Source organism: Phocoena sinus, chromosome 2, assembly GCF_008692025.1.
Source record: "Phocoena sinus isolate mPhoSin1 chromosome 2, mPhoSin1.pri, whole genome shotgun sequence".
Taxonomy (NCBI): Eukaryota; Metazoa; Chordata; class Mammalia; order Artiodactyla; family Phocoenidae; genus Phocoena; species Phocoena sinus.
Genome location: NC_045764.1, coordinates 52,290,271 through 52,405,230, shown reverse-complemented (window position 1 = coordinate 52,405,230; position 114,960 = coordinate 52,290,271). Strand labels below are relative to the sequence as shown.

Below are 114,960 nucleotides of genomic sequence, written 5' to 3'. Positions count from 1 at the left end.
TGCATTTTATGTCATGTTTATAAAGGCTTTGTCTACTCCAAGATTACCCCATTCTACCAGTACCTAGTTGTTGAAACTTTTGATCCCTCTAGAAGTTACTTTGATATAAAGACGAAAAAGAGATCTAACTTGTTTTTTTCCCAATTGCCACACAGTTGTTCATCTTTCCTTCACTTTTTTTTTTTTTTTTTTTTTTTTTTGCGGTACGTGGGCCTCTCACTGCTGCGGCCTCTCCCGTTGCTGAGCACAGGCTCCGGACGCGCAGGCTCAGCGGCCATGGCTCACGGGCCCAGCCGCTCCGTGCCATGTGGGATCCTCCCGGACCGGGCACGAACCTGCGTCCCCTGCATTGGCAAGTGGACTCTCAACAACTGTGCCACCAGGGAAGCCCTTTCCTTCACTTTTATACCAAATCTCCAGATGTATTTAGATTTACTTTGGTCTCTATTCTGTTGTATTGATCTCTATATATACATGCATTGTGTCCCCACCCAAAGGTATGTTAGAGTTGTAACCCCCATGACCTCAGAATGTGAGCTTATTTAGAAATAGGGTGTTTGTTAGTTACGATGCGGTCATACTGGAGTAGGGTGGGCCCTAATCCAAATGACAGGTGGCCTCATAAGAGAGAAATTTGGATACAGACACGAGACACACAGGGAGAGCCCCATGTGAAAATAGGTGGAGTTGGAGTGATGTAGCTGCAAGCCAAGGATTGATGGTCACCACCGAGAAGCTAGGAGGAGGCAGGGAAGGATTCCACACAGTGTCTCAGAGGGATTTTAGACTTCTAGCCTGCACAACTGGGAGAGGAGAAATTTCTCTGGTTTTAAGCCACCCAGTTTGTTATGGAAGCCTTAGAAATCTAATAATATGCATCAACACCACACTTTAATTTTAAGTAATTAATGAGGTTTTAATATTCTTTAGTGTGTAATGGGGACTGTCATCCTTCATTGCTCTTTTATGGAATTTTTCTAATTATTTGTTTATTGTTTATTTTTCTATATGATCTTTAGGAACAGCTTGTCTAGTTTTCCCAAAAAAATACCATTAATATTTTTATTGGGTTTATATTGACCTTTTTAAAATAATTCTGTGAGAATCAGCATTGTTATACTATAGATTCTTTATGTCTAAGGGCATAATGGATAAATATGATAGCATAAGAATAAAACATTTCTGCCTGACCACAACAACCACAAAGTTGAACAACAAATTGGCAAATCATGAACCAATAAAAAAGAAGACTAACAAGTCAATAGAAAAATATATTAAGAACACAAATAGTGTGCTTCATGGAAAAGAAAATTCAAATGGTTTCTAAAGATATGAAAAGATGTTCAACCTTATCCATATATAAATGGAAAACAATGAAATATCTTTGAAATTCCTTTTTCCCCCTGGAAAAACTGGAAAATGTAAAAAAAGTTTAATAATATATATTGGCAAGGGTGTGGGGAACCAGACACTCTTAAGTCTCATACATTGTTGATGAGAGTGTATGTTAGTACAACCTGTACAGAAAGCAAATGGAATATATCAGAATTTCAAACTCTTCAACTCATTATTTCTTCTTCTAGAAATGTATCCTAAGATGAATGCATTCACACAGAAGGTGTGTAAAAGAATATTCTTGGGTACATCGTACAAAAGATTGGTATACCTAATATTATACAATCATGGAATATCTGTACAGCAGAGTACTAAGTAGCTGTGACTGTGAATGAGCTAAGTATGGCCATAGAACGAGTTATATTAAGTGAAGAAAGTGGGTTGAAGAACAGTTTGTATAGGATGCTGACATTGAGTTTAAAAGGGGGGATACACACACACACACACATACACACATGTGTTTGGATATGCATAGACTAATCTCTAGATCAATACAAAGGAAATCGACTGAGGTGTGTGCTGCTGGGGAAGGAAGCTGAAAGGTTGAAGAGCAGAATGAGAAGAAAGACATTTCCACCCCTTTCTACCTTTTTAATTTTATCCCCATGTGCATACATTACCCATTTAAATAAAAATGTAAATTTTTGGTTTTTAAACACCTTATTGAAATATAAAAATACATACAGAAAAGTGCACACATAATAAGTGTGCAGCTCAATGAATTTTCACAAGATGATTACATCCAAGTAACCAAGGGCCCCAAACAATATTTTGGGTTGTTTTAAATCTTTTAAATTAGATTTTCAACATTATTCAGTTTATTTTTTATTTTATTTTAGTTTTTAATATTTATTTATTTGGTTGCACTGGGTCTTATTTGTGGCATGCCGATCTTTGTTGTCACATGCAGGATCTTCTGTTGTGGCATGTGAACTCTTAGTTGTGGCATGCATGTGGGATCTAGTTCCCTGACCAGGGATTGAACCCAGGCCCCCTGCATTGGGAGCACAGAGTCTTAACCACTGGACCACCAGGGAAGTCCCCTAAACAATATTTTAAATATAGATTTAATCCATTCACAAATTTCAAGAGCTTGAGTATTATTAGTAGACATATTTATTTGAAAAATATGTTTCAACCACTTACAAACTTCTAGAGCTTGGCTATTACTAGCGAAAGACAAAACTACTTTTGGAAAATGCCAAAATAATAATAATGATCATAAGAACAGGAAGCCTTTGCATTTGTCAGGTGCTTCATAGATTTCAGAGCACTTCACAGCCTTTCATCTACTGGCTCAGAGAGAGAGACAGGGTCAGAATTATTACACCCATTTGACAAATGAGGAAACTGGTTCTAGGAGGAAAGGGGATTTGCCCTGAGGGAGAAGAATGCTGGCATGCCAACAGGCTTCCCTGAACCCTGCTGCCCCAGGTGGGCTGGGGTAAAACCACAGAGAGGAGACAAAGGGAGGAGACCTAGGAATGACCTTGTTACTCTTGTTCTATCTGCACCAGTAAGTAAAAACTAACATCTAGTACCTCACAACTCACAAAGTGATTTTACATCCCTCATGTGGTTTAGCCCTGTGAAATAGATTACTCCCTATTTCTCATGATCCATGAGAAAACTGAGATTCAAAAAAGCAAAGTTGCTTGTTCATAAGTGGCAGAACAAAATTCAAAGAAAGAAAAAAAATTTACATTGTACAAGCCTCACAACTGACATCTGCTGCTGTGACCCTCAAGTGGAGGGGTGGGGGATCCTGAGACAAGAGTCTGGCAATTTGGTCATCCTCTCTCTTTTCCTACATGTTCCTGTAATAGAAGACTGGGTAATCCAGGCTAGCTTTCCTTCTGAAAAGAACTTCTCAAAGCTGTACAAGATAGTTTGAACATTGTTTTTACATCATGCATTTATTAGGCCAAGATGTGGGAAGAAAGTATGGGAACATAGAAAGATGTACAAAACTCTAGTAGGTTTTTTTGTCCTGGGACATTTGTCAGTCTATAAGAGATGTCTGAGAGGCTGGCCCCTCAAGCCTAGAGAATATTGTCTGAATCTGGGGCCTGCCAAGGGTGGGAACTTCCGTGATATCTTAGTGTTTTCTCTTTAGTTAACTAGTTAACAATTCTTTTTAACTTTAATTTTTTAAAAAATTATTTTTAATTTTTGGCTGTGCTAGGTCTTTGTTGCTTCATGCAGGCTTTCTCTAGTTGTGGTGAGTGGGGGCTACTCTTCAATGCAGTTCGCGGGCTTCTCATTGCAGTGGCTTCTGTTGTTGTGGAGCAGGGGCTCTAGGTGCTTGGGCTTCAGTAGTTGCGGCACATGGGCTCTAGAGCACTGACTCAGTAGTTGTGACTCATGGGCTTTGTTGCCCCATGGTATGTGGGATCTTCCTGGGCTAGGGATTGAACCCGTGTCCCCTGCATTGGCAAGTGGATTTTTAACCACTGTGCCACCAGGGAAGTCACCTAATTTTAAAAACTTATTTATTTTTTATTTTTGGCTGCACCACGTGGCTTGTGGGATCTCAGTTCCCCGACCAGGGATTGAACCTGGGCCACCACAGTGAAAGCACCAAATTCTAACCACTAGACCACTAGGGGACTCCCAACAATTCTTTATATTAAGTTCTCTCTTTTTGGATTTCCACTTCCAGCCAAGATAGGATAGCAGTCACTGGTTTTATCCACCCACTTGAAACAACCAAATAAAATAGATAATAGTTTCAACATACTAGTCATCAGATAATGAAAGACAGCGATCCTAGAAAGAGGGGGATAAGCACAGTGGCTACGTGGTTGCTCCAGTTTACTGCCTTCAAAGAGTTTCCAGGACATGGTATAGGAAGAGTAAACCCCAGTGAAACCTCACTCCCAGCACTGAAAAGACAGAGCTGAAAGTTGGGAGAGACCCAGGTGGCTAGAGTTTGCAAGACAGAGTACCAGAAAGAAAAGGACTGTAGACAGAACTCTGGAGAACTGCAGAGGGTCCCCCTCAAACATTAGCAAAGTACTCTCCACAGATGCATGTGAGAAAGTTATGTGAGGCTTGGAAAAGAACCCCCAAAAGAACTTGAAGGAACAGTATCTGGCACTCACATAGGTCTAGGAATAGTTCCTGTTCCCACCAGCCAGACTGGAAAGCCTAGTAATTAACAGGATGTTGGGTACAGTACTCAGGAAAGTCTTACCTCAGTAACAGGATAATTGGTCCTACACTGAGCACCACCCTAGCCCTGCCTAACAAGCTGTAAAAGCAAGACCCAAAAGGATTAAACTGCTTCCTGGGAAATTAACTGCATCCCAGACCAAAACTCAAGATTCAAAGGAATACAGAATATCCAGCACCAAAAGAGGCAAAATTAATAATCTCTGTCATCCAAAGATTACCAGACATGCAAAAAGACACAAAAATATGACCCATAATGAGGTGGAAACAGTTGAAACTGATTCACGATTGACAGAGATGTTAGAATTAGCAGAGAAGAACATTGAAACAGTTATTATAACTGTATTTCATATGTTCAAAAAGTTAAGTAGAGACATGGAAGATATATTTTTAAAAGGCTCAAATAGAACTTCTAGAGATGAAAACCACAATGTCTGAGTAGAAACATAAACTGGGTGGCATTAACACTGCATGGGATTAGACATTGCAGAAGAAAAGCTAGTGAACTTGAAGGCAGGGCTGTAGAAACAATCTAAAATGAAACCCAGAGAGAAGAAAAGAATTTTAAAGAAAAGAAGAGAAAAGAAAATGGCATCAGAGCTGTAGGGCAACTTAGAGTAGCAATATTAATATGGACAATTGGAGTCCAGGGGTGGTGGAATGGAGGGGGAGGTGGAGAAAAAGGATTTGAAGGAATAATTGCCAAAATTTTCTAAAATTTTATGAAGACTGTAAAAGTCACATATCTATCAAGAAACATAAAGAAAACTATATAGACACACATCATAAACAAATTGCTGAAAGCCAGTGATAAAGATAAAATAAAAAGGGAAAATCTTTAAAGCAGCCAGAGAAAAAAAAGACAGTACATACAGAAGAACAGGGTCGACAGTAGGTTTATTGTCATAAACAAAGCAAAAGTGTAAAGGGGTCAGTTCATCAAGAGGACACAACAATCATTTATGATTGTTTATGCACCTAATAACAAAGTTTTACTGGAACCTGATAGAATTGCAAAGAGAAAAGGAAAATTCATAACTGTAATCATAGCTGTCAATACTCCTCTCTCAATACTGATAAAGTAAAATCAGAAAGGATATTTTAGACAGCACTATCAATCAGCTTGATCTGACATTTACAGAACACTCCACCCTAAATCAGCAGAATATACATTCTTTTCTCAAGTGCACATAGAACATTTCCCAAGGTAGACAATATTCTGGCCATAAGTCTCAGAAAACGTTTAAAGATTCAAGTCATAGAACATATTTTCTGACTGCCATGGAATTAAATTAGAAATCAATAAGAGAAAGGGATTGGGAAAATCCATTTCTCAAATATTTGTAAACATCTAAATAACCCATGAGTCAAAAAATAAACCAAAGGGGAAATTAGACAGCATTTTCAACTAAATGAATATAAAAATACAACATTCAAATTGTGGGGTACTGCTAACATAGTACTTGTTGGAAAATTTATAGCATTAAACACCTATATCAGAAAAGAAAAAGGTCTCAAATCAGTTACCTCTTCTCCTATCTCAAAAAACTAGAAAAATAAGAGCAGATTAAACCAAAGTAACCAGAACAAAGGAATTAGTTTTTCCATTAACCTGAACGAACTTTTTGGCCAACCCATTAATAATAATCAGAGTAGAAATCACTGAAAAAGAAAACGACAGAGAAAATCAATAAAACCAAAAGCTGGTTCTTTGAAAAATATCAATAAAATTGAAAAATCTCTAACCAGACTAATATGGGAGAAAAAGAAATTAATTACCAATATCAGGAATGAGGAAGATAATATCACTATAGATTCTGTAGATATTAAAAGGATAAAGGGGAAATATTATAAACAGCTTTATGCCAATAAAGTTGATAATTTAGAGGAAATGAATAAATTTCCTGAAAGACACAAACTACCAAAGATTATTCAAGAAGAAATAGATAACCTGAATAGCCCTACATCTATTAAGTAAATTGAATCCATAGTTTAAAACTTTCCCACAAGGAAAATTCCAGTCTCAGATGGCTTCCCTGGTACATTCTACCAAATATGTAAGAAAGAAATAATACAAATTCTACACAAACTCTTGCAGAAAATCGAAGAGGAGGGAACTTTCCAACTCATTCTGTAAGGATAGCATTACCCTGATAAGAAAATCACACAAACATATTACAAAAAAAGAAACTATAAATCAACATTCCCTAAGATATCCCCCATGAACATAGATGCAGAAATTCTAAATGAAATTTTATGAAGTTGAGATTTACAAAGTCCTATAATTTATAAAAAGAATAGAGAGTCCATGACATAATGACCAAGTGTGCGTTGTTTCATATTGAAAACCATTCAGTATAATTCACCGCATTAAAAAACTAAAAAAGAAAAACCATATGATCTTCTCAATAGGCACAGAAAGAGCACTTAACAAAACTTAACATCAGTTCCTAATAAAACTTGGTAAACTAGGAATAGAAAGGAACTTCCTCAGCTTGATAAAAGGCATCTACCAAAACCCGACAGCTAACACCATACTTAATGGAAAAAGACTGAAAGCTTTCCCTCCAAGATCAGACATTCCCACTCAACGCTGTACTGGAGGTTCTAACCAGCGCAATGAAACAAGTATAGGAATCAATTGTATCCATATAGGGAAGGAAGAAGTAAAACTGTCATTATGTGCAGATGATCTGATCATCTATGTAGAAAATCTGATGGAATTTACAAAATGTTATTAGAATTTTTGAATTTAGCATGGTTGCATGATTGATCAGTATGCAGATTTCAATTGTATTTCTATATACTAGCTATAAACACAGGAAACTGAAATTTTAAAACGATATTATCACCAAAACCAAGAAATATTTAAATCTGAAAAAATATGTGAAAGATCTGTATGTTGGGGCTTCCCTGGTGGCACAGTGGTTGAGAATCCGCCTGCCGATGCAGGGTACACGGGTTTGTGCCCCGGTCCGGGAGGATCCCACGTGCCGCGGAGTGGCTGGGCCCGTGAGCCATGGCCGCTGGGCCTGCACGTCCAGAGCCTGTGCTCCGCAACGGGAGAGGCCACAACGGTGAGAGGCCCGGGTACCGCAAAAAAAAAAAAATCTGTATGTTGAAAACTATAAAACTTTGCTGAGGGAAATTAAACAAGACATAAATAGATAGATAGATTATGTTCATGGGTCAGAAGATTTCATATTAAGACAACGTTTTCCCCCAAATTGATCTAAAGATTCCATGCAGTATCAATCAGAATTTCAGCAGGCATTTTCGTAGAATTTGACAAGGTGATTCTAAAATTCACATAGGATGTGTAAAGTATTCAGAATAGTCAACTTCAGAAAAGAACTAAGTTGGAGGTCTAATATTACCTGATTTCAAGACTTATAAAGCTACATTAACCAAGACAGTGTAATTGGTCTCAAGGTGAATAAACAGATCAATGGAAGAGAATAAAAAATCTAGAAAAAATCTGCAATTCAGTGGAGAAAAGATGGTCCTTTTTCAATAAATGGTACTGGGAAAACTTGATATCTATATGGGGGAAAAATAAACTTTGGTCCAGATCTCATATAAAAATTAACTCAAAATAGTTCATAGACTTAAAAACAAACCTTAAAACTATAAAACTTCTGGATCTAGGGGAAGATGGTGGAAGAGTAAGACGCGGAGATCACCTTCCTTCCTACAGATACATCAGAAATACATCTACATGTGGAACAACTCTACAGAACAACTACTGAACGCTGGCAGAAGACCTCGGACCTCCCAAAAGGCAAGAAACTCCCCACGTACCTGGATAGGGCAAAAGAAAAAAGAATAAACAGAGACAAAAGAATAGAGACGGGACCTGCACCAGTGGGAGGGAGCCGTGAAGTAGGAATGGTTTCCACACACTCGAAGCCCCTTCATGGGCAGAGACTGCAGGTGGCGGAGGGGGAAGCTTTGGACCCGAGGAGGAGAGCACAGCCCCAGGGTGCAGAGGGCAAAGCAGAGAGATTCCTGCACAGAGGATCGGTGCCGACCGGCACTCACCAGCCCGAGAGGCTTGTCTGCTCACTGCCAGGGTGGAAGAGGCTGGGAGCTGAGGCTCGGGCTTCAGTCAGAGCGCAGGGAGAGGACTGGCGGCGTGAACACAGCCTGCAGGGGGTTAGTGCACCACGGCTAGCCAGGAGGGAGACCGGGGAAAGGTCTGGAGCTGCCGAAGAGGCAAGAGACTTTTTCTTCCCTCTTTGTTTCCTGGTGCGCGAGGAGAGGGGATTAAGAGCAACCCTTAAAGGAGCTCCAGAAACCGGTGCGAGCCGCGGCTAACAGCGCAGACCCCAGAGATGGGCATGAGACGCTACGGCTCCTGCTGCTGCGCCAAGAAGACTGTGTGCGAGCACAGGTCACTCTCCCCACCTTCATTCCGGGGAGTCTGTGCAGGCAGCCACTGCCAGGGTCCTGGGATCCAGGGACAACTTCCCCGGGAGAATGCACAGCTCACCTCAGGCTGGTGCGTCACCCTGGCCTCTGCCGCTGCAGGCTCGCCCCGCACTCCATACCCCTCCCTCCCCCTGGCCTGAGTGAGCCGGAGCCCCCAAATCAGCAGCTCCTTTAAACCTGTCCTATCTGAGCGAAGAACAGATGCCCTCCAGTGACCTAGACGCCGAGGCGGGGCCAAATCCAAAACTGAACCCCGGGATCTGTGCGAACAAAGAAGAGAAAGGGAAATCTCTCCCAGCAGCCTCAGGAGAAGTGGATTAAATCTCCACAATCAATTTGATGTACCCTGCGTCTGTGGATTACCTGAATAGACAACAAATCATCCCAAATTGAGGAGGTGGACTTTGAGAGCAAGATTTATTATTTTTTCCCATTTTCCTCTTCTTGTGAGTGTGTATGTGTATGCTTCTGTGTGAGATTTTGCCTGTATAGCTTTGCTTTCACTATTTGTCTTAGGGTTCTATCTGTCTGTTTTTGTTTTGTTTTGTTTTTAAATTTTTTTCATAATAATTATTTTTTATTTTAATAACTTTATATTATTTTACCTTACTTTTTTATTTACTTTTATCCTCTTTCTTTCTTTGTACTTTTTCTCCCTTTTATTCTGAGCCTTGTGGATGAACGGCTCTTGGTGCTGCAGCCAGGAGTCAGTGCTGTGCTTCTGAGGTGGGAGAGCCAACTTCAGGACACTGGTCCACAAGAGACCTCCCAGCTCCACGTAATAACAAACGGCAAAAATCTCCCAGAGATCTCCATCTCAACACCAACACCCAGCTTCACTCAACGACCAGCAAGCTACAGTGCTGGGCACCTTATGCCAAACAACTAGTAAGACAGGAACACAACTCCACCCATTAGCAGAGAGGCTGCCTAAAATCATAAGTCCACAGTAACCCCAAAACACACCACCAGACGTGGACCTGCCCACCAGAAAGACAAGATCCAGCCTCATCCACCAGAACACAGGCACTAGTCCCTTCCACCAGGAAGCCTACACAACCCACTGAACCAACTTTAGCCACTGGGGACAGACACCAAAAACAACGGGAACTACAAACCTGCAACCTGCAAAAAGGAGACACCAAACACAGTAAGATAAGCAAAATGAGAAGACAGAAAAACACTCAGCAGATGAAGAAGCAAGATAAAAACCCACCAGACCTAACAAATGAAGAAATAGGCAGTGTACCTGAAAAAGAATTCAGAATAATGATAGTAAAGATGATCCAAAATCTTGGAAATAGAATAGAGAAAATGCAAGAAACATTTAACAAGGACCTAGAAGAACTCAAGATGAAACAAGCAATGATGAACAACACAATAAATAAAATTAAAAATACTCTAGAAGGGATCAATAGCAGAATAACTGAGGCAGAAGAACGGATAACTGACCTGGAAGATAAAATAGTGGAAATAACTACTTTAGAGCAGAATAAAGAAAAAAGAATGAAAAGAACTGAGGACAGTCTCAGAGACCTCTGGGACAACATTTAATGCACCAACATTCGAATTATAGGGGTTCCAGAAGAAGAAGAGAAAAAGAAAGGGACTGAGAAAATATTTGAAGAGATTATAGTTGAAAAATTCCCTAATATGGGAAAGGAAATAATTAATCAAGTCCAGGGAGCACAGAGATCCCATACAGGATAAATCCAAGGAGAAACATGCCAAGACACATATTAATCAAACTATCAAAAATTAAATAGAAAGAAAGCATATTAAAAGCAGCAAGGGAAAAACAAGTAACACACAAGGGAATCCCCATAAGGTTAAGAGCTGATCTTTCAGCAGAAACTCTGCAAGCCAGAAGGGACTGGCAGGACATATTGAAAGTGATGAAGGAGAAAAACCTACAACCAAGATTACCCAGCAAGGATCCCATTCAGATTTGATGGAGAAATTAAAACCTTTACAGACAAGCAAAAGCTGAGAGAGTTCAGCACCACCAAACCAGCTTTACAACAAATGCTAAAGGATCTTCTCTAAGCAAGAAACACAAGAGAAGGAAAAGGCCTACAATAACAAACCCAAAACAATTAAGAAAATGGGAAGAGGAACATACATATCGATAATTACCTTAAATGTAAATGGATTAAATGCTCCCGCCAAAAGACATAGACTGGCTGAATGGATACAAAAACAAGACCCTTATATATGCTGTCTACAAGAGACCCACTTCAGACCTAGAGACACATACAGACTGAAAGTGAGGGGATGGAAAAAGATATTCCATGCAAATGGAAACCAAAAGAAAGCCGGAGTAGCAATTCTCATATCAGACAAAATAGACTTTAAAATAAAGACTATTAGAAGAGACAAAGAAGGACACTACAAAATGATTAAGGGATCGATCCAAGAAGAAGATATAACAATTGTAAATATTTATGCACCCAACATAGGAGCACCTCAACACATAAGGCAAATACTAACAGCCATAAAATGGGAAATCGACAGTAACACATTCAAAGTAGGGAACTTTAACACCCCACTTTCACCAATGAACAGATCATCCAAAATGAAAATAAATAAGGAAACACAAGCTTTAAATGATACATTAAATAAGATGGACTTAATTGATATTTATAGGACATTCCATCCAAAAACAACAGAATACACATTTTTCTCAAGTGCTCGTGGAACATTCTCCAGGATAGATCATATCTTGGGTCACAAATCAAGGCTTGGTAAATTTAAGAAAATTGAAATTGTATCAAGTATCTTTTCTGACCACAATGCCATGAGACTAGATATCAATTACAGGAAAAGATCTGTAAAAAATACAAACACATGGAGGCTAAACAATACACTAATTAATAACGAATGGTTACTGAAGAAATCAAAGAGGAGATCAAAAAATACCTAGAAACAAATGACAATGGAGACACGACGACCCAAAACCTATGGGATGCAGCAATATCAGTTCTAAGAAGGAAGTTTATAGCAATACAATCCTACCTTAAGAAACAGGAAACATCTCGAATAAACAACCTAACTTTGCACCTAAAGCAATTAGAGAAAGAAGAACAATAAAACCCCAAAGTTAGCAGAAGGAAAGAAATCATAAAGATCAGATCAGAAATAAATGAAAAAGAAATGAAGGAAATGATAACAAAGATCAATAAAACTAAAAGCTGGTTCTTTGAGAAGATAAACAAAATTGATAAACCATTAGGCAGACTCATCAAAAAAAAAAAAGGAGAAGACTCAAATCAATAGAATTAGAAATGAAAAAGGGCAAATAACAACTGCCACTGCAGAAATACAAAAGATCATGAGAGATTACTACAAGCAACTCTATGCCAATAAAATGGACTACCTGGAAGAAATGGACAAATTCTTAGAAATGCACAGCCTCTGAGACTGAATCAGGAAGAAATAGAGAATATGAACAGACAAATCAAAAGCGCTGAAATTGAAACTGTGATTAAAAATCTTCCAACAAACAAAAGCCCAGGACCAGATGGCTTCACAGGCGAATTCTATCAAACATTTAGAGAAGAGCTAATACCTATCCTTCTCAAACTCTTCCAGAATGTAGCAGAGGGAGGAACACTCCCAAACTCATTCTACGAGGCCACATCACCTTGATACCAAAACCAGACAAGGATGTCACAAAGAAAGATAACTACAGGCCAATATCACTGATGAACATAGATGCAAAAATCCTCAACAAACTACTAGCAAACAGTATCCAACAGCACAATAAAAGGGTCATACACCATGATCAAGTCGGGTTTATTCCAGGAATGCAAGGAATCTTCAATATACACAAATCAATCAATGTAATACACCATATTAACCAATTGAAGGAGAAAAACCATATGGTCATCTCAATAGATGCAGAGAAAGCTTTTGACAAAATTCAACACCCACTTATGATAAAAACCCTCCAGAAAGTAGGCATAGAGGGAACTTTCCTCAACAGAATAAAGGCCATACATGACAAACCCACAGCCAACATTGTCCTCAATGGTGAAAAACTGAAACCATTTCCACTAAGGTCAGGAACAAGACAAGGTTGCCCACTCTCACCACTCTTATTCAACATAGTTTTGGAAGTTTTAGCCACAGAAATCAGAGAAGAAAAGGAAATAAAAGGAATCCATATTGGAAAAGAAGAAGTAAAGCTGTCACTGTTTGCAGATGACATGATACTATACATAGAGAATCCTAAAGATGCTACCAGAAAACTACTAGAGCTAATCAATGAATTTGGTAAAGTAGCAGGATGCAAAATTAATGCACAGAAATCTCTGGCATTCTTTATGCTAATGATGAAAAATCTGAAAGTCCAATCAAGAAAACACTCCCATTTATCATTGCAACAAAAAGAATAAAGTATCTAGGAATAAACCTACCTAAGGAGACAAAAGGCCTGTATGCAGAAAATTATAAGACACTGATGAAAGAAATTAAAGATGATACAAATAGATGGAGAGATATACCATGTTCTTGGATGGGAAGAATCAACATTGTGAAAATGACTCTACTACCCAAAGCAATCTACAGATTCAATGCAATCCCTATCAAGCTACCACTGGCATTTTTCACAGAACTAGAACAAAAAATTTCGCAATTTGTATGGAAACACAAAAGACCCCGAATAGCCAAAGCAATCTTGAGAACGAAAAACGGAGCTGGAGGATTCAGTCTCCCTGACTTCCGGCTATACTACAAAGCTACAGTAATCAAGACAGTATGGTACTGTCACAAAAACAGAAAGATAGATCAATGGAACAGGTTAGAAAGCCCAGAGATAAACCCATGCACATATGGTCACCTTATCTTTGATAAAGGTGGCAGGAATGTACAGTGGAGAAAGGACAGCCTCTTCAATAAGTGGTGCTGGGAAAACTGGACAGGTACATGTAAAAGTATGTGATTAGATCACTCCCTAACGCCATACACAAAAATAAGCTCAAAATGGATTAAAGACCCAAATGTAAGGCCAGAAACTATCAAACTCTTAGAGGAAAACGTTGGCAGAACACTCTATAACATAAATCACAGAAAGATCCTTTTTGACCCACCTCTTAGAGAAATGGAAATAAAAACAAAAATAAACAGATGGGACCTAATGAAACTTCAAAGCTTTTGCACAGCAAAGGAAACTAAACAAGACCAAAAGACAACCCTCAGAATGGGAGAAAATATTTGCCAATGAAGCCACTGCCAAAGGATTAATCTCCAAAATTTACAAGCAGCTCATGCAGCTCAATAACAAAAAAACAAACAACCCAATCCAAAAATGGGCAGAAGACCTAAATAGACATTTCTCCTAAGAAGATATACAGACTGCCAACAAACACATGAAAGAATGCTCAACATCAATCATTAGAGAAATGCAAATCAAAACTACAATGGGATATCATCTCACACCAGTCAGAATAGCCATCATCATAAAATCTAGAAACAATAAATGCTGGAGAGGGTGTGGAGAAAAGGGAACACTCTTGTACTGCTGGTGGGAATGTGAATTGGTACAGCCACTATGGAGAACAGTATGGAGGTTCCTTAAAAACTACAACTAGAACTACCATATGACCCAGCAATCCCACTACTGGACATATACCCTGAGAAAACCATAATTCAAAAAGAGCCATGTACCAAAATGTTTATTGCAGCTCTATTTACAATAGCCAGGAGATGGAAACAACCTAAGTGTCCATCATCGGATGAATGGATAAAGAAGATGTGGCACATATATACAATGGAATATTACTTAGCCATAAAAAGAAATGAAATTGGGCTATTTGTAATGAGGTGGATGGACCTAGAGTCTGTCATACAGAGTGAAGTAAGTCAGAAAGAGAAAGACAAATACTGTATGCTAACACATATATATGGAATTTAAGCAAAAGAAATGTCATGAAGAACCTAGGGGTAAGACGGGAATAAAGACACAGACCTACTAGAGAATGGACTTGAGGATATGGGGATGGGAAAGTGTAAGCTGTGACAAAGTGAGAGAGTGGCATGGACATATATACACTACCAAAAGTAAAATAGATAGCTAGTGGTAAGCAGCTGCATAGCACAGGGAGATAAGCTCGGTGATTTGTGACCACCTAGAGGGCTGGGATAGGGAGGGTGGGAGGGAGGGAGACACAAGAGGAAAGAGATATGGTAACATATTTATACATATAACTGATTCACTTTGTTATAAAGCAGAAACTAACACACCATTGTAAAGCAATTATACGCCAATAAAGCTGTAAAACAAAAACAAAAACAAAAACAAAAAAACTATAAAACTTCTGGAAGAAAATGGGAAAGAAAAATCTTTGTAAATCTTGAGTTAGGCAAAGTTTTCTTAGCTGCAACACGAATAGCACAATCTAAATTTCTGCACTTTGAAAGATACTGTTTAAGGGGTTAAAAGGAAAATCCACAGTTTGAGAGACTATATTTGCAAATCATATATATGGTAAAGGACTTTTATTCGGATTATATAAGAAGTCTCAAAATTCAAGAATAAGAATATAAACAACAGGGCTTCCCTGGTGGCGCAGTGGTTGAGAGTCCGCCTGCCGATGCAGGGGACATGGGTTCGTGTCCCGGTCCGGGAAGATCCCACATGCCACGGAGTGGCTGGGCCCGTGAGCCATGGCCGCTGAGCCTGCCCGTCTGGAGCCTGTGCTCCGCGACGGGAGAGGCCCCAACAGTGAGAGGCCCACGTACCGCAAAAAAACAAAAACAACAACCCATTTTTTAATTTTTAAAAATATTTAATTATTTACACCTTAACACTTCACGATTTATATTTTTCTTTTTTTTAACCACCTTATTTTTGAGTGTACAATTCAGCAGTGTTAAGTATATTCACATTGTTGTACAACAGATCTCTAGAACTATTTTGTCTTTCAAAACAGAAACTCTATCCATTCAACAACTATTTCCCATTCCTCTCCCCCACCTGCTGGCACCCACCCTTCTACTTTCTGCCTCTGTGAATGTGACTACTCTAGGAACCTCATATAAGTGGAATCACACAATTTTTGTCCTTTTGTGACTGGCTCATTTCACTTAGTCCTCAAGGTTCATCTGTATTGTAGCCTGTGACAGGATTTCCTACCTTTCTTTACAAATTGAAGTACAGTTGATTTATAATGCTGTGTTAATTCCTGCTGTACAGCAAAGTGACTCAGTTATACATATATACATTCTTTTTCTATATATATTCTTTTCCATTATGGTTCTATTTTTTTTAAGTGGGCAAAGGCATTGAACAGATAGTTCACCAGGAAGACATGTGGATGGGTATACAATGAAAAGATCCTCAGCATCATTAGTCATTAGGAAAAAGCAAATTAAAACCACCATGAGGTTCTGCTACATACTTATTAAAAAGGCTAAAATGACTCACTATTCCAGTTGTTGGTGAGGATGTGAAAGAGCTGGAATTCTCACACACTGCTAGTAGGAAAAAAATCGGAAAAGGTTTGGCAGTTTCTTAAAAAGTTAAATCACACTAGTGTATGATCCAGTTATTCCTCTCATAGGTATTTGCCTAAGGGTAATGAAAGCACATGTCTATATAAAGACTTCCACATGAATGTTCATAGCAGCTTTGCATGTAACAGCCTAAGTCAAAATCAGTGCGAATGTCCATCAGCAGGTGAATGGATAAATGCTGGTATGTTCATAGAGTGCAGTGCTACTCAGCAGTAAAGTAGAATGAACTATTGATCCATGAAACAACGTGGGTGGACTTCAAAATAATTTAATGTGCATGAAAGAAACCAGATTTTAAGAAGTACATACTGCATGATTCCGTTTATACAAAACTATAGAAAATGCACACTAATCTATAGTGATCAGTGGCTGCCTGAGATGGAGGTTGGGGGCAGGGAAGGAGTAGCTTTTGGGAATGACAGATAAGTTCACTATCTTGATCATGGTTTTCTCTGTTCAGATTGCCATAACAAAATACCACCACAGACAGGTGGCTTATAAACAACAGAAATGTATTTCTCACAGTTCTACAGACTGGAAATCTGAGATCAGGGTGTCAGCATGGTTGGGTGAGGGCCATCTTCTGAGTCTCAGACTTCTCATTGTGTCCTCACCTGGTGGAAGGGGCTAGGGAGTTCTATGGGGTCCCTTTTATAAAGGCACTAACCCCATTCACGAGGGCTCCACCATCATGACTGAATCACCTCCCGAAAGTCCTACCTCCTAATACCTTCACCTTGGAGGTTAGGATTTCACCATAAGGTTTTGGCGGAGGACACAAACATTCAGATCACAGCAGTGGTGGTGTTTTCACAGGTGTATAAAAACTTAACAAACTGTACATTTGAAACACATGCAGTGTATTGTATATCAGTTAGATCTCAATAAAACTTAAAAAAAAATTCTGTTCAAATGACTGGCAAGGTTTCTGTCCCCTGACTAGACCCTGATGGCACAGGTAGTTCTGGTTAGGGATCAGAGCTCTCTGTGGGATCTTTGAGTCTCTTTCAGTTTTGCTTTCTTGACATCACAAAATTTGACAAAGGAATAAAGCAGAGGTGGTTTGGGCCTGACGTATATTCCAGGCAAGTGTCATGCACAGCTCCCATGTCTGAGCCTAAGTAACACATCTTCTCATCCTTGCTTCTGATGTTTACCCTCTTGAAACTTGGCTTCATTACTATGAAATATATAGACATAAAGTGTATTTGCAATGGCATAAATGTTCGTTTCTCATTAAACCAAATGAAACACTGACTGGAAAATGTCACAAAACCCAGAAAATATACAACAGAAAACTATACTAGTTCAGTTAATTTCCTTCTGTTAATTTCAACATCATTGAAATGTCCTGCAGCAGGGCCAGTTGTAGCTGAAGGTCACTTTCAGTTTTGATAATGAAAGAACGTTATCTATGAAATTTCTGTTGCATTTGCTAGACAGGAGGCCACACCTTCAGAGCACCCTCTGAATTCAGGGGTGGGTGGGAACCTTTCTTGGGGAGACACAACCAAGGCAAACGTATGCAGATGACCACACTACCAACAGTTCATATGCGTGCAAAAGCATTAAAGGTGGCTGTTTGAGGAGAATTGCAAAGAAACATTTGGATCTCCAGGGCCTGCAGACAGCCTCTCCAGTGTGAACCCCTCTGCAGCTGTGAACCTGGGCAGATGAAGGAGGACATCTACTCTCATATACAATTTATACTGGCTGATACTTTTCATCTGTTGGGGAAATTGACCAATTTCCCACAAGAAAGCAGATATCCATGGATCTCAAAACTATTTGGGTATCAGAATCATGAGGGGGAAAGTGGGGCTAAACCTACATTCCCCCTGAGTATCTCACTCAGTTTCAAAATACAAGGGGCAGATTCTAGCTGACCATTTAGTTCAATTCCTATCATATTACAGTGTCACCAGCTAGTTAGCCACAAATCAAAGGGCAGGATATCACTTTGGAAAATGCTGGTAAAAGTGTTACCATGAAATAAAATATCTGACCATTATTCTCTTTTGAGTCTAAGATTATAGACTTTCAGGTAACAGAAATAACTCCATACCACAAGAGGGCGCCATTGTCACAAAGTTCTGGAGCTGCTCTTGGCTTTCTTGTTCGGTGCTATAATAGCCTAAGAAATTTTTGAGACTGATTTTTTAAAAAACATGTTTGGGGTGGGGGGAAAGACATGGCACAAGGCCCTAAGATTATGGAAGATCCAAAAATTAAGTTCAAGGAGGAGCCAGTACAAAACAAGTGGAGAAAGAGATTCTGAAAGGAGTATAGACATGTCTATTTTGATGCTTTGAGAAGGCTCTTAATATTTCCATGTTGGAAGAACACTTATAATGATATGCTAAGGAAACTGGAAAGTAAAAGTTCAATTAGACCTTGGAAATTTTCATTTTAACCAGTTGAAAGAAAATACTTGGTGGATTCTTGCTTACAGTCCGAGACATTATGGGCCAGGATGTTGGCTAATTGGCTTGGTGGCAGCACTCATGATGTGGTTAATGGGCTCCAGTTTCCACTTCCATTAAACAAGAGCAGTTGCACCAAATAAGCTGTCAGGGAGAATCTATGGTCTTAGTGGTCAATGCTCTGCTAATAGCATTTTAGGGCTTCAACTTGTGGGAAATTGGTAGCTTTTTTGGAGGGTTAGATAGATAATACAGTCACATAATAAAAAATCAGATAGATATTCAAAAGTGTCCATTGGGAACGCTGGCTCATGTCTCTCCTTTCAACCAGCCCCCACCCCCACCCTGCAGGTTTCACTTTTATATCTTGTGCATTCTTCTAGTGTTTTGTTATATAAAAAAAAAACCTAACAAAATCCTTATTCTCTCTGCTTTCTGTCCTACACCTAGTGGCACTCTCTCCATCTCAGAAGGGAGAGGGTTTCCTCGCCCTGTTTTACATCTGCAGAGTATCTCATTTTCTGATGGATACAGCGTTGTTTACTTCTCCACTTCCCTCTAAATGGACACAGGTCTTTTACTATCTTTTACTATCACAAACAATGTGGCAGAGAAAGAGAATAACCCAGTACAAGTGTCATTCTGTACTGGTATGACTGGAGGAAAAATTCTCAGAAGTGGGGTTGCTGGGTCAAAAGTAAATGCATTTGTAAGTTGCAATTGTGATGAAATTGCCCTCCAAACATGTTGCAGGACTTGGCTCTCCTCCCAGCCTGTTTCAGAGCCTCCTTCTCCAGACTCCCCAGGAGAATGTCTCATCCCACTGTGTTTATTTTAAACTACTGTTGAGGCCTTACTACCGTGTCTGATAACAATCCTTATCACCCATCACTGGGTGATAGAAGTGTTTATGACCCTAGCCCAGGCATGATAGTGTAATAACAAGGTGTGTGAATGATTAATGTAGTGGGGTCATTTATCAGGTTTTATGGTGTTAATGTTTTCTGATCCTTGCATTGCACTTTACGTGTTTATGGATCTGAATTTCTGCTGCCTTAGTTTATAGCTTAAACCTTCTTCTGCAGCTTGAATTTCCCCCCCCCCATGCAATTTTATGCTTCACTAGACTGCGAGTAAAACAAAGAGAGTTTGAGTTGCACATCTGGAGCATTTCCATTAGGCCTCCAGGCCTGACCACCACTGTGTGCAGCCCTCAGGTGGCAATGCTGCGGGCCAGCTGACCAGCGCCTGGTGGTGGTCGTGGGGCACTCCTTCCCTCCTGAGAAATGGAAGCTTTGTCTTTGTGCAAATGCTCCAGCTGTGGAAACTCTGGCACCGTTTTAGGGATTAATGGCGTTTCTTGGCAATGGATGGGAAAGGCAAACTTCTCTGCTACACAAGGATTAAGTGTTAGACTAGAAGCAAACTGTCCCCAGACTCTGCAGTGAGGTTATCTCCCAGAGAACATTCAGACAGTTTCCCAATAGTGCCCGTGCTGGCAGCAGCCAACGTTTTCTAGTTAGTAAGATTACATCCCATCCGGCCAGCACACAGAGTGGTGCTAAATTTCTTCTCTCTGTCTCTCTCCCATACACAGAAACACACACATACTGACTCAATATCTGACAGAAAGAATGGACAGAGCTGATAAGCAGACCAAGGAAGCATGAAGAACATTCTAGCACAACCAGCGTCACATCTACTAGTATCTGGAAGCCAGAACATAAGCCATATCACTTGCCCTTTCCTGCATCTGGCTGGAAATGCTGCAAATAGAAGGAAACATTGAGCAAAATTCATTAGCTAATGAGGACCTTAAATGTCAGTTTAATAGCAGCATTAATAATAAAGCAAAATTTTATTGGGTTAATAGAGGTTAAGTGGTAATATTAGTAAAATGGTCATTATAGATTTTCTTCTTTGCAGGCGATGAACAGAGCCTTCTGAAAGCATGGATTATGACTCCCTCCTCCGCATTCACTATTTCTTAAAAGAGCCATTTCCAAAGGTTTTTAAAAATTATGAACATTTTTTGCAGGGCCCCCTGTTTAAGGCAGGAGTCCAGGAGCTGTGTCTTTAAAGAAGCCCTTACAGGGAACTCTGTCAGTTGTTCAAGGCTTGCTGCCAACAAACAATTGAGGTATTTACCAAGGGTTTCCAAGAAATTGCTGCAAATTATATGAAATGTTATACCTGTAACAGGCGTTCAATATATTAAGAACAGGAAAAAAAAATGTAACGCGTGTGGGAACAGAATTACAATTTGCGAGAAAGTGTTCAGTAACGTAGGTTCATGCATGAAAACAGAAAGGAAGTTAGATGATGTGGCATGTCTGGACAAATTTCTCATCATCTGTCTAGAATCACTGAGGAGAAACTTCTAGCATGATCTAGTGCAGGGGTCCCCAACCCCCGGGCCACGGACCGGTACCTGTCTGCAGCCTGTTAGGAACCAGGCCACACAGCAGGAGGTGAGCGGAGGTCAAGCGAAGCTTCATCTGCCGCTCCCCATTGCTCACATTACTTTCTGAACCCCCCCACCCCCCGCCATCTGTGGAAAAATGGTCTTCCACGAAACCGGTCCCTGGTGCCAAAAATGTTGTGGATCGCTGATCTAGTGGAAAGACCCATTTAGAGACAAGGAAACTAAGACACTGAGGGGTCTGCAAGCTTGTCCAGGAGGGACTCCCTCAGTGCAAAAGGAAGCCCAGACCCCACACTTGGTGGGAGTCCCTGATCCAGCCCAGGCCCCCGGGGTGGGGGGGAAGGGTGTGCCTTTAGGAGTCTTCCTCATTGAATAACTCTGTTTATCTGATTATGGTTAACACCACTCCTTTTTTAAATGAGAAAGATGGTTAATGACTCCCTCAACTTAACAGAGAGGGCTCCATGGAGGAAAGTTCTTTCCTCAGTTTCCTCAGGTGAAATGCCTATAGAATCTGATCAACCGGACTTCTCACCTTTACAAATAAATAAAGGAGAGGAAGACATGGGGAGTGAGGACCTGCCTCGGCCTTGAGGGGGTTCTGGGGAGGGTGCATGTGTGTGCACTGGGGGCAGGAGTCTCAGATGCATGCTGTCTTCCCAGATCCTTGCTGGTGTTAGCTGTATCTGGGCAGGTGGGGCCGGCCTCTGGATGGACCTCCACGCTGGGCTTTCTTGTCTGTCACTTTCTCTGGCTATCACCGAAGTCCTTGGTTCTGGGCATTTGCCTCCAACTGTGAAATCCCCCCATGTAGGAGAATTCTGCTTCCTGGTCCAGGCCTCTGAGGGGGCCCTTGCTGGGATGCTTGTGGATCCCTCTCCAGGAGAACTGCCTCAGCCAGATCATCCAGCTGTGCAGGAAATTTCCCCTCCTTTCTAACTTCTAACTTCCTTTCTGGGGCACATTGGAAGCTGCCCCAGCCCCAATGTGAAGGCTCCTGGAGCCCCTGGCCAACTTCTACAGGACCCTGCCCTCCCTCTTCTCCTCCTGCCCTCCCCTAGCCTGGCATCCCCTACTTTTCGTGGGATGACTTCACCTGTGTCATAGTCTCCTTGACCCAGGTGCTCTAAACCTTCAGGTCCAGTCATTATGGAAAATAGGGTATGCTCTCTACATTATGAAAGACACACTCCCACTGAGTCTGCAGGTATGCAGGTGAGGCTGCTGACCTAGGAACTGAGGGACACCAAGGAGCCAGGAAATGGAGGAGGACAAAACATTTAATTGCCATCACACATTTATGTACTTTTTATTAGATTTTAGTCTAGATGAGGAAATAGAGAAGTTTAAAGCAGGTTAGCAAATATTGAAATCATTATGTCATGAGATTGAACATCTGTATCTTGCTAGATTTGTGCTGTATAGAAATCACTTTGAATTATGGGGCTGTTGCTGAATTTGGGGGATCTGGTGACTATTCGGCATTTGTGGCTTATGGTCTTACTGGAAACCCCTTCGGGTGATTTTCAAGTCTTTAATTCATGTTTACATGTACTGTATTTTTCTCAAGACCACTGTTGGAATCCTGTGTTCACTGAATAATGTGTATTTTATTTTTAGATGTGGATCACCTCCTAGGGAGGGAGCCTGTGGGAACGTGGGTAATGAACTATTTCTGACATAAATCACAAGAGCCAAAGAAAGTGCTGATATCCAAAGAATAAACAAGAGTGACCACCATTCAATTGCAGAGATGATATCTCTCCCACAAGGTGGCACTTTAAATTGTGTAATATTTCAATCTTTTGGTCATCTTAGCAATGAAGAAAGATCCAAAGTTTACCCTAAGCATGCTTATTTTCTGTCCCTAATTCACGGGTTCATTTGATTAAATGAAGGGAAGCTGTCAGGCCCAGGAAAATACTTTGCTCTCTGGGAGTTTCTTTAAAAAACCCCAATACACTGATGACAAAGTAATAACACTAATATTTACATAAACATTTGTTGTATGGGCACTTCATCAGCTTTTGTTACCTTAGCTGTGTTTTGTTTGCTTTTGTTTTTTAAACAAAATGCGGAGCTTCCCTGGTGGCGCAGTGGTTAAGAATCCGCCTGCCAGTGCAGGGGACACAGATTCAAGCCCTGGGAAGATCCCACATGCCAGGGAGCAACTAAGCCCATGCACCACAACTCCTGAACCTGTGCTGTACAGCCCGCGAGCCACAACTACTGAGCCGGCGGGCCACACTACTGAAGCCCAAGAGCCTAGAGCCCGTGCTCCACAACAAGAGAAGCCATCGCACTGAGAAGCCCGCACACCACAAAGAAGAGTAGCGCCCACACACCACAATCGAAGAGTAGCCCCCACTCGCTGCAACTAGAGAAAGCCCGCCCAGCAGCAAAGAAGACCCAACGCAGCCAAAAATAAATAAATTTATTTTAAAAAATAAGAGGCTATGTGTAAAATTTAAAATCCATCATAGAGAATCCGGTTCTCAAAACCTGTCTTTAGAAATCCATGGCACTTTTATGGACGGACTATGTTAAAATATTGACAAAGATTCAGATTAGAGATACTGACTGTCCACATAGACTGTAAATACATTACCTACCATTTCTTCAACATCTATTAAATGCGGGTAGTGTTAGGAGCTTGGACATTAAGTATAGCTTTTTTTTAGCTTAGAAACTAGTGGCAGGGAACAAGGTAACTGAATTCACGGTTCATTCTCCAAGCGTGCACGTCTCAAACGGCTCCTGAACTGTTTATTCTATACGTGCTCGCTCCTACCCACACAGCGGCGCGAACAAAGATACAGTGTGAAATGGGCTGACGCAGGCAAGGTAGCCGGTGAGGTCCGCCTGGCTGAGGGGCTGGGCATGGGGAGTGGGGGTTTATTTGAAAACAGTCTATGCAGGAGGAACGAGTGGTTCGTGGAGAGTTGGCGGACCAAGAAGTCCCTTCTTAAAAATCCCTCCTCAGATTCACGCTACCAATGCATCTTGTAGAACTGGACGGCCGGCAGGCACGGCCCCTCCGAGGGGATACCCTCGGGCCGGTGCTGGGCGCCGCTGCTGGGAGTCCGAGCGCTGGCCGGCGGCTGTGTGGTCGCCGAAAGGCTAACAGGCTGCCGGGCGCCGCGGTCCAAGCCCCCGCCGGCGCCGAACCCGGCCCCACGCCCCCTCAGCCCAGGCGGCCTGGCCGCAGACCGCGCGGGCGCGGCCGGGAGGGGCGGGGCGGGCTCCGCGCCCGCCCGAAGGGTTGATTTTTTTTTTTTTTTTTTGGTCAAACTTTGGCCACGTGAACCGCCCCCCATTCACTTTTGCGCCAATCGGGCGACGCGGACGGATCCCGAGAGGGGCCAGGCTCCGCCGCCGCCGGGGCCGCTTCATAACGCGCCGTGCGTGACGTGAGGCACTCCTGTTGCAATGGCGAGCTAAGCCGGAGGATGTGCTGCGGCGGCGCCGGCCACGAAGAGGACCGGAGCGGGCGCAGCGCCAGCGGAGCCGAGCCAGCTGAGGGACGCGGGCTGGGCGGGACGGGGGCCCGGACTCGGCTGCCACTGCCGTCGCCGTCGCGCTGGCCACTTGCCCCCGAGCGCGAGCGGGAGGAGCCGCCGCCGCCTTGCGCCCGAGCCGCCGCCGGCGCGCGCCGGGCATGGTCCCTTCTTAAAGGCACAGGCCGCGGCTGTGGGGGTGGGCGTGCGGAACAAAGCGCCGGCGCGGGGCCTGCGGGCGGCTCGAGGGCTGCGATGGGCACGGCGGGCCCGCGGCGGCCTCGGCGCTGCCCGGGCCGGGCTTCGAGGTGCTAGGGCGGGCTGGCCTCCGCGGGCGGGGGCGGCGGGCTGAGGGCGCGCGGAGCCTGCGGCGGCGGCGGCGGCCCGGCGGGCGGAGCGGCGCTGGCATGGCAGTGCGCGGCCGGCGCGCCTGGCTCAGCGTGCTGCTCGGGCTCGTGCTGGGTTTCGTGCTGGCCTCGCGGCTTGTCCTGCCCCGCGCCTCCGAGTTGAAGCGAGCGGGCCCACGGCTCCGCGCCAGTCCCGAGGGCTGCCGGCCTGGGCAGGCGGCCGCGGCTTCCCATGCCGGCGGGGCGCGCGGGGATGCGCGCGGGGAGCAGCTCTGGCCGCACGGCAGGGCCCAGGATGGCGGCCCGCACGACAGCAACTTTCTCTTCGTGGGAGTCATGACCGCCCAGAAATACCTGCAGACCCGCGCGGTGGCTGCCTACAGGTGAGACCCTGGTCTCCGGGCACCGCCTCCTGCATCCAGCATCCCAGCGGACTGCCCAGCGGGTCTACCCGTGGCCCGTGGGATCGGGATGCCCCGCGGGCGATGTCGGACATTGGCAGCAGAGGTCAGAGGCGGGATGGTGAGCGCAACGTTCAGAAGGAAGGACTTTGGGGTCAGACGGACCAGGGTGGCCCCTCTGGGTGTGGTCCTCACCCTGACTTTCTGTAAGGGACTTCATCTTTTCTCGTCCGAGTCGTCGCCTTTGTTAACTGAGCCCGAATGAACATTTCCCTCGTAAGGTTGTTGGGAAAACTTAGAACAGTACTTGTGATAGTGATGGCAGTGGGGATTACTATTTGAGTCTCTGAAATCTTCACCTTTAGCTTTGTAGAACTAGAGCCGATGTAAGTTAATCTAGTTAGAGTCCTTCCACTTGTAGGTTTCACTGTTGGAATCATTTCGGTAAATGGAAGCGGGTACCCACTGCATACTCAGCCCCACCAGTCTGTTGAATAATTGGAAAGAGAACCTTTGGGAAAAGCAGTTCCTGGCCCATGGTAGATTTGGTGTTAACTAGCCCAGTTGAGTGATGTGTGTGTTATTTGGTGTCTGGGCCCTGGTTGGCCATATGAGTTAGAAAAGTGGCTGGAATCATGTTCAGGATTAACAAAGGGATTTAGCCAAAGTAATCTTTAGAAGCGAGAAAGAGAGATGATTTTGGAATGGCAGATTTGTATTGGAATGAATTTGAGGTAGAAGAGGGATGTAGATTCAATAAAGGGATATAATGGAAACCTTTTATGTGTGAAGTACAGAAATGCTTACTCTACAGATAAGATTTGGGATTCATCCAGCCACAGAGCAAACCAATGCGCGAGAGGTCATCTGGGAATGGACTCTTAGAGCAGTCATTGCTGAGCAAGACCAAGCTGGTTGCTGTTGGTTCTTAATTTATAACCAGTATCTTTATAACTTCAGCTTTTAACTCTAGTTCTGGTCTGAATTTTCAGGCATTAAATGTTGTGAGGGGAAGAACATATATGGATCTCTCTTCCTTTATGGGGGGAAGTAAAGGACTGAAAAGGAAGATGAAAGAGCAGTAGAGAATGTCTGCCCTTTCAGTGCATTGATTCCTCATTCCTGTGTGTTTCCATTGGGATCTTGTTTAAGTCCAGAGCCCAGGTTCTGCCAGCAAGGGTCCTGAGTGCCTGAAAAGGTTAGAAAAGGTAGCATAAATTTGACCAAGGTCGTGATTTGGGAACCCGCAGATCAAGGTTTTCTCCCAGATCTATCATGAATTATCTGGAATTTTATACGAATTGTGCTTTTTGTTGGTTTTTTTTGCATTGAATTATAGTCGTTTTACAGTGTTTCAGGTGTACATGTGCTTTTTGAAAAAAGAAATGTCTGCATCAGAAAATGAGGATGAGCTGTTCACAGCATGATTTTGAAAGTAAATCTACATGACTCCAGTTTGGTGACAAGTCCTTTGAAATCACAACTTTGGGACAGTTACCAAAGTAGTTTGTTCAAATAGTAAATGGTGTGATTCCCTGCCCCCCAAACAAGTACATTTTCATAGATACCAAATCAATATATACAGACTAGTAGGGGTCCTGGTACACCAGCAATACTCAGAAAATGTATGGCAAACTGGACCTACCATTTAACACTTGGAGATGATCTTTTCCCAAAGCCCATGCTTGAGGCTCTACTCTTGGCCTCCTTTCCAAATCTCCTACCTCATGTTTTTTGGATGTAGGATTTTATCTCATTGTTTATTTTCTTTAAGGCAGTTAGGGAAAAGTAGAAACACAATTTGCCCTCTGACTCTTCTTTGTGGCAACTCTGCCTTTTTGATAAAACCCTTACCAGGAAATGGTGTATACTATTTAGTAATTCTGTCAGCTTTCCTGCATACCTTTTCTTGTATCTCTCTGATCTTAAGGAGTCATATTAGTTGGAGCCTGGAGGTGGACCTGCTTTGCTGGTTAAGGTCCTCTGCTTCTCAGCCTGTCAACCCTGTGTTTAGACTGGCTGCAGGAGATGGCACAAGACGATTTTAGACTTAAGGAACTTTGGGGGAAGGCCAGAATTGGGATGGAGGTTATGATTACGGCTTTGCTGTGCTTTGCAGCCTGGGCCAAAAAGTCCACATTCAGCTCTTAAATTGGAAATTTCATGCAGTATACAAGTTGGATTGAATCTTCTAGCACAAGGTAGAACTCTAGTTTGGCACTGAGTTTTACATCTCCCTTGAAAGGCAGATTCACTCTTTAGCTTAGGAAAAAACCTCAGTGTTTTTTGTTTTTGTTTATTAAAATAAAATTATTGTTTGGCTTGTGGGTTGAAGGGGATGGCAGTGTTTTTAGTAAGATGGTACTATAATGTACTTTTATGCTAGGATATTGAAAATGTCAGAATTCAGATCTAGGGACTAGAAACTGTCTGAGACCCAGAAAGGAGCTAAAGCCTTTGAAAAATTCAAGGAGATACACCTGTCTGCACTAAAGTTGGTGCACTTTAATGATGGAAGTGCCCATCATTACTGACTTTTACTTTTCAGAACTGCCATATGCTTACAGTGGGGGAGAGGGATCACCAAGAGATGTTAGCAGTGCAGTGACAGCTGAAAGCAGGCAAGAAACAGATTTTAACAAGCAGGCAAAACAAAACTCAAAGTGTAGCCCATCAGAGACAGGGCAAGGATAACTCCCTCATAGGCACTGAGCAGATACCATAGCTGTTAAGTTGACAGGAGTGATCCTGGTTCATCAGAATGTTCCCATACACTTAGGGTTTGTCCCTTTGTTCAGCAAATACATGCATAGCCCCTTGGGTCTGGATTCTGAGTGTTGGGGAACACAAGAGTGAAGATGCTTGTTCTCATGGAGCTTCTGTTCTAGTGGGAGAAGCAGACACCAAAAAGAGGGTTTCAGCTAGTGATGGGTGCTGTGAAGAATGTAGAGCAGGATAGGGACAGGGTGGGGTGGTGTCTCTCTCTGTTAGGTTGTTGGGGAAGGCCTCCGAGAGTGTGGTGTTTGGGCCAAGATCTGATAATGAGGAGCCTTTGTGGGAATGTCATTGATGAGTGTGCTAGGCAGAGGGAAGAGTTGGTAAATTACAAGGCAGGAACCAGTTTGCAAAGGAACTTGAAGAAGGTCAATAAAAGAAAGAGGATGAGGCTGATAGTGACTGGTCTTATGGAATTTTACTCTAAGTGAATTAGAAACGCTTTGGAGGGTTTAGATGGGAAAGGGAGGGCTTGCATTATATTCTGAAAAGTTAATTCTTGCTATTATGTGGAGAACAGATTGTAGGGGAGTAAGGAGATGTTAGGAGATGGTCCAGGTGGAGATGAGCATGGTTGGGACTGGAGTGTTATTAATGGGGATGGAGAGAAGAGGATGGTTCCAGGATATATGCTGGAGCCAGAGTTGAAGATGTGTTGACAGAATGCTTGTGAGGGGTGAGGCAGAGAGGAATCAAGGATGACTTTTAGGATTTTGCCTTGAAAGAAAGGGTGGGTGGTGGTGTCGTTTATTGAGATGGGAAAAACTAGAGGAGGAATAGATTTAGGGGGAAGGAGGTAAGTCATCAGAGATCTGGTTTTGCACAGGAACAGGTGGATGTATCCTTAACTTTATAAATGTAATGAATTTTAAAAAGAATTGAGAAAAGATTTATATCTGAGGTGATTGCAGTGTGGGAGCTCTGAGATTGTCTTAAACTAAAATTTCCTTAGGGTTCTGGGTAGGGTGGTGTTCTACAAATCAACGTATAAGATTTTTTTTTTTTTTAACTCATCCACAAAGTATTTGTGTTCTAGGTAATTTCACTTTAAAATGGTACAGTGATTCTTCCAAAGTTATTATGCTGGTTAATGACAGTTCATCAGAATCCCTGGCTGGGTTCCTTTGTTATTAGCTGCAATTTGTATTTTTTCCATATTTTTTCTTTTTTCTTAGTTACATCATTTGATATACAGAAGTTAGATGTCCATGTAGTCCAGTCTTTTCCTTTCTGGTTTTAGGGTTGTTCTCCCCATAAGCTGAGGAAGTTTATTGCTCTGGAGAGGTTTTTTTTTAAAGTAACATGTTTCTGATTCTAGAAGGGGTACGAATCACCTCAACGTCATTTTTACCCCAAATGATACATTGTCTCAGCACCATGTGTTGAATAAGCTCCCATTTCCCTACCAATTTGAAATGCCATCTTCATCATACTCAAAATTCCTGGGTATGTTTTTGGACCTGCTCTTTTGTTTCATTGATCTTTCTGTCTTTTCTTGTGCCAGTACTACCTGTTGAAGTTATTGGAGGTTGAATAATATTTTAATATCCAGTACACAAGTTCTACTTTGTTACTTTTCTGTTTCAAACATTTCTTGGCTATACTTACCTATTCTTGCTGGGAGAGTTTTGGTGCTCGATTTTTTTTGTTTTTTAATTAATGGTTTGATAAAAAAGAGAAAGCATTCATATTTAGCTCTTTAGTCCATTTTTGTGCCCAGAACACTAAGCTAATTCAACACCTTTTATTTATCTTGATTCTTGCTTCCCTTGCGCTGAAGACAGGGAACTGTTTTGTTCTTTCTCAGAAGAAAGAGGTGGTGGTTCCCCTTCTTTGCCCCAGGAGTGATAAAGGGCACTATTAAAGACTAGCATCAGTCTATAGGGAATTGTGGTAAGAAAGTTTGAGAAACACTAGCTTTAGATATAGGAATCTTATTGCAAAATGTTGTTTTAGTTAATGGCCTCTTCCTAATGCTTTAAATGAAGGTAGACTGTTCATTTTACCAACCTTAATGAGCAGATCTCAGAGTTCCTTCTTTCTTGAACTCAGTAAACCATGTTTATCTTGAAACAGTTTAGAGCAAGGCTTGCTTTCTCAGGTAGAATTCAGTTTGGCAAAAAAATTACTGAAAGGCTTCTATAATCCAAATAATCAACCTGTAAGTGAACTTTTGGGGCACAACCCATTTCACGTTATAAATTACCTGTATAAGAAAACTGGTGAAAATTGTGGTCCTGAAAATGACTTTAGTATTGTGTCATGGTTCCAGATCTTGATGCTCTCAAACAGAATATTCCAAGGATAGTTGTAGTTGTCAGTAGAAGAGTATACATGATTGTGTTTTTATTGCATGGGAAATTTCACTTTTCCCCATCCATTAATTAAGCTGCAGTTTTTGAAAATGGATTAATAATTCCATTCCTGCAGAGTTCATCATCTAGGGAAGGAAACAAACAATACTATTGAGTGATAGGGCTCACAGGGTGCCTGGACTAATTACTGTGTGGGTACAGAAGAAAGAGGCCTGCATTGACTTAAGAAGGGGATCGAGGTGGGTCTCACTCACATTCTTACCCCTCTTCCCTTGCATAGTCTTGAAAGATGAGCAGGAGTTTTTGAGGCAGAGATGACAACAGGTTCCTGGAAATGTGGAATAGCAGGAAGTAGTGAAGGGATGATGAGAAAGGGCTGGGATCTGAGAGCTAGTAATTCCATTAGAAATTTTTCCAAAGGAATTTAAAGATGTGTTCAAGGATGTATGTTATGAAGTGGAAATTGCAAGTATCTTTGGTGTCCTGTATTAGGAGCTATGGATCATAATTGATTTCACTAATTTGTCCATGCTGTGATCTACTTCTCTAACCTTAAAAAATGATATGACCACAAAACTGTAAAGCAGCTATACTCCAATATAAGAAAAAAGAGAAAAAAAAAGATGTGGCTGAAATGTGTTTATTGGAATGAACAGAGGTTCATAATATATCTCAGTGAGAGTAGGTTTTAAAATTGTATGCCTGTATGAGACCATTTTAAAAATCAAATGAAATAAATGTTTGTGTTTGTGTGACATAGAAAAGAAAATGTGAAAGAATATACATACCATGATGCTGAATGATTTTTCATGTTGGCACTTTCTTGTATTTTTGAGTTTTTCTACAGTGAACACTTTGTAATAAAGCTACATAACTGCAGTTAAAAAAGAAAAAGGAGGTGACAGCTCTTGGAAGGAAATGTGAGTGAAGTTTTGAGTGTGTTAAATTGTAAGTACCTGCAAGACTGCTGAGCACAGATGGCATGTTGGCCCTGGGTTCCCTAGGGTTTCAAGTCAGGGTCATTCTTGTTTCAGTAAATGACAGTTAATCCTGCCCCAAAATGTAGGGTTAACACATGTATTTGGTTATTGTAACTGTATTTCCTCAGTTACTGTAACTTCACCCTTCCAGGCGATACTTGGGAGAATCAGGTGACAGCGCTTTTAATGTGAGGATTTTTGTATATTCATATAAGTATTCAGTGCCTTCATCTTTTTTTTTTTTTTTTGTGGTACGCGGGCCTCTCACTGTTGTGGCCTCTCCCGTTGCGGCGCGCAGGCTCAGCGGCCATGGCTCACGGGCCCAGCCGCGGCATGTGGGATCTTCCCAGACTGGGGCAGGAAGCCATGTTCCCTGCCTCGGCAGGCGGACTCTCAACCACTGCGCCACCAGGGAAGCCCCCTTCATCTTTTATTGTCAGTGTCTTTTTGGCTTCTGGTTCTGGATAGAATTGGAGGAACAAGAAACTAAGTTACAGTGTAAAAGTAGTGAAACTGTTCGTCTCACCTTAATTCAGTGTCATTTCCTGAAGCGTTCAGGGCTGCTATATTTTTTCTGTAGTTGAGTACATTTTAATGTGAATGATTAAAAATAAGGTGTAGACTGCTCTGATTTGATGTGAACTCTGGGCTTGCAAAACCCAAGAATTATTGAAAATGTAGATACTAATGCCATTAAAATGATTGTCTTGTAAATTGAACCTAGGTGCTGATTTTCTGTTAAACTTTGTTCTGTGTGTTTCCAACCTAATACCAGAAAATAATTGGGCAGGATTTAGAGTGGCAGAGGGACCCAAACACGGAATGAGGGTTTCAGAAAGTAACGTTTGAATGAAGTCTTCTGGCCTTCGAAACCAGCCCAAACTCTGAAGGTGTCCTTGACAGGCAGGCCTCAGCCAGGCAGACAGTGGGAGGAGGTGGCTGAAGTGGGTGTAAGCCTTCTCTCATTATCTCTGATGACTGTTTTCTCAGCCTTAGCACTAGAGGTGGGACTGCAGAACAAATGTGGGCAGACAGGTGTGGGGATGAACAAGCCAGTAGGCTGGCCAGTGGAGGTGTTGGAATCAGACCCCAATTGTGTCCTGGTTTCCACATCTTTTAGCTTTGTGATCTCGGGCAAATTACTTACCTGCCTCTGAGCCTCAGTCTTTTCATCTGTAAAACGTGGGTATTGGTGCCTCTCACACCTTGTGGAGTTGTCATAGGTTGAGAGTCTGATGCCCTCAACCCACTGCCCTGCACGCCATGACTCCTTTTGGGTGTTGGTGATTGGGAAGCTGTCTTGATGCCAGGGAACACCTCAACAGAGGAAGCAGACTGGCTTGCACAGGAGTTGGCTGTGGTTCAGGGTGGTTTTATTGTTTACATTAAACAACACTCATTTTTTTTTTCTTAGAATTATATTTGAAAACGAATTTTGTTTATGCATGATTAAGAATTAGTTGTGTATTTACGCTTTTAAGTGTACAGCAGCAAAATATAAACTATCAATGTATGCAAAGTGGCTCTCTAAGACTTGAAGCTTTGGAAATGGACCACAAGATCAGAATTTGCCTTTTGCCATTAACACTCCAACTTTTAATTCTTGTGTTTCAAAGAGAGCGTATTTGTGGTCTCTTTGTTGATGAGTATTTCTATTGTTTGCTGTGAACCTAGGCTCAAAGGGCAGGTTGCACTGAGCTGTTAATACCTTGGAACTGCCTCCTGGGCTAGTGCCCAGGCCGTTGTTGAGGTGGGAAGCTGTAATCCACCCTCCAACATCTTTACTGGGGGAAGGGGCCAGGAAGGCTCTTTAATGCTTGCTTTTACCTTAAGTCTAGTTTTCAGGATTAATGGTAAGGAGTCTAATTTGATTTTTCCTTTAAAAATTTTTCCCAACATTTATGATCCCCGTTATATATTTCCCCACCTACTTCTAAAAAGAATTTGAGATTGCTCATATCATAAGGTCATATCCAGTGAGACAGTTAAAATTTTTAAAAGAGGAAGCTACATATCCGGAAACCACATACACGGAAGGGGGAACCTGCTGCTAAGTGCAGTGCTCCTGGGCTGAATAAGGCTTGTATATCCTGCCGGGGGCATTCCTTCAGTTCCAGGAAAGGCCTTGAGTCCTCATTGGGTAGACTGTCTGGGAAGACCTCAGTTCTCCCAGGCCCGTGGCTGCTCTGACTGGCAGTATAGAACTGTCCTCCATGTACTTTTTTGGGAGGATGAGCTAAGATTGCTGCTCCATCACACGGTGCCTCCTGTAAGGGTACTCAGTACATTTGCTCCGTTTCTCTACCATAGATGCAGGGGAGAAACTTCCCTGAGGTCTTAGTATCTGGAATCATTATGTCACTTAACCCTGAACAGTAAGACACAGTCTTGTGACTTCTCTTGGTTGTCTGCCGGAAGGCTTACTACCCTGATTTTGCCCTCCCTGCTACAGGCACCACCTTCATGCCTTGCTCCAACTTTCCTACTTTTGTTTTTCTTTTGCTTAATTTTCTTGCTTATTCTTTTCATCCTGTGTGCATTTTGTCTTAAATCCTTTCTGTAATAGGGAAGAATATAAATGTATACATTTAATTTCTGTTAATTTCTGTTATCTATCAGTTCTGCAGGGGAAAACTATATTCTCCCTTCCTTCCTTGACTCCAAATTCTGAGGTGATTTGATCATATGAGTCTTTTCAAACTTACCACTGTAACCATCAGACCACATATGTAATAGTGATTTGGGGGTCTCAGAAAATCTCCCCTTCTTATTTATAAAACTTACTGTAACTATTAAAGTTTAGAAAATGTGAAAGAAAGTACTCAATCTTACTCCAGTTTTCTTTTAGTTTTTTCCATTGATCAGAGTAAAAAAATATTTTTATTACACAAGTAAAATTATCTGTTAAATATTTTTATTTCTTTGGATGCTTTTTAGTTTAAAGCTTTCTCCTGGATTAAAATTTTTTTTTTTCCCTAACTCTATTTGTTGTAGAAAACATGAAGAAAAGTAAATCCCTTCTGATCCTCTATCCAAAAATAACCATAGTAAACACTTTGGTGTAGAGTTGTACTTTATTTTATTTTGTATGTGTACTTTTGTTCCCTTATTAATCCATATCACAAGTATTCTATTGTCTGCTTTTAAAATTTACCTGTATATTATGAATGTGTACCCAGGACAACAGTCATGCTGTAGATGTGGTTTCGTACAGAAATGTATTTTATGTAGTTTTTCTTAAAATGACATGAATAGAAATGGAGACTGTTATTAAATCCTAACTCTGCAAAAGCATTCCTCAGTGAAGCTAATGTCCAGCTGCATGACTTAACTGTGATTTAACTTGATATAGGGTCAGTGTTTAGAAGCCTGGAGGAAAGGAAGGTTATTAGCTTGGCACTCTCAGATTTCAGTTGTTTTATCTGTGCTTTAGCAAGAGTTGGTTATCAGTCCATTGAAAAGTGAGCTTTCCGGCAGGGGCCCTTGCAAATGTTCTGTGGTTTCAATTAAGTGAGAGCTCTTTGCTCCTGGTTACAAACGTGTTGATGGCAAAGTTGACATTTGCTTACGAAAATTAAGGAAGCTGACCTGTTTCTGTCTCAGAAGGGGGGCCAGTTTGCTTCTTCAGTACCAGTTCCTTCATTTCTTTGAAATTATTGATGCCCTCCCCCTGGCTTCCCCAGGGTGGTGAATCATGATTTATGTTCCAGAACTCTTTATGGAGCTATTTAAGCTAAAGGTACCCTAAGTAAAAAGATCATAATTTGCCAAGATTGAAGGATTTACAAAAGCTCAATATTAAGAGATTTCCCTCAAATTACCAGTCATTTAAGAACAGAAAAGGGCAACGTGAGGTTTTTCCTTGGGTTACCTGAAAAAGAAAAGATAATAATCAGTGGAGTTACCTTAAAACTGCAGAGAGGCTTTTAAAGATGGTTTGAGGTTAGATTGTCTGTTTTTAAAATTAACTGGTTGCTCTTCCTGGACAAATTACACCATTTCAGGTTATAGTTCAAGTATTAATCACATCACTGATGGTTGTACTGCTAGTGCTTCCATCGCTATATTCTATCTGGGGTGGCACATAGGAAGCAGAGCCAGACAAAATGAATTTTGATCCTCAGTCTGATATGAAAGATTCTGGTGTTTTAAGTGAGAACACTTTTAAAGTTTAAAGTCTTTTTAGACTTCTACCCTGACATTGTCTTGAGATTGATAGTATGATAGAACTCTGTTATATAGCTTGAGTGTCAGGTTTTTAGCCAGAAATAAGAGAAGCAGCATTTTTCACAATGCCTTCACTCTGGTGTGTAATCTTGAGACTGACTATTCCAAGTTCAGCCCACATTTTCCTGTCTCCCTCATTTTTCTTTCAGTACCTTATTTTATTTGCAAACTCTTGTATTCCCTAATAAGTCACAATTAGTAATGCTTACCTCATGCCAGGCTGACTTCTAAGCTCTTTTAGATGTAATAATCCATTTAACCCTCACCACTACCCTATAAGGCAGGTACTATTATTATCCCCAGTTTACAGATAAGGAAAGTGAGTCAGAGTAACTTGCCCAAAGTGAAGCCAGGATTTTCACCCCAATAGCCTGATTCCAGAGTCCATGCTCTTAACCATCACACACTGTATTGTGTCTCAAGAGCAGGTTTTTCCTCTGAATGTAAGCGCTGTCTTACCGACCCTGTATTCCAAATAACCCCATGATGCTTTAGGATTTTAATGGCTTCTGGAGTTGACTTACTTTAGTACTACTTTGAATGTCGTCTGTATTATTAATCATAGAAGCAGTTGGGTAGAAGCTAAAGCTAAGTTGATTTTATTCAATACCCTTTTAAAATCAGTTGTGAGATAGTACAGACTATTTTGTTTAAAATTATTTCAGAAGTACCATGAACTGTAGTATAATTCAGCTCCAGCATGTCTGTGGATTTTACCTCTTAATAATTATATTCTGGTTGTATTTTGATTAAGTTGCTTTCTTTCTGCATGTAGGAATGTTAGTGTGCCTCACCTGGAAATTTCTCAAAGATAAGAGACAGCTCGTTTCTTGCCCTTTTGCGTGCGCACGCTCATACATATGCACGGCATATTTAAGTCCCTTATTTCACACGAGTGAGCAGTATTTATTGAACTCTATTACTTGCCAAGGACCGAAATTATTTATGTTTTTGAAGAATTGTTCTGCCAAACAAAAATCATTTCTACATGAATGGAGAAATAAGGGGCTTCTTGACAAATAAGGGGCTTCTTGACTTGGATGGGGGATCTTCTTCGTATAACTTCGTTATCACTGACTTCCCCAGACTGGGAAATTGTCTCCCTCCTGATGATGGTGCTATGTCAGAAGAGTGCATTTAAGTTATATTTTATGTAGGTTGATGTTCATTCCCATTTTAAAATGGACTTTCTCTTTGCAGGAGGGGTTGATTTCTCTTTAAATTAATTGCCTCGTTCCTACTATGTTTACATGCTTTTTTTCAGGAGCAAATCCTTTGTGAAAATGAAGTACAGTACCTAGTATAGCATCTGTAGTCCCATCAGGTTTCATTTATGACGAATTCTTTGTTAAGGGTTCTGTAAATGGTATAAGACCTGTAGGTCCATTTTAAATCCATAGGCATTAAGGGAAAAACATTACAACTACTGTATTACATCCATTCTAAGATGCACTTTTTTTTTTCACATTTTAACATCTCTGAAGTGAGGATGCGTTTTACAGTTGCTCTCATCATGTGATTATGATTGGCTATACAGGCATACTTCGGAGATAACTGTGGAAGTTCCAGACTGCTGCAATAAAGCAAATATCCCAATAAAGCGAGTCATAATTTTTTTTGGCTTCCCAGTGTATATTAAAATTATGTTTATGCTTATCAGACTGGTCTGTTAAGGTGCAGTAGCATTATGTTTAAAAAGCAATGTACATATGTTAATTTTAAAATACTTTATTTCTAGGCCTTTCTCACCTTCTGAGATGGCCCACACTCTGTCTGTGGAGTGTGTTTTCTCTAAATAAATCCACTTCTTACCTATCACTTTGTCTTTCACTGAATTCTTTCTGCGATGAGATGTCAAGAACCTGAGCTTCATTAAGTCCTGAAACCAGGAAAAAGCTGAGAAGCAGCCCTGGGACCTGGGATTGCTCAGACCACCTTAAATCAGCCTCACCGCCCCAGCTATTCTGGAAATTCCTTTCTCCGTGGTAGTTGGCTGGGTGCACCAGCCAATCTGGCTGTGGCGCTCCCACATGGGTCCGTGAGGTCACAATGAGCACTGGCCAATGGGGATCAAGGAACCGGCAACCAATGGCAGAAGGCACTAGGATCGGCTGGGCCAATGGGAAGGCAGCGAGGTGCTCCCAGCTGGGTATGGAGAACGTGGCTCCCCCTCCCGAAGAGAAGCTGGGACTCTCGTGGTCGCCTGATCCTGGCGGGTTGTGGGGTTGGGGGGACTCTGGCTCGGTTAGTATCCAGAGAACAGGGAGAAGCGAGCCACCAAAGAAAACAAAAAAAACCTTTATTTCTAAAAATGCTAACCATTATCTGAGCCTACAGAGCCAACCATCAGCCTCTTTTTGCAGTAGTAACATCAAAGATCACCATAACAAACATAGTAGTAATGAAAAGTTTGAAATATTGTGACAGTTAAAATTGCGACAGAGACATGAAGTGAGCAAATGCTGTTGGAAAAATGGTGCCGATAGACTTGCTCCTGCAGTGGCTTCCTGCTGCTTTAAAGCATAAAGGCCCCCACCTCTGGAGGGCTGCTAGGCCTTGCAGTTTTCCCCCATCAAGACAGCCCCCCCGCCCACACACACACACTCTGGGTCTGCTTCTCATCCTTGATGTTCACCCGCCTCAGGGAAGCATTCCTCGCTCCCTGTCTGGTTGGTGTCCTTTGTTTGCTCACCTTTCTTGGATAAATGTATGACTGGCCTCGTGTGGACTCCACATCAGCTGCAGGGTCTGTGTTTTGCTCACCGCTGCATCCCCGTGGCCTAATGCATACTTGGCACTTGATGAGCATTCCAAGAAAATGTGTTGAATGAACAATTTTTAAAAAAAATTTTTTTGTTTTAGAGAGCGGAGGAGTTTGTAGGTAGGGAGTTGGTAGTATCAGAGAATTAACCTGAATATCTAGACTTGGTGCCTTGGCAATTTGGTTTTCAGCCATAGCTAAAACATAGTTATCTGGGAAATATTTTAATACTTCATCATTCTTTTTCATTGGGATTCTTTTGAAAATGAGTTAGGACTTTGCAATACCGGTAGTGTGGGCTTCCATTAAGGGGAAGCTTTTTATCATCCTTTTGAATGTACATTCAGAGTGATTCAACATGAATCAAGATATGGGAATTTATGGAAATGGGAAGCCTGGAATAAACTGTTCCTCACCGATGTTTATTTTAATTCCAGAACATGGTCCAAGACAATTCCTGGGAAAGTCGAATTCTTCTCTAGTGAAGGTTCAGACACATCGATCCCAATTCCAATAGTGCCACTGCGGGGAGTGGACGACTCCTACCCACCCCAGAAGAAGTCTTTTATGATGCTCAAGTACATGCATGACCACTACTTGGACAAGTATGAATGGTTTATGAGAGCAGACGATGATGTTTACATCAAAGGAGACCGTCTGGAGAATTTTCTGAGGAGTTTGAATAGTAGTGAACCCCTCTTTCTTGGGCAGACAGGACTGGGCACCACGGAAGAAATGGGGAAACTTGCTCTGGAACCTGGTGAGAACTTCTGCATGGGGGGCCCTGGTGTGATCATGAGCCGGGAAGTTCTCCGGAGAATGGTACCACACATCGGCAAGTGCCTCCGGGAAATGTACACAACCCACGAGGATGTTGAGGTGGGAAGGTGTGTCCGGAGGTTTGCAGGGGTGCAGTGCGTCTGGTCTTATGAGGTAAGAACAGAAGAAAATCTGTTGATTTTGTTACTAGGTCTGGACCAGTCATAGGAAGCTATTAGTGATAATGTCCTCTTTAAGGCTTAAAAATTCATATTAAGTTATACATTTTTATCTTAGTTCTTTTAATTTGAATTCTCTCTTATTACTTTTTCTCTCGGTTTTTAGAACATACCTTATGTACTTTTGTCCTAAAATCTTAGTTAATAATGGCATTTGGGACCCAAAGAAAAGGATTAATACAGGTCACAGTGATACTTTCATGATTTTCCAGATTTATCTAATCTGACTTCTGATTTTGCAGATGTGATTATAAGAGTGTCCCTTTTCTCCCAAAGGTCTGACTTCTCTCATCTGGTCACGTTGACCAACACAGTTTAGAAACTTAAATGTTTGAATTCATAAAATGAGTAATGATGTAAAACAGCCAATAATATTTGGCTTTGCATATATATTAAACCTTGACTTTTTAACAGTTGTTATGATCTGTAAGTTTGCAATATAGTTGTTCCTTTCAGAATAGGCAGTTTCCAACATATTGATACATCGGTGCAATTTTTTGAAGGAAACCTACTTGGGAATGTTTTCTCTTTAATAGTTGTGGAGAATATGAGTTAGCTTTTGATTTCTCTTTGTTTTTATTGGCAGATGTGCACCTCTTGCCTACAGTTGCAGGATGTGACATTAGTCAGAATGGAAAAAATGATTTAGATTGTGTTGTTTAGATTGATACACTACTGATAGTTGTGAGGAGCAAAGGGAATTGCTAGACCTTTGCCCAAGAAAAAGAAATGCATTTTCAGATGTAAAGTGTTAGCTTGTCTTCTGAGTTAATTTTCTAAAGTGCTTGTGTGAAGAAATGGTATTCTGGCCTGTACTTGCCTTTCTCCTAGACTTCTTTTTAAATGTCTCCTAATCTCACTATTTCTTTAGTTTGAACTTTTAGGGAAGTGGACATTTTCGAGTATACAGGAAGTAGTCTTCGTATAGTTTCCAGTTATAAAAGAAACATTGTAAATCCCAAATGTGATCTGAGTGAACACTCTAATCTCTTTGTGTACCTCCCCCGCCTCCCCATGCATGGGCCATTGCTCACTGGATCTAGGGGGGATTCTGTTTTTATGGATTTTGGCTGCTAGGAAATCCGTTTGGAGATTTCGTGCAGTTTTAAGCACGATACAGCTGGCAGTATTCCTGCATTTTCCCCATCCTTAATTAAGTAGTTATAACCTTAACAAGTTTCATTATTCTTAAAATGTGTAATGCCTTGTGTATTTTGGAGTGCTTTATGCTGCCCCTGATCTCTGAGAAGCTAGCCTTCCTGCTAGAACTGCAGAGTATAGGCCTACCTTTGAGAGAGAATTTAAAAAAATCTCTTAGTGTTGTCATACTGTTAGATCTTACACGCTGATAGGTAGACACCAACAGAGTCAGTACCTTGAGTTTATCAGGAGCTCTGACCTAACATTAGTGCCAAGATAGAGTGAGAAAATATTGTCTTGGGGGTGTAGGGGTTGGGAGACAGTTTTGGGGCTATTTCCCTTTATTATGATGTAATCGCCAAAGTTTTCTAAGGCCTGAAGTGAGGGTGCCGGGAATCATCCTGTCTGTACGCTTGGAACTGCCGGTTAGACTTGACGCATCTGGTAAATGACCTTATTAGCTAAAAGGATCTGGTGGGGGAGGAAGCTCCTTCCCTGGGTCACTCCCTGTCCTTGCCCAGGATCTCCTGAGTCAGCTTCAGATGCTGTCTACTGCTTTGCATTTCCCTAAATGCCTGATGACACAGTTTCTAGATACTGCTGGCTTGGTCTCCACAGGGCTTGTACCAGATGACTCTCCTTTTGTGGGAGAATATCTTTTCCCAGAGTGTGGCTTGCAAATGTGGTATTTTTATTATATGCAAATTGTGAGTTTAAGTGTAGTCTAGTTTATCATTCTTTTCCTGTATGGTTTGTGTTTTTCATGTCTTAAGAAATTCTTCCCTTCCTTGGGTCACAGGAACTTTCTATACATTTTTCTATAAATATAGTTTTGCCTTTCACATGGAGTTCATCCATATCATTTTTAAGAATTCTATTGGGACATTTACCATTTTATTAGACCTTTGATTTCTTTTCTGTTTCCTTTTTTGTTCTAACAGAAAATGCTTAAGAGGTTCTAACCTAAGTCGTCATTAGGATTTATCATTGTGTTCACCACTCAGGCAAGATTAATACCCTCATGTGGATGAGGAACTTTTATTAAACTTTCTGTAAATCTAGTTTCTCCATTAAGGCTCACATTATGAGAAATTATTGAGGTGGAATCTTATTTTAAAGACAATTATGTTAAGCTTTGGGTCTTGGAAGGTACTTTTTTAGCTCTATTATAAACCTAGCCAGAAGGTGTAATTTTTTTTTTTTGCAAGTCCCAGATAATGTCTTGGGATTACACTTACATAATTAAAGTGGCTCCTCAGGAGCAACTGTCATAATCAAAATCCAGATTCATTTCTAAGCTTGTTTTGACTATTTACTTTTTTTTTTTTTTGGCCGCACCACACATCATGTGGGATCCTAGTTCCTCGACCAAGGATTAAACCTATGCCCCCTGCAGTTTTGAAGCACAGTCTTAACCACTGGACCACCAGGGAAGTCCCTGTTTTGACTATTATTGGTGGCTAATTATTAATACATGACTTTAAAAACTTTATTTGGAAATCATTTTAATTTCACAGGAACATTACAGAAAAAAAAAGTACAAGGAACATCCATATACCTATACCCAGAGTAACCTGTTATCGTTTTACTCCATTTGTGCTATCATTTGCTTGACTGCCCCTCCACCCTCTTCCAGTACAGAGACATAGACTTACCCAACCACCATTTATGGGTAGCTTTCTTTGTGGCCCTTTACTTTAAATAATGTCAATGTATTTTGAGTACAAATAGAGAACTTCTCTTATACCACTACAGTACAGCTTAAGTAAATTTAACATAATGTTGTCTGTAGACTCAGTAAAGTCCTGGTAACAGCTCTTCCTTCTCCATTACAGGCTCCAGCCTGGGGTCTTGCATTTGATTGTCATGTCTCTTTAATCTAGGATGTTTGCACAGCCTCTTTCTTTGTCTTTTATGACCTTGGCATTTTTGTTAAGTGACTTTAAAAATTTCATTTTCATAATGAAAAAATGTGACTGCAATATGGTAACCCATTAGGCGGTTTTTAGTAATGCTTTTCAAGGCTTATTAAATCTCCCACTGTAAGGATCCAGCAGCAGAGAGAGTGCGGACCTTGAGACTGTTAATACTGGTGGAAAAGAGGTAGAAGGAGCTGGCAGGCCTGACTCCCCCTCGTCACATGGGGTCAGCATCACTAACTCAAGTTATACCAGTTTTTTTCTTTTTTTGATAAACATTATTGAATGATTTGACACAGTAATTTATTTTATTTAGGTAAATCTATGAAATATTATACTACTCTTTTAATAGGAGGGGACAAAAAGAAAGTTGACCTAAATAATCTATTCATTTTATTTTTCATTTCTTACTGAAGTATATATATATCATACCTTTGGAAAAGTGCACAGATCATAAATAAGTATAGAGCTCAGTGGATTTTCACAAACTGGACATAGCTATGTAACCAGCATCCAGATCTTGCTTTTATTATTTTAACTCAACGTTTGACTAGGTAGAAAATGATCATTACTAATGAAAGTTAGCAACAAGCATAGATAGATTTGGCAACTTAAAAAAAAGTTTATCTTTTTAATAGCTAATGCTGTCATATGGTTCAGAATTCAAAAGTGCAAAGGGTTTACTAGGATAAGTCCTGCCACCTCTATCTCCAACCACTGGGTTCCCCTCATGAGTCAGCCACCATAGTGCACCTTTACAGATACAACCTATGTATATATAAGCAATTAAGTTTGTATATCTTCCCCCTTTTATATGAATGTTAGCATGTTTTACATACTATGCACATCTTGCTGGTTTTCACTTACATGTCTTGGAAGATTTTCCTTTCGGTACATAAAGAGCTTCATCTTTTTTTAATGGATATTCAGGCTATTTCCAGTTCTATTCAGCAGTGTTTCTAACCAGTCATTTATCCTAATGTTTCCCAGTCTTTTTTACATCATGGCACACATGTTAAGGCAACTGCCTCAAGAGGGCTTCTGCTACCGCATCCCTTAACCACTCTACCCGCCCTCTGCAGACCCAAAGGGATTGTTATTTGGCACATCTAGAACTGTTTGGGATACACCAGTACACCAAGCCACACCAGTTGTGATGTCTGAGTTAAGCAGTTAATATTTATTAAGGGATCATTAATGGCCCAAGTACTGCCCTCCGAACTGGTAGGAAATTGCAAAAGAAGAATGAAAGATGAATGGCCTTTTTCTCCCTCAAAGACTTTAGTCTAGTTGAGGAGACAAAAACATATATGTCCATGAAATAGTTGAAAAAAACCTTAAAAGTGTAAAACCTTGTGATGCTGATTTTAAATATAAAATGGAAGGGTAAGATCTATGATGTTCTTATTTTTAAAAATTATTTTTTAGCTGCATTGGGTCTTTGTTGTGCACACGGGCTTTCTCTAGTTTTGGGGGCTACTCTTTGTTGGTGTGCGTGGGCTTCTCATTGCAGTGGTTTCTCTTGTTGCAGAGCATGGGCTCTAAGGTGCGCGGGCTTCAGTAGTTGTGGTGCGTGGGCTCAGTAGTTGTGGCTCACAGGCTCTAGAGAACAGGCTCAGTAGTTGTGGTGCACAGGCTTAGTTGCTCCGTGGCATGTGGGATCTTCCCAGACCAGGGCTGGAACCAATGTCCCCTGCACTGGCAGGCGGATTCTTAACCACTGCGCCACCAGGGATGTCCCTATGATGTTCTTTTTATAGGAAGGCATATCACCAAGGGGAATTGGAGTTTAGAGCAAAATATGTGAAAAGAGAAGTTCTTCCTTATTAGTCTGACTGGCTTTTAAAGGAGTATTGAACATCCTTACATCAGAAACCTGAGATATTTTTCTTTAATCATAGAAGAAATAATGTTTCTTAACTGCTAGTTGTCTTAGAGCTGCTTTGTGTTATAGGGTGCCTTCCTCATTCCTATAGGCTGCCCATTAACTTACGTGGCCAAGAACCAGGCAGGCCTCTAAATGGCTAGAATAGATGCTCAAATACTGAGCACTAATGCAGCCTGTTTCTTCGAGGCAGAGCCCTTCATGGTCTTATACTGAGCCTTATTCTTTTGTTCTGGCAGTTTGGTCGTTCAATTTCCAAGCCCCTGATAGATTAGAAGGGCAAATTAGCACCCCCAAAAGGGGGATACTATGTAAGGACTGTGTCAGCAGTGAGTGGGAAAGGCATGAAGGGAAGTGAAAAATAAGAGAAAGTAAGGCGGCTGTGAAAAGCACAGCAGTCTAAGACCAATCACTGTGTTATTGATTTCTATCTAATTTTGTTCCATATGGTTGGAGAACATACTTTGTATTATTTCCAATTAAAAAAAATTTATTGAGTCTTTTTTATGGAATCACATATGGTGTACCCTGGAGAATGTTCCATATGTACTAGAGAAGAGTGTGTATTGTGCTCTTGTTGTGTGGACTGTTGTCTAAGTCTAGTTGATATTTATGTTGATCAAGTCTTCTCTTTCCTTGTTTGTCTGGCTAGTTCTATCCATTATTAAAAATTGGATATTGAAATCTCCAATATTATTGTTGAATTGTCTATTTTTCCCTTTTATTATGTCTGGTTTTGCTTCATATATTTTGGGGCTCTGTTGTTAGGTGTATATATGCTTATAACTGTTAGATCTTCCTGATGGATGACTCCTTTTATCATTATAAAATTTCTTCTTTCTTCTTTAGTAACAATTTTTGTCTTAAAGTCAATTTTGTCTGATATTAGTACAACCACTCCAGTTCTCTTTTGGTTACTGTTTGCATGGCATATCTTTTTCCATCCTTTCAATTTCAGCCTATTTGTGTCTTTGAATCTAAAGTGTGTCTCTTGTAGAAAGCATATAATTGGATCACTTTTTAATCCATTCTGCCAGTTCTGCCTTTTAATTGGAATGTTTAATCTATTTACATTTAATATTACTGATAGGGTAGGATTTATGTCTCTCATTTTGCTATGTGTTTTCTATGTCATGTCTTTTTTGTTCCTCCATGCTGCTTTCTTTTGTGTTAAGTACATATTTTCTATACATTTTCACTCTCTTGTCATTTCTTTTACTTTATTTTTTGTTATTTTCTTAGAGGTTACCCTGAGTATTACAATTAACATTAACTGATAACAACCTAGTTCAAATTAATACCAACTTAATAACAATAGTATACAAAATCTTTGCTCCTGTATAGCTAATTCTCCCCTCAGTCCTTAATGCTGTTATTGTCATACAGATTATATCTTTCTACATTGTATGCCCATCAACGTAGATTTAAAATTATAATTTTATAATTTATAAAAATTATAAATTTATAATTATATTTATATAATTTTTAAAAACATCTTTATTGGGATATAATTGCTTTACAATGGTGTGTTAGTTTCTGCTTTATAACAAAGTGAATCAGTTATACATATACATATGTTCCCATATGTCTTCCCTCTTGCGTATCCCTCCCTCCCACCCTCCCTATCCCACCCCTCCAGGCTGTCACAAAGCACCCAGCCAATATCCCTGTGCCATGCGGCTGCTTCCCACTAGCTATCTACCTTACTACGTTTGTTAGTGTGTACATGTCCATGACTCTCTCTCGCCCTGTCACAGCTCACCCTTCCCCCTCCCCATAACCTCAAGTCTGTTCTCCAGTAGGTCTGTGTCTTTATTCCTGTCTTACCCCTAGGTTCTTCATGACATTTTTTTCCCTTAAATTCCATATATATGTGTTAGCATACGGTATTTGTCTTTTTCTTTCTGACTGACTTCACTCTGTAGGACAGACTCTAGGTCTATCCACCTTATTACAAATAGCTCAGTTTCGTTTCTTTTTATGGCTGAGTAATATTCCATTGTATATATGTGCCACATCTTCTTTATCCATTCATCCGATGATGGGCACTTAGGTTGTTTCCATCTCCGGGCTATTGTAAATAGAGCTGCAATGAACAATTTGGTACATGACTGTTTTTGAATTTTGGTTTTCTCAGGGTATATGCCCAGTAATGGGATTGCTGGGTCATATGGTAGTTCTATTTGTAGTTTATTAAGGAACCTCCATACTGTTCTCCATAGTGGCTGAACCAATTCACATTCCCACCAGCAGTGCAAGAGTGTTCCCTTTTCTCCACACCTTCTCCAGCATTTATTGTTTCTAGATTTTTTGATGATGGCCATTGTGACTGGTGTGAGATGATATCTCATTGTAGTTTTGATTTGCATTTCTCTAATGATTAATGATGTTGAGCATTCTTTCATGTGTTTGTTGGCATTCTGTATATCTTCTTTGGAGAAATGTCTATTTAGGTCTTCTGCCCATTTTTGGATGGGGTTGTTTGTTTTTTTGTTATTGAGCTGCATGAGCTGCTTGTAAATTTTGGAGATTAATCCTTTGTCAGTTGCTTCATTTGCAAATATTTTCTCCCATTCTGAGGGTTGTCTTTTGGTCTTGTTTATGGTTTCCTTTGCTGTGCAAAAGCTTTTAAGTTTCATTAGGTCCCATTTGTTTATTTTTGTTTTTATTTCCATTTATCTAGGAGGTGGGTCAGAAAGGATCTTGCTGTGATTTATGTCTTAGAGTGTTCTGCCTATGTTTTCCTCTAAGAGTTTTATAGTTTCTGGCCTTACATTTAGGTCTTTAATCCATTTTGAGCTTATTTTTGTGTATGGTGTTAGGGAGTGATCTAATCTCATACTTTTACATGTACCTGCCCAGTTTTCCCAGCACCACTTATTGAAGAGACTGTCCTTTCTCCACTGTACATTCCTGCCACCTTTATCAAAGATAAGGTGTCCATATGTGCATGGGTTTATCTCTGGGCTTTCTATCCTGTTCCATTGATCTATCTTTCTGTTTTTGTGCCAGTACCATACTATCTTGATTACTGTAGCTTTGCAGTATAGTCTGAAGTCAGGGAGCCTGATTCCTCCAGCTCCTCTTTTCGTTCTCAAGATTGCTTTGGCTATTCGGGGTCTTTTGTGTTTCCATAGAAATTGCAAAATTTTTTGTTCTAGTTCTGTGAGAAATGCCAGTGGTAGTTTGATAGGGATTGCATTGAATCTATAGATTGCTTTGGGTAGTAGAGTCATTTTCACAATGTTGATTCTTCCACTCCAAGAACATGGTATATCTCTCCATCTATTTGTATCATCTTTAATTTCTTTCATCAGTGTCTTACCTGCATACAGGTATTTTGTCTCCTTAGGTAGGTTTATTCCTAGATATTTTATTCTTTTTGTTGCAGTGGTAAATGGGAGTGTTTTCTTGATTTCACTTTCAGATTTTTCATCATTAGTATATAGGAATGCCAGAGATTTCTGTGCATTAATTTTGTATCCTGCTACTTTACCAAATTCATTGATTAGCTCTAGTAGTTTTCTGGTAGCATCTTTAGGATTCTCTATGTATAGTATCATGTCATCTGCAAACAGTGACAGCTTTACTTCTTCTTTTCCGATTTGGATTCCTTTTATTTCCTTTTCTTCTCTGATTGCTGTGGCTAAAACTTCCAAAACTATGTTGAATAAGAGTGGTGAGAGTGGGCAACCTTGTCTTGTTCCTGATCTTAGTGGAAATGCTTTCAGTTTTTCACCATTGAGGACAATGTTGGCTGTGGGCTTGTCATATATGGCCTTTATTATGTTGAGGAGAGTTCCCTCTATGCCTACTTTCTGCAGGGTTTTTATCATAAATGGGTGTTGAATTTTGTCAAAAGCTTTCTCTGCATCTATTGAGATGATCATATGGTTTTCTTCCTTCAATTTGTTAATATGGTTTATCACATTGATAGATTTGCGTATATTGAAGAATCCTTGCAATCCTGGAATAAACCCCACTTGATCATGGTGTATGATCCTTTTAATGTGCTGTTGGATTCTGTTTGCTAGTATTTTGTTGAGGATTTTTGCATCTATGTTCATCAGTGATATTGGCCTGTAATTTTCTTTCTTTGTGACATCCTTGTCTGGTTTTGGTATCAAGGTGATGGTGGCCTCGTAGAAGGAATTTGGGAGATTTCGTCCCTCTGCTATATTTTGGAAGAGTTTGAGAAGGACAGGTGTTAGCTCTTCTCTAAATGTTTGATAGAATTCGCCTGTAAAGCCATCTGGTCCTGGGCTTTTGTTTGTTGGAAGATTTTTAATCACAGTTTCAATTTCAGTGCTTGTGATTGCTCTGTTCATATTTTCTATTTCTTCCTGATTCAGTCTTGGCAGGTTGTGCATTTCTAAGAATTTGTCCATTTCTTCCAGATTGTCCATTTTATTGGCATAGAGTTGCTTGTAGTAATCTCTCATGATCTTTTGTATTTCTGCAGTGTCAGTTGTTACTTCTCCTTTTTCATTTCTAATTCTATTGATTTGAGTCTTCTGCCTTTTTTTCTTGATGAGTCTGGCTAGTGGTTTATCTATTTTGTTTATCTTCTCAAAGAACCAGCTTTTAGTTTTATTGATCGTGCTATTGTTTCCTTCATTTCTTTTTCATTTATTTCTGATCTGACTTTTATGATTTCTTTCCTTCTGCTAGCTTTGGGGTTTTTTTGTTCTTTCTCTAATTGCTTTAGGTACAATGTTAGGTTGTTTATTCGAGATGTTTCCTGTTTCTTAAGGTAGGATTGTATTGCTATAAACTTCCCCCTTAGAACTGCTTTTGCTGCATCCCATAGGTTTTGGGTCGTTGTGTTTCCATTGTCATTTGTTTCTAGGTATTTTTTTATTTCTTCTTTGATTTCTTCAGTGATAACTTCACTATTAAGTAGTGTATTGTTTAGCCTCCATGTGTTTGTATTTTTTACAGATCTTTTCCTGTAATTGATATCTAGTCTTATGGCATTGTGGTCAGAAAAGATACTTGATACAATTTCAATTTTCTTAAATTTACCAAGGCTTGATTTGTGGCCCAAGATATGATCTATCCAGGAGAATGTTCCATGAGCACTTGAGAAAAATGTATATTCTGTTGTTTTTGGATGGAGTGTCCTATAAATATCAATTAAGTCCATCTTGTTTAATGTATCATTTAAGGCTTGTGTTTCCTTATTTATTTTCATTTTGGATGATCTGTCCATGGGTGAAAGTGGGGTGTTAAAGTCCCCTACTATGAATGTGTTACTGTCGGTTTCCCCTTTTATGGCTGTTAGTATTTGCTTTATGTATTGAGGTGCTCCTATGTTGGGTGCATAAATATTTACAGTTGTTATATCTTCTTCTTGGATTGATCCCTTGATCATTATGTAGTGTCCTTGTCTCTTTTAATAGTCCTTATTTTAAAGTCTATTTTGTCTGGTATGAGAATTGCTACTCCAACTTTCTTTTGGTTTCCATTTGCATGGAATATCTTTTTCCATCCCCTCACTTTCAGTCTGTATGTGTCTCTAGGTCTGAAGTGGGTGTCTTGTAGACAGCATATATAAGGGTCTTGTTTTTGTATCCATTCAGCCAATCTGTGTCTTTTGGTGGGAGCATTTAGTCCATTTACATTTAAGGTAATTATCGATATGTATGTTCCTATTCCCATTTTCTAAATTATTTTAGGTTCGTTATTATAGGTCTTTTCCTTCTCTTGTGTTTCTTGTCTAGAGAAGTTCCTTTAGCATTTGTTGTAAAGCTGGTTTGGTGGTGCTGAACTCTGTCAGCTTTTGCTTGTTTGTAAAGGTTTTAATTTCTCCATCAAATCTGAATGAGATCCTTGCTGGGTAGGGTAGTCTTGGCTGCAGGTTTTTCTCCTTCATCACTTTCAGTATGTCCTCCCACTCCCTTCTGGCTTGTAGGGTTTCTGCTGAGAGATCAGCTGTTAACCTTATGGGGATTCCCTTGTGTGTTATTTGTTGTTTTTCCCTTGCTGCTTTTAATATGCTTTCTTTGTATTTAATTTTTGACAGTTTGATTAATATGTGTCTTGCGTATTTCTCCTTGGATTTATCCTGTATGGGACTCTCTGTGCTTCCTGGACTTGATTAACTATTTCCTTTCCCATATTAGGGAAGTTTTCAACTATAATCTCTTCAAATATTTTCTCAGTCCCTTTCTTTTTCTGTTCTTCTTCTGGAACCCCTGTAATTCGAATGTTGGTGCGTTTAATGTTGTCCCAGAGGTCTCTGAGACTGTCCTCAGTTCTTTTCATTCTTTTTTCTTTATTCTGCTCTGCAGTAGTTATTTCCACTATTTTATCTTCCAGGTCACTTATCCGTTCTTCTGCCTCAGTTATTCTGCTATTGATCCCATCTAGAGTACTTTTAATTTCATTTATTGCGTTGTTCCTTGTTGCTTGTTTCATCTTTATTTCTTCTAGGTCCTTGTTAACTGTTTCTTGCATTTTGTCCATTCTACTTCCAAGATTTCGGATCATCCTTACTATCATTATTCTGAATTCTTTTTCAGGTAGACTGCCTATTTCCTCTTCATTTGTTAGGTCTGGTGCATTTTTATCTTGCTCCTTTATCTGCTGTGTGTTTTTCTGTCTTCTCATTTTGCTTATCTTACTGTGTTTGGGGTCTCCTTTTTGCAGGCTGCACGCTCGTAGTTCCCGTTGTTTTTGATGTCTGTCTCCAGTGGCTAAGGTTGTTTCAGTGGGTTGTGTAGGCTTCCTGGTGGAGGGGACTAGTGCCTGTGTTGTGCTGGATGAGGCTGGATCTTGTCTCTCTAGTGGGCAGGTTCACGTCTGGTGGTGTGTTTTGGGGTGTCTGTGGCCTTATTATGATTTTAGGCAGCCTCTCTGCTAATGGGTGGGGTTGTGTTCCTGTTTTGCTAGTTGTTTGGCATAGGTTGTCCAGCACTGTGGCTTGCTGGTTGTTGAGTGAAGTTGGGTGCTGGTGTTGAGATGGAGATCTCTGGGAGATTTTTGCCGTTTGATGTTATGTGGAGCTGGGAGGTCTCTTGTTGACCAGTGTCCTGAAGTTGGCTCTCCTACCTCAGAGGTAGAGCCCTGACTCCTGGCTGGAGCACCAAGAGCCTTTCATCCACACGGCTCAGAATAAAAGGGAGGAAAAAGTAGAGAGAATTAGTAGAAGTATGAGGAAAAAAAGAAGGAAAGGAGGGAAGGAAGGAAGGAAGAAAGAAAGAAAGAAAGAAGCAAAGAAGGAAAGAAAGGAGGGAGGGAGGGAGGAAGGAAGGAAGGAGGGAAAGAAGGAAAAAAGAGAAAAAAAGAAGATACAGTAAAAATAAAATAAAGTATAATAAAGTTATTGAATTAAAAAATACTTTTTTAGAAAAAAAAAGGGACGGATAGAACCTTAGGACAAATGTTGGAAGCAAAGCTATACAGACAAAATCTTACACAGAAGCATACACATACACCCTCACAAAAAGAGGTAAAGAGGGAAAAATCATAAATCTTGCTCTCAGAGACCACCTCCTCAATTTAGGATGATTCGTTGTCTAAAGGAGGGAAGGAAGGAAGGAAGGAAGGAAAGAAAGAAAGAAGGTAAAGTATAATAAAGTTATTAAAATTAAAATTAATTATTAAGAAAAAAATTTTTTAAAAAAACCATGGACGGATAGAACCCTAGGACAAATGGTGGAAGCAAGACTATACAGACAAGATCTCACATAGAAGCATACACGTACACATTCACAAAAAGAGGAAAAGGGAAAAAAATCATAGATCTCGCTCCTAAAGTCCACCTCCTCAATTTGGGATGATTGGTTGTCTATTCAGGTATTCCACAGATGCAGGGTATATCAAGTTGATTGTGGAGCTTTACTCCGCTGCTTCTGAGGCTGCTGGGAGGGATTTCCCTTTCTCTTCTTTGTTCTCACAGCTCACAGGGGCTCAGCTTTGGATTTGGCCCTGCCTCTGCGTGTAGGTCGCTGGAGGGCGTCTGTTTTTTGCTCAGACAGGACGGGGTTAAAGGAGCCGCTGATTTGGGGCCTCTGGCGCAGTCCGGCCGGGGGGGAGGGAGGGGCACCGTGTGCGGGGCGGGCCTGCGGCGGCAGAGGCCGGTGTGACTTTGCACCAGCCTGAGGCCCGCTGTGCTTTCTCCCAGGGATGTTGTCCCTGGATCCCGGGAACTTGGTAGTGGCGGGCTGCACAGGCTCCGCGGAAGAGGAGTGTGGAGAGTGACCTGTGCTCGCACACAGGCCCCTTGGTGGCGGCAGCAGCAGCTTTAGCGTCTCCCGCCTGTCTCTGGGGTCCGCAGTGATAGCCGCGGCTCGCGCGCGTCTCTGGGGTTCGCGCTTTTAGCCACGGCTCGCCCCCGTCTCTGGAGTTCCTTTAAGCAGCGCTCTTAAACACCCTCTCTTCGCGCACCAGGAAACAAAGAGGGAAGATTAAGTCTCTTGCCGCTTCGGCAGGTGCAAACTTTTCCCCGGACTCCCTCCCGGCTAGCCGTGGTGCACTAACTCCTTCAGGCTATGTTCAAGCCACCAACCCCAGTCCTCTCCCTGAGCTCCGTGCGAAACCAAAACCCGAGCCTCAGCTCGCAGCCACGCCCGCCCCGGCGGGTGAGCAGACAAGCCTCTCGGGCTGGTGAGTGCTGGTCGGCACTGATCATCTGTGCGGGAATCTCCCCGCTTTGCCCTACGCACCCGTTGCTGTGCTCTCCTCCGTGGCTCCGAAGCTCCCGCCTCCGCCTCCCGCAGTCTCCGCCCACGAAGGGGCTTCCTAGTGTGTGGAAACTTTTCCTCCTTTACAGCTCCCTCCCACTGGTGCAGGTGCCATCCCTATTCTTTTGTCTCTGTTTTTTCTTTTGCCCTACCCAGGTACATGGGGAGTTTCTTGCCTTTTGGGAGCTCTGAGGTCTTCTGCCAGCCTTCAGTAGGTGTTCTGTAGGAGTTGTTCCACGTGTAGATGTATTTCTGGTGTATCTGTGGGGAGGAAGGTGATCTCCGCGTCTTACTCCTCCGCCTTCTTCAAGGTCCCCCTCTATATAGTTTTTAAAAGACAACTTTATGAAGTTGTCTTTTAAACCAGATTAGAGAAAAAAAGACTTATCAATACAAATTTTAAAATACATTTATATTGTCTTTTGTATTTACCTGTGTATTTGAGTTACTGCCTAGTGTCTTTTCATTTTAGTTTGAAAGACTTCAATATTTCTCATGTGGCAGGTTTGCTAGTGACAAATTCTCTCAGCTTTTGTTTGTCTGGGAATGTCCTGATTTCTCCTTCACTTTTGAAGGATGCTTCTGTTGATACAGAATTCTTGGTTGACAGTCTTTCTCAACATTTTGAATGGAGGCTTTCTGGTATCCATGGTTTCTGATGAGAAATCAGTTGTTAATCTTACTGAGGATCCTTCCTATGTCATAAGTCGCTTTGAGATTCCCTCTGGCTTTCAGGAGTTTGATTATTTGTCTGGGTGTGGCTCTTTATGAGTTTATCATACTTGGAGTGTATTGAGTTTCTTGGGTGTGTGGATTGTTTTTCATCAAATTTGGGAAGTTTTCAGCCAGTATTTCTTCCAGTAATCTTTCTGCCCCTTTCTCTTTCCTACTCTTCTCTGGGACTGCCATTATGCATATGCTCAGGCTCTGTTTATTTTTCTTTATTCTTTTTTCTTTCTACTCCTCAGATTGGATAATCTCAGTTGATTTACCTTCAAGTTTGCTGATTCCTTCTTTTACCTGTTCAAATCTGTTGTGAATTTTTCATTCCAGTTGTTATACTTTCCAACTACAGAATTTCTGTTTGACTCTTTTTTGTAATTCCTCTCTCTTTATTGGCTGCCTTTTCCCCTTTTTTTTGAGCAATACTTCCTTGGTTCTTTGCATGTCTCATAATTTCTAGTTGGAAATTGGACCTTTTAAATAATATAAACCACTTGGAAATCAGATTCTGCCTTCTCTCCATGGTTTGATGATGTTGCTGTTGTCTGTTTAGTGACTTTTTAGAACTTATTCTGTAAGGTCTGTATTCTTTTTGTGTTTTTCGCCACTAAAATCTCTGCTTGGTTTGCTTAGTGGTCAGCTACTGATTGCATGGAGATTTCCTTAGGCACTGGAGCGAATAAGTTTTCCAGTCTTTGCTCAGGGGTTCTGTGTATCTGTTCATGTTTGCCTTCAACACTCACCTGACAGTTTTCAACTCTTCCTTAGCTGCTTCCTGCTTGTGCAGAACCTCAAGGTCAACCAGAGATGAGTGCTTAGGGCCTTCTCAGGTCTTCCCTGGGCATGCACACAGACTCATGCATGTGCATGGCCTGCTGGATTCCCAGGAATACGTTAAAGCTTTTCAAAACCCCTTATGGACATCTCATACCCCAGCTTTTCTCTTTAAGCTTTTTGGTTAGCCTGTTTTGTCCTGTTAGCCACTTGCTCAGGCAGCATGATGTTCAACAATTACCTGTGATTGTTTTTAACAAATATCTCCCCCCTTCCCTACCAAGAGGCTGTTTGCAATGGGAGGACTGTGGGTCAGGTCAAATAAAGACAGCCTTGCAAGTGAGGTCTTTTAGGGAACCACTAGACAGGTCAGATAATGACAGTTCTCTGGTATTGGGGTTTTGAAGGATCACCAGCCCCATTCTGCTCCCTTCCATGGCTGCCAGATTGCTGGTTTCCACCGTGACTGTGGACTGTTGATTTTCAAACTTACCACATTGCTAGGGATCTGGGAATGGAAATAGGGCAAGTTAAAATGTCACAAAACTCACTGTTCTTACCAAAATTTCGCTGTTATTCTTGCATAAATGCTTCCTGGATTACCTTTGACTAATATCCAGAGTCCTGAAAAGGTTGCCTGAAACAATTTTTGCCCATGATGTCTTTGCTTTTGTAAAGGAGAGAAGTTTTGGAGTTCTTTACCACTTTCATTGATGTCACCTAAGACCATTCATTATGGGGCCTTAGCTTCACAGCTTAAATTTTGCTTGTTCACAATCAGATAAATCACTGAGTAGCCTCTTACCCTCACTGAAGAAGTCAGGAAATTGTATCCTAAAAATTAGAAAGACTTGCAACCCATCAGTTACAGTATTCACACACATTCATTTTTCAGATTAAGTTTGAACGTCTTCTATGACCAAGAGACTGTTCTTGATGGAGGCAGCAATGCAGAAGGCGAAGGCCCTGCTCTCTTCCGTTCTAGTGGGCTGTGCCAGGTGTAGAGAGAGAGACGGTGAGGGCCAGCTTGTGTATGGCGTGTTTAAGATGCAGCAAGGGGACCACTGTTGCCCGAATGGCGTAAGCAAGAGGAAAGAGGTGAACGGATGAGGTGAGGTTTCCCCCTCAAGTGCTGGGGGAAACAAGGTAGTGAGTGTTGAGGACATTCTTTAGGGCACAAGAGGCCTAGGTTTGAATCACAATTGATTTGGCTTCATTCTTCGCCAGGTGCATGATCTCAGACAGCAGGTTACCTGCCTTCAGTGGACCTTAATTTCCTTTAAAAATGGTATAAGAAATTGCCTACCATGTAAGATAGTTTCAAGGATTAATTGAGATGATGCATATTATCAGAGGTAGTGCTTTGGCACAGAGGGAAGGCTCGGGAAATGCTATTGGGGGATATCCTCAAGTGTCTGAAAAATTTAGCCTTTCGGAACTCATTCCCTGAGCACTTTGCATAGATTTTGACCTATATCAACAAATACTTGAATATGATTTGTATTAACAGTGTGGTCTTGGAATCTCTGTTTGCTTTTACAGTTCTGAGAAGACTATTCTGACAGAACAAATCAAAGTTTACCTGAAATGGAGAAATCAGTTGCTTTGGACCTGTAATTATTTTAGTGGCAAGACAAAACCTTCCATAGGTACATAAACACCTCTGAAACTGTTTCACTGTTTAATATATCAGAGTCTTGTGGTTGTGAGGTGTGGATCTAAAGGCAAATAGATATGTCTTCATTATGTTCAAGTTTGGTAGGAATATCTTAAAGATATTCTAGGCTTTATATATTAACCACCTTTCTTACTGGAAGCTCATAATGAGGCATATTTAACTTATGTTTAGTTGACAGAAAAGGGCTCTTAGCCACATTATCAGAAGATGGGATCCATATATCTTTATTTTAAAATATAGCAGAAGAACATTTCCTGTATAGTTGAGAAGATTGAGATCACAGATGTTATCACCCCAATTCTGTAATAAACCGACAATCTACCTTCTAAGTCGTATCTAAGTATTCAAAGTGCTGTACAAGCCATTTTGAGATCACAGATATTATCACCCCAATTCTGTAATAAACCGACAATCTACCTTCTAAGTCGTATCTAAGTATTCAAAGTGCTGTACAAGCCATTTTGAGATAACAGGAATAAAATGAGCTCTAAAACTTACTATCACTATGTGAAAATGGACTAATCTATATGAAAAATACCTCACTACCTAATAATAGTAAACCAACAATAAACCAGGGCAAAATAATATAAGCTATACAGGAAAGTGTGGAGGACCTGTGGAACAGTTAGAGCGGGGCAGGATGAATTGGGGGTCAGTGTGGAGGAGGCTTGTGTTGTCTGGGTCACCCACTTCTCTAAAGGTTGCTGGGTTTCTAGACTTATGAACAATCAGGATGGTGTCCTGTCACATTTGTATGAGGTCTTAGGATGGCAACAGCAAAGCTTTTTAAAGTTTTTAATTCCAGTATTATCTTTTCAAACTGATGAGACTTTCTGGTCTCCAAAAAGTGACAAGTGAGGAACAAAGGCAAGAATGAGCCTGATGTCAGAGGTGAAGCTGCTAAGGTTTAGGACTATGTTGTAAATCAGTCTTTCTAAAACTTGAGTGACGTGTGACCTTTTTTCAGTGGGAAAATTCTGGATCTGTGCATGTTTATGTTCATATGTGTGTCTGTGTGTCTGCATGCACACACGTGAGTCTGTGCATGTGTGTGTGTGCATGTGTGTGTGTGATGTGTGTGTCTGTGTGTGTGCTTGAAGCAGTAGCATTGCGTGTAGTTCTTATATCAGGTTGCTCTTTCTTAAAGAGAAGCCATCTACAAGAGAGTCACTTGAGGTGTTACAAAGCACATTTCCAGGCCCAAACCCAGAAGCAGCCTTTTGCTGGTGTGGCCTAATGATCTGCACTGTTTACAGGCTTCTCTGGTGATTCTTCTCCTTGCTCATGTTTAAGAACCCTCAGTGCCATTTATTTACCCTTAAAACATTTCTCATGATCCATGTTTTGGTAATAAGTAGAGACCACAGTTGTTTTAGTTAATTGGCATCATCACATTTAACCCCTGTCCTGTGCAGAGCTTCATCCTGGGTAGTGGAGAACACAGAAAAGGAGTTTAGACCTTTGTCTTACTGGTAAGGAACTTAGAGTCCAGTTGGTAGGGAAGCCAAACTTGGCACACAGTATCCCCTCTTCATTTATGTTTGGCAGGCTAATGCTTTATGTATATTTTTCCCTTCTTCCCCTCTCTAAGCCATGTTAGTTGCAATTTGTGTAGCCAGATAAAAGTCAATGATGATGAATGCTGGTCAGCAGTAAATCCTGAGTAAGGAAAGGGAAGGAAGCTCTATTAGATACAATGATGAAAACAGAACTTTTGGCCAGAGATTAAACTGACAAACACTTTAAAGCTAAAAGTAAATGATATTTTAAAATATCATTTTTTTGTCTATGCAGTTGATGATTTCACAAATGTCTGTTTATGTGTTCTGGTTATAAATCTTTCTCAAGCCTCAGCTTTCTTTTTTCTTCTTTTTTTTTTTTTTTCTATTTTAAGCCACAGCTTTTGTTAGTTTCCATGAACCATAACTTGAGATTTGTTTATCAGACAAATTTCAGTTTGAAAAAAGTAGTTGCAAAGTATTTATTAATCACTGTGGTGGTTTTAACAGTCACAAATTATATGATAATCTTCCCTCCTGGTGGTGAAGCTTAATTTCCCTCCCCTTGAATGTGGCCTGGACTTGGTGACTCATTTTTAAATGAATGGAGTAGGGGAATGGGAAAAAGAGTAACTTTATAGTAGAAAAACCTGGCAGACACCAGGGATGGGATGGGATGAGAAGGCCTTAGTCCTCCCCAAAAGCCATACCTCCAGTCTAGTCAGGAGAAAACATCAGACAGACCAAGTTGAGGGACATACTGTAAAATACCTGTAAAAATATCTTCAAAAGTGCCATGGTCGTGAAAAGCAAGGGAAGACTGAAGAACTGTCCCAAAATGGCAGGGACCAAGGAGACATGATAACTGAATGCAGTATGGGGTCCTGGGTTGGAAGAGAAAGGAAGGAAGGTCTTGGAAGACCTTTTCTCTTCCACATTGGTGGAAAAATGAATGAAATCTGAATAAGGCCTGTAGTTTAGTTAATAGGATTGTATTAATGTTACTTTCTTCGTTTTGATATGTGTTGCATAGTTACATAGGATGCTAACATTAGAGGAAGCAGGGTGAAGAGATGGGAACTCTCTCTACCGCTTTTACAACTCTGCTGTAATTCTGAAATTATTTCAAAATTAAAAGCAGTTTGAACCCAGAGATGATCTAATTGGACACAGAAGTGAGGTTGCCGTCTCTGCCACTGTATCACGTTGACTGCTCAGTGCCCTGGGGAACAGGGTGAAGCTATAGAAGACTAGATCTTCTGTGAGTCTAAGTGGATATCGTGCAGGATGTGATTTTTAGCTTATTGACTTCTAGGAAATCCAAGACAGAAAGGCCTTTGTTTGAGAGGGCTGCAGACTTTTAACCCTCATAAAGAGCTTATCATTTGAGCAAGCTTATAATGTACCATGTTATTACTGTAAGAAATTTGTAATGATACCATTACAGCAAAAATTTTCCCTGGCTAAAAAGAATCTTTCAGCATTCACTCAGCAATTTAATGCTAGCACCCTTGCTAACATCATCATGGTTAACCCTGTAGTGTTCTGTTTCTATGTTTTCGCTTTGTGAACCCTTGCAGGGATAAATCAGTACAGAGTTATTTTCTTTGATGTCTGGCATTTATTTTCAAAGAATTTTTCTTCTGAAAAATACTGTAGGTACTTTTCCTTTCTTATATGTTAGCATCTGTGCATTTCTCTTCAACAGGAACACTCATTTAAAGACATGAGGCTATTTTTATTTACAACGATGTGGTTTATTTAAGGCAGAAAGATGAGTCCATTCTTAATTCTTCTTTACCACGGAAGGAACACTTGTTTGCTTTTTAGGTTTTTATAAATTGATTCTGTAATAATTTAGAATTCTGGTTGTTTTATTAGGGTCAGGTGGGTATGAGATCACAGATGATGCAAGCATACTTAAATTTTTCTTAATGGTTAATTCATTGAAAAACGTATCTACATGCCTTCTGTGTGGCAGGCCCTGTTCTAGACGCTGGGGATGCAGCAATGAGTACAGCAAAGCGTGCTGTCGTGACACATTTACTTCTCTATGGGGACATCAGAGAATAAGGAGACAGATGTATACTGTCAGGTCTTGCTAAGCCCTCTGAGGAAATACAAACATGATAAGGGGACAGAGTGATGAAGGGGCAGGAGAATGCTAGTCCATCTGAGAACGTAAGAAGTGAACCTTGTTATATCCAGGAAGGGTCATCTTCAGTAGAAGGAATGGGGAGTGCAAAGGAATGAGTCATGCAAAGCCCTGAGGCAGAGAATGTGTGCGTGATTAGGACAAGGGGGCCAGGTGGCTGGAGCGCATGAGTGAGAGGGGCCAGATCCTCTAAGGCCTGTCCATGTTTAGGGCTCTGGGTTCCATACTGAGTGATCTGGGAAGGCACTGAGGGGTGGGGGGAGAGGAGTGCAGGGAGTTAATGTTTTGAAAGAACTCCTGGTTTGTGGGCAGCAAGAGTGGGAGCAGGGAGATTGGTGAGCAGGCATGTCTGGCAACCCAGAGAAGAGGGAAGGTTAGCTTGGCCCAGGGTGGTAGCAGTAGGAGTGGAGAGAAGTGGTTAGATTGTGGATGAATTTTTGAAGGTAGTGCTGATAGGACTTGCTGAGGGATGAGATGTGGGGAGAGAGAAAAGTTGCCTGAGCAGGTGGAGGGATAGAGTTAAGGTGATGGCAAAGACTGGAGAAGTTCAAGCTAGAAATACAAATGGGAGTCATTTGCATCTAGACATTATTTAAAGCCAGAGGACAAATGACATCTCCTAGGGAGTTAGTGGAGATAGAAGAAGAGCCCTAGGGCTGAGCCCTGAGGTTGCCAGGGGTTAGCAGTCAGAGATGGAGAGGATCCAGCAAAGGAGACTGAGCAGGGGAGGCCAGTGAAATAAGAGGAAAATCTTACCTTTGATTGATGTTTGCTTAGTTTGAACCTGCAATGTTGGAACACCCACCATTTAGGTACTTGTTATAGCTGGCTTGAAAGGTAGTGATATGGGAGGTTTTTATCAAAAGTGAACATTGTCTTCTTTAAAAAGAGCACTTCCTGATATGGGAGGTATGCTGGCATAACGATGAGGAACTTTTTTATCAGCTGGTGACTGATGTGCAGGAATACTACTTGAAACTAGTAAACCTCAGGGGCAGCCTGAGAACCAGTGGATCACAGATGGCTGGCTGGTGGTCAACACCCGGACAGAAGCCAGAGCATTGTTTGCTTTGAGTAGTAAGCTCTGGGGCTTGTGTCCCTATATTACAGAGGTTTTATTTATCATGAAATTTGACATTCACTTACATTGATTTTAAAACTGCATGGTTTTGCTTATTTTTAAAAAGATAACCCACTCCATAGTATTGCATGCATCATCAGGGAATCGCTGCACAGCCTTTGCTAATTGATAGAGAAATCAATTAGGGGCTCAGCCTTTCTGTTATAATTTTTGGCTAATAAAACTTCCTAATCAGTGGAAAGCTGGCTGATCACCAAGTGATCTAAGTGGTAATAGTTATGGTAGATCAGTAATGTTTCCTAGTGGGCACTTAACTTAGAAGGCAGAAATCACTATTAATTTCAGGAGAGAGTTTTAATTGAACATTGATTCAGTTAAGCCACTGTAATAAATAATTTGTTTTTGGAGGGGAGTGAGGTTTAAAGGATATTTTATGCTTTAAACTCTGGTCTCCAAGACTGTTTCCTCGTCTGTGAAACAGGGTTAGTTAACTCATTCAGGGTCATACAGATGGTAAAGTGCTCAATTCAGAATTTGAATCCAGGCAGTCTAACTGCAGATCCTGCATTTCTAACTGATGGAATTACATTTTCTTTTTCTGTATAATGCACTTCACTCTTACCTTTTTATTGTAAGTATTGCCATATTCGTTTGAAAAGAACCAATAAAGTTCAGTTGTCAGGTGTCTTAGACAAGGGGAAAATTTTTGTGGTTCTTACATTTCTTTATTTGGTAGGATATTTTTAGTATACTCATGTAATACTAAAACAGTGTTTAATGGATAGCAGTTAGACCTCAGAGTACTCTGTTACTTTTCTTTGAGACTCTTGCCAAGCCATTGTAAATGGTTTAAAGCAGTGGTGTAATGGGTTTAAAGTGGCGGACCTCAACCTAAGAACAAACTAAAGAGGAGTTTGATTTCCGATCCCTAGATTTATTCTTAGGAAATTTTCAATGTAAAAGCAGCAGAGCAAACATTCCTGGATCAGTTCCTTGAGAAATCTTTAAGCTAGTCCTAAGATTTCTCAAAAATCTCTTTAAAGATGCTGGTCAGGATCTTCCAAAACAAGTCCTCTGAGTTCTGTGGCCTTGATGAAGGTGTTTATTAACTGTAAGTTGAATTTTAGAAAGTTTAAAAGATGGCAGTATTTCACATTTGCAGTTGAATTTGTATGGTATTCTGTGGTCATCCCTATAGAAAGAAAAAAGATGACAGATCCTTGGTAAGAAATCTTCATTCTCTGCTATAGTTTTGTAGGAGAATCCATTAGATTAGCATCCTGATTTACAATATGTATAATAGGCCACCCAAAGGCATCAAGTCCCAATCCCTCAAATTGGTAAATATTACCTTATTTGGAAAAAGGGTCTTTGCAGATGTATTTAAGCTAAGGGTTTTGAGATAAGGAGATTACCCTGGATTATCCAGGTGGGTCCTAAATGCCATCACAAGTGTTTTTATAGGAAAGAAGCAAAAGGAAATAACACAGACACATAGAGAAGCAAAGGGAAATAACACAGACACATAGAGAAGACAGGCAGAGATTGGAACCGTGTGGCCAGGAGCCCAGAATTCCAGCAGCCACCAGAAGCCACAAGAGGTGAGGGCAGAGTCTTCCCCATAGGGTGCACAGCCCTGCTAAATTTGGACTTCGAGCCTCCAGAACTGTTCTTGTTGTGTTAAGCTACCCAGTCTGTGGTCATTTGTTACAGCAGCCTAGGAGACCAATACAGTGTGTTGCCCAGAAATGCTGCCCCTGGAGAGGGCAGGACAAAGGCTCCACAGTCCCATCATGTGACTGTGTGGCCAAGGAGAAGCACTCTCTTTCTCTAATGTGGGTGTGATGAAACCTTTCTCACAGGTGTGTCGTGGTAAGTACTTGCACACAGTAATGGCCACTCGTATTGCTTGGTTTTTGTAAAGCAGAGATTTTCAAAAATGTGGTCCCCAGACCAGCAGCCTGAGCATCACCTGGTTCTCAAGTCCCACCCACTTCCTGTATCAGAAATCAGAGCCACTGTGCAAACTTTAGTGTGTATCAGAGTCACCTGAGGGGTTATTTTAAACTGCTGAACCCTATCCCCTGACCTGAATCAGCAGGCCTAGCTAGCTAGGGTGCGGCAGGAGAATTCACATTTCTAACAAGTTTCCAGGTGATTCTGATGCTGCTGGTCCAGGGCCACACTTTGACAACCACTGGTGTAAGGTTTGGTGGTGAGTAGAAAGATTTTTGTTGGTTTGTTTCATTTTGTTTTAAAATAAGTTTTTGACTTTAGGACAGTTTCGGATTTACAGGAAAATTACAAAGAAAATGCCATACTTTATTCAGGTGTCCTAGTTTTTTACTTATTGTCTTTTTTCTATCGTCATCTCTCCTTATGCTCCTCTGCTCTGTGGCAGTTTCTCAAGCCTTCCTTTTTGATCTTGACAGTTTTGAGTCAGGTATTTTGAAAATGCCCCTCTATTAGAATATATCTGATGTTTTTCTCATGATTAGCCTGAAGTTAGAGTTTTACTTTTTTGGTCTTATTTTTAAATTAATTTATTTTATATTTTATTTTTTGGCTGCATTGGGTCTTCGTTGCTGTGTGCGGGGTTTCTCTAGTTGTGGCGAGCAGGGGCTACTCTTTGTTGTGTTGTGCGGACTTCTCATTGCAGTGGCTTCTCTTGTTGCGGAGCACGGGCTCTAGGCACGCGGACTTCAGTAGTTGTGGCACATGGGCTCAGTAGTTGTGGTTTGTGGGCTCTAGAGTGGAGGCTCAGTAGTTGTCGCACACGGGCTTAGTTGTTTTGCGGCATGTGGGATCTTCAAAGACCAGGGCTCGAACATGTATCCCCTGCATTGGCAGTCGGATTCTTAACCACTGAGTCACCAGGGAAGTCCTGGAGTTAAGAGTTTTTTAAAAGAAGACCATGGAGGTAAAGTGCCATTCTCATCACATATCATCACATGATTTATCACGGTTAATGTTGACCTTGATCACCTGGCTGACAAGAGTGTTAAGTTTTTCCACTGTAAAAGTTCTTTTCTCCCATTTCCACACTGTGCTCTTTGGAAGGAAGTCAGTAAGCACAGCCCCATTCTGAAGGAGTGAGGGGTTATGCTCCCCCCGCCTTGAGCTTGGAGTATCTACATATATTATTTAGAATTCTGCACAGATTTGTCTCTTCTCTCCCATTTATTTATTCAATTATTTTTTTTATCCCCTAAGGACTCATGGATATTTATATTTTGGGTTATATACTACTTGATTTGGTTGCTAAAATTGTTTCAGGTTTGGCCATTGGGAGTTCTTTCAGTTGGATTCCCTGCCTATCTCCCAAGTACTTTCTTACTTTCTGGCACTAGAAGATGCTGCAGGCTCGTCTTGTAAATTTTCTGTCCCAGCCTTAGAATCAGCCATTTCTTCAGGGAGCCTAGGCTCCTTCTATTGGGGAATGGTGTTAGAAACCAAGATCTGGATGCTGGGTGTGCTTGTTGCTCTTGGGGTATCATTTGCTCCTAGGCCCTCCCTTCATACTGACAGAGCAAGGACATCTATGTGTATATACTGACCCATAAGTCTATAAATATTTCTGTAAGTAACCACCTGTATTTATATTAAACTAAACATGAGTTGATACTGATGTCTCCAGCTGGAATCAGTACCACATGAATCACTCTAGCCTCCTCCCTCTGCTTAACTGTAACCTTCCCACTACAGCAGTGAAAAACCTGGCTCTCACCATCCACCATCCCTTTGCTTAATTGCTCAGTTCCCTCCCCTGACCTCTTAAATGACTTTAAATGCTGTAAAGTGCCATGGGTTTTGACAGATACGTAGTGTCATGTATCCATCATTACAGTATCATATTATCATATAGAGTAGTTTCTCTGCCCTCAAAAATCCCTGTGCTTCACCTGTCCAATGCTCCTCCCTCCCTCCCTGCACCCTCTAAGCCCTTGGCAACCACTGATCTTTTTACCAACTGTATAGTTTTACTTTTTCCAGAATGTCATGTAATTGGAATCATACACTTTTGTGTAGCTTTTTCACACTGGCTTCTTCACTTAGGAGTATGTATTTAAGGTTCATCCATGTCTTTTTGTGGCTTGATAGCTCATTTCTTTATATTTTTTTATTTTTTCATTTCTTTTTATGGCTGAGTAATATCTCATTGTCTGGATGTACCATAGTTAATCTAGCCATCTATTGAAGGACGTTTTGATTGCTTTTAGTTTGGGCGATTATGAACAAAGTGGCTGTAAAACTTTTGTGTGCATGACTTTGTGTAGACATAAGTTCTTAAATCAGTTGGGTAAATATCTAGAAGTGTGACTGCTGGATTCTATGGTAAGAATATGTTTAGCTTTCTAAGAAACTGCCAAACTGTCTTCCAAAGTGGCTGGCCCATTTTTCATTCTCACCAACAATGAAGGAGAGTTCCTGTTGCTCTCTTCCTCTCCAGCAGTTGGTATTGTCAGTGATTTGGATTTTAGTTGTGTCACAATGTCTCACCGTTGTTTCAGAAGAAATTTTCAGTACCCTATTTATGGATTAGGCCAGGCTGATGTGCTTTTGTTTGGTACTGTATTTCTGTTTCTAATTTGGGCAAGTAGCTCGTTCCATTTTTGTACTTTTATAATATTAAGGTTGGACAGGTTTATGCATGACTATAATGAGGATATGGAAAATTGTTGAATTGATCTCTGAGGTTGGGTTTGATTTCCCCTGCCTTTTTTCACTGTTTATGTGCCTTAGGCATTTAGAATATTAATACAGAGCACTTAACCTTAATGGTAATGGGCAAAAGTTTTTAGAACAAGTCTGAGCAACTTACAGGAGGTAATCACATTCCATGTTTCATACCTGGGTAACTGTTAATAAGGTGAGAGCGATTTTGAAGAGACCTACAGGAGTTGTTCATTATTTGTTCATTCAGCAGTAATCATTAAATGCCAACCAAGAGATAGTGGTGCTGTATGACTGGCAGGGGTTCTGAGGGGAGTAAATATGTACCCATCCTTGTTGTTGTGGAATTTTTCTAATGGTAGAGACAGATGATACATAAACTTCTGTGATTCATTCAATACTCAGCAAAATTGATACTTTAAAATATTTGTGTGTTTGCTATGTTCCTGGCACTCAGTGAGGCACAGTTACCCCTGTGATATCCGGAGGCCCTGTCCTCTGGAGTATGCATCTTTGCGAGGGCACTATTTGATTAACTGCAATGATGGTGTCACTATGCAGACAGTACAGAGAGAGAGCTGTGTGCATGTGGGGCAGGCATACCTGATGGGGCTCTGGGAGAGGTGTCTAAAGGGTGAGTACAAGTTCCCCAGATTTAGGTGGGGAGGGGGTGAGGTGAGCCGTGTAACCAATTGGAAGGTGGCCAGGTTGAGGGTAGTCATGTGATAGAGCCAGGGAATGTACATGAATCAACTCTCTTTTTGATGTTTTCCCTCAACGGAGATGGTTTTTATGCTTCACATCCCATTCCCTTCCCCTCAAAGGCAAATAAAGCACGAGTGATATAACTGAATGCACGTCTTGTAGAGACTGGATTTTTTTAGATGATATTTTTGCTGTCTGATAGAAACAGTACAGACTGATATAAGGATCATCCTTCATTTTAGCTAGGCGGAGGTTTAAAGCTGAGTAAGACAGAACCCTGCTTTCAAGGAGCCTGTGGTCCCACAGGGGAGAGATCATATAATCACACATCTCAGTGGGGAGTGCTGACAGAGCTAGGAATGGGGTGTTCTAGGAAACCAGAGACTGACTGTTCGGGGTGGAGGTGTTGGGTGGCAGGGAGAAGTTCACATGGACAGAACTGTTACCCAGTCACAAGGGTGGGGCACCCTGTCAAAGGGAGCAGTAAGTATGAAGTCACAGGGATATGGGATAGTCTGACCTGCTGTGAAAACTACATGTGGCTTAGTATGATTGGAGTGGTAGGAAATTAGACTGGAAAGATGGATGAGCTAAAGTGGTTAGATTTTATTTTAGGGGATAAGGGTATCCAACATGCAGCCTGTTCTTTGCGGACTGCCTTGATATTTCAACAAAAAAATCTTTTACCTGATTAGCTAACAAGTAAACTAACAGACCTTTGTATGGAAAAGGTGAGCTTTGTGTAACAAATAAAGTAATTACAATGAAGAGATTAAAGATTTCTACAGTTTATTTATTCAAAGGGAGCTGTACATGCCGAGTTTACATTGCCTGATTCATCCAAGGGAACTTGTGCAAATCATATCATCCCACAGTGTGACAGAAGGAAGGACTCCAAATTTTCCTCATGATCCTGACAGTTACAAAACTTTGTGGGTGAAGTCAGTGCAGAATAAAGTGTGTTTTAGTGTAGTTGAAAAGCTATGTTGTCTTATTGAAGATGTTTACTGAGCTGCTTCTGCTCCAAGACAGGAGGACCATAAACTCTACCTCTTAACCTTAACTTCCTGTGGCCAAGTGTGTAAAAAACCTGACCAATTTTAAGGTACTGTCTAATCTCAAACTGTGTAATGAGTAAATTACAATCAAATCTTGTACCAAGGTTAAAAAGAGATCTTTTGAGCTTTATTTTTTTCCTTTCCATGCTTTTTACTTGAAGCATTCGGAAAGTTTTACCAGGGTTAGTGAGTAGGTGGTAAGAGAGATACTGGACTGAAAGTCAAAGACAAGGACTTTGAGAAATTTGATCAGTATTTTAACAGTACTCTGTAGTGATCTTAAAGGGTCTAAATTACAAAGTTGGAGGCAGTTTTTATACTTTCTATATTGAACTTACTATTTAAATTATCTTTAATATAGGTCAATCACATGCCAGTAGACTTGTCTTTAACATACTGTTATAGCCACTCCCTTCCAATAAACTGAAGCATGCCTAAGCGGATACCTCTATGGGAACAGTTTCTGACTTGACTGTGTATCCTATCCTGGAAATTTAACATAGAAAATACAGAAAGATTCATTTTTACTGCCTTTTCTCCTCCTTTGTTGACTTCATGCAAACATACCTCATTATTGCTGCATAGCAACTGACTTTGTGGTTTTTGTTTAGCAGGGTTTTTTTTCCTATGTAACTTTGAATTTGTATAACAGTTTCCACTCTTAAGTATCAGTGATAAAGGTTTTCACTTAACTCTTTTTCCTTAAAACAGAAAAAGTTCATGGCATACAGGTATACATCTCTTTGTCATTTTTCTGTAAATCTGTATAAATTGAAATTTTATTAAAATGGGTAGCATTTTTTTAACATTTTTATTGGAGTGTAATTGCTTTACAATGGTGTGTTAGTGTCTGCTTTATAACAGAGTGATCAGCTATACATATACATATATCCCCATATCACCTCCCCCTTGTGTCTCCCTCCCAGCCTCCCTGTCCCACCCCTCTAGGTGGTCACAAAGCACCTAGCTGATCTCCCTGTGCTATGTGGCTGCTTCCCACCAGCTATCTGTTTTACGTTTAGTAGTGTATACATGTCCATGCCATTCTCTCACTTCGTCCCAGCTTACCCTTCCCCCTCCCTGTGTCCTCAAGTCCTAAAGTGGGTAGCATTTTAAATGCTCTGAGTGTTGTGTCCCTTCAGTCTGAAATAGGTCCTCAGTCTTTCCTTAATTTTTAGACCTTGAGGCTTTTGGAGATTATAGGCTGGTGAAATGTCCATCAGTTTGGACTTGCTAACTGTTTCCTCCTGATTAGATTAAAGTTTTGCATTTGGGGCAGGAATATGACAGAATCCATGCTGTGTTCTTGTATTCTAATAGTGCATGGTTTTGATTTGTTCTGTTATTGGAGGTATTAACATTGATCACTTGATCAAGTTGTTGTTCTCCACTGTAAAGTTACTCTCTTTTTTTAATTAAAAAAATTTTTTTTTATTGAAGCATAGTTGCTTTACAATATTGTGTTAGCTTCAGGTGCATAGCAAAGTGATTCAGTTATATATAGACATTCTTTTTCAGATTCTTTTCCATTATAGGTTATTACAAGATATTGAATATAATTTCCTGTGCTAAACAGTAAATCCTTGTTGTTTATTTTATATATAGTAGTGTGTATCTGTTAATCCCATACTCCTAATTTATCCCCCCACTGACGCCTTTCCCCTTTGGTAACCATAAGTTTGTTTTCTCTGCCTGTAAGTCTGTTTCTGTTTTGTAAATAAGTTCGTTTGTATTATTTTTTAGATTACACATATAAGTGATATCATATATTTGTCTTTCTCTGTCTGACTTCACTCAGTATCATAATCTCTAGGTCTATCCTTGTTGTGGCAGATGGCATTATTTCATTTTTTTATGGCTGAGTAATATTCCATTGTGTTTATATATAAATATTTATATATACACCACATCTTTATCCATTCATCTATCGATGGATACATAGGTTGCATCCATGTCTTGGTTACTGTAAATAGTGCCACTATGAACATTGGGGTGCATGACTCTTTATAATTAATAAGTATCATTGTGGAGAGGTAGTTTCGGGCTCTGTAAATATCCTGTTCCTTATGAAACTCATATCCACTAGTTTTAGCAGCCATCGATGTTTTTTGGCTGAATAAATTATTAGAGATTATTGCCAAATGGTGTTTTTCTAATTCCAATCATTCGTTCTACCTTGATTAGTTAAAAGTAGGGTAAAGCTTGTTTTTCCCATCTATTTATTCATGTATGTGATTGTATGAGGATGGACTCTTCTATTCGTGTTTTATTCAGTGGGTGAGAATCTTTTTTAAATTTAATTCTATTTATTTTTGGCTGCATTGGGTGTTCGTTGCTGCACGTAGACTTTCTCCAGTTGTGGCGAGCGGGGACTGCTCTTCATTGTGGTGTGTGGGCTTCTCATTGTGGTGGCTTCTCTTGTTGCGGAGCACAGGCTCTAGGTGTGCAGGCTTCAGTAGTTGTGGCACGCAGGCTCAGTAGTTGTGGCTTATGGCTCTAGAGCAGAGACTCAGTAGTTGTGGCACACGGGTTTAGTTATTTTGCGGCATGTGGGATCTTCCCGGACCAGGGCTTGAACCTGTGTCGCCTGCATTGGCAGGCAGATTCTTATCCACTGCGCCACCAGGGAAGTCCCTGATCTTTTACTATTATATTTTTCTGTGTTTAAATCATCCCAGATTTGTCCAGTGGCAGCCCTTTCTTGCTGGCTTCTGTGTCTTTTTGACTTGTGTCTGTCATTCTTTGAGTAGTTTCTTGTTTTCTGGCACAAGATGTTCCAGGCTCTTATTTTTTTTCCCTGCTGCAGCTCTGCAATCTGCCATATCTCAAAGAGACACTGGTTTGTTTTAATGAGAAATATTTAGAAGCCAAGATCAAGGCTCTAGATGTGCTCATTGTTATTGGGGTATTGCTACTCTCAGGCCCATTCAGTGAACTGAACCACTGTGTGTGTGTGTGTGTGTGTGTGTGTGTGTGTGTGTATGTGGGTTTGTATCTATGAGTTTACATTGGTACCCAGAATCCCATTTCAACACTAAAGGATTCATTCTCATTTTTTCCCTTTCCATATTTGTATCTCCTTTCTCTGACAGTTGAGGAATCTAGCGCCCATTATCCTCACATACACTTACTTACTGGGTAAATTTCCATTGCATGTAATTAATCTCCTATTGCTGCAACACCATTGTATAGATACCTTTCTTACTCTGTTCAGGCTCTGACACCCCACCCTGGGTGCTGTCTGTCTCCTGTTAGGGACCATACCTTGCTTGACCTCATTGGTGGCTTTACTTCAGGAAAAAGATGTAGTGTGAACAGGAAGCCTAAATCCATCTTGAAATCAGCTTTTGTAATTTTAGTTACTTGATTCTAGGTAATACCTGACCACGTCACATAGCAACATAGCCCTCCTCTTAAGATCCTATTGGTAAATTCAGCAAAACAGTATTTGTTTTGATAGCATGTTCTTTTTTTTTTTTTTTTTTTTTTTTTTTTTTTTTTTTTTTTGATAGCATGTTCTTTTTATCTACTTTCTCAGGGTGTGACTGCATCAAGTTTCTGACTTTGTTTTTTTTCCTGGTAAATTGGGCATTGTCTTAACCATTTATGTATTCCTCTTAGAGGCTAACATATGAGGCACTTTATGTGTTTGATAAATTAGCATATATAGGGAATATGATAAAGGTACCTTGAAATTTAAGAAAAATGGTCTGTTAACATTGAAATAAAATATTATATAAAGTACTACAGTATACAGCTGTTGACAGCCAGCCAGCATCATGAGTTGTACTCTGAAAATTGGAATGAATAATTTTTAAAATACGTTTGTTAGTTGGCAAAGTTGAGAAGCACTTGGTGATACTAATTCTTCCCATTGCTGAAGTTTTATATGGGTGTAACTCTTTCCTCTTAGCCAAAAATTTTTTGTTTCCAAAAATGAGGTATAGAAGAAAAGCCTTTTTATTCCCATTTTAGGTACTGAGTGGTTTCTTTTTCTTTTCTTTCTTTTTTCTTTTTTTGACTGTAAATGCTATGTTAATATAAAAAACATTTGTCATGAGCAGACTATTTCTGACTAAACAAGATATGTTTCAGATATCCCACTAGGATTTTCCCCCTTTAAGTTTTACTTCTTTGCTGTTGGTTTTGTTTTCTTTTGTCTGGTCTTGTTTCTCTTAAATAAAATTTTAGTTTTAGAGCCGGCTTTCTCCAAAAGGGTTTCCAGGTGTGTGCTGATATGTTGGGGGGGTACTGAGTAGCCAGAGGATAACCATGGCTTAAGTTCCCAGAACGTTAATTTTATATCAGGTTTGGGAGAGGGAGAGACATTTTTACCATGATACAAACATGGATATCATAGAGTACAAAGCAAATTTGTGTGAATGTTTAAGATTGAAAGTGAGAAAAGAAATTTAATATTTATTGGAGGACTGCTTTAGGCTATGCCCCCCAAATGCAAGAATACTCATCCATTCTCCTCTGCCATTAAGATACTTCTGTGTGCAAAAAAACAAAAAAAAAACTGTTTTCTCATAGGTTATATAGTCTCTTTACCCCTTTTTTCTTTTCTGTAACCAATTTATTGTTGTCTAACAGAGCTCTCTTTTCTAGCTTCCCCAGTTTACTAACTTTCTATAGATCACCGTATTCTTTCAATGAATAATTTGATGTCTGTTCATTTATTTTCTCAAGTGTTAACTTGTATGAAGTTAGCCCACATAAATGCTTCTGTTCCAAACCACTTTCACAAGAAACAAATCCCGATTGTGACCCGTAGCATAGTGCCATCTTCAGAGCCCCTTGAATTCATAAACCAGCTGATGAGCTGCTTCTCCCTGTCCCCAACCCTGTCTCAGAGGCTTAGTTGCTTTCTTTAATGGATCATATATGACTCTTTAAAAACAAACACTTGGGAATTGGTTCTCCTGCTGCTTTGTGTAACCTCACACTTAGCTTGAGAGCCTGATTGTGCCCATGTGGCCTCAGTCAGTTTCCTAGATCCTGTCTCTTTGCTCAGACTGCTCTGGCAGGAAGAGAAAGGAGTGCAGGCTTGGGTTTGGGTGTGAAATTAAACTTCTCATTTAGTCATACAAACACTATGTAACATTCATCAAAACTCAAATCCCCTTAAATCCTATTATTTTAAGGATGGAATGTTTCACTAACTATAGACACTTGAAATAGAAAACCATACCATACCAGGAGCATGGGAAGTAGAGCAAATTATTAAACCATTTTCAAAATTAATGTTTTCCACTTTGAGCAGTATAAGTGTGTGTGGGTTTGTGTGTCTAAACGTCAGAATGGCTAGTACTAATAGTCATCAGTTGAAATGTTGGATTCATAATAGTTTTGTTATAATACCATTTCAGTTTGAGTATGTATCTTTCAGCAAGTCGCTGTAAAAATCTGGTAGAGCTGCATATCTTCTCTAGTTATCAGCAAGTTCTATAGAATCTATACAGATTGATGGCTACTTTGTTTATGTTAAGGGAATATAAAGACGAAGCTTTTTCTTAACTGATGAGTATGCTGGTTCTCTGACTCATCAGTGTGTATGGTGGTAATTTAGTGACTAGGAGGCACTGTAAATTATTGGTTATAATAAATTGATGTCATGCCCACAGCACAGCAGGCAAAAAGGATGAATTAGAGACAGAAATAGTAACAGGTTTTTGTCCAGGAAACCACAAAGAATATAAGGAGGTATTGCGATGTTGATTATTTAAAAAAAAAAAGAAAAAAGAAAAGAAAAAGGGAAAAAAAGATCCAAAAGATAAAATATTGAAACCTTAGGTTTAATAAAACCATTTACAGATCAAAAGCGTCTTGCTTTATACTTCTGAAAAGCTCTTTGAACAGCTGAAGAACCTTTTAGAAAGGTATTACCTATCATTTATTATTTCTTTGTTGGTGAATGGAGTATTACAAAAAAAAATCACTGTCGTTTTTAACCTTTCTGTTTGGTAAATTTTTAAATTTTTGAAGTAATTTTAGACTTAGAACAATTTCAAGAATAGTGCAAAGGAACTCCCATATCGCCTTCATCCAGATTCCCTGGTGGTTAATGTTTACCACATCACCTTTATCATTCTCTATATGTATATATTTTTTCCTGAACCATTTGAGAGTAAGTTGCAGATGTAATATTCTTTTTCGCCCCTAAATGTATTTTCTAAGAACAAGGACATAACGGGGGCACATGATGTCGGTGTGACCCCCAACGGGCAGGATTAATTCTGATTGGTTGCCAAGTCTCCACTGTAAAATTACTGTTTTTCCCTTTGTAATACAAACTTATTTTATACAGAGATGTTTTGAGACCATGAGCTATCCTGTTCCTCCTCTACTGTCATTTACTAATTTTAGCATCCGTTCATGATTCTTATCTGAATTAATTAATTACTCTGATGTTTGTCAAATGATGATATTCTTAACTCTACCAGATGCTGATTTTTATGCCTGGCAACTTTATAACAGGGCTTTTTGGTAGTTGTTTACTTTCTTAGAAGTAGTTTGAGTGACTAAATATGTGAAGTCTTTGTGTTGAAGTTAAATAGTGTCCTCTGTCATCTTGTACTCTTGGATGTTAGCCTTGACTTGTGCAGTGGGTGGCCCAAAGGGAGAAAGTGTGTGGCCTGTGAGGATTGTGGACAGGACCTACTGAGTGCTTCCTGGGGGCCTGCTCTGTCTTATGTATTCTACATCTCCTCACTTCACCTTTCAGAGGATTGTGGCTTCTGGAACCCAGCATATTCCACTTTAAAGCTTGGTTTTAGGTGTAAACAATTCTTAATAAAAATGATCTGTGGTGGTCTTGTTTCATTTAATTGGAGATAGCTGTTACTGAATCCTGTTATTGCATTTAAAAAAATTATATGTTAACTGATGCTATTAATGTTTTCTTCTAGAAACAAGTGACCTTTCTATAGCAGGGCAAAATCGATTTGGAAAAAAAAAAAAAGGAATCTGGGTCTACATACGATATAAGCCCAAAGATCATGGCATTTCCTTCCAGATTATAGCTGGTTCAGGCTGGTAGGGAAAAAGCCATGTAAAACACAAAAACAATTTATCTCACCAATATTTGGGGCTTTTTTTCCTTGTGTATTTTCCATTAAATAGATCTCTTTTAATTATTGGTTCTCATTTTATGATCTTTATCCTTCAGTCTTAACCACCTTTCCAAAATTTCTAAACATGCAAACTACTATTTATAAGTCAGCCTTTTTAAAGTGAAGAAAAAGATAAAAACCAACACCCTAAATTGGGGTCACCTTGTCCTACCAGTGAGTGCTGCCAGCTGTCACAAATGCCCTGGTCCTCCACTGTACTTTGTTCCTAAGCCCCAGATCCCCTTCCAGGCCTGCCCCCATCTCCCTCCCTGGCAGTCTGGGTAGGATGAGAGCTTGTCACAGCAGCCTCTGAAGTTGCTAAAGCTCATGGAATGCAGTGACCCATCACATTAGCTCAGATTGAAAGCTATGGTGCAGAGTGCTGAGGGTTGTCTCCAGCTATGGTGATGCCCCTGGTTCATGTGCTGCTGACTGGAGATCACTTCTAACCCATCCTGTCACTGCTGGGAGGGCATGAAGGCAGCCTCCAGTGCTCTCTTGGGCTTAATTCAGGAAAGGTGGAAGGTGACAATCTTTCCTTCCTTCTGGTTAGCCTGGTCTCCCTGAGAACACATCCCTGGAATAAAAATAGGAGGGCAGCCCCTACCAGCCCAGGGCCACCAGAGCTGCCAGGGAACGCCTGTCTGCATTTCTTCCCTGCCACTTCTAACTTCTTGTCACCTCTCCATTCAGTGACTCACAGCTGCAGTCCTCATTTAAGATTTAGCTCCTTTGACTTGGTGCCTTCTGCCTGCCTGCCCAGCATCCTGGAAGAAGAGCCCACAACTTCACCCATTAAGTGCAACAGATTAGCCCCATAAAGGCACAGAGGAGTGCCTAACCAACATCCTACCCGTTTTTTGGCATCTTTCTTATGAAATCTTTTCTAGCTTACTCATTTGTCCCTCAGCTTGTTCCATAGGATTTGAGAGATGATCCTTCCTACCAGAGTGCCTTCATGTTGATATTCATGAAAGGAGCACATGTGGGGTAATAGCCAACCCTTTCTGGGGTTCCTTTCTCTGAACACCAGCCTCGTTATATTCTTTACAGAGTGAGTTTTGCCAAAGACATGTATCAGAATCTCAGATGATTCTGCCATGTGCTTCTTATGGAGAATCACTGCTCTGTAAGAAGAATTAAAGGAGATTTACCTTCTGTCTCTCCTCAAACCACCCCTCCGACCCCACATACACACACTCACACACCTGTGGGCACACCCTGGGAGATCCTGTAAGGGAGAGCTGAGAAACAGGCAGTGAGATGTCCTGTGACAGAAAGTGCTCAGGTCCACTGTACCCACAGATTGTGGCTCAGGAAAGGACTGAGTCCCAAGTGGACAGGGTTTACCCAGGAGTCCCACCAAGCCAGGAGATTGGCACATATGGAGAGGTGGAGGCTGCCAGCCCAGCCACAGAGCTGCCTCAGAATTGGGCTTGGTGGAGGTGGCTGGAATGTGAGGGGACCTCGGGATTATGTGGAGTAGTTCTTTTGGGCAGATTTGAGTATTCCCAGCAAGCCAGCAGCATGACCAGTTACATATTTGAAAGATCACCCTGACAGGTTTAGAGGAAGGTAAGGCTGAGGGCAGGGAAGACAGAAGAGGTTTCTGCTGCAGCCAGCTGAGAAATGCCGAGGGTCAGAGCTAACTGGGACCCTTGCTGGTGGGCTGCATGCAGAAGAGGGGACATATTGGAAAGACTTGGACTGTATTGCCCAGTTTGGTGACTGACCAATTTAGGGGGTGCATGTGGGAGGCAGGGGGCAGCCAGGCATCCTTGTCAGTGCCTGTTTTTATTGTCCTGGAGAGCAGTCTTCGAATGATCCCCCTAATCTTGTTCATACTATATTAATTTGCCCTGAATTGTAACCCTGGAAGGGACTTTCATGTTTAGCCCCCTTATTTCACAATTAAACTGAGACTTGTTTGAGGACACATAGCCTATGAGAAGCAAAACAGGCTCTGGCATCTCAGCCTCCTCTGCAGCATATGCACCAGTCATATTAGATGTTACAGCCCAGCAAACCCTAATAATTTTGTTCATAGCTGGTAATTTGGGGTGGGGTAGGGGGGTAAAAACTCTTATTTTTTACCTTGAAACTCATAAAAATGAAAATAAAATTTTAAAAGTAAACTGGCTCATGAAATGACTACAGATCGTGATTGGATGTTGTCTTATTCAATCTAGATTGTCACCTAGATGATGAGTACTTGGAATTAAAAAATATTTACTTCATGCTGTAGAGTATTGGGTGCCTGTACAGCTGTGCCTGGCATATATTGGGTATTCAGAAAATATTTGTTGTGGAAAACAAATATTTTCATTTGTTGTGAAATGAATTCTGTAAGGGAAGGCCTTTTTTCTTGTACCTTGTTCAGAATGATTCTTCTGAGAGCTTTTGTGACTCATTCATATCCAGTTGCTCATGCAGCTCTAATGCTGGTTAGAAACAGGGATAAAATGAACATAACTCGGCTGTTCGTGGTCTTTGAGGGTTCTATTTCGGGGAGTGTTATGTTAGTTTTTTGTGTCTTGAAACTGCCTTTTATGCACAAAACCAAAGTAGAATAAATGTATACCACAAAGTATAAGTTATGCAGAATTTGATGCATTGTGTTTTCTGCTTCTGGTGTTATTGCTTTCAGGTTTTTAATTTAGCCTGAATCCTTTTTGAAGGAGCTATGTAGCATTGAGAAGGTAGGAAGCCAGAGGTGTGACTTCCGTGGATGTAACAGGGTGTCTTGTGCGAGGGAGATGCAACTTGGCACTGGTCAATAGAGGTGGGTTCAGGGCCAGGAACAGAGAGCAAGAAGACGTGGGCTGTAGATGGGAAGGTGAGCCATGTGGGGAGAACACCACATTGGGCACAGTCTGTACGTGCCTCACTTGCGTCCGGTGAACAGAGGCACTGTGATGGTGTGTGGCTCTAGATGAGGGGTCAGTGGGCTTTTTCTGTCAAGGGCCAGACAGTAAATATTTTAGGCTTTGTGAGCCATAACGTCTGTGTCCCAACAAAAGCAGCCATAGACAACAGCTAAACAAACGAGCATGGCTGTGTTCCAGCAGAACTTTTCACAGACAGCAGGCCGATTTCGGATTTCAGCCCATGGGCCACAGTTTGCTGGCGTCTGCTCTAGTTAAAGACATAAGTGGTTTAGATCTTGACTCTGCCATTACTCACTGTTTCCTTGTCAACTTAGCCAGTTTCTCGAAGCTCTTTTTGTCCTCTTCTATTAAATAGGAATAGTCCCTAGGGCTGTTATGAGATTATATGAAATATGTAAAATGCTGCTCAGAAAATAGTTGCTACTGTAATTTTTGTGAGGTGTCATCTTCAAAGTTGCATTTAAATTGTAATTTATTCATTGCCTCACATGTTTAGTATAGTAGGCAAATATATAACATATGTGACTTAGAAGAGGGCTAAACGCCATACCAGCCACCTGAGGAATGCAGTGGAGATGGATGTTAATTTCTAAATGTAGTTAGACTAAATGTAGTTTTGTTTCTCTGCATTGCCTATGGCCTCGTCCTCAGCCACGTGGTTATGGTGCTCTGGCTACAGCCATAGGAGGTGATCAGAGCCTGGGGAGACAGAGCCAGGCCTTGAGGAGACACCGGCTGGCAGGGGAGCAATCACTTCCACTCCCAGCTCACTGGGGAGAACTTGGCGTGTGTGGTCACAGCTAACTGAATGGGGGGCAGGCAGCCAGAGCCAGGCCCAGTCTCACCACGGAGGAAGGGAGGACAGATTCTTGGACCTCAGGTCTGTGTCACATGACCCAAAGAAATCGTTACATCCTGTAGTGAATCTAGAGCAGCATTTCCTCTCCTTGGGGGATTGGATTTTTGTTTCTCAGTTTCAAGTGTAAGGCATCTGGGTATCACTTTTTGAAATCATGGCAGTGTACCAAGGTCAGATGTTTAAGAAATACAATAGCACAATGCCATTTAATTTACTTTAAAAGATTAAAAAGCTCCTAATATGAAATCCAAATAGGAAGTAGGTTTCTATTAAGCATTTCCCATTGGCAAGAATCATTGCCTGTTAGGAACTCATCATCAGTATATTGTAGTTCTGTTACTGAACCAAACTTGGGTCCATGAGTGGCAAACCCAATCTACTGACACCAGGTTGTGATGAAGAAAAGTGCAGCATTTATTTGCAGGGTGCCAAGCAAGGAGAACAGGCAGCTCATACTCAAAAGACCTGAACTCCCCGATGGCTTTCAGGGAAGGGCTTTTTTCCTTTTTTTTTGCGGTACGCAGGCCTCTCATTGTTGTGGCTTCTCCTGTTGCGGAGCACAGGCTCCAGACGCGCAGGCTCAGCGGCCATGGCTCACGGGCCCAGCTGCTCCATGGCATGTGGGATCTTCCCGGACCGGGGCACGAACCCGTGTCCCCTACATCAGCAGGTGGACTCTCAACCACTGCGCCACCAGGGAAGCCCAGGGAAGGGCTTTTAAAGGCAGCATTTGGAGTGGGAGGTGCAGGGGACATGAATTTCTTCTGATGGGTTGGTGGTGAGGTAACAGGGTGGTGTTTCGGGAATCTTAATCATGAAGCTTCTGGTTCCAACCAGTCTGGGGTCTATGTGCTTTTGTGGTAAGGTGTAGTCACCATCGTCCACCTGGGTGGGTGGGGGGTCTTAGTTTCTGCAGAACAACTCAAAGATTTGCATCATATTGTTCTGTATATCCCTTGAGGACTCTGTGTTATCACTAACTATTGTTTAAGCTATCATTACTTTTCTTGCTTGACTGCTTTTCCTTTGTTTTCTGCAGTCTCTCACTTTCCTAAGTAGTTACTGTTGAGTCTGCTCTCTGTAACTCAGGGAAGGCCTTAGGAGACTAAAGACTTTTTTCTACAAACAAGAAACAGGGGACATGGAGGGGCTTTTGTACCAGGGAGGGCTTGGCAGGGTCCTGCTTGGTTTCAGTACTCCCTTTTCTTTGATACTCCTCAGTCCTGAGGGGAACAGGTGAGGGACAGGAAAGGGAATACAGTTTCGGATAGAAACGTTAATCATAAACTTGGTAGGGGAACTAGGTTCTAGGGGGACTCGGTTTCATTTGTAGTTTTGGTTTTATGTTTGCTGTATTGTATGATCTACTTAAAATTTAACTTTATATAAATGCCATAATTTAGGGTGTCCTTAGATACTTCACCCAAAGTTTTCTGTCATGGAAAAACATTCTGGCTGTAATAGTAGGGTATAATATAAAGACTTAGGAATATTCTCAAAACATAGTATGAAACTAGCAAATCAGTTCAGATGAGAAAGTTTCCCTTAGGGTGTCTCCTTTTAAATTTATATTATGTGGCTTTTAACTTTACCCCTACCATAGCAGTGAGACTGGGAATGAATGCATTTGTGATTAAACTTGCATTTGGGGAGCATGGAAATGCTTTATTATTATTATCAAAGCTTAATCTGATGTTTAAAGAAAATATAATTAATGGGCTTGCAGTCAAATTTATCAATAATTTGAGGGAAAATAAATTGAATTAACACCACCTTTGGGGAGAAATAAAGCAAAGTCTGTGATTCTTAAGTATTTGCGTAGATATATTGTACTTGTGAGTAAGGTAAAATAAAGACTAAAGTAATTAAAACTAAATATGCATTGCTCCTTTGTATTCTAGGAATATGCCTGTAGTTCATTGTGAATTGCTACGCTCACATACACTCAGTGTAACATTTTAGCACTTTACACTAATGCATTTGAAAAGAAACCAGGGTATTCACATTTAAATTATGGCTTTTACTGCTGACATTGGCTAATTGTTCTATAGTTTACAGTCATAGTCATGGATCTCAGCATGTAATTCTACTTGGTAACATTTTGGTATTGTGGCTTTTCTCAGTTATTTTGATATTAGTTGGACTGTAAGATAGTAACATTGGTTATTGCTGGGTAGTAAGAATAGAGCTCATGTTTCTTTTTACTTCTCTGAGTTTTCTTGGTTTCTCCCTGGAAACATGGGTTTTGTATAATAAACTCTCCTCTCTCCTTTTTTTTCTTTTTTTTGCAATGACACAGTACCATCTGACACTTGGACTTAACATCAGAATGGGACTCAAGAAAATGCCTGGCCAAGAGACTAGGAAAGAGGTTTTCATTTCTTCTAGTAAAACTCATATTTATGAGTTTTATGGGTATTACATTGTTTAATTAGAGTATGCTTATTTTACATATACATCTACCTTGTATATTTATATATAATTTGTGTTGACTAACTTGGGTCAAGATAATATGTAACTTGAATTTGATTCTAAATCTATATGAAATTCTCTTCTCTTGGTACTCCCCCCTCCCCCCCCCCCGCCCCTGCCTCAAAGTTTTTTTTATGAAAGAAATTTGTACTTCTAGCCTTTGGTTGACATATGACTTATTCCTTTACTTTTAGCCTTTAAGCTTTCTCACTTCTATGAAATTTTTGCTCTTCTTGTAGCTTATAATTTTAGTATCTCTTTCTTTAGTTAAAGTCCTGGTAGCTTGATTTTATTTAGCAGTCAGTGTTGTTAACTATTTCAGGAAAATAAGATGGTCAAAAGTAGAATTTTTACACAGGTATGGTGTACTTATATACGCACTGTATAGTTTACCAAGTATAATTTGGTTTCGTTACTGAAGCCGAATTCGGCCTCTGTACCTGACACTAAATTAAATCTCGGAGACAGAGTTTTGGGTGAAGTAGGAAAGAATAGCTCTATTGCTTTGCCAGGCAAAGGGGGCCATAGCAGGCTTATTTATGCCCTCAAAACTGTGTGTCTCCCCGCCTCCCACCCCCACCTTGGAGGGGGTAGTGAGTTTTATAGTAATGGTTCAAAGAGGGCGTGATCAGTTCAGGGACATTCTTCTGATTGGCTGGTGGTGAGGTAAGTGGGAGTCAGCATCATCGACCTTCTGATTCCCACCGTCTGAGGTCTGCATGCTTGTGGCAGCATACCATGGTTAACTGTTAACTTCTCCCATCTGGTGGGGGTTTCAGTATCTGCAGAACAGCTCAAAGATATTGTTGTGTGTATCCCTTGATGGGGAACCAGGACCTTGCCCCAAGGTTGCACTATTGCTTTTCTTGACTGTTTCTCACTTGTCTTACATCCCCTCCCTTCCCTAATTAACAACTGCTTGAATCTGCCTGTTGGAACTCAGGGCAGGTCACGGAGGCTCGGAGGCTGAGTGAAGCCTGTTTCCTGTAATTAAAGAAATGGGGGACACAGAAAGGCTTTGGTGCCCAGGAGCTCCCGCTGCTCGGTATCATTACCTTATACGTGAATAAAGATATTCATATGTGTGTATTAGAACGAATATATTTCAAATGTCAGTGGAGTAGGATAAGTGGTTTTCTGTATTTTGTAATGGATGTATATTACTTTATAATAATTAAAAAAGTTTTAGAAATAGTCAGTAATCATAAGTGAGTTAAGTATTTCTACAAGATGGCATTTTAAGAATCACCTGACTTACAGTGCAGGTTTTTGAAATGCTGGTTAAGACTACACTTCAGGGCTTCCCTGGTGGCGCAGTGGTTGAGAGTCTGCCTGCCGATGCGGGGGACACGGGTTCGTGCCCCGGTCTGGGAGGATCCCACATGCCGCGGAGCGGCTGGGACCGTGAGCCATGGCCGCTGGGCCTGCGCGTCCGGAGCCTGTCCTCCGCAACGGGAGGGGCCACAGCAGTGAGAGGCCCGCGTAACGCATAAAAAAAAAAAAAAAAAAAAAGACTACACTTCATTCATGAAATCCCCCTTTATTTCATTGTAGTCAGTCTTTAATAAGACACACATTGTGGGATCTGTTCAAAACTTTGGGCAAAGAAGTAGATGATGTATTTTTTTGGCCTCTTTTCAGAAGTATACTCTTAAATTGAATTTTGACCTTTTAAAGACCCCAGTGGTTATCCTCCCAGCCCTCGCTTCATGGCTCTCACTGTCTCCCCTTTCCCTCAACCAAACACATGCACACATGCTGTCGGAGGTTGTGATGTAATTTAGAAATAGAGGCAAGATTAGAAAGTGGGGTGTGCAGGGACTTGGAGACCATGTATGTGCAGTGGTTCTATTGTAGGAGCAGAAAGTTCTGGGTGTGATTAAATACTACTGCATTTGGTGTTTAGAAGCAGTTCTCCCATTCTTTTTCTAGTGCTTGATTATTAGTTGTATTTAAAGGTGCAGAATATTAATTAGGAAACAGGGACATGAGGGCAAAATTGATGGCTAGAGAGTTGCATTGGCTGCAGAATTCAGAGGAAAATTAATGTAGAAGTTATCATTTAAAATACAGTCATTAAAACATATCATTTTGAAATACTTTAAAGTGTTACCTAGCCTGCTTAACTGTTTCTCAGCTGAAGTCCCCATGTAAAATGTGTTGGTGCGTGAACAGGCTAAGAAGCAGGAGGGTAGGCCCTTTTATATAGTGGAGATAATTTTACCAGGAATGAACTTTTTCATTCTGTTTCCTTTCAGTTTAGAGTACTCGAGGCCCATGTGTAAATAAATGTTAGTGATAAAATAGAAGTTACCCATTCTTATTTTTAGGATCAGTTTTCTTTTCACATTTCTAATTTAAAGATTACTTAACTACTATTGCTAGTAATGGCTTTCTGCCGAAGACTCAGTCACTCCATCCAGAGGGCACTGAGGGAAAGTTGCTCAATACTTTTGAGGCACTTCTACTTTAAGACAACTGGGCTGGCCCTTGGATCCCACTTGGTTCTGGTGTTGGGCCAGGGCTGGCGGTTGTGGCTGCCTGTAAGCAATTGTGAGGAAGAAAGAAGTGGGTGGAGAGGGAGGTGTGAGGATCTGTGCTGGGTGCAAGTGGCACTGTCCCTAGAGTGGCCCTTCCTCTCCCAACACGCCCATCCCATTGTTGAGACTCAGTGCCCCCACCTGCTCACCAGTGAGAATGATCCCACTGTGCTCCCGATCGCCGAGAGGGTGATGGTTCCGATTCCCGCAGTGTGGGAGATTGGTGCTGGCCCCACATCTTCTTCCTCGGTGCCAGGAATGTTTGTGTTGTGCACACATTAAAAAGGGGCTTCTCCACTTCTTACGCTGTGTCTGACCAAAATTTGGTCCCACGGTTTATACATATATACACTTATTCAGAAAGTTTGAGGAAGTCATTTCCAGTTTTTAAACCCTTCATATTGATTATGCTGTTAAAATTCTCTCTCTCCCTACACAGAAACACACACACACACACTCCATTATCTAACCCCAGCTCATCATTGGCCCCACTGCACACGTGAACGAGCCTCGCCATGAGCTGGCCTGGAGGGACTGTAGTAGGACGTGTGGGCTGGAAGGAGGATGGCCGCTTTGGCGATGGTGCTCAGGGGGCCCAGCCTCAGGCCTGCTCCTGGCACAGAGTAGGTGAGCGGATTCGTAGAAGAGATGACAGACAGTTCTTGGGAGTATAGCATCTTCTCTAGTCTGACCTGTGGTGCCCTCTGGAGCACTTCCCTCCCCAATTGCTTCTGTCAGGTCTTGGCTCAGATTTCCCCCTTCCCTTCCTGAGTCTGCAAAGCTCCCCTCTCTCCGGTCTCCCTGCTTTCTGTTTCTCTGTCTCCTGTTTCACCTGGTCTTTGTAAACTGCCTGTCCTGACCCTGGAGGGTGAGCTCCCTGAGAGTAGGGGCCGCCCCGCCCTGGGAGCCCGCGGCAGCTGCTGATCGCCAGCTCCAGCCCCTGGTGTGTGAGATGTGCAGAGCAGCAGGACCTGTCATAGCCTTCCATGAGTGAGCCCATGCTGAGTGCTTCGCAGAGCCTCCCAGAGATGCCGCTTATTAATGCTTACCTTCTATTACGGACTGCGGGTAAATAAGCCTTTGTTATAAAGTCCAGTGTCTCTGAAGAACTTTTCAAAGGAAAAGCCCTGTGTTCTCACATGTAACTAAGAGAGGGTTCTGTTGGATGGTTGTATGAGGGAGGTAGGTTGTTCTGGAAGTGTAGGATGATGCTGGGGTTTTTTTTGTTGTTTTTTAAAAATTTATTTCAGGGCTTCCCTGGTGGCGCAGTGGTTGAGCGTCCGCCTGCCGATGCGGGGGACGCGGGTTCGTGCCCCGGTTCGGGAGGATCCCACGTGCCGCGGAGCGGCTGGGCCCGTGGGCCATGGCCGCTGAGCCTGCGCGTCCGGAGCCTGTGCTCCGCAACGGGAGAGGCCACAGCAGTGAGAGGCCTGCGTACCGCAAAAAAAAAAAAAAAAATTTATTTCATTGAAGTATAGTTGATTTACAATGTTGTGTTAGTTTTTGGTGTACAGCAAAGAGATTCAGTTATTTATATATGTGTATATATATTCTTTCTCATCTTAATTTTCCATTATAGGTTATTACAAGATATTAAATGTAGTTTCCTGCGCTTACACAGCAGGTCCTTGTTGTTTATTTTATATATAATAGTTTGTATCTGTTAATCCCAAACTCCTAATTTATCCATCCCCCGCCACCACTTTCCCCTTCGGTAACCATAAGTTTGTTTTCTGTCTGTGAGTCTGTTTCTGTTTTGTAAATAAGTTCATTTGTATCATATTTTAGATTGCACATATAAGTGATATTATATGATATTTGTCTTTCTTGGACTTCACTTAGTATGATAATCTCTAGGTCCATCCATGTTGCTCCAGATGGCATTATTTTATTCTTTTTGGTGGCTGAGTAATACCCCACTGTGTGTGTGTGTGTGTGTGTGTGTGTGTGTGTGTGTGTATACACACACACCACATCTTTATCTGCTCCTCTGTTGATGGACATTTAGGTTGCTTCCATGTCCTGGCTATTGTAAATAGTGCTGCTGTGAACATTAGGGTGCATGTATCTTTTCAAATTAGAGTATTCCCCAGATATATGCTCAGGAGTGGGATTGCTGGGTCATATGGTAACTCTATTTTTAGTTTTTTAAGGAACCTCCATACTATTCTACATAGTGGCTGCACCATTTTACATTCCCACCAACAGTGTAGGAGGATTCCCTTTTCTGCGCACCCTCTCCAGCATTTATCTGACTGGTGTGAGGTGATACCTCATTGTAGTTTTGATTTGCATTTCTCTGATAATTAGGGACATTGAGCAGATTATGCTCTGCTTAGTGCACTGAAACTCTCAGTTATTAGCATTTTATCCTTTGGGTAAATGTTTCTTAAGGGAATCTGTTATGTGCCACGCTCAGCGACATGCTGGGGCACAGAAATAACAGGTGAGGCCTGCCTTCAAGGGACTTCAGTGGAACAAATAGGGATAGTTAGTGTAATTTGTGAGAATTCTAACTGATCCTCTTTTAAGGATGCTTTTCAGTTCCTCTGGCATTTTGCTAATGACACAGATTATCCATATTTTAAAAGTCCTGTCCTCTCAGCTCTTGTTGCCATATCTGTTGGGAGTTGGGGAGGGAATGGAGGTCAACAGGGTGCCAGTGTCTTGCCTTTGACTGGGGTCTGCCTGCCTTCCACAGGCTGTATGGGGTCTGTGGGGGGAGGGGAGGCAGGCAGGTGTGGTTTTCTTTTCTAAGAGTTAGCCCCTCTGTTGAAGAGCCTGGTCCTGCTCTTTCCTTGTTATGCTTAAATATTGTCTGGAGCCACTTATTGTTCAGTGATCAATCTTTCTGTCCTCATTTGTAAAATGGGAGAAATAATCCTGTTCATTTATTCATCAAGTATTGATTGGGCAATGACTTATGAATAAAAATAGGTTTTTCCCTCAAGGGATTGTGCGTTGTGAAGAATGTGTGCGTTTGTGGAGAGAGTCAGAGGGAGAAAAGCTTGGCTTCTCACTCAAAAAATAGTTCTTCTGTAAAGTCTTTTTAGTTTAAATTACTGTCTTCAAGAACAAAAGATTGTACTCAGTGTGTATAGTTAATCACTTGCATTTTATTTTCACCTACCTCTTTCCACAAAGGATCTGAAGTTTAGAGTATTTTATATATTTATCTAAAGGTTTTGTTTTGCCTAGAGCAGTGAATGGATGGATGAATGAAGGAAAGAATGAAAGACTTGATTATAAATAACAAGCCAGAGAAAAAGATTTACTGTTTTCCTAGAATCTAATTAACATAAATATTTCGAGGATTTTTTTCCTAATGGGTGGCCTGTGTGTTTTTTTTTTAATTAATAAACTCTGTTTTTTTGTAGTTTCAGCTTCAGAGCAAAATGTGCAGAGTTCCCATATACCCCAGCCCTCCCCACCCAACCCGCCATACAAAACCACCCCCACTATCAACATCCCTCACAAAGCGGTACATTTATTACAATCTATGAACCTACATTGACACATTGTAATTACCCAAAGTCCATAGTTCACATTAGGGTTCCCTCTTAGGAACATGCCCTGGGTTTTGACAAGTGCGTAATGTCATGTATCTACCATTGTAGTATCATTCAGAGTAGTTTCACTGCCCTAAAATCCTCAGTGCTTCACCTGTTCATCCTTCTCTCCTACCCCTAGCAACCACTGATCTTTTTATTGTCTCCATAGTTTTGCCTTTCCCAGAATGTGATATAGTTGGGATTATATATATAGTATGTAGCTTTTTCAGGTTGGCTTCTTTCACTTAATAATACACATTTAAAGATCCTCCATGTTTTTTCATGGCTTGATAGCTCATTTCTTTTTTTCTCAAAAAATATTTATGTATGTATGGCTGTTTCAGGTCTTAGTGCATCATGAGGGCTTCACTCTAGTTGCAGTGTGCAGGCTCCAGCACATCGGGTCTCTAGTTGTGGCGCACAGGCTCAGTAGTTGTGGCGCATGGGCTTAGTTGCCCTGTGGCATGTGGGATCTTAGTTCCCCCACCAGGGATCAAACCCACGTCCCCTGCATTGGGATGTGGGTTCTTAACCACTGGACCACCAGGGAAGTCCCACTCATTTCTTTTTAGTTGTGAATAATATTCCATTTTCTGGATGTACCACAGTCTATCCATTCACCTACTGATTCCAAGTTTTGGCAATTATGAATAAAACTGTTATAATCATTTATGTGCAGGTTTTTGTGTAGACACAAGTTTTCAGTTCAGTTTGGTAAATACCAAGAAATGCAATTGTTAGATCTTACAGTAAGAATGTATTTAATTTTGTAAGAAATTGCCAGAATGTCTTCCAAAGTGTCTGTACCATTTTGCATTCCTACCAGCAACAAACGAGAATTCCTATTACTCTACATCCTCACCAGTGATTGGTGTTTTCAGTATTTTGTATTTTGGACATTTTAATATGTGAGTAGTGGTATCTCATTGTTTTAATTTGCATTTCTCTAATGTCATATGATGTTGGATGCCTTTTCATGTGCTTATTTGCCACCTGTATTTCTTCTTTGGTGAGGTATATAAGGTCTTTGACCTTTTTTAAATCAGGTTGTTCATTTTCTTATAGTTGAGTTTTAATAGACCTTTATTAAATGTGTCTTTTAGAGATATTTTCTCCCTCTCTGTGGTTTATCTTCTCATTTTCTTGACATTGTCTTTCATAGAGTAGAAGTTTTTAATTTTAATGTAGTTCAGCTTACCAGTTATCTCTTTCATGGATTGTGCCTTTGGTGTTATACCGAAAAAGATGTCTCCATACCCAAGGTCATCTGGGTTTTCTCTTATTATTTTCCAGAAGTTTTATAGTTTTGTATTTTACATTTAGGTCTGTGATCTACTTGGAGTTAATTTTTATGAAGAGTTTAAAGTCTGTGTCCAGGTTGATATTTTTTTTTTGCATGTGGATGTCTAGCTGTTCCAGGACCGTTTTGTGAAAAGACTTACGTTTGCTCCATTGTATTGCCTTTTTGGTCCTTTGTTGGTTGCCTGTGTTTTGAAAATGTTTATTTGTATCACTTCTCTAGAAATTTGACACTGTGGGATTTAAAGCTTTAATAGCCTTTCTCTCTCCCACAGAAACACTCCATTTCCTTCTCATTCTTCTCTCCAGAAAAGTTTTCTTATGATCTTTTGTGAAAGAAAACTTCAAGAACTCAAAGCTTTGTGTGATTGTTGTGTAGTGAGAATCCCTTCTCAGATTTACACAGGTTGCCTTAACCCCACAGAGTTCATTAAGCCTGAACATCCCAAACCCGCTGTTTATCCCCCAGCCCCACTGTAGATTCCTCAGCGCTGTGTACCTGGCTGAAATACTGACTTTAATGTGTGAAACAAAGCTGTGATACACACCACTGGGTTCTAAAGTGGTAGCTGTGCTTTATGAGACTTGAGTGCAGGGTAGTTGAGCTGTGCTCTTCTCCCCACCCCCAGTTTGCTTGCTGCCTTCTCCTGGTGGCCTTGTCTTGTGACAGCAACTCCCGTCACTGATTAGGCTTTCATCATTTAAAGGCTGCTTGAATCTTTAGGGGGGTTTCGGGAAGATATTACTTGATAAATATGGTAAGTTAAAATGATACAAAATGTCTTTAGATAGAGTGAGATTCCATAACAAATCAGGAAGAGATTTTTTAAAAATCCTAGAAGGAAATGAACTTGTAGGCCATATTTGACCCACAGACTTATTTTGTGTTTCTCTCTCTGTCTTTTTCTAGTTTAAACTGGTTGCTGACTTTTTTTTCTTTTTAATATACTGCAGGTTCTTATTAGTCATCAGTTTTATACAGATCATTGTATACATGTCAATCCCAATAGCCCAATTCAGCACACCACCATCCCCACCCCACCGCGGCTTTCCCCCCTTGGTGTCCATACGTTTGTTCTCTACATCTGTGTCTCAGCTTCTGCCCTGCTGTACCATTTTTCTAGGTTCCACATACATGCGTTAATATACGATATTTGTTTTACTCTTTCTGACTTACTTCACTCTGTATGACAGTCTCTAGATCCATCCGCGTCTCAACAAATGACTCAATTTCGTTCCTTTTTATGGCTGAGTAATATTCCATTGTATATATGTACCACAACTTCTTTATCCATTTGTCTGTCGATGGGCATTTAGGTTACTTCCATGACCTGGCTATTGTAAATAGTGCTGCAATGAACATTAGGGTGCATGTGTCTTTTTGAATTATGGTGTTCTCTGGGTATATGCCCAGTAGTGGGATTGCTGGATCATATGGTAATTCTATTTTTAGTTTTTTAAGGAACCTCCATACTGTTCTCCATAGTGGCTGTATCAATTTACATTCCCACCAACAGTGCAAGAGGGTTCCCTTTTCTCCACACCCTCTCCAGCATTTGTTGTTTGTAGATTTTCTGATGATGCCCATTCTAACTGGTGTGATGTGATACCTCATTGTAGTTTTGATTTGCATTTCTCTAATAATTAGTGATGTTCAGCAGCTTTTCATGTGCTTCTTGGCCATCTGTATATCTTCTTTGGATAAATGTCTATTTAGGTCTTCTGCCCATTTTTGGATTGGGTTTTTGTTTCTTTAATATTGAGCTGCATGAGCTGTTTATATATTTTGGAGATTAATCCTTTGTCCGTTGATTCATTTGCAAATATTTTCTCCTATTCTGAGGTTGTCTTTTCGTCTTGTTTATGATTTCCTTTGCTGTGTAAAAGCTTTGAAGTTTCATTAGGTCCCATTTGTTTATTTTTGTTTTTATTTCCATTACTCTAGGAGGTGGATCAAAAAAGATCTTGCTGTGATTTATGTCAAAGAGTGTTCTTCCTATGTTTTCCTCTAAGAGTTTTATAGTGTCCGGTCTTACATTTAGGTCTCAAATCCATTTTGAGTTTATTTTTGTGTATGGTGTTAAGGAGTGTTCTAATTTCATTCTTTTACATGTAGCTGTCCAGTTTTTCCAGCACCACTTATTGAAGAGACTGTCTTTTCTCCATTGTATGTCTTTGCCTCCTTTGTCATAGATTAGTTGACCATAGGTGCATGGGTTTATCTCTGGGCTTTCAGTCTTGTTCCACTGATCTATGTTTCTGTTTTTGTGCTAGTACCATATTGTCTTGATTACTGTAGCTTTGTAGTATAGCCTGAAGTCGGGGAGTCTGATTCCTCCAGCTCTGTTTTTTTCCTTCAAGACTGCTTTGGCTATTTGGGGTCTTTTGTGTCTCCATACAAATTTTAAGATGATTTGATCTAGTTCCGTAAAAAATGCCATTGGTAATTTGATAGGGATTGCATTGAATCTGTAGATTGCTTTGGGTAGTCTAGTCATTTTTACAATATTGATTCTTCCAATACAAGAACACTGTATATCTCTCCATCTGTTGGTATCATCTTTAATTTCTTTCATCAGTGTCTTACAGTTTTCTGCGTACAGGTCTTTTGTCTCCCTAGGTAGGTTTATTCCTAGGTATTTTATTCTTTTTGTTGCAGTGGTAAATGGGAGTGTTTCCATAGTTTCTCTTTAAGATTTTTCATCATTAGTGTATAGAAATGCAAGAGATTTCTGTGCATTAGTTTTGTGTCCTGCAACTTTACCAAATTCATTGATTAGCTCTAGTAGTTTTCTGATGGCATTTTTAGGATTCTCTATGTATAGTATCATGTCATCTGCAAACAGTGACAGTTTTACTTCTTCTTTTCCAGTTTGTATTCCTTTTATTTCTTCTCTGATTGCCATGGCTAGGACTTCCAAAACTATGTTGAATAATAGGGGTGAGAGTGGACATCCTTGTTTCGTTCCTGATGTTAGAGGAAATGCTTTCAGTTTCTCACCATTGAGAATGATGTTTGCTGTGGGTTTGTTGTATATGGCCTTTATTATGTTGAGGTAGGTTCTGTCTATGCCCACTTTCTGGAGAGTTTTTATCATAAATGGGTGTTGAATTTTGTCAAAAGCTTTTTCTGCATCCATTGAGATGATCATATGGTTTTCTTCAATTTGTTAAAATGGTGTATCACATTGATTGATTTGCATATATTGAAGAATCTTTGCATCCCTGGGATAAATCCCACTTGGTCGTGGTGTATGATCCTTTTAATGTTTTGTTGGATTCTGTTTGCTAGTATTTTGTTGAGGGTTTTTGCATCTATATTCATCAGTGATATTGGTCTGTAATTTTCTTTTTTTGTAGTATCTTTGTCTGGTTTTGGTATCAGGGTGATGGTGGCCTCATATAATGAGTTTGGGAGTGTTCCTTCCTCTGCAATTTTTTGGAAGAGTTTGAGAAGGATGGGTGTTAGCTCTTCTCTAAATGTTTGGTAGAATTCACCTGTGAAGCCATCTGGTCCTGGACTTTTGTGTGTTGGAAGATTTTTAATCACAGTTTCAATTTCGTTACTTGTGATTGGTCTGTTCATATTTTCTATTTCTTCCTGGTTCAGTCTTGGAAGGTTATACCTTTCTAAGAATTTGTCCATTTCTTCCAGGTAGTCCATTTTATTAGCATAGAGTTGCCTGTAGTAGTCTCTTAGGATGCTTTGTATTTCTGTGGTGTCTGTTGTAACTTCTTTTTCATTTCTAATTTTATTGATTTGAGTCCTCTCCCTCTTTTTCTTGATGAGTCTGGCTAATGGTTTATCAATCTTGTTTATCTTCTCAAAGAACCAACTTTTAGTTTTATTGATCTTTGCTATTGTTTTCTTTGTTTCTATTTCATTTATTTCTCCTCTGATCTTTATGATTTCTTTCCTTGTGCTAACTTTGGGTTTTGTTTGTTCTTTTTTCTCTAGTTACTTCAGGTGTAAGGTTAGATTATTTGAGATTTTTCTTGTTTCTTGAGGTAGGCTTGTATAGCTATAAACTTCCCTCTTAGAACTGCTTTTGCTGCATCCCATAGGTTTTGGATCGTCGTGTTTTCATTGTCATTTGTCTCTAGGTATGTTTTGATTTCCTCTTTGATTTCTTCAGTGATCTCTTGGTTATTTAGTGACGTATTGTTTAGCCTCTATGTGTTTGTGTTTTTTATGGTTTTTTCCCTGTAATTCATTTCTAATCTCATAGCGTTGTGGTCAGAAAAGATGCTTGATATGATTTCAGTTTTCTTAAATTTACTGAGGTAATTTGTGACCCAAGATGTGATCTATCCTGGAGAATGTTCCTTGCGCACTTGAGAAGAAAGTGTAATCTGCTGTTTTTGGATGGAATGTCCTACAAATATCAATGAAATCTATCTGGTCTATTGTGTCATTTAAAGCTTCTGTTTCCTTATTTATTTTCATTTTGGATGATCTGTCCATTGGTGTAAGTGAGGTGTTAAAAGTCCCCCACTATTATTGTGTTACTGTCAGTTTCCGCTTTTATAGGTGTTAGCAGTTGCCTTATGTATTGAGGTGCTCCTATGTTGGGTGCATAAATATTTACAATTGTTATATCTTCTTCTTGGATTGATCCCTTGATCATTATGTAGTGTCCTTCCTTGTCTCTTGTAACATTCTTCATTTTAAAGTCTATTTTATCTGATATGAGTATTGCTACTTCAGGTGTCTTTTGATTTCCGTTTGCATGGAATATCTTCTTCCATCCCCTCACTTTCAGTCTGTGTGTGTCCCCAGGTCTGGTGTGGGTCTCTTGTAGACAGCATATATATGGGTCTTGTTTTTGTATCCATTTAGCAAGACTGTGTCTATTGTTTGGAACATTTAATCCATTCATGTTTAAGGTAATTATCAATATCTGTGTTCCTATTAATATTTTCTGAATTGTTTTGGGTTTGTTTTTGTAGGTCCTTTTGTGTTTCCCACTTAGATAAGTTCCTTTAGCATTTGTAGTAGAGCTGGTTTGGTGGTGCTGAATTTTCTTAGCTTTTGCTTGTCTGTAAAACTTTTGATTTCTCCATCAAATCTGAATGAGATCCTTGCTGGGTAGAGTAATCTTGGTTGTAGGTTCTTCCCTTTCATCACTTTAAGTATATCGTGCCACTCCCTTCTGGCTTGTAGAGTTTCTGCTGAGAAATCAGCTGTTAACGTTATGGGAGTTCCCTTGTATGTTATTTGTCGTTTTTCCCTTGCTGCTTTCAATAATTTTTCTTTGTCTTTAATTTTTGCCAATTTGATTACCATGTGTCTTGGCGTGTTTCTCCTTGGGTTTATCCTGTATGGGACTCGCTGCGCTTCCTGGACTTGGGTGGCTATTTCCTTTGCCATGTTAGGGAAATTTTCGACTATAAACTCTTCAAGTATTTTCTGTGGTCCTTTCTCTCTTCTCCTTCTGGCACCCCTATAACGCGAATGTTGTTGCATTTAATGTTGTCCCAGAGATCTCTTAGGCTGTCTTCATTTCTTTTCATTCTTTTTTCTTTAGTCTGTTCTGCAGCACAGCAGTGAATTCCACCATTCTGTCTTCCAGGTCACTTATCCGTTCTTCTGCCTCAGTTATTCTGCTATTGATTCCTTCTGGTGTAGTTTCATTTCAGTTATTATATTGTTCATCTCTGTTCGTTTGTTCTTTAATTCTTCTAGGTCTTTGTTAAACACTTCTTGCATCTTATGGATCTTTGCCTCCATTCTTTTTCCGAGATCCTGGATCATCTTCACTATCATTATTCTGAATTCTTTTTCTGGAAGGTTGCCTATCTCCACTTCATTTAGTTGTTTTTCTGGGGTTTTATCTTGTTCCTTCATCTGGTACATAGTCCTCTGCCTTTTCATTTAATCTATCTGTGAATGTGGTTATCATTCCACAGGCTGCAGGATTGTAGTTCTTCTTCTGCTGTCTGCCCTCTGGTGGATTTGGCTATCTAAGAAGCTTGATGGGAAACTGGTGGTGTGTAGAGCTCTGGTTACTGACTTTTAAAAGTTAGGAGGCTCTACACAAAATAGCCAGATTTCTAGCTTCTCTTTAAAAATCGGACCTCACTGGGCTGTATTCTGTTTGTCCTGCTCTCCTGACTCCCCAACCTGGTGCACTTCTCTCACGTTGCCCCTGTGTGTCTTTAGTTTTACTTTTGTTTTGGTTTGTTTTTTGGTGATCCCCTAGATCACAGCTTAGTTAACTCAGTTTATCATACAGACTTTTGGTCGAGAGAGCTGGTGTGTCACATGTTGACTGGAGTTAGTGAACAGCCTTGTGAGTGATGTGTCAGCGGAGGCCAGTGGGGACTAGACCCAAGTGCCAGCTGTGAGTCGAGTTTTAGAGAGAGCCCTTCGTTTATGTCCCGTGTCAGTCTGCCCAGTGCCATGCTCTGTCTCGTATACATGTGTGCGCATGTGTGTGTATGTGTATGTGTACGCGCACACTTATCCTTTCTTTGTATGTGGCCTTATGAAGTTTTCCTTGCCTGGTACAGTGCCTTAATGTGAATGTTTAGTTTACGTATTTGGTGCTGCATTTGCGTAAGACTTTGGTCATTTAAAGATAGTTCTGCATACATTCATTCTGCATAATCCTGCCAAGTTTGCTGCTTTATGGGGAAAAAAAGGTGATGCTTGAAAAGCTTTAAGTGACTCCCACTAGGTCAGACCTGAGTAAAGACCTGAGCTGGAAGTTTAGATACAGTGTTCTGACTGCAGATAAGGGCCCTCTCTCCTGTCCACTGTCCCTGCTGACTATTCAGACCATGGAATGTTCACTTGCAAACTCTATTGATTTCAGGTCTTGATCACTTATATTGTCTTATGTATCAGCAGAAGTCTTAAATTACTACCAACAGTTTTTGTTTACTTTGCCAAGGTTAATTCTCAACTACTTTGAAATGTGTCAGGCTTCTTTAAAAGGTATTTGGATTTCAGAATTTGACAGTAACCATTCAAGACACACCCACACACATACACACATAGTTCTCGTTTTTTACCATTAGAGACCCAGCTTAATTCCCATGAAAAACTTACTTTCTTGAATAGAGTCTTTAAAATACTAAGCACCTGGGCTTCCCTGGTGGCGCAGTGGTTGAGAGTCCGCCTGCCGATGCAGGGGACACGGGTTCGTGCCCTGGTCCGGGAAGATCCCACATGCCGCGGAGCGGCTGGGCCCATGAGCCATGGCCGCTGAGCCTGCGCGTCCGGAGCCTGTGCTCCACAACGGGAGAGGCCCCAACAGTGAGAGGCCCGCGTACCGCCAAAAAAAAAAAAAAAAAAATACTGAGCACCTAATACTTGAACTTAATTGGATGAAAATTGGCAAAGCCTACACAAAACTAATTAGAGGAGACCTAATAGGGACATGTAGGGTAACCATATGTCTTGAGAGCTGGGGACAGGCCCAGTTTATACCAGTGATCTTGGCCTAATTATTAACGGATTTCCTCTTTCATCTCAGAAGATCCTGCTTCAGACAATAAATTTTCTGGAAACCCTACCTGCAGGTGTATGACATTGTTAATTTAAATATTTAAAACTTGTGAATATGGTTATTTTGAAACTACCACCAGTTATGGTCTCCTGACATTTAGACAACCCATATTTTCTTTGAATCAATTCTCAGAACAAAAGGGTAAGAAAACAAATTCTCTGCAGTGAATTAAAACACTGTATAAATCAGGATTAGAAATAGCTGTCCATCTGGAGCAGTGATAGTCTGTTGATATGGCTGAAGTATGTACTTTATGATGACATTAATGTAAACAGTTAATGGGAAGAGCCTTAACTTTATGAGAATGTTGGCCTTCATTGCAGAGGAGAAGAAGGACATTTGCTAATGAAGACCCTAGAGGTATTTGTTAACTGAAGATTAGGCATGGGTAGTTAATGGTTATTCCCAGCTGGCTAGAAGTTCCTGGGAATCGCGTGACCTTGATATTTATTAGCCCCTTTCAGATTTACTGTAGACTGACTCAGAGTCCTGAAACACCTCACAGTAAGGGAGATGGCTTTGCTGGAATCCCAGATTATGGGGGTACTTTTTTTTTTTTTTTTTTTTTGCGGTACGCGGGCCTCTCACTGTTGTGGCCTCTCCCGTCGCGGAGCACAGGCTCCGGACGCGCAGGTTCAGCGGCCATGGCTCATGGGCCCAGCCGCTCCGCGGCACGTGGGATCTTCCCGGACCGGGGCACGAACCCGTGTCCCCTGCATCAGCAGGCGGACTCTCAACCACTGCGCCACCAGGGAAGCCCTATGGGGGTACTTTTTAGAACAAAGATTAAGCGCTGTTTTATGGACACTGGAAATTAACTTTAAACCATCAGTGGTATTCCATGCATCTTAAAAAGGCTTCTTTAGTGTGTTTTAAATAAGGTATTCCTTGTGATTATTAAATAACCTATGTGCATTGATTTGTCTTCTGCAGTACTTTTTAACTTTCCATTTTATAATATTCTTCCAAAGACTGTGCCAAGTAATAGATTATTGAAGTACTTTTTAATAACAAAGTCCTTGTTCTAAATTTGGTACTATTCAAAATACATGTTCTTTATTACCAAAAAATTACTTATTTGCTACCCCTAGAGTTACTAAAATGAACTGTTATGAATCTCATATTCTTAACTATTTTCATTTGTAGCAGAATTGGAGGTTTGTTTTTATGGGATGGAAACAGTTCATTGGGATGTGTTTTTAACCGTTTAATACAGTTTGATTCGGTGAACGTAGAATCCTGTAACATTCTGATGTTACACCTTCAACCATATCAGGATGGATGGGTTGAAGAACATCAGGACATGACTTTAGAATTATATGAGACTGGTTCTAAAATTAGCACATAAGATCTTAGAATTCTTCACCTTGAAGGAACCTCTATACCGTCATTTTATAAATGAGAAAACTTGAAACCCAACAAATTCAAATGACTTGTCCAAGTCTTATAACTTATTGGTAGTATAAAAGCAGTAAATGTCTCTATGTAGCCTTATTTCTTAACCTTTATTCTTTAAATTGTTATATTCTAAACTTTCTTCCAGATAAATAATAGTTTCATTTCTGTTACTAGAAAATTGCTAAACACTTCCTTTAGTCATATGATTATTCCTCTTAGAGACTGCTTAATGGGGAATATTGTAGTAAGCAGTGGAATTAGCTATAACATGAGGGAAAGAGGGACAGTGGATAGAAGGTATAGATGTTCAGCTTAACGATCCAACTATTTCTCATTCAAGTGCCTAAGAGCGAAATGGTTCAATTTCATCCCACCCACAGCATGCCTTCTTAAATGCAACCAGGCACCTTCAAAGAAAAACAAAAGGTAGGAAAGACCCAAATAACAGCAGAGAAACTAGTCAAGGTGAAAACAAAGATAACTTGAGAACTTTGCCAGGGATTCCAAAATCAAATGCAAATGCCAGAAATACTACAAAGGCAAAAATGAGACCCGAGAGTACTAAGATGGCTTCATGTGAACTGTGGATAGTGTGACCTGGGATAAAAGTGCTAAGGGGGTAGATGACAGTAGGTGGGGCGCTGTGCACTCAGCCGGGGGCTGGCCCTGGAGGTCTGGGCAGGTGGGGTTGGGAGAGGGCAGAGTCTAAGCACTGGGTTGCTTCTCCAGTACTTCCCTCCAGCCGCCCGGCTCCTTTTCAGGATCACAGATGATTTCTGGATCGTTCTTCCCTAACCTAGCCTTAATATCTCATTGAAATTTTTACTTTGAATTATACTTTATATTCCTGTTCTTAATTTTGAAGTTGATTTGTAACATGTATTTCTCTTCTCCAAAAAAGTTTCCCTGAAATCTGAATTTTTCCTCTTCCTCTCCTGTTGCACCACATTGAGGGTGAAAAGAAAATGGTTCCTTACCTCTACACCAAAGTCATTTGTAATAAGACTTTGTATAGAAGTTCAGGGAGATTGCTAAATGTGCTAAAGGACCAAAAGGTGCCACTGGAAGCCGATTCGGGCAGGGTCTGAGTATTACCATTAATATCCTTATGTGGAAGTGCATGTCCTCACCTGTTACATTCTATCTAATCATCTGTGAAGTACTTATACCCTTATTTGCCCTTTTAGAAAGGGAGCTATTTCACTGGCATTTATTTAGATTTTTCTAAAGATCATTGCAGGTATGTACTCCATCTAGTCTGCCAAGTGAGTGGCTTGCTTGTCTAAAACATTTATTTTATAGCAATATTAGTAGACTAAATCTTTTGGGGTGACATGGGGGGGCACCAGCTAATCTGGGCATAGAGTTGGCCTTATTTTTAATAAAATAAGTGCTGCCTCCCCCAAACACACACACATGCTGCACACACACGCACACACACTTTTGTCTTGCAACAGATTTCTTCTTCATAAAAAGAGAAAAAGAATGTAACACAACATTCCTTTCAGCCAGACTTCAGCCAGAAGGTGCCTACAACAACTTTACTGTAGCTTAAAATTTTCAGTCTACAGTGGTTCCAGGGGTTTTTAAGCCTTTCAGAAGCCTGCCAGTCAATATTTTTCTCTGTATTTATGCCTTTAGCACACACACTCTGTATTTCAGATAAAGCTTACCTAGACTTCAGTCACTATGAAAGTAATGACCACAGACAGCTTCTAAAATGTTTTGAGAAATGTATTCCTGAAAATGTTTGGGGACATGTTGTCCTATCGAGTCTGTAAGAAATAATCAGTCATGCACGGAAGACCTGCTTTCATAGAGGACTCCCGATGGACCTCGCTCCCCTCGTGCAGGGTTTTGATAGCTAAGAATAAAATGTACACTTATATACTGGTGTTCTGGGGAGTAAAAAACAAATGACAGCTATATCCTTTGGTGGAAGGGTGTGTATTCTTTTTCAAAATGTGCTGCTGATTTTTACATTTTAACATGTATCCTGGTCACAGGAACACAAGTATATTGTATTGTATCTATCCACATCAGCTGTGTTCTTCTGCACTGAGATCTTCCAGTTTCTTGATACTTCATATGCATTAAGACTGCTGTTAATCATTAATTCATCAGCTCTTTGTTGAGTATCTTGCAGCGTGTGTCAGGCACTGATCTGGATTCTGGAGATGCAAGCAGTGAACATCTGTGCCTTTTACCGTGTGCACTGGTTCCCTGCTGCGAAGCTCTTTGTCGTAGTCTGTTCCAGCTGCTAGAACAAAAATACTGTAGACTGAGTGGCTTAAACACTCAGGAGGCTGGAAGTCCAAGATCAAAGTGTCAGCATGGTTGGGTTCGGGTAGGACTCTGCCTGGTTTACAGATGGTTGCTTTCCTGCTGTGTCCTCATAGTGGGGAGACAGTGCTCTGGTGCTTCATCCCCTTATAAGGGCCCGGATCTCATCATGGGGGCCCCACACTCACGGCCTTATCTAAACTCAGTCACCTCCCAAAGGCCCCACCTCCTAATAGTGCCACATTGGGGATTAGAGTTTCAACACATGAATTTGGGGAGACACAAACATGCAGTCCATAGTACTCTTCTTGTAGGATTTCCTTGCACTGTCATTCTGGGTCTCTCTTTTCTTCCTTCTGTGTTGTACTCCTTGTTTCTGGGATCCTATGTCATCTTTCCAGATTTAACCCCTCATTCCAGATGGGCACATCCTCTAATAGCTTCCTGGGAAAGAATGAATGCAAGGTAGAATTTGAGTCCTTCAATATCTGAAGCTATTTGTTCTCCCCTTTTACTTGATGGATAGTTTGGTTGGGAAGAGAATTCTATGTGGAGAATAATTTTCACTCCTCCCACTTTTGAAGGTATTGTTCTTTAGTTTTGTCTGTGTTTAGTGCCGCTCCAGTTTCTGAATTATTTGTATATGGCCTTTTTTCTCCTCTATGCAAGTTTTTAATAGTTTTATCTGTAGTGTTCCCAATTTGTACTCTTTGTTCTGGGCACTTAGGGTTCAATCCAGGCACCTGAGTAATTTTGGACCCATGTTTTGTGTTTTCTTCCCCATGTGCTTTCTCTTTCTAGAATGAATACTCTTCTCTCCTGTTGTTTTTTTTGTTTTGTTTTGTTTTTCTATTTTCTGGAATATTCTTCAACTTTATCTTCAATCTCTACTCTTTTTGTTTTGCTATCTTATGTTTAATTTCAAGAGCTTTTTTGTTTTCTGATTATCTTTTTTATAGTATTCCATTTTTGTTGCACAGATACAGTACCTTCTCTTTGAATACCTTATAATTTTTGGTTTTTTTGTTGTTGAGGTTTTCTTCTAGTCACTGCATTGTTTCTATTTCCACCAAGCTTTTTGTTTCCTTGTTTTGTCTCCATCTTTCCCATTGGAACCCTCGTTCAACTGCCTGATGGTCCTTGGCTGTCAATTGTCATTTAAGGCTGAAGCATTGAAAAACTAACTAGAAGCTCTATAGGCAAGATTTTTTTAAACTAGTATCCTTGCTGTAGTGATCAACTTTTGGGTGATGTTTTTTGTTGGAGGACTGTAGATATCTGTGGGGCTATTTAGTTGATACAGAAAAGATGCTTCCAGCCTCCTACTTGGAATGAGAAGTGGGGGACCAGTGTTCTGAGAGCCATTTGGGAGAAGAGGACTGGGGGTCCTACTGTTTAGACTTTCATTTCCCCTCTACTGTCAGCCTTGAACGCATCCCTCTCTAGGTGTTCAGATTTCATTTGTGGACAGATTGAACTTCAGGCTTATGTGCTTATCAATGAAGTAAACCCAGAGGAGTAAGGGAAAATAACCTATAGACTGTGACATTCAGGAATAACTACTGTAAATGATGAATGTGTTAGGGCTTCCTTGGTGGCACAGTGGTTAAGAATCTGCCTGCCAATGCAGGGGACATGGGTTCGAGCCCTGGTCCGCGAAGATCCCACATGCTGCAGAGCAAGTGAGCCTGCATGCCACAACTACTGAGCCTGTGCTCTGGAGCCTGTGAGCCACAACTACTGAGCCTGCATGCTGCAGCTGCTGAAGCCCGTGCGCCTAGAGCCTGTGCTTTGCAACGGGAGAAGCCACTGCAATGGGAAGCCCGCACACCGCAGCAAGGAGCGGCCCCCGCTCGCCGCAGCTAGAGAGGCCCCGCACGCAGCAGTGAAGACTCAACACAGCCCCAAATTAATTAATTATTTTTTTAAAAAGATGAATGTGTCAAGAAACTGCCAATATTTACTACTCACCAGTCCTAGTTTAGTTGCAACAATTGATATGCAGCCCTGCATGAATTCTGGCAACAGACCCATCATCTAAATGCCGGAATAACTGGGAGCGTGTTTTTGAAGTTGCTGGGCATCTCCCACCACCCGCCATGGTGGTATGTGGGGAGGAACTGTGGGGCTCTCACTGCTCCATATATCCAGTTCCTCCAATCTCCCTGTGTTCAGCCCGAGCCTCCACCCACCTTGCAACACTGGTATCTTTCCGCAGGGTTCTCAGGATTAAATAAATTGGCTTACTCTTCAGAGCAGTCTGTTGGGTTTCATCTTCCTTCACTCTCCATTTTCTTAGAATTTTGGGACATCTCTTCTCTACTGTGTCTGTGTCTCCTACCCCATTCTCTTGGTCCTTATGGGTTTATTCCTTTTGCATTCTTTATTCTCTTTTAAGAGTATTTGGGAAGAGAGAATCATGTGGGTTCTACCACTCATATTCTTAAGAAGATTGGTTTTGCTACTATGCAGAATTGAGGAAGGAACAGTTCTGCAAGAAGACCCATTGGGAGACTGAGACATCACCCAGCAGGGCAGGAGCAGAGCAGGGTCTGAAATACCCGGGGAGATGGGATTGGCAGCACGGGGAGAGGAAGGAGCACCACCTGCTTCAGAGTATTCTTAGTTTTGGAAAGCAGCTTATAAGGCCAGACTGATGGCTCAGTGTGCCTGCATTCTTGGAAACATAAAGGGACCTTTCAAAAAAAGACATGGTTCTTCATGCTCATTGTTAAAAATTTTGAAATTATAAGCAGATAAAATGGAAGTAATATGTAATTATAACAAATATTTAAAATCTCTGCCAAAATTGTTAGGAAGCCTTCCACCATATAGCTTACGGTAGTGACTGTAGTAGTCCCCGACCATGGAGCATTGGGTTGTTGCTGAGTTCTTTGCTGTGGTGGGCATGTTGCCAACCTTTGAGTGCCTCTCCTCACACAGTGGTGTCCTCAGGTGGAGTCATGGAGTCAGGTGGCTTGCCCAGCTATTTGATGCATGTTGTAAAGGCTAACTTTGTTAAAACTGGAAAAATGGCCTCAAGTTGTTGGGGCATACAGGGGTGAGGGTCAGAGGAAGGAAATGACAGCATTTGTTTTAGCACCTGCAAAGAATTTTCCTCAGTGTTTCTTCATGGTTTTGAATCCTCAGATGGCACTCACTTGTCACCTTGCAGCCATGCAGTTTGTACCCAGGAATCAGCCCAGCTAGAAAATGAACAGTGAAAACACTTTCGACAGGATTTTCATTAAACCTCTTTTGTTGTGACCCATCTGAGGAGTGAAATTAAAAGAAAGATAAATTCTTATGGTCCTTATGATTTGATTACCTTGTCATTTTTCTTGGTCATCATTCTGTGGCCTGTCTATCCAGGGTTGGAGGAGTGCAGGCATCAGTTGCTTCAAGCCCTCTTTCAGCAAATCCCAAACTGCTTTATTTTGGTCCATGTATTAAGTCAAGACTTTGAGTAACTAAGTGCCGCTTGTGCTGAGAGAAACAGTGAGTGGGCACTTGCACGCGTGTGGGGGTGCCCGCTGCACACTTGAGAAAGGTGGTGCTCTCTCTCAGAGGTGAGAGACACTCTGCTTCCTTTCCTTTCCTTTTCTTTTTTTTCTTTACTTTTTTTTTACTTGACTGTCTTATCTAAGTAATGTAACGTTTGGAAATCATTTCAGCGGGTAATTCCGTGTATATACATACCTCGTTTGTTGTTTGTAGATGATGTTGGAAAGCAAAGTCAGAAATGGTGAGGGCACTTGCGAGGAGGTGTTGCAGTTCCAGGCTAGTTGCGCCTCTGAGGACAAGACACAGGTGGTCAGCGTTCAGCAGACTCACGGCTCCAGGGAATTGAGTGAGTGAGTGGGTGCGTGTGCAGCCCCTGCTCAGCACCGGCAGCGTTACTTGTGTGCTCTTTTTTTTTCTTTTAAGCCATTCTTCAGAAGCCTTAACTTCTTTTTGCTCTTATTGGCTTCATTTATTGGTAGCTTGTAGTAATTGTAGAGAAAAAGAAAATGGGGTGTAAAAATGCTAATCTGTATTTTTCTATTATTATAACTTCAGCGGCTCAAGGAAAAAAAATCAAAAATACAACTGTCCAAAGGCCTACTTGATCCAAATCCATGCACCCTTATCAAGAGTTAGTATTTAATAATATGATCAAGAAAAACAAAGTTGAGCCACAAATAAAATAGGACTAGTTTATCAGATACCGACCACAAATGTTTTTGTTTTTTGAGATTTTTTTTGACATGGACCATTTTTAAAGTCTTTATTGAATTTGTTACAATATTGCTTCTGTTTTATGTTTTGGGTTTTTGGCAGCTAGGCATGTGGGATCCCAGCTCCCCTACCAGGGATCGAACCTGTACCCCCTGCATTGGAAGGCAAAGTCCCAACCACTGGACTGCCAGGGAAGTCCCACAAGTGTTATTTTTACTAAAATTTTTTGGAAATTTTTGTTCTTTACTCTAGAAGGCTTTGTAGAGCTCATCATCCAGTTGCTTGAATGTACTGGAGAATTAAGTATATTCCCTATCTAGCTTGAGGGAACAGACCCAGTTTTGGCTGATGGATCTCAAACTTTTGTTTCTCGCAGTCAGTGTCCTAGAACAGAGGGAGAGTGGGGTGGGATAATGAGTCCCCTTGCCTTTCCTGTCCTTCAGCTCCACACTCTGAGCCCCCATGTGCTGGCTCTGCTGGTGCTCGAGACGTGACGCTTAGCAAGCAGGCCCTTTCCTGCCTGCACAGGAACACAGAGATGTTTAAAGGATTCTCCAAGTGTGCTCCCAGTAACCTCGCAGACCCTTGGTTTTACCTACAGCATGCCCTTCCCAGTTGCAGGCCTCTTCCTGCATGTGGCTGGATGGCTTTCCTTCTGCTCAGCTCCCTGGAAGCAGCATTAATCCTGCGCTCGGGTCATCTTCCTGGAGTTCTCCTTTTCACTCCACTGATGCAGTTTATTCCTGTTCAGATGGCAGCTCCTTTTGGGTGCCAGTCTTCAGGGAGGGGACCTTGGCTCTTAGGTCCCCTTCATGGGCTTGCTGGGGACCAGCAGTGGCATTCTCTCCCAGGTATGTTGAGTTGGTGTGCCTGTGAGCTCAGGATTTTACTTTTACTTCATGGGAAAACCTTTTCATAATTCTGTTTGCCTACAGAATTGTATTGGCTAACTCTGGTTATTGATGAAGTCTTGTTTCTTTAAGTGGTTTATAATTCTTCTGCTCTCATTGGACTGCTGTAGATCGGGCTTTACCTAGGATCTTAGATATGCTCTGACTCATTTAGAAAGATTTCTAATATTTAGATTTTTTTTAGAGTATGCAGGTCTATAAGGAAATATAAGAATAGAGGGACACTCAGTCATGTAATACTAATAGCAATCTTTTTTTTGTTTCTTAACAGATGCAGCAGCTTTTTTATGAGAATTATGAACAGAACAAGAAGGGGTACATTAGAGATCTCCATAACAGTAAAATTCACCGAGCCATCACACTGCACCCTAACAAAAACCCACCCTACCAGTACAGGCTCCACAGCTACATGCTCAGCCGCAAGATTGCTGAGCTTCGACACCGCACCATCCAGCTGCACCGAGAGATTGTCTTGATGAGCAAATATAGCAACACCGAGATTCATAAAGAAGACCTCCAGCTGGGAATTCCTCCTTCCTTCATGAGGTTTCAGCCCCGCCAGCGAGAGGAGATTCTGGAGTGGGAGTTTCTGACTGGGAAATATTTGTATTCGGCTGCTGACAGCCAACCCCCTCGAAGAGGGATGGACTCCGCGCAGAGGGAGGCCTTGGATGACATTGTCATGCAGGTCATGGAGATGATCAATGCCAACGCCAAGACCCGAGGGCGCATTATTGATTTTAAGGAGATACAGTATGGCTATCGCCGAGTGAATCCCATGTACGGGGCCGAGTACATTCTGGACCTGCTGCTTCTGTACAAAAAACACAAAGGAAAGAAAATGACGGTGCCTGTGCGGAGGCATGCGTATTTACAGCAGACCTTCAGCAAGATCCAGTTTGTGGAACACGAGGAGCTGGATGCAAAGGAACTGGCCAACAAAATCAATCAAGAATCCGGATCCTTGTCCTTTCTCTCGAATTCCCTGAAGAAGCTTGTTCCCTTTCAGCTCCCTGGGTCCAAGGATGAGCACAAAGAACCCAAAGAGAAAAAGATCAATATATTGATTCCTTTGTCTGGACGTTTTGACATGTTTGTGAGATTCATGGGGAACTTTGAGAAGACATGTCTCATTCCGAATCAGAATGTCAGGCTCGTTGTTCTACTCTTTAATTCTGACTCCAACCCCGACAAGGCCAAGCAAGTTGAACTCATGAGAGATTACCGCATTAAGTACCCGAAAGCCGACATGCAGATTTTGCCTGTGTCTGGAGAATTTTCAAGAGCTCTGGCCCTAGAAGTGGGATCTTCCCAATTTAATAATGAATCTTTGCTCTTCTTCTGTGACGTTGACCTTGTATTTACTACAGAATTTCTTCAGCGATGTCGAGCAAATACAGTTCTGGGCCAACAAATATATTTTCCAATCATCTTTAGCCAGTACGATCCTAAGATTGTTTATAGTGGGAAGGTTCCCAGTGACAACCATTTTGCCTTTACTCAAAAAACTGGCTTCTGGAGAAACTATGGGTTTGGCATTACTTGTATTTATAAGGGAGATCTCGTCCAAGTAGGTGGCTTTGATGTTTCTATCCAAGGCTGGGGGCTCGAGGATGTCGACCTTTTCAACAAGGTTGTCCAGGCAGGTTTGAAGACATTTAGGAGCCAAGAAGTAGGAGTAGTCCACGTCCACCATCCTGTCTTTTGTGATCCCAACCTTGATCCCAAACAGTACAAAATGTGCTTGGGGTCCAAAGCATCAACATATGGGTCCACACAGCAGTTGGCTGAAATGTGGCTAGAAAAAAATGACCCAAATTACAGTAAAAGCAGCAATAATAATGGCTCAGTGAGGACAGCCTAATGTCCAGCTTTGCTGGAAAAGACATTTTTAATTACTTAATTTATTTTTCAAAATTTTTTTGTATGATCAGTTTTTGAAGTCCATACAAGGATATATTTTACACATGATTTTCTTACAGAGGACTCCTTGAAGATTGAGTTTTTTGAACAAAAATGTGATCATGTTTGCCTTTTGAACACATTTTCTTGCTGAACATTATGTAGCAGACCTGCTTAATTATGACTTGAAATGTACCTGATGAACAAAACTTTTTTTTTTAATATTTCTTTTTCAGACCTCTTTGCTATAGTCCTATGGCAGAAAACATGAACGTTCCTGCAAAGTATTATTGTAACAAAACACTGTAACTCTGGTAAATGTTTTGTTGTAACTGTTAACTTTGCACAGATTCTACCTTTTGTCTTTTTTTACAGCAATTTTTTTAAGCCATTTTATGTTGCAGTTGTCAAATAAAGAAATGTGATAGTAGCTGTATCATCATCTTCAAGAGAGCTTTCCAAAGGTGATTGTTTCCCCCAGTCTTGTCTCATTTTTGAAGGTTTTTCAAAGCAAAGGGAGAAGGGAAAGCACAGTAAAAGATAGATGGCTGTTCTTGTTGTAATTAGTGTGGCCTAATGGACCTGGCATTACATTTCAAGAAGGGTCTGGCATTTTCTCTTCTCCAGACCCTTCTTTTTAAAGGGTAAAATATTAATATTTAGAATGGAAAATAAGAATTATTGTCATAAATCTAATGTATGCAAGCTAAAACAAAGACAAAAAAAAAACCCAACCCTAATGAAAGCATTGGGGGGAAATGTATCAGATTTTGATCACTTCATCCTGTCTGTGTTATGTTGATGGAGATGGGTGTCTCATTCTTTAATTACTGTTTTGTTTTATCCTTTATATCTGAAATACCTTTAATTTATTTAATATCCATCGTTTAGAACTCTGCCATTTCCCAAGTACCTGTTAGTTATTAGTATTTATGTGTATTAGGAATGTTTAGTATATTTTATTTGCAGTAAACTGATCTCCAAAGATTTCCTTTTGAAAACTCTTCTCCCCCTCCTTAATTTTTACATTCCTTACTGTTTTACTAAATATTAAGTGTTCTTTGATAATCTTGGTGCTCACGTGTTTTGGGGACAAAAGTGAAATGAATCTGTCATTAAACCAGAAAGTTTGTTTTAAATTCACAGAACAAATGTGCCTTAAATTTTTTTTTCATTTAGATTTCAAACAGTAATAGATTTGCCATTTTAATATACATCATTGGAGATCTGCTTATTTGTAAATAGCCTATTGCTCATTTGGAAAAATAAACCAGTGGACAATATTTTTCTATTGTACTTTTCAGAACCATTTTGTCTCATTACTCTTGTTTTAGCTGAAGAATTGTATTACATTTGGAGAGTAAAAAGCTTAAACACTGATTCATAAGGTTTTTCAAGTTATTTGAGGGGAATATTTGTATGCACTGCAGTTCAGGAATGAAATGAAACTTTCAAGTGCCTCTTCCTTTATTTTTTCCTTAGAATGTACTTGTCACCTTTTGTTTGTTCCTCTTAAAGAACTTGCTGAATCTTGTGTTTTATAGAACAAAGTTCTTCAAACCAGGTCCAAGCCCCATCTGGCTTCTTGGTACAAATGTACCTTCCAGGCCTCCTTAGTGCACCTGCCAGGCCAGTTAAAATCTGCATTTTAACAAGTGCCCACGTGATCCTGTGTGCACGAATGTGCTCAGGGTTTTAGGATGGATCTAGCTACAGGATAAATTGCCTGCAGTTGGCATATAATCCAAGAATCAAAAAAGTAAGATCTTTGATGCCAAGGTAGCAAGCTTTGTGGATGCAAATTACACTCCCAGGACAGGTATTTACCATGTAATGACAGTGAAGATCCAGTATAATGACACTGTGCTCACAGTACGAATTGCTGTCATTCATCCTAATTGCCATTTGCTTTGTGGGAGTGTTTAGTTTTTCCTTGGAAAAAAGCAAAGACATATTTATTCCTCAGTAAGGAAGAACATAATATACATCTTGATGACAAAGTCACTTAAATTGTCTCTCTTTACCATACCATAATAAGGAACTGTAGGACAGGGTGTGAGCAATTACTTTATTGAGCTTCAATGTCCATCAGATGTCCTGGTGACACTTTGTTAACACTGGCTGTTTCCTTCCCTAATCCCACTCTTGCCCACGTCTGTTCCTTTTCCCTGACATCACTGTTAATGTCGATGGAGGTGCTGACCTCCTTTTATCAAGACTCCATCTCCAGAAATGCCGTTGGACCCCTTCACTCTGGTCCTCTTCCCTCGTAGTGCCGTGCCTGGATTCTGTGCCCACTGGCCTGTGGGCTCATTCTCCACCTGGCCACTCCCTCTTCCTAAAGCACCCCTCCAAATCAGCAGCTCTGGTGCCCTCCTCCACTGCCCAGAGAGTGGATTCTGTAGGACACCCTTCAGGGTACTGCTACCAGCCGAACTGGGCTCTTCGTTTGTGAGGACATCAGTCTCTCTCCTGCCTGTGCTTTCCCTCTGTCTGGAGCTCTCTCACCACCTTACTCCACTGGCCACCTGGACTCATCTTCCAGGAGCCCGTTGAAACTCCCCCATGGTCCACTCTGGTGTCATTTCAGACCCTTCCAGTGTGGATGTGACACAAGTGGACAGTCTCATTGGACTGCAGGCCTGAGTCTCTTTTCTAGGTGGTGATCCAGCATGCTGGGCCCTCGTGTCTGGAACGGCCAGCAGTGCCTCACGCTACCCTAGCCCCTCCATCAGTGCTCCATTCCCTGCCATGCACTCCTCCTAGCAGAATGCCCTCCGTCCTGCCTGCCCACTGCTCCCACCTGGAACTGCATGGCCTGTGACCCTGTGGGCCCCACACTCCTGACCTAAGATGATTCCTTCTTCCCTTAAACTTGGAACACTTTCTGGTTAGACCTCTTTGCTTCATTTGTTACTTTAGACTTTCTCTTAGCTTTCATTACTTTACAGAAAAGTATTAAGAAAACGAAATGGCCCATAACCCCCAAGCCAGATAACTCCTGTTAATAATTAAAAATTAAGGATAATATGTGAAGGTGGTAAAGGGGGGTGGGAATCACAATGCACAAAGGTGTGAATGGCCTCTCCTTCCTCCAACCATCCAGCCCTCCCTCAGGCCCTTCCCGCAAAGAACCACCAGGTTTGTGGGGTTCTGGTGTGGAAGGTGGGATGAATTGTATATAGGCTAGCATCAGTAGCATTTTAAAAATTCATTTACACAGATGAGGGGGTACATGCTTGCTTGGGCACATGGATCTGTGCCAGCCTTTGTTGCCACAGGACAGACTTATGGACTTGGGTTCTGAGAGCAGGCTGGGTGGGCTTCCTAGGCATTGTGGTTGCATGTGTGGGAGCCCTGCCCAAGTGGAGGCTGGAGAGCCTTGTCTCGCAGGGCAGACAGTGCAGGCACCTCACTTCTGGAAGGTGGCATCGCTTTCCCAACACTTACTCTGGGCCAGCGTGAGAACACACACACAGACCCGAGCGTGTGGGACTTTGATGGTTGGAGACAGGCCACGTGTCACACAGTGTAGGTCATGTGATGGTCCTCTTGGTGTGAGGGCCGTGCCATCCGTTTCAGAGTCTTGAGAGCAGAAGGGCTGGGTGGTGCTGGTGATCTCTCGGCGGGGCCCTTCCTGAGCCCAGACACAGAAGGAGCTCTGACCCTCCCAGCTGGTCTTTGTCCCACTGCCCCAAACACCATCAGTTCAGACAGTCAAATTTTTTTTTTTTTTTTTTTTTTTTGCGGTACGCGGGCCTCTCATTGCTGTGGTCTCTCCCACTACGGAGCACAGGCTCCAGACGCGCAGGCTCAGCGGCCATGGCTCACGGGCCCAGCTGCTCTGCGGCATGTGGAATCTTCCCAGATCGGGGCATGAACCGGTGTCCCCTGCATCGGCAGGCAGACTCTCAACCACTGCGCCACCAGGGAAGCCCCAGACAGTCAAATTCTTGATCTCCACAGGTGAGTCTGTCCTCGCCTCCTTCCTGCCCAGCTCTCTGACCACACCTATTTCACAAAGCCCAGTCTCAGCCTGATACAGCTGGAGCAAAGAGGAACTTGCTGTGCAGACAGCAGACTCGGGCATGGCTAACACACATCTTCACCCCCTATTGCTCACACCATTTATCATGATGTGTGACCAGGCTAAGTGACAGTCATGTTTTGCCTCAATTCTTGGGCTTTGAAGGGTCACCTGGAGGTTCAGGTGTTATCTGCAGTCATCTCCGTGTGTGTCCTTGGGGTAGGATATGTGCCGTGGGGTGCCAGTTGAGCCAGTCTCCACACCACCTCCCAAGGATAGTGGTCAGGTTAAGAGAACAGTGGATTTACAGAAGCTTTTCTTGCCTTATAGAAACTTCCTGTTCTTCAGGAAGATGACACACTTTTGGGGCTGCCTACCCACTGGACGGCTTGCCGGTGGCTGAGGGGCTACGCCCTGGCCCCAGACCTCCAAGGTCTCCCCTTGTGCTTCCTTGTCATGGAAGGAAGCAGGTGCCGGCCCTCCCTGAGGGGCTTAGGCTGCATTACTGCATGTAATCTCAGCTGCAAAGGAGCTTCTTGCCACAGTGACTGGGGGCCAGTGAGGGATCTGTCTGTTGAAGTGGCTGTACGTGGCTGTACATGCCTCGATGGGTCACACTGTGCTTTCCCAGCCCTCGAAGGATGTCCCTGTTCTGCTTGAAGGAAAAAGCAGCTCACACCAAATCTGCTTAGTCTTGTTATAAATACAATGAAGATGTAAATGTTACAACGCAATAGATCAAATAATAGCAACTCATTTTGTGTGACTTTCAGTAGGAAAAAAAAACTTATGTTAGTGTTGCTATGCTTCAGGGTTTTGTTTGTTTTTTCTACAGGGATGTATGTGTGGAAGAGGGGATGGGTGTAAGATGTTCACAGGAAACCACAGGACCAACCAGATTTGGGGCTGGCTTGTCATCAGTGCAGTTAAACCACTTAAGGCCCTGTTGTCAGATATTTTTTTAATGCATTCCATTTACCATTCATTATATTCCAGTTATGAGGGTCTTCTTTTTTTACTATTGTAGACAAAAACAAATTTTTTTTCCTTATGAATATTTTAACTACATTTCCTTTAAAATGGTAAGAGTTATCCGTTATACATGCCTGATTTCTAATGAGAAAATATAATAAATTGATTAAATCTTTTAATAGTGCAAATTAGGCCATATCTGGAATCTGCCTAAAGCTGATGCATCTGTATTGAATTTCTCTCCATTAAGCAGTCTACCACAGTTAAGTCAGTGATGCCTCTGGGCTGCTACCTCCTCTTTCCTTTTACTCATTTGCCTCAACCCATTACCCCATGTCAGGCCCCAGACCCCGACATGCCTAGCTCAGTACACATTCCCACTGCAGTAAAGAAAACACTTCTAGTCAAACTCAGAATGACCTTCAAATTGATTAATTCTGAATTAAGTTTAGGTCTTTCTTTGGGCAAAGACTTCTGTTACATAACTAAAGGAGAGATCTCATTCATGTGCTCAAAATGCCCTCTGCAAACTAGAAATGTACTGTTTCTAAAACTGCACATTCAAGTGATCACATTCGTGTTGTGAAGGAAACACTTTGGATTTTTAGATGAAGCCTGTCTCTTCCATTGTAAATAACATTGTCATCACAATGCAAACATAGATTTATTGGGAAGTAGAGAGGGAAAAGGAATGACCTACAATACCTTCCTCTTGCATCACCCTGTTCCCACTTTGGTAACTTCCTCTGGGGTTTTTGTAACATCCTTATAGTTTGATGTACGCGTACATACAATTTGGCATCTTGCTCCCCCTCCCCCACTTAAAATACATTAATTCTCTAAACTTATCTTTAAAGGCCCTTGTGTCTCTTAGAATTGAGAATTTCCCTGCTCTTGGCCACCTTGAGTGTCCTGTTCCATCTTGGATAACAGCACAGATGAAGTCTTTTGTACAAAGCCCTCTTCATACTTTGGATCATTGGATGGATTTCCAGAAGTAGGTCATTCACTTCTAGGGACCTTAGTGTTTGGCCGTTTCTGACCTAACGTTAAGTCATTTGGTATTTTACTCGGTCAACGCTGGCATTTTGTACCTACTAGCCACTCTAATAAAACCTTTCAAAAATAAACCTGAACAACTAAATGACCTTCAAGAAATACTGTGGGAATATTGCACCCAGTGTCTTGGTTACATCATCCTGTGGAAACGGAAACCACAAAGCCAACTCTGTTGCTGCAAAACTTGAGTCACTGCAAAGTGAGAAAAAAGGCAGAAAGATTTACTGATGACTCGAGGGTTGAGGAGAGGCAAGTTGCAGACAGATGGCCTGTTTGGGAACGAGGTACATTTCTCCACTCCCAGGTCACAGATATTTGTCCCAGGAGATCAAGGCACAGGGCGACGTACGGAAGTGGCAGCTCAAGATAAGAGGGGCGCTTCCCAGACTTTGAGAGGCGGTGGATGTCTGGGAGGGTGTGGACATGCCCAGAGACACCAGGCTCCACGCAACCAGAAGCGAGTGCATTTTCCAGAGAGAAAAGTACATTTGAACACAAATGGGAATTAGTTTCAGTCTTCAAAGATGAAACCACTGACCCCTTACCTATATTGTAGGCAGGTTTTGAGGTTTCATTCTATATCTTAGATAACATCATATAAAATATATATTAATAAACAATTTACTGTTACTTGGCTTCTGCGCTACCTGGGAGCTAAAGCCCATGACTAGATTTCAAGGCAGTATTTGGAGCCTGGGCCTTTGGGGCCTCTGGGAATGATCCTTTTTCAATAGGAGCAGCTGTGACAGGAAGATACAGGGCGTCTTGTGCTAGAAAAGGGCGTCTAGAGACCCCTTTTGGGCCTTGATGAGCTGGAGGTCTCTGAGAGAGTCTTGGGATCAGGAGAACCATGGTTAACGTGTGCCTTCCCAACTTCTGTGCTGGAGCTGAAGGTCCAAGTCAGTCACCATGCAGTCCCTGGGTAATGAGCAGTTTGGGTTATGATTCACAGACCTTTAAAATTAGATTTGGGCAAGGGCCTTTCCTTCTTCTGAAAGGACGTGTCTTCCAGCAAAAGCTCACCAGGCCCAGTCTCTCTGAGGCAGATTGTCAGTGCAGTCCCCCATGAGCCGTGTACTCGGGAGGATGTGATGCTTGAACTGGCCAGCTCAGAGGGATAGGAAGCCCTGTCCAGCCCCAGCCAGGGGCCCGCGGCTCTGCAGGGAGTCAGGGGGCAGCCTGGCCACTGTGCCTGCCCAGGGCCTGGGGCTTGGCTGCCAGGTGTCCCCCAAGCTGGGAGGACACGTGACTCCACTTCGTCCCCTGGGGACCTCCCGTTAGCTCAGGCCTTGCAGTGCCATTACCTTCACCTCTCGGCTGAGGGCTTGACACTGCCCTTTCTCTCAAGAGTGGCTACTGCAACAGCCTGCTTGCCCCCAAGTTGCTTTGGGAGATGAGTCCATCACAGAATCACGTTGTTTCACCTAAATCCCCATGCCTTCTTCACCCACAGAGGTGCACGGTCAGTGGGGTTCCACTTGCCCTAATTCCTTGCTTGGCGTGTTTTCCTTTCTTCGGCCTGCATAGCAGTCAGTCCCAAGTTAGAAGGAAAATATCCACAAACCACAAGATTGGAGAGAAAATGTGACTCAAGAGGATCTTCATAGGTTTGGTACTAAAATGCTGCAGATTCTTTTAAAGTGAATTGTCCATGAGGATGTAGCATTGTCAACTCTGAAGACAGTTGCTGTGCAAATTGAATCCACTTTCAGATTGTGACACCAGAAACACCATTCCTACTTGGGACAGGAAACCACTCTGTTGAGTTCTGAATGGTGATCAGATATCTGATCCTTCTGGTCCAGGAGTGCTGCCTGGTTCCTCCATGTCTTCCAGACACAAGCCGTGTGCCAGCTGGAATGCTTCCTGTGCTCACTCAGCAGAAAGGCCCTGCGTGAGATTTGCCGCTGGAATACAACTCCAGGAGAATTCACTACACTGGACATTCTGAAACTGCAGGGCCAAAGGGCTGGGCACAGAATGGGGGAGAGTGACCTACCTCAGTGATAGGTATTTCCCTATAACTCATTCGCTACACCAAGCTGTGGGGAGATAAACCCAGGAGAGGTCAGGCTGAAGGACAGTGACTGAAAATACAAAGATCTGAGTTAGCTGTGAGGTGTTTGGTTTGTCACTGTGGAGGGAGAAGGGGCCTCAAGTACCAGGCAGACCCGGGTTGTGTCAGTGGTGAGCTGGCTAGTACCGGTTAGTACTGGCTAGTACCCACTCATGATGGCTTGTGCACAGCCCTTCCAAACTCCATGTTCAGTGACATCATGCTGGTGGCCTGAAATTGGCCGAGGTGGGAGG

The 114,960-nt window shown here is 41.2% G+C and overlaps 1 protein-coding gene across 1 annotated transcript; it reads left to right on the top strand.

Annotated features, from left to right (window-relative positions):
• The first annotated feature begins 25,230 nt into the window (after positions 1 to 25,230).
• On the top strand, positions 25,231 to 107,972 carry CHSY1 (chondroitin sulfate synthase 1). The gene is made up of 3 exons (XM_032621620.1): positions 25,231 to 25,590; positions 39,104 to 39,599; positions 104,962 to 107,972. The coding sequence occupies exons 1-3, from the start codon at positions 25,268 to 25,270 to the stop codon at positions 106,552 to 106,554; spliced, it is 2,412 nt and encodes an 803-aa protein (XP_032477511.1). The 5' UTR covers positions 25,231 to 25,267; the 3' UTR covers positions 106,555 to 107,972.
• Positions 107,973 to 114,960: the final 6,988 nt, after the last annotated feature.

Excerpts from the sequence above, each read along its gene's own strand:
- CHSY1 (XM_032621620.1), top strand. The coding sequence starts at position 25,268 with ATGGCAGTGCGCGGCCGGCGCGCCTGGCTCAGCGTGCTGCTCGGGCTC. Across the intron at positions 25,591-39,103 it reads CGCGCGGTGGCTGCCTACAG|AACATGGTCCAAGACAATTC; the intron begins GTGAGACCCTGG and ends TTTTAATTCCAG. Across the intron at positions 39,600-104,961 it reads AGTGCGTCTGGTCTTATGAG|ATGCAGCAGCTTTTTTATGA; the intron begins GTAAGAACAGAA and ends GTTTCTTAACAG.